Source organism: Rhinopithecus roxellana, chromosome 3, assembly GCF_007565055.1.
Source record: "Rhinopithecus roxellana isolate Shanxi Qingling chromosome 3, ASM756505v1, whole genome shotgun sequence".
NCBI classification, from domain to species: domain Eukaryota; kingdom Metazoa; phylum Chordata; class Mammalia; order Primates; family Cercopithecidae; genus Rhinopithecus; species Rhinopithecus roxellana.
Window position 1 is genome coordinate 41,881,352 of NC_044551.1, and position 144,179 is coordinate 42,025,530.

General features: G+C 43.3%; 1 protein-coding gene and 3 pseudogenes across 11 annotated transcripts; 3 read left to right on the forward strand and 1 right to left on the reverse strand.

Annotated features, from left to right (window-relative positions):
• The first annotated feature begins 25,407 nt into the window (after positions 1–25,407).
• On the forward strand, positions 25,408–25,943 carry LOC104680778 (annotated as a pseudogene).
• A 4,898-nt stretch (positions 25,944–30,841) lies between these two features.
• Positions 30,842–88,981, forward strand: CSNK1A1 (casein kinase 1 alpha 1). 9 transcript variants are annotated; one of them, XM_010386862.2, is made up of 11 exons: positions 30,842–31,569; positions 32,232–32,338; positions 57,490–57,616; positions 62,728–62,826; positions 65,207–65,290; positions 69,892–70,031; positions 71,234–71,312; positions 73,126–73,200; positions 75,901–76,007; positions 77,782–77,930; positions 86,453–88,981. In XM_010386862.2, exons 1-11 carry the CDS (start codon positions 31,447–31,449, stop codon positions 86,458–86,460), a joined length of 1,098 nt encoding a protein of 365 aa, XP_010385164.1. In that variant the 5' UTR covers positions 30,842–31,446; the 3' UTR covers positions 86,461–88,981. The 9 variants fall into 9 exon arrangements, with proteins under 9 accessions (XP_010385164.1, XP_010385166.1, XP_030782833.1 ...); XM_010386864.2 differs by having other exon boundaries at positions 77,782–77,894; positions 86,453–87,329; XM_030926973.1 differs by lacking the exon at positions 86,453–88,981 and adding an exon at positions 84,048–85,876.
• On the forward strand, positions 87,127–89,058 carry LOC104680774 (annotated as a pseudogene). The gene has a single exon (XR_750502.2). The product of XR_750502.2 is annotated as an uncharacterized LOC104680774 (transcript).
• Positions 89,059–106,715: 17,657 nt separating this feature from the next.
• LOC104680770 lies at positions 106,716–108,296 on the reverse strand (annotated as a pseudogene). The gene has a single exon (XR_004056302.1). The product of XR_004056302.1 is annotated as a tubulin beta-4B chain pseudogene (transcript).
• Positions 108,297–144,179: the final 35,883 nt, after the last annotated feature.

Here is a 144,179-nt window from a genome sequence, read left to right on the forward strand (position 1 = left end):
CTCGATTTAATTCTGAGTGTTGGCTGCCGAGGAGCCCTTGGTTCGTGCCCCAGCTCTCCTGGGAGCCCTGCACAACCTTAGCCAAGTCGGCCAGTCTCTTCCATGACATGACGGTGTTGGTCCATTCTTTCACTCTACTGGGAGCAAGACACTGTTCTGGGCACAGAGAACTCAACAGTTAACACGATGGACAAAGTCCTGGCTTTCTTGGGCTTCTGTCCTAGACACTAAACCCACCATTGAAAGTGATAGTTGCTATGAAACGCATGTAAAGTTTCATATCGGGGCAACCAAACCTTGTTTGTAGCGTCAGGAATGGACTAGATTAGCTTTTCTCATTCTGCCAGTTCTTTTATTCTTATTTTCATTTTTAAGGCTTAATTTAGGGCTTATTATTTATTATTACTGCTGGTAGTAGTCGTATTGCTTACTAAGGGCCAGGCACTATACTAAATGTTTTACTTGTACTGTCTCAATTATCTCATTCACAATTTCTCCAAGAGATGGGTATCATTATTATCCTCATTTTCAAGAGAAAGAAACTTGAGCTACAGAGGTGAAAATAACTTGCCTACGACACACAACTACTAAGTGACAGGGCCAGTATTCGAATTCAGACTACCTGAGGGTTCAGGGTGCTTAACCACCACTCTACACCCATAAAAACATGAAAACCAGAATAATGTCTTCTCTTGAATGTGACAGATGAGGGCAACTGAAGGGGAGAGGGGTTGTTTAGCTTGCAGAAGAGAAAAACCAAGGGTGCCGGGCGCGATGACTCACGGCTGTAATCCCAGGACTTTGAGAAGCTGAGGGGGGCAGATCACGAGGTCAAGAGATCGAGACCATCCTGGCCAACATAGTGAAATCACATCTCTACTAAAAATACAAAAATTAGCTGGGCGTGGTGGTGCATACCTGTAATCCCAGCTGCTTGGGAGGCTGAGGCAGGAGACTCGCTTGAACCCTGGAGGCAGAGGTTACAGTGAGCCAAGATCGCGCCACTGGACTCCAGCCTGGCGACAGAGCAAGACTCCGTCAAAAAAAAAAAAAAAAAAAAAAAGAAAAGAAAAGCAAGGGAAGGGGAAGTTGAGGACTTTTCAAAAAAGTAGTCCTATGGATTAGATCTAACCTACATGACCTTAGAAGCCTCCAGGATGCAGAAAACTATAAGGAGATGCATTGCAATTTAATATGTAAGGAAAAACTTTTCTAACAATTAGAGTATTTCAAAAATAACATCAGTTGGCGGGGCAGGGTGGTTCACGCCTGTAATCCCAGCACTTTGGGAGGCCAAAGAAGGTGGATCACTTGAGGTCAGGAGTTTGAGGCCAACCTGGCCAACATGTTGAAACCCCGTCACTACTAAAAATACAAAAATTAGCTGGGCATGGTGGTGGGCACCTGTAATCCCAGCTACTTGGGAGGCTGAGACAGAAGAATCGCTTGAACACTGGAGGCGGAGTGCAAGCTTCACTTGCAGTGAGCCAAGATTGCACCACTGCACTCCAGCCTGGGCGACAGAGCGAGACTCTGTCCCAAAAATCATAATAATAATAACATTAGTTGCCTGCAGAGCATATCCTGTCACTAAAAGTAAACATTCAAGCAGAGGAGCTTGTTAGGGATGCTTCAAAGAAAAGTCAGGTGCAAGTTAAAAACTGATTGAGGTGATCTCTAAAGTTCCCTTCAATGCTGATATTTTGTCTATTCTAACCTACTGATAAAGAAACTAACTGAGTCCTAGAGTGGCTAAGTGGCTTGTCCAAAGTCAGCTGGGAAGTGAAGAGCTAACCCCAAAGCTGAGTCTGATTCCTAGATCAGACTTCCTGATTGTTTCCAGGTGAGGGTCTTGTGAGTGCTCAATGCCTCAGTTCACACTCCTGTAAACTGTGTATGTGCCTGACCAGTTTTTCCTGAATGTATGAAATAATCTGCTTTCCATGTTTTACTTGGCATTTTTTTTTTCAGAAGTATGTGATGGAATACTTTGCACTTCTAATGTGTGCCCATCTTCCTTGCTTGTGTTGAGTATTCTGTGGTTTTAGATGTAAGTGTCAACACTCCCCGGGGCAACTGCTGTATTATAGGATCCCAAGTATTTATTTGGCAATTTAAGGAGACCAAAATAAGCTGGATAATATTTTTCATTTGAAACTGATGTTTATTTGATTCTATTTTAGGACTCAGTTATTTTGAGTGGCATTTCTAATGCACTGCCACTAACTCCACCATCTTTCACCCTAGTGACACGGATCTTGAGCAGCAATCTACTTGTTGACTTTAGAAGGGGCATTATTTTCTCAATCCTCTGGAGAGCTGTTGGTTTGCTTTTGACTGGAAACCTCTAACAAAGGAATCTATGTGATTTCTAGAACATTTACAAAGAAATGAACATCACCTTGCCCTCAGTGACATAAATCAAAGATAAAAGGGTTCCCTTTCACTTCTACTTTCGATAGAGCGATCCATTTTTAAGTTTTATGTATTTTGAAAAGAAAATACATTTGCCAGTTCAAAATTCAAAAGTTTACTGTCAGGGTTAGCTTATTGATCTTTAGATTCCCCTTATTGCCTGGCATAATGCCTTGTGCATAGTAGGTGCTGAATAAGTGTTTGTTGAATGGGTGGATGAGTGAGTGTGAAGACGTTGTAGGAGGCAAAGAAAGAGGTGGATAAGGGTGGGGCAGCAGATATTTGAGAGTCAAGAGACAACAGTCCCTTTCCCTGGTATTTCTTCTTTTGCCTGAGGTGTATGGGCCTTAAAGCGAGCCCTCACAGAACTCCTAGACCAGTTGCAAATTTGACCATGACTTTATTAAGGGATTTTTACTCAAATAAGCAGCATTGGAGTCTTTCGGGTTGCACATTACCTAAAGACTAGCTACTAGCCAGAGTTCATGGTTGCAAGCAACAAAAGCTGATTCTGGTTAACCAAAGCAGAAAAGGAATTTCTTGAAAGAGTATTGAGGAGCTGAAAGAATCAGTAGAAAGGTTAGAGAACTGGGTTAGTAATATAGACAGGCACCATGGGAGGCCAGGTGGCCAGACCCACAGAGGAGACCATGCCAGAGGAAGGATGCTTCTGCTGGACACTGGCAATGCCACTGGCCCTGCCATTCAGGCTCTGGTCCTGGGGACTGGATGCCATAGATGACCTAGCTGCCGTTATTGGTACTGAATATTGAATGTCACCACCACTGAAATTCACTAAAATTTACTGAATGAACTTTACACATTGCCTGCTTCTCTTCACTCTTCTTTCCAGAATCATAATCAGAGAAAACTGATACCAAGTTCTTTTGGCTTCCATGAATGAGATCCAGGGCCCTGCTTTACACAATGTCCTGTTTCCCAAATGCATAATGGTAACATGGAGGCTGGGCAGCCAGGAAAATGACAAATGTCCACATAGCAATCATCTTCTAATAATTTGTAGGCCCCAAACTAAAACGACTGAAGAATATAATCTGTATAATGGGCTTAATACAGCAACTGAGCTGAACTCTCAAAACCTGGAGAAGTGGGTGCTATGTTTGTTTCTCAACCTTTTACAATTTTAGCTAATCAGAGAACTTCTTTATAGCACTAATACTTTCTTCCCATACCATTTTTTTAAATCATTAGAATCACTTGCAGTTCCAGAGGTAAGCAAAGGAAGGTGGAGAAGAAAGAAGTAAGTTGTGCCAAATGTGTACTTAGCACCACAATACGGGCAATGCTATGAGTCAAGTAAATATATTTTTCTGATAAATTTTTTAAAAGCTGTCTACCTCTTTTAGAGTCTCAGTCTTGGGATCATATCTATTTTTTTTATTCTACTTTGTAAAATCTAGCATTCTTTCCATAGTAATAATGAAAATAGGTGCTACTTATTGAGTGCCTAATACATGTCAGTAATGTTTCATAGATTGGTTCTAATCCTGACAATCATCCTATATGACAGATATTATTCACATCTTACAGATGATGAAATTGAGGCCCAGAAAGATTAAGTAACTTGTCCAAGATTACATAGCTCATAGGTGACTGGGATTTGAAGCCAAGTCTACTACTATACCACAGTGTCTCTCATGTGGTTGCTTTCTGCAAAGATCTCTATAACCATGTGAAAAGTGTATTCTACTAAGTCTAGAACATAAGTTTTGAGAATTATTTCTTCTGTCTCCTGAGATACCATTTTTTTTTTTTTTTTTTTTTTTTTTTTTTTTTGGAGACAGAGTCTCTCACTCTATTGCCCAGTCTGGAGTGCAGTGGCACGATCTCGGCTCACTGCAACCTCTGCCTCCCAGGTTCAAGCGATTCTCCTGCCTTGGCCTCCCTAGTAGCTGGGATTATAGGCATGCACTACCACGCCCGGCTAATTTTTGTATTTTAATAGAGATGGGTTTTCACCATGTTGTCCAGGCTGGTCTCAAACTCCTGACCTCAGGTGATCCACCTGCCTCACCTCCCAAAGTGCTGGGATTACAGGTGTGAGCCACCATGCCCAGTTCTGCGATATCAATCTGTAAGAAAGACAAGTCAAGAAATTATTGGTTGGCCAGGCATGATGGCTCACGCCTGTAATCCCAGCACTTTGGAAGGCAAGGTCAAGAGATTGAGACCATCCTGGCCAACATGGTGAAACCCCGTCTCTACTAAAAATACAAAAATTAGCTGGTCATGGTGGTGCACACCTGTAGTCCCAGCTACTCAGGAGGCTGAGGTAGAAGAATTTCTTGAACCCGTGAGGTGGAGGTTGCAGTGAGCCGAGATTGCGCCAGTGCACTCCAGTCTGGTGACAGAGTGAGACTCCGTCTAAAAAAATTAATAATAAAAAGAAAAGAAATTATTGGTTGCCGTGTCTTTAGCAGAATTAAACATTTATCACATAAATTTAGCAGCCTCATTACTAATGTACAATAATTTTTATAACAAGAGTGTCTGCTTTATTGAGCCTATAAGCCAGGCATTGTGCTAGATGATTCTAAAAGGTAAGTATTACCATCTTCTTTTTACAAATGAGAAACCTGAAAATTTGAGAGATTCAGAAGCTCACACAGGCCTCGCTACTAGGAAATGGCAGAACTGGGGCTGAAACCTCAGTAGTATGACTTCAAAGCCTGCATTTCTTCCAGCATCTCCTACCCTCTCTGGCCCTATTTTACAATTTGGTTGTTTGTTTGCTTGCTTTTGAGACAGAGTCTCGCTTTGTCACTCAGGGTGGAGTGCAATGGCATGATGCTAGCTCACTGCAACTTCTGCCTCCTGGGCTCAGGAGATTCTCATGCCTAGGCCTCCAGAGCAGCTGGGATTGCAGGCATGTGCCACCATGCCCAGCTAATTTTGTATTTTCAGTAGAGATGGGATTTCACCATGTTGGCCAGGCTGGTCTCGAACTCCTGACTTCAGGTGATCTGCCCACCTTGGCCTCCCAAAGTGCTGGGATTAAAGGCATGAGCCTCCTCATCTGGCCTGTTTTACATTTTGTATTGAAAACCACCACTTGGCCAGGTGCCAACACGCCCAGCTAATTTTTTGTAATTTTGTTGGGGGAGGGGGAGCAGGAGTTCACCTTGTTGCCCAGGCTAGTCTCGAATTCCCTCAGCTCAAGCAATCTGCCCAGCTACTTAGGATGCTGAGGCAGGAGAATTGCTTGAACCCGAGAGGCAGAGGTTGCAGTGAGCTGAGATTGCATCACTGCACTCCAGCCTGGGCGACAGGGCAAGAGCCTGTCTCAAAAAAAAAAAAAAAAATACTCCTTTGGTTGCAGTGACGGAAATCCAACTTATCCCAAAACTACAATGTCCAATAGAGGAAAGGACCATCTCTACCTTGTGTCTCTTCAAGAGAGGACGCCCCTTGAAGAAGCTCTCCAGCAGACCCTTCCTCATGTCTCATTGCTTAGAATAGTATCCCGTGTGCATACCTAAACCAATCACTGGCCTAGGTGGATGAAGACCCAAGATTGGGTCAGTCCCCTGAGCATGGAGTCATGTAGTCTTAACAAAATTGGGATCTTGTTGGGTAAGAGGAAAGAAAAAGGGGAATGCTCTTAGGTAGGCAGCCAACGGTGTCTGCCACAACAGGGAGTTGGCAATTCTACAGTGAAATTAAGGAGCCAAAGATGAGGTGACCTTGCCTACGGAGTCTGTAAAGAAACATTTCTTACCAGGAAAATGAAAAGTTGTATTGGACAGAAAGTACAGACAAGGCATAACAATATGAAACTAGCTTGTGTTTTCCAGAAACTGCAGGCACTTCATTATAAGTGGATTGAATGATCTGCATGGATTGTTCAGTGACAGACAAGACTGGAGGCATAAGCAGACACCAGATCGTGGAGGGCATGGGTGCCATACTCAAGAATTTAAATGCAATCTGTAGGTAATGGGGGAGCCATTGAAGAATGAGGACAGCATAATATTATTTAATTCTAGAAAGATCGGCCAGGCGCGGTGGCTCAAGCCTGTAATCCCAGCACTTTGGGAGGCCGAGACGGGCGGATCACGAGGTCAGGAGATCGAGACCATCCTAGCTAACACGGTGAAACCCCGTCTCTACTAAAAAATACAAAAAACTAGCCGGGCAAGGTGGCGGGCACCTGTAGTCCCAGCTACTCGGGAGGCTGAGGCAGGAGAATGGCATGAACCCAGGAGGTGGAGCTTGCAGTGAGCTGAGATCCGGCCACTGCACTCCAGCCTGGGCAACAGAGCGAGACTCCGTCTCAAAGAAAAAAAAAAAAAAAAATTCTAGAAAGATCATCTGTCCAGAGAGTGGAAAATGGATCCCAGAAGACATAAGGCTGACATGATAAATCATTTAGGAAGTTGTAGTATTCAGCCAAGGGAGAGACAAAGCCTAGGATTAAGGCTGCAGAGATAGTGAGGTAGAAGGGGAGAAAGTAACAGTAAAACTTTGATGGAGTATCTATAGAATTTGGTGACCTATGGGATGTAAGGGGATGAGTACCTGGGCTGACTCTGGGATTTCTGTCTTGGATAGTCAGATGGATGATGGATGAGATAAATTTTGGGCTAGCTGATGCCTGTGCTATGCAAGTGAAGGTGTCAACGGGAAGATGGACGTAAGGTACTGAGAGAGGGAAGTTTGGATTGGCAATATAGACTAGGAGGTCACTGGCATATCCATTGTACATGAAGCCATAAGATGAATGAGATCACCCTAGGAAAGCAGTAAATGCATGAAAAGAAGAGGGCTAAGGCCAAAGAACTGATGAACACAACCAAGGGGCAGGCAAAGAATGGGGAGCCAGCAAATAATGAGATGGAACAGTCAGATAGACCTGTGAGGAGACCCCGCCTTTTAGTAAACTTCCGGATAGACAATATCCTCCAACTTCCGTGTTTCAGTCTGGTCTCATACCATCAAGATAAAATTATAGTTGAAATTCTGGATCAATACCCTTCCAAGTATTGTCTGAATGATTGTAATATTGAATTTTTATTTATCGGTTTCTAGATGAAAGTCTCCTCTGTTAGTGCACCTCTGCTAGAAACTGCATGAGAAAAAAGTCTAGTGAAAAGGAAACTCCCTCTCTTGAAACATGCATTCAGTTCCTTGGAATAGTCTTAAGGTCTTGTCGCTACAGATTTAATGATCTGCCATTGTGTGGATTGTGTGGGCAAGGATAGAAATAATTTATAAGGATGCAAGTTGATACGACCATTTTCACTCAGATATTTCATTTCTATTAATTTATCCTATCACACAAAGCATGTAAAGATATTTTTATAAGGACGTTTATTATGACTTAAAAAACATCCAAGTGAAAAGTTAAAAATAGTCCATATAACTATCAACAGGATACTGGTTAATAAATCCCTGTGTTCATTCACACAATGGAACACTATGCAGCCAATAAGAACAAGGTTAATCTATGAGTATTGACATGTAACGATATCTATGCTATAGATATGATACACTGTGAACTTTACAAAACAGGTTGTAGGCCATATATTTATATATATGTGTAAATATATATGGTGCATGTATAATCTACTGAATCATTCAACAGATATTATTGAAGCAGGCACTGTTTTGGGGATACATTAGTAAACAGGACAGAAAAACTTCCTGTCTCATTGAGCTAATGTTCTAGTGAAGGAGGTAAAGTCAATAAAAGAGTAAACACACACACACAAACACACACACACACAAAATTTCAGATACTAATACATGCCATGAAGGAAAATAAAGCAAGGTAAGAAATTGAAGGGTAACTGGGTATTGAGTGGGTATGGGTAAGGGGATATTTTAAATAATTTGGTCAAGAAAAGTGCTCCTATGGAGAGAACATTTTAGCAGTGACTGGAATGAAGTAAGGGAATGTATTAGGGTTCTCCAGAGAAAAAGAACAGGGTGTATATACATACACACACAGAGAGGTTTATTTTGGGGAATTGGCCAATGTGATTATGAGACTTGGAATGCTATGGTTTGGATACAGTTTGTTTGTCCCTACCAAAACTCATGTTGAAATGTGTTCCCCATGTGGTGGTGTTGGGAGGTGGGGCCTAATGAGAGGTGTGTGGAATATGGAGGCTTTACCCTCATGGGTGTCTTGGTACCATCCTCAAGGTAGTGAGTAAATTCTTACTCTGGTGGGACTGGATTAGTTCTTGCAGGAATGGATACGTTCCTGTGAGAGTAAGTTGTTATAAAGCCAGGATGCCCTTTGGGTTTTCTCTCTTTGCATGTGTCTACTTCCGCTTTGACCTTTTCTGCCAGATTATGACACAGCACAGAAGTCCTTGCCAGAAGCCAGGGCCATGCCTTTGAACTTCCAAGCCTACAGAATTGTGAGCTAAATAATTTTTTTTTTTTTTAATAAATTACCTAGCCTTAGGTGTTCTTTCATAGCAACACAAAATGGACTAAGATACTTGGTAAGTCCAAAATCTGCAGTGTAGGCCAGCAGGCTGGAGATTCAGAGAAGAGTTGTAGTTTCAGCCCAAACACAGTTTGGCAGAATTCCTTTTTGCTTGGAAGAGGTCAGTCTTTGTTCTCTTAAGGCCTTTAACTGATTAGATAAGGCCTACCCACATTATGGAGGACTTTTTACTCAAAGTCCTTATGTAAAGGTTAATCTCATCCAAAAACACTTTCACAGAAATATCCAGAATAATGTTTGACCAAATATCTGGACACTGAGGCCCAGCCAAGTTGATATGTTAACCCTCATAAGTCCATCACTTGTCAGCTTGGTACCCATATGCATCTTTGTAAACCATACTCCCAAATAAAGACAATAACAAGTTCATACTTCCACCTGATACTACACACTGTTCTGCATACAACTGAAAATGCACCAACCCTTTCCCCAGAAGAGAATGCAAAGTCCTTGGGTAATGTTTACTTGTCTCCTTGATAGCCTGTAACTTAAATACTACCATGTAAAGTTAACAATATTTACATACTATGATATCAAGTCAATACACCCTATGTTACGTAAGAGGATAAAAGAAAGAAGAAACAAACTATATATTCACTCCATATAGATAACCAGTTTTTCCAGCATCACTGGTTGAAAAGACTTTCTTTTCCTCCATTGAATTGCTTTGATACTTTGGTTGCAAATCAATTGGCCATATAAGGGTGGTTCTATTTCTGGACTCTCTATTCAGTTCAATGTATCAATTTATCTATTCCTATTCCAGTATTACACTATCTTGATTACAGTAGCTTTATATAATAGGAAGTCTTGAAGCCAGGTATTGTAAGACCTCCAAGTTTGTTCTTATTTATCAGAGTTGTTTTGGCTATGCTAGGTCTTTTACACTTTCATATAATTTTAAAAATCAGCTTGTCGACATTTTTTAATTTTCACTTTCATATAATTTTAAAAATTAGCTTGTCAACTTTTTTTTATTTTTGAGACAGGGTCTCACTCCGTCACCCAGGCTGAGTGCAGTGGAGAGATTATAGCTCACTGCAGCCTCGACCTTTTGGGCTCAAGCAGTCCTCCCACCTCAGCCTCCTAAGTAGCATGCACCACCATAACCAGCTAACTTTTTATTTTTTATAAAGACAGGGTCTTGCTATGTTGCCCAAGCTGGTTTCAAACTCCTGGGCTCAAGTAGTGCTCCTGATTCGGTCTCCCAAAGTGTTGGGATTACAGGCGTGCACCACCGTGCCTGACCCAGGTTGTCAATTTCTATTTTTAAATAGCCTGCTGTGATTTTGATTAAGATTGAATTTAATCTGTGGATCAATTTGGTGATAAGTGTGACACTTTAACACTTTTTGAGTCTTCCAATCGATAAACATGCACTGTATCCCCATTTATGTAGGTCTTCTTTAATTTCTCTCAGCAAAGTTTTGTAGTTTTCAGTGTAGAGGTCATACTCAACTTTTGTTGATTCCATAAAATTTTATTTTTGTCTGTAATCCAGCTACTCAGGAGGCTGAGGCACAAGAATTGCTTGAACCTAGGAGGCAGAGGTTGCAGTGAGCTGAGGTTGTGCCACTGCATGCCAGCCTGGGTGAGAGAGAGAGACTCTGTCTCAAAACAAAACAAAACAAAACTTGGCCAGTCGTGGTGGCTCATGCCTGTAATCCCAGCACTTTGGGATGCTAAGGTGGGTGGATCACCTGAGATCAGGAGTTCCAGACCAGCCTAAACAACATGGTGAAACCCCATTTCTATTAATTACAAAAAATTAGTTGGGCATGGTGGCGCATGCCTGTAATCCCAGCTACTTGGGAGGCTGAGGCAGGAGAATCACTTGAACCTGAGAGGCAGAGGTTGCAGTGAGCCAAGATTATGCCACTGCACTCCAGCCTAGGCAGCAAGAGTGAAACTCCATCTCAAAAAAAAAAAAAAAAAAATCTAGCCAATTAAACATCTTTATTTTTGTGTACAATGTAAGTTAAACTTTTTTTTTTTTTTTGAGACGGAGTCTCGCTCTGTCGCCCAGACTGGAGTGCACTGGTGTGATCTCGGCTCACTGCAACCTCCGCCTCCTGGTTCAAGCAATTCTTCTGCCTCAGCCTCCTGAGTAGCTGGGACTGAAGGTGTGTACCACTGCGCCTGGCTAAGTTTTGTAATTTTAGTAGAGATGGAGTTTCACCATATTGGCCAGGGTGGTCTTGAACTCCTGACCTCGTGATCCACTCGCCTCTGCCTCCCTTGAACTCTTGACCTCGTGATCTGCCTGCCTCTGCCTCCCAAAGTACTGGGATTAGAGGTGTGAGCCACCATACCTGGCCAAACTGTTTTTTTTTTTTTTTTTTTTTTTTTTTTGAGACGGAGTTTCGCACTTGTTGTCTAGGCTTGAGTGCAATGGCAGGACCTCTGCTCACTGCAACCTCCACCTCCCAGGTTCAAGCGATTCTCCTGCCTCAGCCTCCCAGCAGCCCACCACAATGCCCAGCTAATTTTGTATTTTTTTTTTTAGTAGAGATGAAGTTTCGCCATGTTGGTCAGTCTGGTCTCAAACTCCTGACCTCAGATGATCTACCCGCCTCGGCCTCCCAAAGTGCTGGGATTACAGGTGTGAGCCACTGCGCCCGGTAATATAAGTTAAACTTTAATTTTAATTTTCCAACTGTTTGTTGCTAGCATAGAGACATATAACTAATTTAGATATATTGACCTTGTACCTGGAAACCTTGCTAAATTCATTTATTAGTGTTAGTAGGTGTTTTAAAAATTCATGATTTCCTATGTACAAAATCATATCATCTGTGATTAGAGAAAATTTTATTTCATTCTGTCTAATTTTTATGCTTTGTATATCTTTTCTTGCATTATTGTACTGGCTGGGAATTACTACTGCATACACATTAGAATGAATAAACATTAAAAATACTAAAAGCATCCAATATAATACAGTACTCCTACTTGGGAAAAAAAGTTTGGCAGTTCTAATAAAGTTAAACATATGGTCAGGCACGGTGGCTCATACCTGTAATCCCAGCACTTTGGGAGGTTAAGGTGGGCAGATCATCTGAGGTCAGGAGTTGGAGCCAGCCTAGCAAACATGATGAAACCCCTGCTCCATGAAAAACACAAAAATTAGCTGGGCATGGTGGTGCGCACCTGTAATCCCAGCTACTTGGGCAGGAAGCTGAAGCTGGAGAATCGCTTGAACTTGGGAGGCAGAGGTTGTAGTAAGCTGAGACCGAGCCACTGCACTCCAGCCGGGGTGACAGAGCAAGATTCTGTCTCAAAATAAATAAATAAGGCTGGGCGTGGTGGCTCACGCCTGTAATCCCAGCACTTTGGGAGGCCGAGGGGGGCAGATCACCTGAGGTCAGGAGTTCAAGACCAGTTTGGCCAACATAGTGAAACCCCGTCTCTACTAAAAATACAAAAATTAGCCAGGCATGGTGGCAGGTGCCTGTAGTCCCAGCTACTCCAGAGGCTGAGGCAGGAGAATCGCTTGAACTTGGGAGGCAGAGGTTGCAGTGAGCAGATCGCACTGCTGCATTCCAGCCTGGGGCGACAGAGTAAGACTCCATCTCAAAAATAAATAGATAAAAATAAATAAACAAAAATAAACAGAAGTTTCTCTTATTAGGACCCAGCAATTCAACTAGTAGGTATTTGACCAAAATAAATGAAAACATGTGCCCACAGAAAGTCATGTACAAAAATGTATATACCTTCTTTATTTATAATAGCCAAAATTTTAAAACCTATATATCCACTTATAGTATAAAGGATAAACTGTGTCACATCCAAAAAACAAAGTACTACTTTACAACAAAAAGAAACAAACTACTAATGTATACAACAACATGAATGCATCTCACATATATTAGGCTGAGCAAAAGAAGCTGGACACAAAGAGCACATACTATATGACTTCATATACATAAATATACATAGACAAATTTTTTAGAACAGGGAAAACAAATCTATGATAAAAAAAAAAATCAGAACAGTTGTTATCTCTGAATGGGGAAGTGACTGACTAGGAAAAGACTTACAGGAACTTACTAGAGTGATGGTAATGTATTGTACCTTTTTTTTTTTTTTTTTTTTGAGATGGAGTCTCGCTCGCTCTGTTGCCCAGAGTGGAGTGTAATGGCACAATCTCAGCTCACTGCAACCTCTGCCTCCCGGGTTCCAGCAATTCTCCCTGCCTCAGCCTCCCAAGTAACTGGGATTACAGGTGCACGCCACCATGCCCAGCTAATTTTTGTATTTTTAGTAGAGACGGGGGTTTCACCATGTTGGCCAAGCTGGTCTCAAACTCCTGACCTCAGGCGATCCGCCCACCTTGGCCCACCAAAATGCTAGGATTACAGGCATAAGTCACCGCACCTGGCCAATGTACTATATCTTGATAGGAGTGTGGGATACAAGGTATATGCATTTGTTAAAGCTCAGAGAATTGCACACCTAACATTGTATATTTCTCAGTATGTAAATTTTACCTCAAAACATTGTATAAATAAATACTGAATTTTAATAGGTTTGCTTTCTCAGAGGTACAGGTTAGCAATTCTGAATCTATCTTCTGTACATTTTAGGCTTAAATAAGTGTATTGGCCAGGCTCGGTGGCTCATGCCTATGATCACAGCACTTTGGGAGGCCAAGGCAGGAGTACTCTTTGAGCACAGGAATTCAAGACCAGCCTAGGCGATATGGTGAAACCCTGTCTCTACAAAATAAACAAATAAAAAAATTACCCAAGCGTGGTGGTGCACACCTGTAGTCCCAGCTACTCAGGAGCCTGAGGTGGGAGGATAACTTGAACCAGAGATAGATAGATAGATAGATAGATAGATAGATAGATAGATAGATAGATAGATAGAGAGAGAGAGATAGATAATGAGAATCAGGTTTCTGCCTGTTGAGGGAAAAAAAGTACGTGTGCAAAAGAAGAACACTAGAATGTACCTTGTGAAGTTGGACTGGAATTAGATGCATATAAACTGATGAGAGAGAGAAAGAGAGGAAGAGATATCTGTTTGCTAAGAGGTCCTAGAAGTAATGACAAACCAATAGAGATAAACACATTTGGCACCCAGATCTTAGTTTCTAAAATACTACCATTCTCCACTAAGAGGAACCAGGGATCCTCAAAGAAATGGCTGATTCCATGGCTAAGGGAGAGAAAGTACAAGAAGGGTCTGAAACAATTTATGCCAAAAAGAAAGTGTCAAAGAATCAAGGGGACATGTTAAAATAACATAGGAGTAGGCCGGGCGCGGTGGCTCAAGCCTGTAATCCCAGCACTTTGGGAGGCCGAGTCGGGCGGATCACGAGGTCAGGAGATCGAGACCATCCTGGCTAACACGGTGAAACCCCGTCTCTACTAAAAACTACAAAAAACTAGCCGGGCGACGTGGCGGCGCCTGTAGTCCCAGCTACCCGGGAGGCTGAGACAGGAGAATGGCGTGAACCCGGGAGGCGGAGCTTGCAGTGAGCTGAGATCCGGCCACAGCACTCCAGCCTGGGTGACAGAGCGAGACTCCGTCTCAAAAAAAAAAAAAAAAAAAAAAAAATAACATAGGAGCCCAAAGGATCAGGAGTCAGCTTGAAGGGGCTTTCACTGACCAAATCTGACATAATTTAACCATCAAAATAAACATTAACAGGTTATAATCCATTAATTAAAATAATAATCCATAAGTTCATACTGATATAAATAACTGGATGTATAAAGAAAGAAATGAAGAAGAATATAAAATTCAACTAATAAATATAGAAGGAGTGGTATATTTAGAAAAACCTTAACGGATGCCACAGTGAAAGTTTAGTGTGGAACAGTATATTTATGTAGTCTTAAAATACCTTGCCACACATTACTTATTAACAAACAAAAGGGAAATGGTAGTGGAATAACTTTGTGGACACCACCTTAACCAAAAGATAAAAGCTAATGTTATCAATACTGAGATATGCTGGGCTGGCATAATATAATTTTTGATGTGATCCAAAGGAAAGGACACAATGTTATTTCAGAGGTATTCCTGCCAAAAAGCATAATCTGAATCTCATCATGTACAAACAAACTAAATGCAAATTAAAGGATGTTTTACAGAAAAACTGGTTTGTAGTTTTTAAAAATGTCAAGGTGAAGAAACATAAAAGCTGAAAATTCCAGATTGAAGGAAATTAAGACAATGAGAAATAATACAATGTTTGATCCTGAATTGAATCTTGGACTGGTAAAAAATATAAATCATTATTCAGACAATCAATGAAATCTGAATATGGACTATGGATTAGACAATAGAATTGCATCAATATTAAATTCCTTGAATTTGATAAATTACTACAGTTATAAAGAAAATGTAGTCTTGTTATTAGGAAATATACACTGAAGTATTTAATGAGTAAGTGACATAATTATATATATAATTAGAAGAGAGATATATATACACATATATACACATAAAATTGAAAGTGGGGAGTAGAATGACATGTAGTTCTCAGTGAGATAACGGTTCTACTGGATTGACAGAGAAAGCTATAACCATTAACAAGTGAATAAACTGGTCCTTGTCACACACTGGAAGGACAGTGAACTTGAAATTTCATGTCTTGGCTCCTCCACTTACTATCTTTTGTAACTTTGGGCAAGTTAACTAGCCTGTCTTATACTTAGTTTCCTCATTTGTGTGAGCTAGGTATAAAAATCTGGGGTGATAGTAATACCCACAACATAGGGGTTTTTTTGTTGCTGTTGTTGTTTGGTTGGTTTTTGTCGGCGGGGTGGGTGTTGAGACAGAGTCTTGCTCTGTCACCCAGGCTGGAGTGCAGTGGCACAATCTTAGCTCACTGCAACTTCTGCCTCCCAGGTTCAAGTGAATTCTCCTGCCTCAGCCTCCCGAGTAGCTGGGATTACAGGTGCCTGCCACCATGACCAACTAATTTTTGTATTTTTAGAGACAGGGTTTCACCATGTTGGCCAGGCTGGTCTCGAACACTTGACCTCAGGTGATCCACCCACCTCAGCCTCCCAAAGTGCTGGGATTACAGGTGTGAGCCACTGTGCCTAGCCCACATAGGGTTTTTGAAGCTACAGATAAAATACAGTTTCTGGGTTGGGTGCGGTGGTGCAGGCCCGTAATCCCAGCACTTTGGGAGACCAAGGCGGGTGGATCACCTGAGGTCAGGAGTTCGTGATGAGCCCAACTAACATGATGAAACTCTGTCTCTACTAAATATAAAAAAACTAGCCAGGCATGGTGGCACCATGTAATCCAAGCTACTTGAGAGGCTGAGACAGGTGAATTGCTTGTACCTGGGAGGTGGAGGTTGCAGTGAGCAGAGATCACACCATCGCACTCTAGCCTGGGCAACAAGAGGGAAACTCTGTCTCAAAAAAAAAAAAAAAAAAAAAAAAAAAATTAGAGTTTCTGACGTTACAAAGCTAAGACCAGATCATGGAATCAGATGTCCTCACCAAGTCACGATGACCGTGAAAGGCCCTGTCTGATCAGTAGTATAGTCTAGATCTAGGCTGTAAACCTCATAAGGGCTGGGGCTATCTTTTTTGTTCTTCATTGCAGTCCCAGCACTTAGTACAGTGACTGGTCCAAAGTGGTATTCAATAAATAAGCCCAGTGCTTACAGCCTTAGAGACATGACTAATGGCTATTATTGCTGGTGGCCACCTAAAAGGCTAGGTATATTTCAATGTCTCTTGGTAGCCAGTATGCTTTTGCCATTCATAAATATTTGTTGTATAGTAGATAGTAGCACTGACCTGGGAATCTGGAAAACTTGACTCTGCCATTATTTTGACTTTGTCCCCTGCTGCCTATGCCTGTCACCCATTAAGCCACAAAATATTTACTAAATACTTATTACCCAGTGTGCTAATGCTGGGGACACAGTGCAGATATAACTGTAACAGGACTTATTCTCTGCTGTCATGGCTCATCGGTCCACATAGCAATTATAATACAGTGAGATGGCACACTACTAGAAGGAAGAACAGGGTGCTTTGGGAATAATAAAAGGCCCCGTTCTTCTTATCCTGCATACATGAATTGATGTGCCCTAATTTGGTCCTTTTCATTTACCTTGTTCTGAAAGCACCATAGGTTTGCTCAATCCCCTAATACTTACCTAGTTCCTCCAATGTTATTTTGGCCTCCTTGACTGTAGCTCCTTCCTAGTTATTTAACATCTGACTGTCCAGATTCAGCTTTCTGTCTGTGCGTGGTGCTAGGCCACAGTAGGCTGGCTAGAATAACAACTACTGATCATATCCTCAAGATGGCAGTATTGTATAACCATTAAGATCATGATGTGGCATGGGTTCATTAACATACCTTGCTGTGCCATACCATGGGATCTATTAAGAGGATGTCTGGGGTTTTGTTTTGTTTTGTTTTCTGAGACAGTTTCACCCTTGTTGCCCAGGCTGGAGTGCAATGGTGTGACCTCGGTTCACGGCAACCTCCGCCTCCTGAGTTCAGGCAATTCTCCTGCCTCAGCCTCTTGAGTAGCTGGGATTACAGGCATGCACCACCACGCCTAGCAAACTTTGTATTTTTAGTAGAGACAGGGTTTCTCCATGTTGGTCAGGCTAGTCTCGAACTCCTGGCCTCAGGTGATCCACCTGCCTTGGCCTCCCAAAGTGCTGGGATTATAGGCGGAAGCCACCGCGCCCAGCAGAAGACGTCTGTTTTTATATCTTCCCTTAATCTTGAAAGAGATGAGCAGTTTCCTTCTCAGGTTGAGAAGAAAACTGAAAAAGCAGGTTCTTTGGAGTAAGAAAAATTTTGAGTTCAAGTACAAGATGCATCCTTGACACTTTTTGTGCACCTGGGCAAGTTAAGTAAGATATCTGGGCTTAAGTTGCCCTATCTGAAATTTAAAACAATGAAATTATTTTCCCAGTGAAATTTTTTTTATGACATAAGATAACATAGGTAAGACTAATATTGTATAAAGCACTGTATAAATATTAAAGCACTTTGGGAGGCTGAGCAGATGGATTGCTTGAGGACAGGAGTTCGAGACCAGCCTTGTTAACACAGTGAAACCCTGTCCATCTCTACTAAAAATACAAAAATTAGCCAGGCGTGTTGGTGCATGTTTACAATTTCAGCAACTCAGGAGGCTGAGGCATAAGAATTGTTTGAGGCCGGGCGCGGTGGCTCAAGCCTGTAATCCCAGCACTTTGGGAGGCCGAGACGGGCGGATCACGAGGTCAGGAGATCGAGACCCTCCTGGCTAACAAGGTGAAACCCCGTCTCTACTAAAAAATACAAAAACCTAGCCGGGTGAGGTGGTGGGCGCCTGTAGTCCCAGCTACTCGGGAGGCTGAGGCAGGAGAATGGTGTAAACCCGGGAGGTGGAGCTTGCAGTGAGCGGAGATCCGGCCACTGCACTCCAGCCTGGGCGACAGAGCGAGACTCCGTCTCAAAAAAAAAAAAAAAAAAAAAGAATTGTTTGAATCCAGGAGGTAGAGGCTGCAGTGAGCCGAGATCGTGCCACTGCACTCCAGACTGGCCGACAGAGTGAGACTCTGTTTCAAAAAAAAAAAAAAATTTAATTATTACCTATGCATGGGAAAATCAATCAGGGTAGATGAAAACTCAAACTCAGTATCTTCACATTGATTAGAAGAAAGGTTCTAAAATCTTTAGAATAATCTAGAAATTTTTATCTCTGTTTCCTATGACACATCTGAAAGTCTACAGTGATGACCTTGTCAAAAGGAATCTTCTACATGAAGATATCAGAAGTGGTAATGTCATAGTTGTTACACTTTCTTATTTTTGGCTTTGGACAATAATTGTGAAGTTTCTATTTCAGCTGAAAGCTTGTCTCCCTCCCCCAGGAAGGTTAGAGAAAGTCACCTTTGGCTTGAATTGCCTAATAATAACATCAGCAGGGTTTATTTCTAAGAGGTTTATGGCCTAAACAAAGTGTTCTCACATATCCTATATCAACTAGGGCAGAAGCTATGGCAATCAATGATACAGTGTAGGACAAAAAAAAAACAGGCTAAGAAGAATGACACAACTTGAAATTCTAAGCAACAAATTATCAAAACATGGCTTCCATATAGGTTAGAGGGGGCTAGAAGGTAAGTAGAAAGAGTCTTAAGTCTATCATTTGCCTGGCCTACAGAACACACACAGGGAAGCAAGATTTAGGAGTTCAGATCAGGTTCCGAGTCTGACACGAAGCAAGAAGGGTGTAGAAAGGCTGGTGGGTAGCTAAGGTTTAAATAGGTCAATTGGCTTTAGAATCTGACAGGGAGAGGCAGAAGAAATGAACACTGATGAGGTAGGAATAAGCAGCATTGTCTAGGAAGGATGGCTAGTGGGTACAGGAAGACAGAGGTGAATAACCGGGATCAGATAGCTGGATCAAGGAACCGGAGAGCACACCAGGAACTACTGGGTTTGAGATTCAGACACGATGAAGATGGGTGCTGACTCTCAAAACTGTGGGAGTTCGGGCACAGCTGGAAGTCAGACCCTGACGGAACACCAAGCGGCAGAACTGAGATTCATTGAGTTGCAGATGAATTGTGTAAACGAGCCACAACGGGAGGGGGATGATTTAAGTCAAATGTAGGCCTACTTACGTAGTCTCTGCTACTTTACTCCCCATTCAGATCTAGAACAGGCAGTAAGCTCTGGACAGGACATATTCCCTGTAAAAGTAAACAGACATACATCATAGAAGAGTGGTGTGGAATGTAAGGAATCCTTCTCAACTGGTGTTCTTGAGTAAGCTCCCGCTTCCTCACACATACAATGGATACAATAGCTGCGGTTACCTAGCTCGTATACTGGCCAGGAAAAGCACAAGTTAGTGAATCACAAAATATGAACTATACAGTGCCATATAAATACAAACTGACTTTGTATGCTTTGTAGATTAGGGCCCTAAAACTCAAAGTTCTTTTTTTGCCCAAAGTTCTTTTTTTCCCTACTCAGGGTCCTGGCTCTGTTCACTGCAGAAAGTCTTTTTGCAGTGGTGTTGGGCTTAGCAGGATGAAATGGGAGCAGTTAGTTCATTTTCTGTGATAAGCATCAGTGCTTCCTGGCATTAGCATGCAGAGTTAAGAGTTAACAGGATGTGTTCTTAGGACCAGCTCTCCTCAGGAATGGCAACTCAAGCATCTTCCAAATTTACTCTCACAAAGAAGAGTTAGATTACTATAGTGAGTAATAATGAGTCACGAGGAGCAGTTTCATGCCCTTGCTAATGAACAATGCAGAGGAAGAGAACAGGGGCTGAGAAAAGAAAGGGACATAGAAATTGCAGAAACTCCAAAACACTATAAAATTCTTCCAAATAAAAATAGCTAACACAAATATTCCAAAATGTCACATACGACAGCACATTTCCAGGAATTAATGGTTGTTGTGATTAAAATAGAAAATTTAATACAATTTGATTATCTAAATATTGCCGGGACAGACTGATCAGAATAAGGTAACGGGAGTGGGATAGGAAACGCAGGCGAAATGCAGCATTTAGTCTTTTTTTGTGCTTCTCAAGTCCTGGCCTCATCAGTAACGTTTTCAATGAGTAGATGGAACATTGATGACTTGAATTTCCTCCCTGTCAGGACATATCTCTGGCATTGTATATATTACACTGCAGAGTGTTCATTGCAGATAAACGAGTTAAAGCCTCAGGCATTATTTCACAGTAACTCTTTGCCAAGAATAAGACTATGTTGAAGAGCAAAAGTCATTTTGTGTTTTCCCTTTATGAAAATCTATGGAAGGACTTTTCAGACTAAAAGAGATTTACAGAGGTCACTTAAGTAATGCCTCTCCCCTACCCCCAGGGAAAGCGATATTGAAAACTAAGGTATAATTATTGCGTTTTTTTTTGTTTTTTTTTTTTTTTGATATGGAGTCTTGCTCTGTCACCCAGGCTGGAGCGCAGTGGCGCGATCTCGGCTCACTGCAAGCTCTGCCTCCCGGGTTCACGCCATTCTCCAGCTTCAGTCTCCTGAGGAGCTGGGACTACAGGCGCCTGCCACCACGCCCAGCTAATTTTTTGTATTTTTAGTAGAGACGGGGTTTCACCGTGTTAGCCAGGATGGTCTTGATCTCCTGACCTTGTGATCCGCCTGCCTCGGCCTCCCAAAGTGCTGGGATTAGAGGCATGAGCCACTGCACCAGGCTTTTTTTTTTTTTTTTTTTTTTGATATGGAGTCTTGCCCTGTCGCCCAAGCTGGAGTGTAGTGGTGTGATCTCGGCTCACTGCAACCTCCGCCTCCCGGGTTCAAGTGATTCTCCTGCCTCAGCCTCCCGAGTAGCTGGGACTACAGGTGCTTGCCACCACGCCCAGCTAATTTTTGTATTTTTAGTAGAGAAGGGGTTTCACCATGTTGGCCAGTCTCGTCTCAAACTCCTGACTTTGTGATCCGCCTGCCTCGGCCTCCCAAAGTGCTGGGATTACAGGCGTGAGCCACCATGCCCAGCCAAATTATTGCCTTTTTAAAATACTTTAGAAAGAAAGCTACTTTTGTCTCTTTCTTTTTTTTAAATAGATACAGGGTCTCATGAAGTTTTCCAGGCCCGTCTCGAACTCCTGAGCTCTAGCAATCCTCCTACCTTGATCTCTGAGTGTTAAGGATTACAGGCGTGAGCCACTGCGCCCACCCTCTAATCTCTTCTAATTTGGGAATATCTTCTAATTTCTTTTTCCTTTTTTTTTTTTTTTTTTTTGAGATGGAGTCTCGCTCTGTCACCTAGGCTAGAGTGCAGCGGCAAGATCTTGGCTCACTGCAACCTCCGCCTCCCAGGTCCAAGCAATTCTCCTGTCTCAGGCTCCCAAGTAGCTGGGATTACAGGTGCCTGCCACCACGCCTGGCTATTTTTGTATTTTTAGTAGAGATGGGGTTTCACTTTGTTGGTCAGGCTGGTCTCAAACTCCTGACCTCAGGTGATCCATCTGCCTCGGCCTCCCAAAGTGCTGGGATTACAGGCGTGAGCCACCGCGCCTGGCCAGTATCTTCTAATTTCTAACTACCTATTTATTGCTATGATTCGTGGTTAGAGAATCTGATTTTCCTAACATTTAAGTGTTAAGGAGCACAAGTCAAGATCTGCCTGTCGGAGTTTTACATTTTATCTGAATTTTAAGAAGCTGTAAAAGACAAAGAGTATGTCAGTTTCTTCCTTCTACTTCAAAATATAGGAGTCATCATCAGTAATAGCACAATTTTTTTTTTCTTTGAAAGTACAAACAGGGTTTTACCATATTGCCCAGGCTGGTCTCAAACTCCTGAGCTCAAGTCATCTGCCCCCCTCGCCCTCCCAAAGTGTTGGGATTACAGGCATGAGCCACTGCACCCAGCCAATATCACAATATTTTTAAAGTAATCTTAAAATCTGACTTATCTTTTAAAAGATTACAACACTGAAGCCCAGGAAAATATTTAAGGTAGGATCACAATTAAATTTAGATTTCCTGACCAAGGTCAGGGTAACATTTTCTGACATAATTTAATCTGTCCTTACTCAACTAAAGGGATAATTTGGTTTCTCTTCCCCCACCCCAAAATAATTTTTAAGAATAAAATAGGCCAGGAGTGGTGGCTTACACATATAATCCCAGCACTTTGGGAGGCCAAGGCAGGCGGATCACCTGAGGTCGGGAGTTCAAGACCAGCTTGACCACCATGGAGAACCCCGTCTCTACTGAAAATACAAAATTAGCCTAGCCGGGCATGGTGGCGCATGCCTATAATCCCAACTACTTGGGAGGCTGAGGCAGGAGAATCATGTGAACCTGGGAGGCAGAAGTTGTGGTAAGCCAAGATCATGCCATTGCACTCCAGCCTGGGCAACAAGCATGAAACAAAAGACATGAGATTACTTTTTCTTATACTCGGTTCACTGTAGTTTTGATTTTGAAGACATCTGTTCTCTTTTCCAGGAAACTCATTCTCCTCACCCCTGCCCCCTGCCGCTTGCTTTCCCCGAATCGAAGTATCTGTAGAACTCAATTGCTTCACTAACGGGCAACAAATGTGTCTTGTTAGCTATGTCATGAAACAGACACTTTTAATAGCATCAGCACATCCTTGCAAACAACAGACTTGCAAAATTTTTGAGATTTTGAAATTGGGGGGAGACAGAGAATAGGGGAATTGCACAATTAAATTTATTGAGTTTTAGAGCAATATGCTGGTCAGAAAAGAAAACCTAACAATCTAAGTCTGTAAAGATAAATGAAAAGATTAAATAGTCCATGAATACAGGTTTAATCACCACAAACTATATCAAAACACAATTGGAAATTGTTGTTTATTATACAAGGAACTTTAAGAAGTGTAGCATTTCTAGAAATACACCCTAAGCAATTAATTTTAGATGCCAGCAAAGATTTAGCTACAGGAATATTCATTACAGCATTACTTTGTTTATATTAGCAAAAGTTTGGAAACAACCAGAATACTCAACTAGGATTGGTTAGATGTTGTTCCATCCATATGATTCATATCTAACATACAGACATTAAAAATGATATTTCAGAAAATTAGTTGTATGGAAACAGGTCTCCGACAAATCATTACATGAAAAACACAGATCTCAAAACAAAATGTACACCATCATCAGTTTTTGCAAATTTTTTTTGCCCCTCCACTGGGACGGAGTCTTGTTCTGTTGCCCAGGCTGGAGTGCAGTGGTGCGATCTTGGCTCACTTGCAACCTCTGCCTCCTGGGTTCAAGCTATTCTCTTGCCTCAGCCTCCTGGGTAGCTGGGACTACAGGTATGTGCCACCATGCCTAGCTAATTTTTGTGTTCTTAGTAGAGACAGGGTTTCACCATGTTGGCCAGGTTGGTCTTGAACTCTTGACCTCGTGATCTGTCCACCTCGGCCTCCCAAAGTCCTGTGATTACAGGCGTAAGCCACCGCACCTGGCCAGTTTTTGCAAATTTTAAGAAATGAAAAATAAAATACGTACTTACATTTTTTGGGACAGGGTCTTGCTCTGTTGCCCAGGCTACCAAGTAGTGTGATATGCAGATATAGTGATACACATACACATATATACATATGCATAGAAAAATGCTGGAATTTTATACAGCAAAATGTCAACATTTGGTGATTATCTCTAAGAGATGTTTTTCTCTGATTTATCTAAATTTTCTAGATTTTTCAAATGTCACATTTATAAGAAAAAGAACAGTAAATATTTTATACATATATAAATATATATATACACACATATATACATTTTTTAAAGATCATTAGGTTGTCTGGTTGGGTGCAGTGGCTCACACCTGTAATCCCAGCACTTTAGGAGGCCGAGGCGGGAGGATCACTTGAGCCCAGGTATTCAAGACCAGTCTGAACAATATGGTGAGACCCCCGTCTGTATTTCTTTTTTTTTTTGAGACCAAGTCTTGCTCTGTCACCCAGGCTGGAGTGCAGTGGCGTGATCTCAGCTCACTACAACACCACAACTTTTGCCTCCTGGGTTCAAGCCATTTGCCTGTCTCAGCCTCCTGAGTAGTTGGGATTATAGGTGCAAGCCACCATGCCCAGCTAATTTTTGTATTTTTAGTAGAAACAGGATTTCACCGTGTTGGTCAGGCTGGTCTTGAACTCCTGACCTTGTGATCCGCCCAACTCAGCCTCCCAAGGTGCTGGGATTATAGGCGTGAGCCATGGTGCCTGGCCAGTCCCCGTCTCTATTTCTAAAAAAGTTTAAAAAACAAAAAAAAAAACAAAAAAACGGCCAGGCACAGTGGCTTATGCCTGTAATCCCAGCACCTCGGGAGGCCAAGGTGGGTGGATCATCTGAGGTCAGGAGTTTGAGACCAGCCTGGCTAACGTGGCAAAATCCAATCTCTGCCCATTTCTACTAAAAATACAATAATTAGCCAGGCATGGTGGCAGGCATCTGTAATCCCAGCTACTTGGGAGGCAGAGGCAGGAGAATTGCTTGAACCCAGGAGACGGAGGTTGCAGTAAGCCAAGATCGTGCCATTGCACTCCAGCCTGGGAGACAGAGTGAGACTGTCTCAAAAAAAAAAAAAAAAATCATTGGGTAGTAAACATATGGAACTTACCAATCTTTAGAATCCAGAAGCTATATGAATCAAAAGAATACATAGATTCAAAAAAACATTAATTGAAATACATTTATGGTTAATGAGGCCATAAAAAGTAAGAAATATATGCAGAATGTCTCAAATGTGTTTGAAGTTGCTAACTGTGGAAGCTAAAGCAACTCCTCCTGGATGAGAGGCTAAAGCAACTCCATGTTAGGCCAGGTGCAGTGGCACATGCCTGTGGTCCCATCTACTCGGGAGGTTAAGGCAGAGGCTTGCCTGGGAGATTAAGGCTGCAGTGAGCCATGATTATACCACTGCACTCCAGCAAGGGCAACAGAGCGAGACCCTGTCCCAAATAAATAAATAAATAAATAAATAAATAAATAAATAAATAAATAAAGCAGCTCTTTCCCTAAGTGACCTGAGGTAATCTGTGAAAATGGTTCACTATTCACTTGACCCGGTTTGCACATCAAGAGGTTCCAATCTTCATGTTCACTTTAAGAACACTCGTGAAACTGCCCAGGCCATCAAGGGTATGCATATACGAAAAGCCACGAAGTATCTGAAAGATACCACTTTACAGAAACAGTGCGTACCATTCCGAAGATACAATGGTGGAGCTGGCAGGTGTGCCCAGCTCAAGCAGTGGGGCCGGCCACAAGGTCGGTGGCCGAAAAAGAGTGCTGAATTTTTGTTGCACATGCTTAAAAACACAGAGAGTAATGCTGAACATAAGGGTTTAGATGCAGATTCTCTGGTCATTGAGCATATCCAAGTGAAGAAAGCACCTAAGATGCGCCGCTGGACCTACAGAGCTCATGGTCAGATTAACCCATACATGAGCTCTCCCTGCCACATTGAGATGATCCTTACTGAAAACGAACAGATTGTTCTGAAACCAGAAGAGGAGGTTTTTGTTTCCAGAAGAAAAAGATATCCCAGAAGAAACAAAAACTTATGGCATGGGAGTAAATTCAGCATTAAAATAAATGTAATTAAAAGAATAAACAAACAAACAAAGCAACTCCATCTTGGAAACTAAACTACCATTTTGGTTTAACTGCAGTTCCAGGAAGTCCTTGAAAATTCCCAGTTTATCTGTTGTTCCTTGTGTAACAGCAGATATTTACTGTAAATCCTACTCTTAGGTCAAACAACTTTGATGTTATCCACTTCAATGGTCCTACAGCTCATATCTGAACCACTCCTTTCCCTGTGGTATATAAGCCCCAGGTCTAGTGGGTGATGGCATGGGGATCTACCATCTTGGCGTCTGTTCCTTGAACTCAATTGCTTCTGTTCATAATTTCCTATTAAATGTTTCTTTCTAAAATATTGTATTTGTCAGCTTCTTTCTTCAGCATCCCAACTTCCTCAGACTTTGGGGTACTTTTGCACAGACCTGCCCACCGCAAAACACTGTCATAGATACAGCAATCCACTTTCACAAAACCCCATGGACAATGCAGAGGGGGAGAACAGGAACTGATTAAAGAAAGGGACAGAAATGGCATCACTATCCAAGACTGAAAAACAGGCTGAATGCATTATCGCTCTGACACAACTGCGTATTTCTAATGTCTTCATGTTTTCAATCACTCCGTGAATTCCCTTATGCTGATTATGCACAGGACTATGTAAGACTTAACACGTGACGCTGGTGGCTCACACCTGTAATCCCAGCATTTTGGAAGGCTGAGGCAGGCGGATAATCTGAGGTCAGGAGTTTGAGACTAGCCTGGCCAACATGGAGAAACCCCATCCCTACTAAAAATACAAAATTACGGCCGGGCACAGTGGCTCGTGACTGTAATCCCAGCACTGTGGGAAGCTGAGGCGGGTGGATCACCTGAGGTCAGAGGTTTGAAACCAGCCTGGTCAACATGGTGAAACCCCATCTCTACTAAAAATACAAAATTAGCTGGGTGTGGTGGTGCATGCCTGTAATCCCAGCTACTTGAGAGGCTGAGGCAGGAGAATTGCTTGAACCTGGGAGGCAGAGGTTGCAGTGAGGCAAAATCGCGCCATTGCACTCCAGGCTGGACAATAAGAGCGAGACTCCATCTCAGAAAAAATAAAAAGAAAGAAATACAAAAATTAGCTGGGCATGGTCGCACGTGCCTGTAATCCCAGCTACTCAAGAGGTTGAGGCAGGAGAATCACTTGTACCCAGGAGGCAGAGGTTGCAGTGAGCTGAGATTGTGCCACTGCACTCCAGCCTGGGCGACAGAGTGAGACTCCATCTCAAAAAAATAAATAAATAAATAAAATAAACAACACTTGGGACATGGACATTTCTGAGGCATTCCATTTTTCTGCTTACTTACACTAAACAATTCTAGAGATTGGCAGGCTACCCTTCTGTTTTTAGCATCCATCTAGACTTCTTGTGCTTGTCTCTATCATTTTACTCGAAGCATGTACTGGCTACCAGTGACCGTTCCTTGAGTAAACACTGTGGCTTAAAAAAACCAGTTTTTGTTTTTATTATTTAAAAACACTTTTGTAGAGATGGGGTCTATGTTGCTCAGGCTGGTTTTGAACTCCTGGCCTCACAAGATCCTCCTATCTCAGCCTCCCAAAGTGCAGGGATTACAGGCATGTGTCACCACACCCAGCCAAGAAAAAAAGAAGTTAATAAAATTCATCTCGAATTCCCTACGAACACAGAAGTAATCCCTGGGACAAGATTGTTCAAATTTGTGTTCTACTCTTTCCCTTTCCTCTTTCTTTTGGTAGTAGTTGTGGCTCTAGTCCTGTCATTGCCACTAAGATATCTATGATTTTGGGCAAGTAACTTTGTCTTACTGGGGCACAAATGACACGTGTGAAAGTACTCTAAATTGCAAGCTGGGTACAGTGATTCATGCCTGTAATCCTAGCAGTTTGGGAGGATGAGGCATGAGGATCACTTGAGTCCAGCAGTTCAAGACCAGCCTGGGCAACAAGGCAAGACACTATTTCTACAAAAAGTTAAAAAAAAAAAAAAAAAAAAAAAAAAAGACATTAGCCAGGCATGGTGGTGCCTGCCTATAGTCCTAGCTACTGGGGAAGCTTGAAGCAGGGGGATTGCTTGAGCCCAGGAGGTCCAGACTACAGTGAGCTATGGTAGTGCCATTGTACTCCAGCCTGGGTGACAGAGTGAGACTTTGACACATAAGTAAATTGCAAAGTATTAAAAAAATACAATTATTATTATTGAACTAGGTGATCTCTATATTTCCCTCAAGGTCTACAATTTTTATTCTACACTTTTGATATTTTTAGTGAATGCATCTGATCTAGGAGCCAGAAATTGCTCTTTGGTACATTTAGAAGACTCCTTTCTTTTTTTTTTTTGAGACAGAGTCTCGCTCTGTAGCCCAGGCTCGAGTGCAGTGGCACGATCTCAGTCACTGCAACTTTCACCTCTCGGGTTCAAGCGATTCTCCTGCCTCAGCCTCCCGAGTAGCTGGGACTATAGGCGCCCGCCACCACGCCCGGCTAATTTTTGTATTTTTTAGTAGAGACAGGGTTTCACCATATTGGCCAAGCTGTTCTTGAACTCCTGACCTTGTGATCCACTTGCCTCGGCCTCCCAAAGTGCTAGGATTACAGGCGTGAGCCACCTCACCTGGGCTCAACTTTTAACCAAGCAAGAATATTCAAAAAACCAAAACCACCTACCATCGGCACCATTTCATAAAAGAGCATTTTAATGACACATATGTGAAAAGACTAAATCTCAGAATGAAATATAATGTGAAATCAGATAAATATACGAAAAATGTATTGCTTACTTTTCTCACATCCTCATGGAAAACTTTGTTAGCGACTTGCACCTGTCCATACACAGACCTTTGGGAATCACTAATTTAGATCACTCCATGCCCACCCTCACTCTGCCCCCGGCTTCATTGAGCATTTTTATCACAACACCAAAATATCATTCTAAACGTATACCTCATCCCCTTATGGAGAACTCCTCAAGCTGAGGAATCTATTAAACGTTGGATGTGTGTGAGAAAATTAGCAGAATAGGAGTGATCTCTGGAAAATTCAAGATGCTTAAACTTGGCTTTTTTTTTTTTTTTTTTTAAAGACCAGAATTAATTAATTAATTTTTAGATGGAGTTTCGCTCTGTCTCCAGGCTGGAGTGCAGGGGCACCATCTCAGCTCACTGCAATCTCCGCCTCCCGGGTTCAAGCGATTCTCCTGCCTCAGTCTCCTGAGTAGCTGGGACTACAGGCACATGCCACCACGCGCAGCTAGTTTTTGTATTTTTAGTAGAGATGGGGTTTCACCATGCTGCCCAGAATGGTCTCCAACTCCTGACCTCAGGTGATCCACTCGCCTCTGGCCTCCCAAAGTGCTGGGATTACAGGTGTGAGCCACCGCACCCGGCTGCGTTTTAGACCAAAATTTAACAGCAGATTTTAACTTAGTCAAAACATGCTTTAGAATCACCAAAGGAGAATGATGTCTAATAGTGGTGATTTGGGAGTTGGGCACCCTGGGTGTTGGTTCATGCTAAACTTTATGGGAAGTCTCTTCCCCTCTCTCTTATCTTCCGAGATGAACCCTATTACTAACCTTAATTACTTGATCACCTTTCAAAGCTGCAGTTAAAATTCTTCACATTTTTCTCCCATTTCTATTTAATTAATTATTTTTTTGAGAGAGGGTCTCTCTGTTGCCCAGGCTGGAGTGCAGTAGCGTGATGTAGTCTCACCGCAACCTCCGCTTCCGAGTAGCTGGGGTTACAAGTGTACGTCATCACACCAGGCTAATTTTTGTATGTTTAGTAGATAAGGGTTTCACCATGTTGGCCAGGCTGGTCTCGAACAACTGACCTCAAGTGATCTGCCCGCCCCGGCCTCCCAAAGTGGTGGGATTACAAGCGTGAGCCACTGCGCCCGGCCCTCATTTCTATTTCAATTAAACTTTATTTTGGATAGGCTTTGCTTAAATTTTTATGACTGAGGTCTGACTTAAGATAGCATAAACCATGGAGCTTTCTTTTGTGAACATTGTTATTACTCAACCCAATTTTCCCCCAGGTCAAATTTTGTAATATAAAACGTGGTCAAGATTTGATTCTCTGATCGATTTTTAGTAAAAAAGAAAAAAATTTCCATGTAGTTTTAAATGTTGTCAATCAAATTTTATAATAGTTACCTCTACTCTGTTCAGGTTAATACTGCGGTTTTCAACATGACCAACATACGATTCTTTGTTGTTGTTTTGGTGGGGTTCGGGGGCATAACAGTCTTTTCACTCTTGTTAAATTAAGTTTCTGTTGATTCCATCTATCCCTAATCTTCACTATGAACAAGACACCGGGTTTTCTTCTGAAGATCAAAAGTGGTAGTGAGGCAACAATGCAAAGACGTAGGACGGCAGGGGGATTCCGGCTTCTTTCTTTTTTCCCCTCCTGTGGAAAGAGGGTTTATAACACTCCGTAATAGAGAAGAAAATTCTAATTATGAAGGGTAATTAGCTAGGCTTTGCTACAACCGAGAACCCTGAACGATTCCTCAACGCGGGCTGCTTTTCTCTTCCTCTCCACCAGAGGCGATAGCCTCTTTCCAAACAGAAACTGGGTTGGAATAGGCCGGTCCGGCGGAGCGGCCAGAAGAAAGATCAAAGGTTAAAAACCTCCTCAAACAGTAAAGGTCAATACTCAACTCCTAAGGAGGCCTGAAGCTTTCATCTGACACGAAACATGAAGGTGACTCCTCCCAACATCGAGGCCTGGGGCCACTCAGTCTTCCAGAAACCCGGCGGGTCCGAGGCGAGTAACAGGTAACACCGGCTGAGCCGCCGACGACCGGAAGTGGAAGAAAACCCGGGGCGGGGTGAGGCAGGACGCGGCACGCCTGCGCAGTCAGCAGGAGTTGCAGCGCTCATGCGCTACTGGGCGGTGACAGGGTGACGCTCGGAGCGTGGGCCGCGACTCTCACGGATCCGGTTCCGCCCTCTCGCTGCCCATCCTTCGGAGCGAGCGCCCCAGATCCCTTTCCCAGAGTGCTCTGCGCTGTGAAGAAGCGGCTCCCGGGGACTGGGGGCATTTTGTGTTGGCTGGAGCTGGAGTAACAAGATGGCGGCGTCGGCGGAGTGACAGGGGTCCCTCTGGGCCGGAGCCGGCGGCAGTGGTGGTAGCGGTATCGCCGCCCTAGCTCACCGCGCCCCTTTTCCAGCCCGCGACGTCGCCGCGCAAGCGAGGCAGCGGCGGCCGCCGAGAAACAAGTGGCCCAGGCTGGTAACCGCGAGAAGCCTTTCACAAACTGGGCCTGGCAAAAAGAAACCTGACTGAGCGGCGGTGATCAGGTTCCCCTCGGCTGATTCTGGGCCCCGAACGCCGGTAAAGGCCTCCGTGTTCTGTTTCCTGCCGCCTTCCTCCTTAGCCTTGCCCCGTGTAGGAGCCCCAGAGGCCTCCGTCGTCTTCCCAGAGGTGTCGGGGCTTGGCCCCAGCCTCCATCTTCGTCTCTCAGGATGGCGAGTAGCAGCGGCTCTAAGGCCGAATTCATTGTCGGAGGGAAATATAAACTGGTACGGAAGATCGGGTCTGGCTCCTTTGGGGACATCTATCTGGCGATCAACATCACCAACGGCGAGGTAATCACCTGGGGTGGGGTTCACGATAACGCTGCGCTTTTCCTCATTCCCCCCACCACCACCGCGCACCCCCAAAGTGCTCGGGCCTCTCCTCACCCCACGCACTCGCCAGGGAGTCCAGGGAGCTAGTTTTCCTGGCTTACGATCCTCGCCCGCTCTCTCCCTAGAAGGGTCAAGAACCCGATAGAAAGGTTGGGGGAACTAGTTTCCCAGCTTGTTAAACACATCCCATGAATGTCCCTTCATCGAGCTTTTTTTTTTTTAACCGACTTTTAAGGTGGAAACGGCAAAATCCTCTTTCTGTGATTCCCATGCTTTTCTTTTCTTTTTTTTAATTTTTAATCCTACTGGGCCTCTTGTTCCAATTAGAACAGTTTCCGATCGCCTAGTTCCTTAAAAACCTCTCACTACGTTCAGAGGTTGCCTCTTTTTTCTGGATGAATCATTTTCCTGCACTTTAGAGGACGTACGGATTTCGTCACTACCCCCTGAAGAGGCCTTTGAGGCTAGTTGCCTCGTTTTATAATTACAGAGAGCTTTCTCTTTCCAGCTTTTCACTTCTTCCTTGTAGTCGCGACTTGGAGTTTTGCTAATGTCTCTCTCCTAAGTGACATTGAATCCGTAGGGATGTTGATGCCATCATCCCCTCTTTTCCCCTGCAGGAAGTGGCAGTGAAGCTAGAATCTCAGAAGGCCAGGCATCCCCAGTTGCTGTACGAGAGCAAGCTCTATAAGATTCTTCAAGGTGGGGTTGGCATCCCCCACATACGGTAAGAACCCCGTGCATGTAGGCGATCCGCTGAGGGAAGCACGGAATGAGGAAGTGGGTAGAGGCAGGTAATGAGACCAGCTGAATCCGGGTCTTGTTTTAGTTACCTGGGTTCTCTGTAGCTGGTGGTTTCCTGTAAGTCATCGCAATCACTGAGTAAATTTCAGTTTGCCAACTTATTTCATTGTATTACACTGCTCCATTTCGCTTCCGTCATTCTCTTGCCGAAGCTTTCGTTTGCAGTTATGCGTGCGGGTCATCTTTGATCCCTACGCGGAAGGGTTAGCTGCTGCCTTTTTTACGGCGGCACGTCTGATGTTCTTAGGTTTGTCCAGTGAAGTGGATTTGAAGGTGCTGAAGCGACCCGGCAGTGTCAGTTCGAGTTGCTATTGGAGCTGGCTTGGGAAATGGCTGCTCTTTTGTTGTGTTTTTGTTCCAACATGTCTTCCTCCTCCGCTTAGAAAATGGCGGAACGACGTGACTCAACCCCATATTCCTGCCCTTTTCTCAGCTTGGGTTCACAAATTATGCTTCCTTGATTCCTCCTTTAGCAGCCCCGAGTGAATTAAACCTTTGAAAAGCCAAGAATAAAGCTGCAGGAGGCAGTGTGGGGGTTCGAGGAAGGAGATGGCATAGTGACAATGTTTGTGATCTCTGCAGCAGATGTGACACGAAATTGTTGAATTATACTATGTAAAATCCTTTGTGGTTCTTTTAAAAGTGTTAATTACTCTTTCCTTTCGTGAATGGTCATGTTTGGCACATTTCAGTCGGGACTAAATTTGTATAGGTAGTGGCAAAGGCAGTTTGAGCAGCACCAACTATGTTAAAATTTACTCAAATCAATTGTATTAAAAGAAACCTTAATCACGTAGCCACACTTTGATAAGTAATTTTAACCTGTTGAGTTTGTCAGTAAATCTGAATATCAGAGAAATTGCGGCCTTTGTTGGTGTGGAATATTGGTGAGTGCAAATAGCAGTAACGAGTATAAAAGATGACGAGATAGAAAGACATTGTTCTGTCAAATGGTTAGCTTTACTTTGGAGGGTTTTAGAGTAATGTTTTAACTTTTGGGATTAAAGAGCCTCTTCATGGAATAGAGACTAAAATATAGTTTAAAACCAAGCTGCTTTCCAGCAATAATCTAAAATAACATTTGCAAAAATATTCAGAATAGCTGAGAATGGTATTTACTGTTTACTGGAGACTTTTTTTTTTTTTGAGACTGAGTTTTCGCTCTTGTGGATCAGGCTGGAGTGCAGTGAATGGCATGATCTTGGCTCACTGCAACCTCTGCCTCCTGGGTTCAAGTGATTCTAGTGCCTCAGCCTCCTGAGTAGCTGGGATTACAGGCGCCCGCCACCACACCCAGCTGATTTTTGTATTTTAGTTTCACCATGTTGGCCAGGCTGTACTCGAACCCCTGACCTCAGGTGATCCACCTGCCTCGGCCTCCCAAAGTGCTGGGATTACAGGCATGAGCCACCGTGCCCGGCTTTTTTTTCTTTTGAAACGAAGTCTTACTCTGTTGCCCAGGCTGGAGTGCAGTGGCGCAACCTTGGCTAACTGCAGCCTCTGCCTCCCAGGTTCAAGTGATCCTCCTGCCTCAGCCTCCCAAGTAGCTGGAATTACAGGCTTGCACTACTATGCCAGGCTAATTTTTGATTTTTAGTAGAGACAAGGTTTGCCATGTTGGCCATGCTGGTCTCCAACTCCTGACTTCAGTTCGTCCACCTGCCTCGGCCTCCCAAAGTGCTGGGATTATAGGCATGAGCCACTAGGCCCGGCTTGTAGCCCCTTTTTCTATTCCAGTTTGTATTTTTTGTATCTTGAGTTAAGGACTGGGTTACATAGTCTTTACATGGAACCAACCCAAATAAAACTGTCCTTAAAAATAAAAGTTCCAGCCGGGCATGATGGCTCATGCCTGTAATCCAAGCACTTTAGGAGGCCAAGGCAGGTGGGTCACTTGAAAAGTCAGGAGTTCAACACCAGCGTGGCCAACATGGTGAAACCCCATCTCTACTAAAAATACAAAAATTAGCTGGGCATGGTGGCCTGTGCCTGTAATCCCAGCTACTTGGGAGGCTGAAGCAGGAGAATAGCTTGAACCTGGGAGTTGGAGGTTGCCGTGAGCCGAGATGGCGCCACCGCACTCCAGCCTGGCGACAAAGCGAGACTCCATCAAAAAAAACACACACACACAAAAAAAGAAACAAAGTTCCAATGCTGATTTACAGTTTGAATGGAGAATTGAATGATAAAATGTGCTATTGGTTGTAAATGAGCAAGTCAATCTTTTGGAAGAAAATTCCAAATTTCTTTTATGAGGTGAATATTAATGTGAAATCTGAGATGATATAGATTTGAGGTTTTTAAATCATTCTTGCCTTTAAAAAAAAACCTCCTATGTGGGAAAATAAGGCCCCTCACTCCTGATTTGCTTTCCATCACTATAGTTTTTCCTAGAATTTCATATAAATGGAATCATACAAAAAGAGGTCATTTGTGTCTGGCACTTTTCATTTAACATAATGTTTGTGAGATTCGTCTATGTTGGGAGATTTTATAAATTTCACAAATCAGGTTAAATTTAATGTATTTGAAATCATTTTCAAAAAGCATTAAGCATTGTCATTTTCAGTGCTAAACCCAAGTACAGTACATGTCCTTTTATCTGGTAGCTTTTATTTAAGACCTGATACAGACCCATAAGGGCAATGAGTAATGTACTGAATAAGCACATGAATAAATTAACTTCTGAGCAGAATTATAGTAATAGGTGCCTATTATAAGGTGGTGAGTGCAGAGAGAGTTATGGTAGTTTTAAGCTGCCTGTGGGTGGGGCTAAACAGATTAACCTGGCTTTCAAGTTAAGGCTTCCTGAGAGAGGAGATGGGATTTCAGGATCTGGCTCTAAGGAAGAAAGCTTGGTGAACTGGTTTGGTAAGGCATCCAAGAACAGAGTGTGGCTTCTGGGTGTAGTCTCTAAGGCAGAACACAGTAATTAGATGAGAGTATGGAAAGGGTAAATTTGCTTTAGGAGTGATAGGGTCAGGTATATGGCAACAAAAGTGGTTCATTGGTTTTAAAGTGAAATGTAAAAAAAAACAAAAAAACAAAAAACTGTTTCCATTGAAGCGAAAAGGATAAAGATTAACGTAAACGTTCTTTATTTGGATAGCAACATCTTCCCATCCCCCTCAGTTTGTTCCCCACTATTTCTGTATCACTTATGCATGGTGTGTATTTAATAAATATTTACTTGGTAAGTATTGAATTAAGTTGACTATTTAGTGTTAGCTAGATAAAAGTTATGTGTTATCTATTGTTTTAGAAGTGTTGTCACTAATTTTAAGAAATTACATTTTGCTGCCTTTATCCTTCATATACAAATTTGTTCAATCACTTCCCTATGTTTTCTGTTACAAAACTCCCTGTAGGATTTGCTTTTTTTTGACATGGAGTCTCACTCTGTCACCATGCTGGAGTGCAGTGGTACAGTCTCGGCTCACTGCAACCTCCACCTCCTGGGTTCAAGCGATTCTCCTGCCTCAGCCTCCTGAGTAGCTGGGACTACAGGCACATGCTACCACGCCCAGCTAATTTTTGTATTATTAATAGAGACAGGGCTTTACCATGTTGGCCAGGATGGTCTCTATCTCTTGACCTCATGATCTGCTCGCCTTGGCCTCCCAAAGTGCTGGGATTACCAGCATGAGCCACCGCACCCAGCCAGGATTTGCTTTAAAGATACTTTGGTATATCTTACAACAGAGACTGAAAATTACCTGGCCTGCATAGATGACCTGCTTAATCAGGTCCTTGCTGTGTAATTTGAGAGACCTATTGTTAAGAAGCATAGCATCCAGAGTGAAGAGCAAGGATAAACTGGGCGCTATGGCTCACGCCTGTAATCCTAGCACTTTGGAGGCCGAGGTGGGCAGATTGCCTGAGCTCAGGAGTTCGAGACCAGCCTGGGCAGTAGAGACAGGTGAAACCCTGTCTCTACTAAAATACAAAAAAAAAAAAAAAATTAGCCTGGTGTGGCGGCGTGCGCCATTAGTGCCAGCTACTCAGGAGGCTGAGGCAGGAGAATTGCTTGAACATGGGAGGTGGAGGTTGCAGTGAGCCAGGATCATGCCATTGCACTCCAGCCTGGGCTACAGAATGAGACTCCGTATCCAAAAAAAAAAAAAAAAAGCAAGGGTGAGAGAATGGTATCCATTTTCTTGATATTTTAAGAAAAGAAACTTCCGGTTCTCGGCACTTTGGGAGCCACGGCTTAAGGTACAGACATGGCCAAGTCCAAGAACCACACCACACACAAGCAGTCCCAAAAATGGCGTAGAAATGGTAGACCCCAGGTTCCTGAAGAACATGCAGTTTGTTTGCCAAGAAGCACAAGAAGGGCCTAAAGAAGATAAAGGCCAACAATGCCAAGGCCATAAGTGCATGTGCTGAGGCTAACAAGACCCTCGTAAAGCCCAAGGAGATTAAGCCCAAGATAAAGGGTGTCAGCTGCAAACTCAATTGACTTGCCTACATTGCCCACCCAAGCTTGGGAAGCGTGCTTGTGTCCGCATTGCCAAGGGGCTCAGGCTATGCCAGCCAAGGCCAAGGATCAAATCCAAGGCCCAGTCTGCAGCTCCAGCTTCAGTTCCAGCTCAGGCTCCCAAAGGCTCCCAGGCCCCTTACAAAGGCTTCAGAGTAGATATCTCTGTCTGCCAACGTGAGGACAGAAGGACTGGTGCAAGCCCAGGGCTGCCGTCTTCATGGGACTGGGGTCCTCCTGTGCTATTTGTACAAATAAACCTTTGGCAGGAGAAAAAAAAAAAAGAAAATCCTTGGACTTTGTGAGTTAATATGTGAGAGCTCACTTAAAATTACAGTTGACTCTTGAACAATGCTAGGGTTAGGGGCACTGAACCCCAACCCACTCCCACTATGCCCTGTAGTCAGGAATCCAAGTATAACTTTTTTTTTTTATTTTATTTGAGATGGACTCTTGCTCTGTCCCGAGGCTGGAGTGCAATGGTGTGATCTTGACTCACTGCAACCTCTGCCCCCCAGGTTCATGGGATTACAGGCATGCCGCCACACTCAGCTAAGTTTTGTATTTTTAGTGAAGACAGGGTTTCACTGTGATGGCCAGGCTAGTCTCAAACTTCTGACCTCAGATGATCCACCCACCTTGGCCTGCCAAAGTGCTGGGATTACAGGCATGGACCACTTTTGACTCCCCAAAAACTTAATTACTAGTAGCCTACTGTTCACTGGTAGCTTTACCAATAACATGAATGGTCAATAACTATATATATATATATACACACACACACACACACACACACACACACAAACACACACATATATATATAGCTCTTCACCCTCATCATCCTCACTTTGGGCTGAGGAGGAAGAAGAGGGGTTGATCTTGTTTGGGTAGCAGAGGCAGAAAAAAACCTGTATATAAGTGGACCTGTGCATTTCAAGCCCCTTTTGTTCAAGGGTCAGCTGTATTGAGTTTCTGTTAAAACCTTTTTTTGTGTGTTCCCTTCTCGATTGAATTAATAAGTTCTCCAAATGAACAATTTAAAAAATTTATTATTATTTTTATATAGATGGGCTCTTGCTATATTGCCCAGGCTGGTCTTGTACTCCTGAGCTCAAGTGCTCCTCCTGCCTCGGCCCCCCAAAGCGCTGGGATTATAGGCATCAGCAACTGTGCAGCAACCCAAGAAATAATTATAACATACCGAAAAATTCTTATCTAGATAGGTTTTGGAGGTTTGAGCTGTAGATCTGCCATGTGGTATTGACTGGGTGATCTACAGTCAGTCAGTTCCTTAATCTGTGTGAGCCCATCTGTTTCCTCATTTAGAAAATAAAAAAAGGATTGTTCTAAATGAAAAGGAGGGTGCTGAACAGAAAGATTTAGGGCTTCTTTTGCCAGCTAAATACTCATTTCCATTTGCCTTTGCATACTGAGCTTTTGGGTGGGGTTTTGTTTGAACAAGGGTTCCCTACTTAAAAGTGTCACTGGCCTCATTGATCCTAAGGCCTTTTAGTCCTGGAATTTTAAGACCTATTTTCAAAGGATAGTAGCTAGAAAGAAAGCATTCCAGCAGTTTGATATTGTGTCTACTACTGCCTTCCTTTCTTGTTTTTCCTATTTTTCTTTCATCTTTTATTATTTTTATTTTTAGTGGCAGGTTCTTGCTCTGTCACCCAGGCAGAGGTAGTGGCTATTCAGAAGCATGATAATAGCACACTACAGCCTCAAACTCCTGGACTCAAATGATCCTCCTGCCCCTCAGCCTCCTGAGTAGCTGGGACTGCAGATGAATGCCTCCTCTCCCAGCTGCCTAGTGTTTTTTAATCACTATTTTTGCCCTCTGTGTCTGAAGGTCAAATGTTTTAGAACGTATTTATAAAGCACTAGTTAATCCTTACTCTTCACTTTTAAAAGCAGCTTAATCTTATCTTTGGCACTGAGCATATATCCTGTGAATAACATAATGGCTGCTACCAGAGAACAGATGATGCTGCTTTGAGTATGTCTTCATTAAGATATATTACAGTATCCATGCTTAGCTTGGACTTAAAAAAAAAAAAAAAAAACAGGAAAACATACATCACAGATCACGAGAAATGTGCTTTTTAACTCGAAGGAAAACTGAATTCATGGAGCTGCTTTATACTGGCTTATGAGATAATGTAATAATGCTAGGTAGCATTTTAAGCTGGACAAAATGTTAGAGATGTATATAGCCCTATTCCTACTAATACAAATTAGACTGTTGAATCTCAGGGGAGTTACTAGAGTGTCCTAACTTCCAGTTCTCCTGAGAATCATTATCGCCTTTATGTCAAGCCCAAATCATGCCTGTTCACACCCTCCATATCGTTCCATTTGATGCTGGAGAGCCATCCTGTACTTCACTTGTTGGCATTTTGCCTCATAGAGAAGCCGAAGAGCTCTTATGTAAATAGAAGTAACCTATTTGTATTTAATTAGATGCTTATGATTCAGGGTGTTCTCATTCTCCCTTTTGAATCTGTGGATTGCAGGATAAAATCTTGTTAGAAATTATTAATTTGTGGCAAGACATGGTCGTTCCCACCTGTAATCCCAGCACTTTGGGAGGCTGAGACAGGTGGATCACCTGAGGTCAGGAGTTCGAAACCAGGCTGGTCCACATGGTGAAACCCTAGCTCTACTGAAATATAAAAATTAGCCAAGCATGGTGGTGTGTGCCTGTAGTCCTGGCTACTTGGGAGGCTGAGTCAGGAGAATTGCTTGAGCCTGGGAGGAAGAGGTTGCAGTGAGCTGAGATCACGCCACTGCACTCCAGCCTGGGTGACAGAGCAAGACTCTGTCTCAAAAAAAAAAAAAAAAAAAAAGTGTGTGTGTGTGTATATATATATATATATTTGTATCTCATTTTGGAGTAAATACTGGAACCCATGTAAAGTATGTGGGTTATTCCTTGGCTTTAGTCAGTGGTCCCCAGCCTTTTTGGCACCAGGGACAGGTTTTGTGGAAGACAGTTTTTCCACAGACCAGAACTAGTAGGGCGTGGGGTGGGGGTGGGAATGATTTTGAGATGATTCAAGTGCATTACATTTATTGTGCACTTGATTTCTATTATTATTATATTGTAACATATAATGAAATAATTATACAACTCACCTTAATGTAGAATCAATGGGAGCCCTGGGCTTGCTTTCCTGCAACTAAATGGTTCCATCTGGGAGTCATGGGAGACAGTAACAGATCATCAGGCATTAGATTCTCATAAGGAATGCACAACCTAGATCCCTGCAGTTCACAGCAGGGTTTGCACTCCTATGAGAATCTAATTCTGCTGTTGATCTGACAGGAGGCGGAGCTCAGGCGGTAATGCCAGCATTGGGGAGTGGCTGCAAATACAGATGAAGTTTCACTTTGCTTCTATACTGGATACCGATCAGTGTCCCAGGGATCAAGGACCCTTGGCTTTAGTCATTTCTGGAGCTAGATCTTTTATTTTTTTGAGACCGAGTCTTGCTCCGTTGCCCAGACTGGAGTGCAATGGTGGGATCTTGGCTTACTACAACCTCCACTTCCCAGGTTCAAGTGATTCTTCTGCCTCAGCCTCCTGAGTAGCTAGGACTACAGGCATATACCACCATGCCTGACTAATTTTTTTTGTATTTTTAGTAGAGATGAAGTTGCACCGTATTGGCCAGGCTGGTCTCGAACTCCTGACCTCAAGTGATCCACCTGCCTCGGCCTCCCAAAGTGCAGGGATTACAGGTGTGAGCCACCGCACCGGGCTGGATCATTTTGTTTTAAAGTATATTTAAGTTGTATCTAAAATATCATTAAGTCTTGGTTTTCTCATGATCTGTCACTGTTTACCAGGGATTTTTGCTGTCAAGAATTCTGTAAAGTGAAAAGTTAGAATTTGGAACACATGTTACAAAGTTAGTCCTTGAGTTTAACATAAGTTTTTCTGAGCTTATATGAGTGTCTTCATAACTTTCATCATTTAACTTGGTGTTCAGTGTATGACCACAGGTAAAATGATGCTTTATTTTGTTACTGTTTTTGCTTCTAATTTCAATCTCAGGTGGCCTTAAAATTTTGGTTGACTGGCCAGGTGTGGTAGCTCACGCCACAACTGTAATCCCAGCACTTTGGGAGGCCAAGGCGGGTGGATCACTTTAAGTCAGGAGTTCGACACCAGCCTGGCCAACATGGTGAAATCCCATCTCTACTAAAAATACAAAAATTAGCTGGCCATGGTGGCAGGTGCCTGTAATCCCAGCTACCTGGGAGGCTGAGGCAGGAGAACCACTTGATCCCAGGAGATGGAGGTTTCTGTGAGCCGAGATCACGCCACCGCGCTCTGGCCTGGGTGACAGACGGAGACTCCATCTCAAAAAAAAAAAAAAAAAGAAGAAAGAAAATCGGTTGACCAGTACTAACATAGCATAAACTAATGCATGTTTTAGTGGGATTTTTATTTTTTGAGATGGAGTCTTGCTCTGTTGCCCAGGTTGGAGTGCAGTGGCACAATCTCTGCTCACTGCAAACTCTGCCTCCCGGGTTCAAGTGATTCTCCTGGCTCAGCCTCTGGAGTAGCTGGGACTACAGGTGCCCGCCATACCCGGCTAACTTTTTTCTATTTTTGTAGAAACGGGGTTTCACCATATTGGCCAGGCTGGTCTTGAACTCCTGACTTTGTGATCCGCCCACCTTGACCTATCAAAGTGCTAGGATTGACAGGCGTGAGCCACCATACCCTGCCAGATCAGTTTTGACAAATGCATATGTTGGTGTAACCTACATCCTTATTGAGATAAGGACTATTTGATTTTTTCTTTGTATGCACACACTGCTCGTCCTTGGTAAGTTCTAATCTGTGACAGTGTTAGTTTTATTTACTTATTTTTTAAGTCTGTCTTTTGGATTACAGCTAAGCATTATTTTTCTCCCCAGTCCCCAGTTAAGCATTATTTTGATGTTGGTTTTACTATAGATTAATAGTCTGTTTATCACCGTGAGGTACACTGTAGGATTTATCTGACAAAATTATCAGATGGTGGTTGTGTTGCAGGTGATGGTGGTGAGTATGGTATTCAGTGATCATTGATATCTTTACCTTGCTGTCCTTCGAAGAACTAGAATACTGCCTTTTTCTTGTCAGTGTGAGCAGTGGGGCATGTTACGGCCTTTTAATGGGGATTTTGGAAGTGCTGTACAAAAAGGTTTAGCTGAAGAGAGTACATTTCGATCCTCAACATAAACGGAAATGGAAAGAGCATTGTATTATGAGTCAGGGTTCTGCCTGTGATGCTGTCTAGCTTTGAACCTATTAATAGGATGAATTATATAATTTGTAAAGTCAGGTTTTACTTATAAAAGGGTTTTTGAAAGCCCAACAAGGCCTTAAGAGTTTTTTAATGCATAACATAAATTGATGGAATCAGTAGGACAAAAGATGCCTCTTGTTCTCTGATATAATGATTTGTTCTAACTTTAAGGTATAATTGCCTTTTAGTTATTCGTAATGTTGATAAGTACTTTTGAAATAAGGGAATAATTGGTTGAATTCAGTGTGGCTAAACATTCTTTTTTCCCTCTGCATGCAACAAAAAGAGTCCAATATTATCCAGGCATTGCATATGGTCTCAATTTAATCATTACACCAATCTTGTAAGTTGATGTTTCATATAAAGTATGTGAGTCAAAGTGGTTAATTTGCCTAAAGTCACGCAGCTAATGGTGATTTGTTACAGGTCCTGCTGCATCTTTCAACTCTACCAGTGGTTCTCAAATTTTGCTGCAAATGGAATCAAATGGCAAACTTAAAAAAAAAAGACACCTAATCCCTAACCACAAGTATTTTGATTTAATTAAATTGGGATATGATGTAGGTGTCATGATTTTTTAAAACTCCCCAGGTGATTTTGATATGTAACAATAATTATTAATCCCCCAAATATAATAATTAATAACAATTAATAATTTTTACTTTGCTACTTACGCCCATCAACTCCCATCTTTTCCTAGAACTACAACCTAATAAGGCTGTACTCTTTTCTCTTTTTTTTTTTTTCTCAAAGAGTTGGGTTCTTGCTAGGCCACCTGGGCCTGGAGTACAGTGGCTCAATCATAGTTTACTGCAGCCTTGAACTCCTGGGCTCCAGTGATCGTCCTATCTCAGCCTTCTAAGTAGCTGAGACTACAGGCATACACCGCTACACTTGGCTAATTTTTATTTTTATTTTTTGGAAATAGAGTCTCATTGTGTTGCCCAGGCTGTAAGGCTGTGTTCTTAATTTATATACTTTCTCCTAGAATTAGGAGGTTAATTCAGGAAATCCTGTAATAGGCATCATGATACTGGAAAGTACACTATAATCCCATGTAATCAAATGGTTTGATTTCTGGAAAGTATCTAAAATCGACGTGTGAAACCATTTACCTCTTCACATGTTTCAGATGCATTCCTACAAGAATACATTCTAGAAACTCCTTGAGGGAGAGAACTGTCTTACTCATAGAGGTATCTTGTGTTTCTTATTGTGCTGAGTACAATAATGAAATTCTATTTTTATTATATAACTATATACATTTAATTTTTTTTTTTTTTTTGAGACGGAGTTTTGCTCTTGTTGTCCAGGCTGGAGTGCAATGGCACAGTCTCGGCTCATTGCAACATCTGCCTCCTGGGTTCAAGTGATTCTCCTGCCGCAGCCTCCTGAGTAGCTGGGATTACGGGCATGCGCCACCACACCCGGCTAATTTCGTATTTTTAGTTGAGATGGGGTTTCTCCATGTTGGCCAGGCTGGTCTTGAACTCCTGGTCTCAAGTGATCCAGCTGATTTGGCCTCCCAAAGTGCTAGGATTACAGGTGTGAGCCACTGTGCCCAGCCATTCACTGTTTATTTAGGTTGAGTTTGGTTTTGTGTTTGGCTGTTTGCCCTTGATTGAATTATTACCACCAAGCTCTACTTAACAGAAATCCGAGTGTTCCCATTTTTGAACCTCCATAATATTATTTTTTATTTCTCTTAGAGAAGGGAGTGTTGTTAGCTTCTACTCTTCATATGAGAGCTCTGATAGTTTGAGACTGTCTTGGTGAATTTAACATACAACACCTTGTACAGTACCTTGTAGAGAACAAACATTTCTTTCATTCAGTTGACATTCACATGAGGGTACCTACCCTGTGGCAGACACAGTGTAAGAAACTGGGCAGCCGGGCGCGGTGGCTCATGCCTGTAACCCCAGCACTTTGGGAGGCCAAGGCGGGCGGATCACCTGAGTTGGGGAGTTCAAGACCAGCCTGACCAACATGGAGAAACCCCATCTCTACTAAAAATACAAAATTAGCTGAGCGTGGTGGCACGTGCCTGTAATCCCAGCTACTAGGGAGGCTGAGGCGAGAGAATCGCCGAACCTGGGAGGCAGAGGTTGCGGTGAGCCGGGATTGCGCCATTGCACTCCAGCCTGGGCTATAAGAGTGAAACTCCGTCTCAAAAAAAAAAAAAATAAAAAAAAAAACAACTGAGCACACTTCATTGAACAGACAATGATTTTGTGAGGCTTGCATTCTTTTTGAGCATCTGCTGTGAGCCTGGCATATAATTGTGAATTTGTCTCCTCCTAAAAATTAGGAGGAAAGGTGTCTAAATCTCAAATTATGTGAGGACATGAATGTTTACTTAAAAGGGTAGCATATTGAGATGAGCCTGAAACAGTACTCTGAAACATTTGGAGATTGCCTTGGTTGGTTGCAACAGTAGGACCGTTAAGACTCTGTTCGTGTGAATCCTGATAAGTCAGCATTTTTCAAACCTCAGCTGTGTATAAATAATTACCACCTATAGAGTTTGTAAAAAATGCAGGTTACACTGCACTACCAACAGATTTTTGTTTGACCAATTCTGGAGTGGAGACCAAGAGTTGTTTTTTTTGTTTCTTTGTTTTTTATTTGTTTTTATTTTTGTTTTTATATAATTACCACAAGGAATTTCTACTAAAGACCAGAGAACCATACTGAGAAATTCTGTGCTGAGATTTTTGGCACTTCATTGTATCAAGCTGTTGAGGGTATTTAGTGAATTTTGCTGAGTGCTGTGGCTGTTGTAGGAAATGGTGTTGTCTTGGTTGCTGGCCAACTGTTTTTTGTTTGTTTTTCCATAGAGACGGAGTCTCGCTCTGTTCCTCAGGCTTGGAGTGCAGTGGCGCCATCTCGGCTCACTGCAGCCTCTGCCTCCTGGGTTCAAGCGATTCTCCTGCCTCAACTCCCTGAGTAGCTGGAATTACAGGTGCCCGCCACTGCACCCGGCTAATTTTTGTACTTTGAATAAAGATGGCATTTCACCATGTTGGCCAGGCTGGTCTCAAACTCCCGACCTCAAGTGATCCACCTGCCTCAGCCTTCCAAAGTTCTGAGATTACAGGCGTGAGCCACTGCGCCTGGCCGGGCAACTGCTTTTTGTAGTAAGAATAATAATCCCTTATTCTCCATTTTCATTTTCCCCTTTGCTGTGTGTTATGTTTCCAGCCCAGACCTTGTGTTGTTGCTTTTGTATTTGCTACTTAAAACAAACATTATATCAAACTTTGGAATGTTCATTGTTTTCTTTTTGTATTCATTTTCTCCACTAATGTAGATAATTTAGTTTTGCCTTTTTGTATAGTTTTCATCTACAGTTTCTTATCTAAAATACTTAGCTCTATCCATTTAAAGAGGATTTGCTAAGCAAATTAATTAATGAAAAGTAGGGGGAAGTGTTCCCTTCATCCAGTTATTTGTTCTCTTAGTATCTTCATACAGAAAACACTATCTGTAATACAAGTGCTAACTTACAGTGCAAAAATTACCCTAAAGAAAACCATTTGAGGCTGGGCGTGGTGGCTCACTACTGTAATCCCAGCACTTTGGGAGGCCGAGGCGGGCGGATCACCTGAGGTTGGTTGTTCGAGACCAGTCTGACCAACATGGAGAAGAAACCCCATATCTACTAAAAATACAAAATCAATCGGGTGTGGTGGTGCATGCCTGTAATACCAGCTAGTTGGGAGGCTGAGGCAGGAGAATCACTTGAACCCAGGAGGCAGAGGTTGTGGTGAGCCGAGATCACGCCATTGTATTCCAGTCTGGGCAATGAGAGCAAAACTCCGTCTCAAAAAACAAACAAACAAAAAAAACCATTTGGTGGCTGGGCATGGTGGCTCACCCCTGTAATCTCAGCACTTTGGGAGGCTGAGGCAGGTAGATCACTTGAAGTCAGGAGTTCAAGACCAGCCCGCCCAACATGGCAAAACCCTATCTCTACTCAAAACACACAGAAAAATTAGCTGAGTGTGGCGGCATGTGCCTGTAATCCCAGCTACTCAGGAGGCTGAGGTGGGAGAATCACCTGAACCTCGGAGGCAGAGGTTGCAGTGAGCCGAGATTATGCCAGTGCATTCCAGTCTGGGCAACAGAGTTATACTCCATTTCAAAGCAAAAACAAAGAAACAAAAAGAAAGCCATTTGGTCTCTTAACAGTGTATTAGGGAATATTTTGTAGGAGTATGTTTGATTTCTTTTTTTTTCTGAAACTTTTTAATGTACATGTTACCCCTTTTTGAGGGGTGGAGGTAAGTCACTTGAGCCTTAAGAATTTGAGGTTTGAATTAGGGAGTTAGGAAGGGGTGCCAATTTTAATATTTTACAAGTATGGTGGATGATAATGGCTTTGGACATGTTGAAATTAAGGTGAATGGCATATCCTGTGTTTTACTCTTGTGTAGTTAAGTTAGCAGCAAATACAGAACTGAGCCTAGGCCAGGGAATTGGGACTGGGGTTAGATCTAAGCAAGATCAGCATATAAGTGATAGTGGAGAAAGTAAATTGAGAGGTGAGGACTCAGGAGAAGAAATTTGGAATTAATACAGCAGGAGGAGAGTCAGGATAATGGGCTGTTGAAGTTAAAGAAAGTAAGTTTTTAGATAATTTGTATCCAAGAAGTAGGAAAGAAATGAGACTTAAAGGATTTGGGATTTGGCTGTGTTAGAGCTCTGTACACAACAGGTGCTCAGTAAAGTAACTTGTCTCAATGGTAGGGTCTGAGGATAATCTGAAGAGGGAGTAAGTATATAGAATTGAAAGGATAAGCAGAGGCCATATTTAGGAATTTTTTAATGTATGAAACTCTTGCTTTTTTTGTAGGTAAAGGGCCTTTTTTTTTGGGCGGGGGGAGACATGGTCTCACTGTCACCCAGGATGGAGTGCAGTGGCTAGCCTTAACCTCCTAGGCTCAAGTGATCCTCCTGCCTCAGCCTCCTGCGGACTACAGGCACACGCCACCACCCCTGGCTAATTTTTTGTTTTTTATAGAGAGACCGGGGTCGGGTCTGTCTTTGGCCTAGGCTAATCTCCAGGCTCCTGAGCTCCAGTGATCCTCCCACCTTGACCTCCCAAAGTGTTGGGATTACATATGTGAGCTATCGCATGGCTCCTTTAGTTTTTATAACAGAGCAATGACACAGTAAAACCGTAGAGGGGTAACTGGAACTAGGAGAATATTTAATAAGCTAATACAATAATACAGACATCTTTCAAAATTTAGCCCCGGTGCTAACATTTCTAGGAAGCCACCTTCTTTTTTTTTTTTTTTTGAGTCAGAGTCTCGCTGTCTGGCCAGGCTGGAGTGCAATGGCACCATCTCAGCTCACTGCAACCCCCACCTCCCAGGTTAAAGTAATTCCCCTGCCTCAGCCTCCAGAGAGTAGCTGGGACTACAGGCGCACGCCACCATGCCCAGCTAATTTTTGTATTTTTAGCAGAGACGGGATTTCACCGTGTTGGCCAGGATGGTCTCAATCTCTTGACCTTGTGATCTGCCTGCCTTGGCCTCCCAAAGTGCTGGGATTACAGGCCTGAGCCACCATGCCCGACCAGAAGCCTTCTTTTTTTATCTTGTAAATAAATTGCTTCTTCCTGTATTTTGTATTTATGGTCGCCTTTATATTGCACTTGTCATTTACCAGTTCTTCAACAGCTTTATTGATATAATTTACCCACATAAAGGTTAACCTAGCTGGATGCGGTGGCTCAAGCCTGTAATCCCAGCACTTTGGGAGGCCGAGACAGGCGGATCACGAGGTCAGGAGATCGAGATCTGGCTCGATCCTGGCTAACCCGGTGAAACCCCGTCTCTACTAAAAAAATACAAAAAACTAGCCGGGCGAGGTGGCGGGCACCTATAGTCCCAGCTACTCGGGAGGCTGAGGCAGGAGAATGGCGTGAACCTGAAAGGCGGAGCTTGCAGTGAGCTGAGATCCGGCCACTGCACTCCAGTTTGGGCGACAGAGCGAGCCTCCGTCTCAAAAAAAAAAAAAAAAATTAACCTATTTAGGGTGTACAGTTTGTTTCTTAGTATATGTACAAAGTTGTACAACCACTACTATAATTCAAATTTAGAATATTTTCCTCATCCCAAAAAGAAATCTTGAACCCATTGTCAGTCACTCCATTTCCCGTCAGCCCTAGGCAACTACTAATCTACTTTTATATATTTGCCTATTAGAAAACTTTTGATCAAGCTTTTGTAATTTGTATTATGAAGACTATAAGTACATTTTCCACTTCCCGGTGAAAAAGTGTATTTTAACATTGGTACCTCCCTGGACCTTCCAGTTCTCCACATGCTGGCCCTCAATACCATCACTATCAATGTTGGAGCAGTGATGACAAGAGCTGACAAAAGTTAGGTCATTTGTGAATTTTTTTTTTTTTTTTTTTTGCAACTACATCCTAGCTCAGTTATTTGTGATCTTTGAAATAACACTTTGGGTATTATGGGGAAAATAACTATGTTAATGGGAACCAAGAAAAAATAAGAGTAAGATGCAAATATAAACCAGGTTTTCAAAAAATTACCTGAAGAAGAAAATAAGGTCATCTTACACACTGTACCAACCTAAAATGTCACTTAGTTTTTTGTGAGCACCAGACTTCAGCCTGATGCCAATCCTCCCCTTTACCTGGCTCTCTTCTATCTATCCTTTAAGAATCAACCTTACTTCTTCAGAGAAACTTTCCCTGATGCCTCCCTTAAAAAAATAGATTGGATCCCCATAATTTGTGCCCCCACAATAGCACTCTTCTCTCCTTCATCATGGTATTTATCCCCCTTCCCCACTATAAGCCACAAAAGCAGCAATTATTTAGTTTTGTCTAGTTAGCTACTCTAAATATTGAATGGGTAAGTGAATAGTAGCTTTGATACTGAACAGTGATAAAGTTTTTTGTTTTGTGTTTTTATAATTTTTGGAGTTAAGGAACATCTACATAACTTTGAAGGCAAAGGGCAAGGAACAAAGGTGGAGAATATGAAAATGTACCATAATTCAAGCATCTTAGGGGTAATGTTGTAAGCAAAGGATTAGTAGTAACAAGGCGGCAAGAAGAGAGAAAACAAATCTTCTTAGTTGCCTACGTTATTGCTGAGCAAAACATACATGATTTTCAAATATTAGATCTTATTCTATGGGCTATTTATCTCAAAAGTTGGTTTGGAACAGGGGCTCTTAACCTGGTTCATAACCATATCCACCCCCCATGAGATCTATGTATTTAGACAGGTAAGGAAATTTACATTTTTATTTTCATGAGCCTCTCACTCAAATCTAGTATTTCTTTTTGATTTTAAGTGTAAGTAGGAAACCTCATGAGTTTTAGCAGAACCTTTGACTTTGTCACCAATATAAATCACTGATTTTGGGGTGGGGGTGGACGGAGTTTTGCTCTTATCGCCCAGGCTGGAGTGCAATGGCATGATCTTGGCTCGCTGCAACTCCCCCCTCCCAGGTTCAAGTGATTCTCCTTAGTCTCCCAAGTAGCTGGGATTATAGGTGCCCACCGCCATGCCCGGCTAATATTTACATTTTTAATAGAGATGGGGTTTCACCATGTTGGCCAGACTGGTCTCAAACTCCTGACCTCAGGTGATCCATCTGCCTCAGCCTCCCAAAGTGCTGCAATTACAGGTGTGAGCCACTGCATCCAGCTAGAAATCGCAGATTTTTTTTTTTTTTTGAGACTGTCTCGCTCTGTCGTCCAGGCTGGAGTGCAATGGCATGATCTCAGCGTGAGCCACCGCGCCCGGCTGAAATCACAGATATTGTTATATCACATTATTGTTGCAGGTATCTTAAAATATGGTTTACAATTCATTACTACATCAAAATTAGAGCATTTGTTAGACCTGCTCCTATATTTAATGCATTAATAAGGAGAGTGTGGGGCTGGGCACCGTGGCTAACACCAGTAATTCCAGCATTTTAGAAGGCCAAGGTGGGCAGATCACATGAGACCAGTAGTTCGAGATTAGCCTGGCCAACATGGTGAAACCCTGTCTCTACTAAAAATACAAAAATCAGCCAGGAGTGGTGGCATATGCCTGTAATCCCAGCAGGTGGATGCGGCATGAGAATCTCTTGAACCTGGGAGGCAGAGATCGTAGTGAAGCAAGATCACACCATTGTACTCCAGCCTGGGTGACACAGCGAGATCCTGTCTCAAAAAATAATAATAATGAGAGCGTGTATATTACTATATCCCAAATTGCTTTTTTTTGTTTTTTTGAGATGGGGTCTTGCTATGTTGCCCAAACTGGAGTGCAGTGGTGCAAGTTCGGCTCACTGCAATCTGCAATCTCTGCCTCCTGAGTAGCTGGGATTACAGGCCCCTGCCAGCATGTGTGGCTAATTTTTTTTTTTTTTTTAAAGTAGAGACAGGGTTTTGCCATGTTGGCTAGGCTGGTCTTGAGCTCCTGACCTCAAGTGATCCTCCCACCTTGGCCTCCCAGAGTGCTGGGATTACAGGCTTGAGCCACTGAACCTGGCCCAAAATTGATTTTCTTTTTCTTTTCGGTTTTTTTTTTTTTTTTTTTTTTTTTTTGAGACAGAGTTTTGTTCTTGTTGCCCAGGCTGGAGTGCAATGGTGTGATCTTGGCTCACTGCAGCCTCCGCCTCCCGGGTTCAAGCGATTCTCCTGCCTCAGCCTTCCAAGTTGCTGGATTACAGGAATGCTAATTTTGTATTTTTATTAGAGATAGGATTTCTCCATGTTTGTCAGGCTGGTCTCGAATTCCCGACCTCAGGTGATCCACCCGCCTTGGCCTCCCAAAGTGCTGGGATTACAGGCATGAGCCACCGTGCCTGGCCCCAAAATTGATTTTTTAGAAGTAATTTTATGCTAGTTCAATTTCGATATAATTTATTTTCTTTATAATGCCTTGTATTTTATGCATTTAAAACATTATTCTGAAAAGAGATGTATGGTGAGAAGAAGTATCTGTGGTTTTGAGAATGTATCTGTATATAATGAATGGCAAATAGCTGTTAAGAATGGCATACACAAATATGAGTGTATAGGAAAAATAAAAGGATTTTAGAGAAAAGGGAACAGAGTAGCTGGAACTGTTTTTTTTTTTTTTTTTTTTTGGTTTGTTGGTTTTTTCTTTTTTTAAAACGGAGTCTTGCTTTGTCATTCAGGCTGGAGTGCAATGGTGAGATCTCAGTTCATGGCAACCTCTGCTGCCTGGGTTCAAGCAATTCTCCTGTCTCAGTCTCCTGAGTAGCTGGTACTATAGGTGCCCACCACCATGCCCGGTTAATTTTTGTATTTTTAGTAGAAATCGGGTTTCACCATATTGGTCAGACTGGTCACGAACTCCTGACCTCATGATCTGCCGGCCTCAGCTTCCCAAAGTGCTAGGATTACAGGCGTGAGCCACCGCCCTTGGCCTAAGTAGCTGGAACTGTTAGCAATAGTATCCTAAAGAGACAATTTGAGCTAGTTCTTACAGTTCAGCAAGATCTTGCTAGGCCAAATTCCTTTTCTGCTCCCATAAAAAGGAGCATAAAGGTTGGATGATGATGGGCTGACAAGTGACTAAGTTTGAGAGACAGTATCTTCAGGATATCTTGTAGGTGCTATTAAAATTGGATATATTATAGCTCTGATTCAGTGTTGATACTTTTTAATTGTTCACTGAAGACTCTGACATTAATAACCGAAAGATTGGAAAATGACTTTTTACTTCTATAATTGGCTTATTTGAATTAGGGATAAATAGATGCTTCCTGATGACTTCACTTTAAGTGCAGGGAGTGTTTCTGCATTTCTTGTTTTGTTTTCCTTATCTGCCAAATCAGGCATTCCCTAGACTGTTACAGCTTCTAATGTGAGTTTTCATTATTTTACTCAGCAAATGTTTTGAGCATTTCTTGTGTATGCTGGGAATACAGGATTGTGAACAAGACAGATATAATGACTACCCCTAATTAAGTTGATAGTCTGAAGGGGAAGATTAAATTTTTTTTTTACTGTTATTTTTGTCCTAGTCATGGTGATGGAACTAACATATATTTGGGTACTTTAAAGTGCATATTACAATAATCACACTAATTTATTCTGGAATATTCTAGGTTTCATAGTAATACTTAAATATTTTTATATGAAAAATATGTATTTTTTTTCCTCAAATACTCCCATTTTCATGAAGAGATTTTTCAGAAGAAGTAAACCCCTAGCTTGAAATCTCCGGCTATAGTATAACACTTCCTAACTGGTAACCATGTCATTGTCATTCCTTCCCCTACTCCTCCATTTCCATATTGTATACTGATGCCAAGGCTAATAAATACTGATTTTTAATTACATCTCAGCCACAAACTGTAGTAATAGTTCTCCCAGTTATTTACAGCATGTAAAGCTCATAAGCCTTGCACTGAAGAACCTATACTACAGCTCCTATGTATCTGCCACCTTGACTCTTCCCTTTATGACAGCCCATGCTCCAAAATGATTTGCCCCTGCCTGGTAAGCCCTCTTCTGCCTTGTTTATCAAAACACTGTTAATCCTTCAGGATCTGACTGGTAGCAGACTATTTTCCTAAAACATCTTTAGAAAGATTTAGTTCTCACTGATCTTTTGTGTGAATTGTGTTAGCATTTTTTGTCAGCCTCATTGACTTTTGCATGTATTGTCTTACATTTGTGCTTTTTGTGTATGTCTTAATTTTTAAATTGGATTTAATTTGGATATGCATTTAGAGGAAAGAACATAAGAGCAGAGAGATAGACCTTGTCTTCTCTTGGCATCATCTTCAGACCTTAGATACTTTTATTATGCTGTAAGTAAGTAATGATGGTTGTATAAATTATGAACTCATTCTTCAGCCTACTTTTAGGTAACACTGAAGTCTAAAGGTATAGATTTGAAACAAATGGAAAATGAGATCGCTGAACATTTTGTCTTTTTAAAATTATTATTATTTTTACTTTCACCCATTAAATTACTTGATTTTTTAAAAATGTTTTGTGACTATTAGGAAGAATAAAGTCCAAATCAATTGGAGTACTTTTTTTAGTCTCATAAATACCTGAGTACCTGCAATATGCACATAACTTTACCACTGTACACTTAGTAGCAGCACATCTTGTACTTAAAAATGTCTAAAGGTAAGACCTGTGGTTTCTAGTTTGAAGGCCTAGAAAGTAGAGAATAAGAGTAAGGTTTTTGTGTTGGTGTTTGAGACTATAAACTTAAATGGCCTCAGAGAATCAGGTTAGTGCTTTTTCATTACTCAGGTTCTGTGAAAAGACTATTCAAATAAAAATAAAGCTGTAAGCTCTATCCTACCAGGTATAGAGACAAACACCAAAGTAACAGTAGATGAATATTGTCAAGGGGTTAAGACTGTGGATACAAGCAATAGTTAATGGCTTTGGGGATTCTAGGAAATAGGAGACCAATGTGGGATTGTGACATAAGGAAGGTTTCTTTGGCATCTGGGTTTTAAGGTTGGGATTGAAGGTAGAGAAAAGCTCTCAGAATAGACGTAGGAAGCATGGAGGTGAAGGTAGAAACTAAGAATAAGTAAGATTGGAATACGCAGAACACCACTTCTTATTCTGAATCTGTGTGTGATAATGTCTGAATGAGTTAGTCCAGATGGAAAAGCACAGATGGAGGGTGTGACGTGCTAGCTTTAGAGAATTAAGTTATATATTCCTTGAGACCAAAGGAAGTGTGAAAGATGCAAACACCTGTCTCTTAGCTTTAAGGAGTTATAGTACCAGTCCATAGAAAAGAAAGTCCTAGTTGTTTTAGAACTGCATGGTTGCTCCACAAGGAAAAATGCCTTTGAAATGCTTATTTTTTTTTTTAGCTATTTTCAGTGAAGTATTTAATCCTCCTGACTTTGAGAATAGTGAATATGTCTTGTGTTCATAAATTTAAGCAAGGGTTAAGAGTGCGCAATAATGTGTGTGTGTTTTAAGTGTGCTTCTCAATTCATCTAATTCTTCCCAGTTTCTAATTATTAAGGGAGTCAGAGGCTTACATGCAGGTGATTTTGTTAGAGGCTTACTTTGCAGATGATTTCTTTATGAAATCATGTTAATTGCATGAAAATATAAAGTCTGAATTTGTGCCTTTTACATTACAGGTTTGTGTTTGGGCTTAGATGGATGGTTATAACATTTGCTTATTTTTTGTAGTTTTACATCTGAGCCATCAGTGGAAACCTGTCTAGAGCTGAGACGTGGTCTTATAAATAAGAGTTGATTTATGCCTTCCCTTTTGCCAATTTGACTTTTTGTGCCTTTTTACTTCCTTAGCTCTTTCTGGATTTGGTGTTCTCTTTTTCTTAAAAGCCTAGATAAATTTAGATTTATATTAAACAAGTGTTGAATGTTTATAATGGTAGGTCTGTGACAGCTCTCTAGTCCAGATTTGCCTATCACATAAAAAGGAAGAGGGAAAATAACAGAAGAAAATAAAATGAGGAAAAGAGAAAGGAGAACACAGCTTATTTGCTTTATCACTTACCTTTTAATACTGTTACTTATGTGTTACCCAGAGCATCACTGTGAGCTTCTTTCAAGTAAATGTTTTCAGCGAATGTGAAAGGTGTTGAATTCCCATAGGGAGAATAAAGAGTGGAAGAGGGAAAATAACAGCAGCTTTAGGACACTGTTTTAAGCAATATGGACAAAACTGTCTCTTCTGGCTGGGTGCAGTGGCTCACACCTGTAATCCCAGCACTTTGGGAGGCCGAGAGGTGGATCACCTGGGGTCAGGAATTCAAGACCAGCCTGGCCAACAATGTGAAACCCTATCTCTACTAAAAATACAAAAAATAGCTGGGTGTGGTGGCAGGTGCCTATAATCCCAGCTGCTTGGGAGGCAGAGGTTGCAGTGAGCCAAGATCGCACCACTGCACTCCAGCCTGGGGGACAGAGCGAGAGACTCTCAAAAAAAAAAAAAAAAAAAAAAAAAACTGGCTCTTTTGCTATCACGTTGACACATTTGTTTCCTAGCTAGTGGGCAAGACCTCTAGAATGTTAAGCAGACACTCTTCCCTTACTGGATTATCTTTTTCTGCAAAGAGGATGTGGAAATGGATTTGATTTTTGTGTGCTTGACAGTTATCCACGTGTCAGGTTTGGGAAGTAGTTCTCAAGAACAATTGAAACAAAAGTCGTAGGAAGGAACTGAACTTTTTGGCTTATAATCCTCTTAGGATCTCTTACTCTCAACATAAGATTCCAGGGAGCATATTTATTATACCTGACTATGAGACCTAGCTGAATAGGTCTGAAATTAAAGCTATCTGATTTGAAGCTTCCCCTCTGCCCTTTCTCAGATGCTAAGCCTGAAATTTCTGTAGTTTTGGTAGATGCCATCAAGGGTTAATGGGTGCCCAGGACCACTAGTTAGAATAGACTATTTTCTTAAAGAAGAAACACAAGAGTAGCACATCTGTATAGTTATCATTGCATTTTCTAGAAAAATATTATTAAAAGATTAAATCCTCATACTCTAGTTATAATATTGATTTTCTTGAATCATTGGCATTTATCAGCAAAGCAAGAAATGGCACTAAACAGTTTCCTACTTGACTGATACTTGTTATAATTTTGACACAGATTTTAGTTTATTTAAAAAGCTGGTGAGGTACAGTGGTTCAACCTGTAATATCAGTGCTTTGGGAGGCTGAGGCAGGAGGATCTCTTGAGCCCAGAAGTTAGAGACTAGCCTGGGCAACATAGGGAGACTCTGCCTTTACATGAAATTTAAAAGACCCTGCCTCTACCAAAAACGTTTTAAAAATTTAGCTGGGCATGATGACACGTCTATCGTCCCAGCTACTTGGGAAGCTGAAATAGGAGGATTGCTTGAGATCAGAAGGTCAAAGGCTGCAGTGAGTGATTGCGCCACTGCACCCCAGCCTGGCAACAGAGCGAGACCCTGTCTAAAAATAAATGAATAAATAAATAAATAGATAAATAAGGAGGAAGGAAGGAAAAGAAAGAAAAGCCTGTTCTCCCCTTTTGAATATTTTTAAAACATAAGCTTTCCAGATATGGTAAATTTTGGTGTTGGTTCTTTTCAGAGTTAACAAAAAAATGACTCCAGTTTAAGCTTTAAAATAACTTTTTAAACAAAATTTTAAGTATTACCCAATTTTCCTAGCAGAATTTGATATCTAGAAAAGTTTGAAAGAAAAATGATAGTGCTTCTCTTTTTTTTTCTTTTTCTTTTTTTTTTTTTTGAGACGGAGTCTCACTCTGTCGCCCAGGCTGGAGTGCAGTGGCCGGATCTCAGCTCACGGCAAGCTCCGCCTCCCGGGTTCACGCCATTCTCCTGCCTCAGCCTCCCGAGTAGCTGGGACTACAGGCGCCCGCCACCTCGCCCGGCTAGTTTTTTTTGTATTTTTTAGTAGAGACGGGGTTTCACCGTGTTAGCCAGGATGGTCTCGATCTCCTGACCTCGTGATCCGCCCGTCTCGGCCTCCCAAAGTACTGGGATTACAGGCTTGAGCCACCGCGCCCGGCCGATAGTGCTTCTTTTAAGGAAAGTACTCTTACCAGAATCATGGGTATCAAAATTTGAAATAATTTATTGCAGTGATTTATAATAAAAGGATTGCAGTCCTTGGGATAAATGAAATTGGCAATTGATACTTCTTGAGTTATTAGGGACACATTGTATACAGTAATACAGCCCAGGATAATTAAAACATGATTCCAGTTAAAAGCAAATAAATGTCATTACTTTGTTATACAGGTTATTTTCTGTGATCTGAAACTAAGCAAAAATATGACTCCCTTTTTAATAAGGACAAGTAGTTATTGATTAAATGCAGTTTGGTGGGAACTGGGATTGGAGTTCAGATAAAAGGAATCTTTGCTTTCTGAAACATTTTGGAATGACTGATAGAGTCATCTTCATTTCTTCTGTTACAAAGTAAATTCAGGTGAGATTAAGGAATTTGCTAAAGGCCACAGGAATCAGTGGCCAGTGGGTATAAAATCCAGCTGCCCTGGTAACAGGAGATTTTAAGGCTACTATGCATGTCCTATCTATATAGGAGAAGAGTTGCATGACAGGGAAAAAAAAGTCTCATTACCCTTGTTTTGTCTTGGGCCTTGTAGTTAATTAGTGAGTTCGTCTCCCGAGTAGGGGAACAGTCGCCTTAAATAATACCTAGTCAGAGAAAGGAAACTATCTTATTCTTAGGGTTGATGATATTAAGTGATAACTTTTTGTAATACCCTCTCTTCTCCTTTTGTTTCGTTAGGTGGTATGGTCAGGAAAAAGACTACAATGTACTAGTCATGGATCTTCTGGGACCTAGCCTCGAAGACCTCTTCAATTTCTGTTCAAGAAGGTTCACAATGAAAACTGTACTTATGTTAGCTGACCAGGTATGTGAAATTTTGATTCGAATATAAACTGAGAATAGTACTGTTGACTGGGATTTCATTATATATAAATCAGAGTATTAAAATCTTGTGCGTCACTATTTAACCTTAGCATAGGCAGAAAAAAAAAATAATGTAATTTGTAGATATTTTCCTATGGGAATAAGACAAAAACTGGAATTTTGGTTTCTTACTCATCTATAGTCTAGTAGTTTTCAGTCTGCTCCTTCAGATGACGTTTTAGTGTCAAATATAGCAGGTTATTGTAAGATTTTGTTTGGAGAAAGAGTTTAGAGTGTATGTATGCATGTAATTGTAGATAAATGTATGTTGACATTTTGGTTAAATTAAGCAAAATTGAATATTATGTATTATGTGTGGGACTCTTAGAAGAGCTATATTTTTGAGGATAAAAAGGTCCTGAAGTAATTTAAGGAATAATTTTTTAACCAGGTAGATGCTGCTTGTTGTAATGGATTCTCAACCATTTGTATTACTTAAGACCTAGGAAATTTTGAAGATGTCATGAATTAGATTGATGCATTGGCTGTAGGTTAGATTAAATGGTTTTTACAGGCAAAGTTTGGATATTTCGATCTTAAGAAATGAGAAAGATAGAGTAAGGAACAAACTTTAAGGGAAAAGTTAATACATTAAGATAATAATTGGTAAATATCAAGAAATGTATAATTTTTTATTTTGATCAATATTTGTTGCCTTTAAGGGCAGGAAAATGTTGGAAATGCTTCAAGTTAAATTCGGTGTGCTTATAGAAATACTATGAAGAGAATGACATTTAAAAATATAGATTGGATGTCATAAAGTATAATGAGATAAACAGAATTGGTATTTGAAGTGGAATTTTAGTAAGTTTGTAAATTCAGAAGGATGAAGAGAAGTAGGTTAATGGGCACAAAAATACAGTTAGGAGGAATAAGTTCTAGTATTACATAGTATAGTAGGGAACTGATAGTTAACAATAGCTTATCGTTTATTTCAAAAATAGCTAGAAGAGTAGAATTGTAATGTTCCCAACACAAAATACAAATGTTTGAAGTAATGAATATTCCAACTACCCTGATTGGATCATTACACATTGCATACATGTATCAAAATATCACACACACCCCATAAATGTATACAACTAGTATAGATCAATGACAAATAATTCAAAGGATTAGAAAGTAGTACCCATTTTATGTAATCAGCGCCTGATACTCCCCAAGCTTCTTAACCTTAAAAGTACTGAGTGGCTCAAGCAAATGTGAGCAAATTGTGATATTTGTGGCCCAAAACAAACTCAAGCATTAAAAGGTTAAAAGTGGCCTGGCATACTGGCTCTCGCCTGTAATCTGGCACTTTGGGAGACTGAGACAGGAGGATCTCTTGAGCCCAGGAGTTCCAGGCTACAGTGATCTGTAGTAATGCCACTGCACTCCAGCCTGAGCGATAGAGCCAAGACCCTATCTCTTTTAAGTTAACAGCCTTTAGTATCGGCCGGGCTTGGTGGCTCACGCCTATAGTCCCAGCACATTGAGAGGCCAAGACCAGTAGATCACCTGAGGTCAGGAGTTCGAGACCAGCCTGGTCAACATGGTGAAACCCATCTCTACTAAAAGTACAAAAATTAGCTGAGCATGGTGGCTCATGCCTGTAATCCCAGCTACACGGGAGGCTGAGGCATGAGAATTGCATGAACCCAGGAGGTGGAGATTGCAGTGAGCCAAGATCGTGCCACTACACTCCAGCCTGGAGGATAGAACGAGACTCTTGTCTCCAAAAAAAAAAAAAAAAAAAAGCCTTTAATTTTGTTTTGTTTTGTTTTGTTTTGTTTTTTTTGTTGAGATGGAGTCTCGCTCTGTCATCCAGGCTGGAGTGCAGTGGCGTGATCTCTGCTCACTGCAAGCTCCTCCGCCTCCCGGGTTCACGCCATTCTCCTGCCTCAGCCTCCCTAGAAGCTGGGACTACAGGCGCCCGCCACCACGCCCGGCTAATTTTTTTGTGTTTTTAGTAGAGACGGGGTTTCACCGTGTTCGCCAGGATGGTGTCGATCTCCTGACCTCATGATCCGCCCGCCTCGGCCTCCCAAAGTGCTGGGATTATAGGCATGAGCCACCGCGCCCAGCCTAATATGTTTTAACTAGCATATATGAGTGAATCCTAATAAGAGTTATGGCTTATATTTTGTTTGTTCAGTAACACGTAAGCATCCATACATTGAACATGTATTGAGATCCTACCACTGTACTTAGTGCTGGGGGTTGGGGTGGCAAAAATAAGAATTAGTCTCTTCCCTCTAGAAAGAAACATAGAGTCTAACAAAGAAAGATAGAAAAATAAGATGTTCCATCCTTGTTGTAGATCTACGTTGTAGAAGTCTCTGTTGGGTACACGGGTGACAAATGTGAAAAAATGTAATTCTGAGGAAGGGAGATACAAGAAAGCTTTCATTTGAGGTAGTTAACACCTAAGTCTTGCTCTGTAGGTGATAGGTAACAGGTGTAAGTTGTTTAAGCCAGAGATTAGTGGTTTGGCTTCAGAAGACATTCGTCAAGGTAGAAGAGTACAATTTAGAATCTGTGTATTCATGATAATAAAAGCTCTGGGGAAAATGGGGACAAATAAAAAATAGAATCCTAACACATACTACTGGGAAGAGCAAGAACATATGGACAAAAAGATAATGTTGGCAGTCTTTGGATACAGAATCTATTTAAAAATACAACTTCTAAGTAAGTGTCTTATAGAAAAGATAGAGGTTGGGTGTGGTGGCTCATGCCAGCAATCCCAGCACTTTGGGAGGCTGAAGTGGGAGGATCACTTGAGCTCAGGAGTTCAAGACCAGCCTGGGCAACATAACGATACCCTACTTTCCACAAAAAGTACAAAAAGTAGCTGGGCATGGTAACGTGCACGTTTGTAGTCCCAGCTTCTCAGGGGGCTGAGCTGAAACGATCACTTGAGCCCCGGAGGTTGAGGCTGCTGTGAGCCATGATCTTGCCACTGTACCACAGCTTGGGTGACAAAGTGAGACTCTGTCTCAAAAAAAAAACAAACTTCTATTGTATACAAGAAATGCCATAAACAGTCAAAATAAAAAATACTTAATTTAAATCTGTTTACATAATGACAGATAAAAGATTGTTTGTTGTTTGACGAGAACTCCTAAAAGCTAACAAGAAGACAATAGGCCGAAAGAAAAATAGGCAAAGAGTGGAGCTTGACAGTACATAGAAGAGTAAATCCTTATAGAAGGGCCAGGCGCAGTGGCTCACGCCTGTAATCCCAGCTCTTTGGGAGGCCGAGACAGGTGGATCATTTTAGGCCAGGAGCTCAAAACCAACATGGCAAAACTCCATCTCTACTAAAAATACAAAAAAGTACCCAGGAGTGTGGCTTGTGCCTATAATCCCAACTACTCCGGAGGCTGAGGCGGGAGAATTGCTTGAACCCAGAAGGTGGAGGTTGCAGTGAGCTGAGATTGCACCACTGCACTTCAGCCTGGGCAGCAGAGTGAGTGAGACTCTTGTCTCAAAAAAAAAAAAAAAAAAAAAAAAAAAAAAAAAAAATCCTCATGGAAGGATTTACTCCTAAATCGAGGCCAGGCATGGTAGTTCACGCCTGTAATCCTAACCACATTGGGAGGTTGAGGGAGGAGGATCTCCTGAACCTAGGAGTTCAAGAGCATTTGGGCAGCATAACAATATCCTGTCTCTACCAAAAATTAAAAATTAGCTGGCGCAAAAAAATTAACCAGGTGTGGTGGCATGCACCTTACAGTTTCAGCTACTCCAGAGGGTGAAGTGTGAGGATCACTGGAGCCTGGAAGGTTGAGGCAGCAGTGAGTTATGGTCACTTCACTGCACTTCAGCCTAGGTGACAGAGCGAGACCCTGTCTCAAAAAAAAAACAGAAGAGTAAATCCAAATTGTTACAGCCTGTTGTGAAAGGCAGTGTGATATTATCTATCAAAATGAAAAATACACCCTTCAACCCAGCAACTCCCCATAATTGTATGGGGTTTGAAGCCCATAGAAATAAAAGCACTAGTGGGTAAAGATACATGTCTATTAATGGCATTATTTATAGGAGGAGAAAGTGGAAAACAATCTGAGAATACTGTGAGTTGGGGAAGACATAACATCTCTACCACAGAATATCTGTAGCCATTAAAAAGGATATTTGAGCTATAATGTTTGACTTTGCATAATTTCCAAGAAATTGATTAAGGAAAGCTTTTAAGAATGGCATGTTTGGCCGGGCACGGTGGCTCAAGCCTGTAATCCCAGCACTTCGGGAGGCCGAGATGGGCGGATCACAAGGTCAGGAGATCGAGACCATCCTGGCTAACACGGTGAAACCCCGTCTCTACTAATAATACAAAAAAATCTAGCCGGGCATGGTGGCGGGCGCCTGTAGTCCCAGCTACTCACTCAGGAGGCTGAGGCAGGAGAATGGCGTGAACCCGGGAGGCGGAGCTTGCAGTGAGCTGAGATCCGGCCACTGCACTCCAGCCCGGGCGACAGAGCGAGACTCCGTCTCAAAAAAAAAAAAAAAAAGAATGGCATGTTTAATATTTAACTTTTGAAATGAGATTATATGAGAATTTTAACAACTGCTTATAGCTTTATCTGCCAATCTGTTAACATTCCCCACTCCCAAATATATGTGTGTCTGTGTGCATGTGTATATCTTATAGCATGGAATTAGGTCTGGGTAATACCAGGCCATTTTAACAGGTTACTTTAGAAGGCCTAGGATTGAGTGTGGAAAGTGTTTATTTTATTTCCTTTTATCGTAGCAACTGAAACAATTCTAAAGGTATTCCTTTTATTATTTGAAAATCACAAACACCAAGTCTTGCTATGGGATTAGACCCTGCCATGGTTTTAATCATTAATACTAGAAGGTGAAGCCAAAGGACACAGCAGGTGTATGCTTAGATACCCATTAACTTAGAAATAAATGGAGAACTTAGTTGTCCTTTCCATTTCATTTTTTCTAACACTGTCTTTGTGAACTCTAAATAATTGAGATACTGAAATACTTAAGAAATAATATGTTGTTTTTCATTTACTGCTTAACTCAATTATCTCTCCCTTCCTTTTTTTCCAGATGATCAGTAGAATTGAATATGTGCATACAAAGAATTTTATACACAGAGACATTAAACCAGATAACTTCCTAATGGGTATTGGGCGTCACTGTAATAAGGTTAGTCAAATGCTCTTTGCATGAAAGAACAAAGAGTAAAGTTTCGACAAGAATTGCTTTGGTAAACTTTTCAATCTTTTAAAAAGCCATAGTAAGTTGAATTTGCTGTTGACAGTTGCTTTAAAAGATTGTGCTATAAGGATAATCAGCTAACTCCATTAACTTAGTAACTTGAAATAAATTCTCTTCAACTTACCCAACTGAGGTTAGTTACCTATATGGAAATATAAAATTCTAAGGGCTGTATAATGAACTGTAGTTGTCTAAGTTATTTAACTGTTGCACAGTTGTATCTATTTTTCATTTACAAAAATAGCAAAAACCCCCATATTCTTTTCTTCCTGAATGCTTAAAACCAGATTTTAACCTTTGGCTCTGAAGTGTGGGTTTTAATATATGTGCTTGTGCCAGTGTGGGAACACTGACTTATCTGTCACCATGGTGTTAACATTTGCTGACTGAGCATGGTTGATAATGAGAATTCTTCAGTCCTTGAATTTGTGTATTTAAAAGGATAACTTTTGGGCCTGCTTCAAAAGTAGTTGACAGTTTTTTACTTGGGTGCCAAATTGGGTGAGTTCTCCACCCCTTCCTCTCCCTTTAAAGGAAAATGTAGACAAGTGAAATGAACATTCATACAACAAAACTAGTGTTCATTTGGGGTCTGTGAGAGTGGTTCAATTTATGGGGTGATTGGGTTTTAGCTAGTGGCGCATGATTGCAGTTAGAAACTAATTGTGCTGACATTTTTTTCTGTAATGATTAGTCTTACTGAGTGAATTGCTTTCTTTATCGATACTATGTTGAGCTCGGGCAGACAGGCAGCATTGGCAATGCACTAAGCATGTTGTGATCTGATGATCTATCTGATAGAAATTCTCAACTTCAGGACAACTTGGGGGCTTTTTTGTTTTTTGTGGCTTTTTTGTTTTGTTTTTGGAAGGAAGATGCCCATTTGTTTTGCTAAACTATTAGGAAATGTTTGGTGTTTTTAGGTCTAGCTATAAATGTTTACCTTTGTTTGCCTGTATGAATGCCAACTGGGAGCCATTACCATTAGAATTGGTGTTACTTGTTAATGTGAGATACTGATGTTGGTCTGATCAGGTTTTAGGAAATTAAATATTTTTGTTCAGCTTTAAATAATGAAAGGTGTTTAAATATACACATATCTTGTCATTCCCAAGTTGCATTAGAAAATATTTTGTAACTTTTCTCTGAAGTATCCAGGTTTTTATTACTGTAAAGCCTGGTAATTCAATTGAAAAAAAGAATTACTGTTCTTAAATTTTGGGGCAGTTTTGTCCATTTGACTCCAATCTTCTTGGCCATTTCCCAGCCCTCTCCTTCCCGTTTTCTTACCCCCTAAAAACCCATTATCACCATGTGATTCCTATTCTGCATCGTTGACATTGCAGTACATGGTTTTTGCCTTAAATTTAAATGATGACCTAGATATCACTTTGCCTTCCCCCCACAACCCCCTTAAGAATAGCTTGTTAATAGTGTAAGTTACCTAGTGGTGAAAACCTTTTTAGGAGGTTTAGGTCTCCTTTTCTCCTTGCAGATATTAAAAATAATTTTGTGGAGCTGCTTGCTGTTTAACATTGTTTTAGAGAGGCCCTGGGGTAGAAGCAAAGTGTTTTACTCAACTAAGATTCAAATGCTAAATGTTGCTCTTGAACATTTTAGATTAGTGTTTTGTTTATGTAGTTGATTTTTAGTGTTTTCTGTATTGTAGTTTGAAGAATGCCAGTTGTATGAGACTGGATTCTTTGGTCAGCTTGTTCCAGTAGTTTTCTATTCATGGGGAAAAAAAGGTTTTGGGGGGCTTTTGAGGACAATTTTTAAAGTTAAATTTTCTTATTTGGAAAATTGTTCTGAATTTGATATTTAGGAGTGGCCACTCCAATCTTAGTGAATTTGCTCATCTCTTCCAGTAATCAGCCCTGCATGCTTACGAAAATAAATTTTAAGGTGACTAAATGCCTTCTACCTCTTCCTTACTGAAGATTTTTTTCCCCCGTACAACCTTTTTTTGGGGGGGAAGGGCAGATTGTGGTACCAAAGATTACAGATCTAAATTCCCCATTTTTGATTAAAAAAATTAAAGAGCCAAATGTCACCATTGCTATCCCTGTTTCAGGCAGTGACACAAAATAGTGGCATTAAAAACCTGAGTAATTTCCAGAATTCAAATGTTCTTGAGCATGTGATTCTTATTTGGAAAACTGAGAAGCTACAGTGCTTGGTGGAAGAAGGATGGCATTTGGCTACCCTGTTCTTTCTCTAATGCCTCGGTGTTGCCTGTCTGCGCCGGCCATTGTTGCAATGTAAGCAATACTGTTTGATGCACTGCCACCCTCTATTGTCTGTTTAGTGTTTAGAATCTCCAGTGGGGAAGAGGAAAAGAAGCATGACTGTTAGTACTTCTCAGGACCCATCTTTCTCAGGATTAAACCAGGTCTGAAACTGTCTCCTATTCCAACCTCAATCCCAAATTCATGTGCTTTTCTTTTTTATTGTTTTATTTTGATGATTTTTGTTTTGTTTTAATTCTGGAGAATGTAGATCTTGCTCAAGCACCTCTTACGTTGGCATTATTCAGACATACTTGGCAAACATAACATTACTAAGATATTTCTTTGTGGCTTTTGCTTAAAACTTACAAAGTTTAGAAAAAAGGTAAATGAAAATAGGATATTATGCTTAGATCTGTAACATACATATGAGGAAATGATGTTGGTCTAGTATTGAAATTGTTTACCTAATAGTAAACTTGAGATAGATTGTTAGTTTTTAAAAATCTATTTGGAGTTACACAACTTAATGCACGAAATATATTTAAATTCAGTTCTTCAGTGCTGTATAATGAATATATTCTACCTCACCTCTCTTCCCCTTCCCTAAGGAACTTCAGGTAAGTGTAGATCAGATTTCAGATCTAGTGTTCCTAGAACTTATTTCCTCAGTCTATATTCTCAACTTCTAGCAAATGGATATTTACAGAGCATTATATGCTCTGGAACTAGAAGATACTGCATTCTTAACGATATAACAATAACATAGCTTAAGCACTTATCAAGCTATATGGTAAATTACCATTAGTAATACATCGAAATATATTAAATTTAGTTTTTGACAGGCTGGATAAAACACCCTACTAATTTTCTAAATTTGTAAGTAGAACTCTTCATAGTTTCTTATACTTTTGTTGAAGTTAAATAGCTTTTTTTCTCACAAAATTTAAGTTCATAAATGTTCATGCTTCTGAGCAAATGAATCTTAATCATTCAGTTTAGTATACAGTGAAGAGGAAGTATTGGCATGAGTAATCAAAAAGCAAAAAACATACTTTGTAATACCTTAATTATCCACATGTATCATCTGGATAATCATTTAATCCTTTTCCACACTGCCCAACTTTTTTCCAGGAACCACCTCCAGCTATTAAAAAAGGTTTCAGAAATTCAGTTATTTTTATTCAGGCAAAGAAGTACCAAGTATTGTGACTAGTTAGATAAGGGGTGGGAGGAAGACAGTAGATGGTGGATCATTAGGCATATTATAAGAATAAAACTCTAGTTTTATAGTGCCTCAGTTTTACTTACCCATTCACATATTTTGCTTACATTTCGTAGCATCATTTAATAATTTACATAGAAAGTTGTATTAAATTGTTTAGATTTTGTACATACAGGTTAGCTAGGTTTTTAGTAAAGTGACTTTGTGAATAGTTTAGAAGGGCAGGGGAAATTATGACCCTTGGTTAGGAAAAAAAAATGCTGCAAGTACTAAACACTAAAATTAGCAACAGTGATTTTGAAGAAAATGTGCCTCTAGTGAATGGAATTATGGAATTATCCCTCCGCTTTTTTTGGTTTTTGGTTTTGTTTTGTTTTTTGTTTTTGGTGTTTTGTTTTGTTTTGTTTTGTTTTGTTTTGTTTTGTTTTGAGACAGAGTTTCACTCTGTTGCCCAGGCTAGAGCGTAGAGTGCAATGGCGTGGTCTCGACCCACTGCAACTTCCACCTCCCAGGTTCAAGCAGTTCTGCCACAGCCTCCTGAATAGCTGGGTTTACAGGTGCACACCACCATGCCCAGCTAATTTTTGTATTTTTAGTGGAGACGGGGTTTTACCATGTTGGCCAGGCTCGTCTTGAACTCCTGACCTCAAGTGATCCACCTGCCTTGGTCTCCCAAAGTGCTGGGATTGTAGGCATGAGCCACTGCGCCTGGTCAAATTATCCCCTATTTATCAACTCAGTTCCCTGTGCCTTTAAAGAATAGGCTGCATTGTTTAAAATGGACGCACATTTTACTTATAACATGTAGTCAGTAAAAACCCACAGAAAAGGAGCTTGACCCATTGAAGGAAGTGCCTGTGTCTTTGCACATAAAAGTCTATAATAAAAATGCATTATCTTATGCTTATTTGGTACTGACTTTTCCTCATTTGGTTCTGCCTTTCCATATTTACAGCTTTTTGGTTGTATCTTTGGCATCATGTGGTTTCATGTAAACACTTCCATTATATGTTTATATTTATTAGTTTTAAACAGCAAAGCATACAGAGAGCTACTAAAGAAGCTTGATAGGTACCTGAAGGTAATGAACCACCAAGAGTTTTATTTCCTTTTTTAATTTCAAGTAGTTTTCCTTTCAGTTGTTTACTGAGAATAGGCTATCTTTGTTCAGTAGTAACATCTTTTTCCTGACGTATTTGCAGTTTTTATAAGAGGAGAACATTTAAAATTATTTGCTCTTTAGATTTTTGTTTTTAGATTGAGATGTTTAAGAAGATCGTGTTTACATATTTGTAGTTTTCTTGATAAATAAGCTTTCCTCCTCTAGCGTTGTGGGAGGAAAGAACTCTCCAGTGAACACTGAACTTTTATAAAGCAGTCTTTTGGTTGTGAGAAAGTATCTGGTTATTGAGTCACAAATGGAGCTATTGAATGTAGAGTTAGACAAGAATAAACTGTTAGACATACTCATGTCAGAGCTCTTCCCTTTTGTCCTTCATTTTAAAGTACCAAAGGAAACAATCCTAGAAAATGTGAACTGGAGGAAATTCTGTGTACTAATCACTCTTCATTCAATGTCTACGTATTTCTTAGAGATATTTTTAAATACCATGAAGCTGAATGTCCTTTTGTGTTTATTTTCCCCATGTTTTCTTTTCACTATGAATCTGCAGAACTTAATCATCATTTTTGTTTGCTTAACAAATGTATTTTGCTCATTTTAATATTTGTGTACTGATCTGGTTTTCATATCAAGAGAAACTTAAAGTATGAGCTTTATTTCTTAGTGTTTTACAACACAAATTTTCCTGCAATGACTTGATTGCTTAGGAAGGGAGTTTAATCTTTTTACTTAAGAGAGTCCTCATCCAGTTAACATTTACTAATAATTTAATCTTCATTCTTTTATAGTAGACTAAGTAAAAATCAGTATCTCGTTGTTGACATGGTGACTGAAGCTCAACTGTCAGTGTCTTTACTGTCCAAAGTATAATCGAGAATAGGTTATAATGCTTGGCTGAAATAGATGTTACTCATCTTCCTAAGAGAGGTACTTAGTCAGATCTTTATAACCTAAATCACTACCTTGCTTTATTTATTGACATGAAATCTACAGGTTAGGTGATCGAGTTTGCCAGCACATCACAAATTATAAACTGTCAAAAGGGACCCAATAGCCTAATGGAGAGAAGAACTACAAAATTTAGGACTAACTAGGAGCACAGTAGACTAGGGCTATATAGTGTAAGGGCACATAGACCTGCCTAGCTTAATATCTGTAGATTAACTTTTATTAAAATATAGCAAATAGGTGATTTTATGACAAAAGCCAAAATTTTAAGTAAAGATTATTTCTTTTCATATGGGAGGTAAATATGAATATGTTTTGGGTTTCTTTTTCATAAAAATAGTTATTTGCTTTTAAAAGGCTTAAGTTCTGGAGTGTAAACTTGAATTACGTACAACAATTAGCTACATTATAAATGAATACCTTATTCCCTGAGTACCATATAGACATGATAACACTAAACGTTATTTTGTTCTAAACACTAATTTTGTTTTTAGTTAGCTCACTTAAACTGCTAATTGTAAGCCACCTTGATTTAAATGCTAAGTGCTTTTCGGGGGGATTTTTATATCAACTTGTCAAATTTTCTAGAAGTTTAACCTGACCCATGTGTATGATATCAGTGCCAAGTCGTAGTTTTTATTAATAAAAAGTCTTAGTTTCATTGGCAATGTCAGACTTTTAGGGTAGATAACAAGCATTCTGTTGGCACATTTAAGGATGGCCTTTGTAGGAGGGAAGAGTTCAGACAGCTATCTGGATTTTTTTTTTTTTTTTTCTTTTTTTAGGACAGTTTTGCTCTGTGATCAGGCTGGAGTGCAGTGACGTGGTCTTGGCTCACTGCAGCCTCTGCCTCCCGGGTTCAAGCAATTCTCCTGCCTCAGCGTCTTGCGTAGATGGGACTACAGGCATGTGCCACCATGCCTGGCTATTTTTGTATTTTTTGTAGAGATAGGACTTTGCCATGTTTGGCCAGGCTGGTCTCAAACTCCTGACCTCAAGTTATCCGCCCGCCTCAGCCACCCAATGTGCTAGGATTATAGGCGTGAGCTACTGCACTCGGCCATTATATCTAGATTTTGAAACCTCATGTTTGTTTACCAATAGTAACAGGTATATAGACTATCAGGTGTCATGACAAATAGCACACTTGTTGCTTCTGCTGTCAGGCATGTATATGTTTCTTACTTTATAAAGACAGGCTCCTGAGTATGTAATGAAATGGGCCTGCAAAAATCTGCAGATGACAAGGATAAACTACTAGACTTTTTTTTTTTTAACTTGATTTATTGATGAAGACTAGTAAAAGCTTATGGGGGGGTGTTAAGTCTGTTGATTATCTGTTCTATTAATACTTAGGATACTTTCTTTTGATATATTCGAATGCGTAGAATAGATACTGTTTAATGAATAAGAAGCAGTTTAATTGAACAAGGTTGGAAACCTAATGTTTCTGTATTTCTCTTTTAAAGTTATTCCTTATTGATTTTGGTTTGGCCAAAAAGTACAGAGACAACAGGACAAGGCAACACATACCATACAGAGAAGATAAAAACCTCACTGGCACTGCCCGATATGCTAGCATCAATGCACATCTTGGTATTGAGCAGAGGTAAGTTCAAAAATGGAATGTGCTTATCGTAGCCACAGCAGAAGCCATCAATGGGTTTTTGAAATATTTTAGTTTCTTACAATGTCTGAGGATGTTTCTTGGCTGAGAATTTGAAGGATGCTTATTAATCATTTTACCTGCTGCTTTAGACAGTGTAGAGAAGACTGTTAAATGAGATCTTTTGAATTTTTTGTTGTTATTGAAGGTTGTCTCTTGGGGGGAAAATACTGCGTGATATAAAGTTAGAAGCATAAGTGCAATGTTGACGTTTCTTTTTGCAGCTGAAGATAGTACATATATTTTTGAAGCTATTTGGGGCTTTTTATACTTTAGTAATTCACGTTGAGTTTGGGAAGAATGCATTATTTATTTTTGAAAGGAAAATGTTATCAGTATCCTAATAAACCAAAAGTGGGTTGATGGACCATCTCCTGTTATACTTCACTCAAATATGTAAATTAATAGGATCTAGTTTCAAGTAAAAAAATGTCACAGTCTCTGCTCTCTTCCTGTTTCTTCACGTGAGTTCTAGAGTTTCAAGTTCCTTTCATCTTTTACAGTCACTTTTCGCTCCTTAAAACAAGCATAGAAGTGATAAGTGGGAAAAAACAATGATATGCCTCCAGGTTAAACAACCTCATACCAAGAATTTCAGGCTTAAGAAATATCCATGAATATCTGAATACTCTAGGTTAAACGGTAATGTCACTTTTTCCGTATGCCAAGGCATTACCTACACCTACCCTTAAATATATATATCTCTAAATATATATTTGTATGTATGTATATATAGATACGTATGCATGAATACATTCATATAGATGTTCAATTAGTTTTAAGTTGTAACTCCTTTTCAGTGCTCCTGAAGTTTTTTAAATGAGTTTCTGCAAAACATAGAAATGTCATCCTGCTTGGTTCATTAAGCTCATTTAGAGGGTTGTTTAGCCAAATCCGTTTTCTTCTTTTAAAATTAAATTGTAAGATAGTAGTTTGTCTTATTTTGGATTCTATGGGAAAAGTTTTGTTTAGAGGTAGGTAGCACACGAACTTTTTAAAATCACCTTAAATAAGTAGCTTCTTGTGTAAGACACCAAATAGTGTTCCCTCCTCATTTGGGAACATTTCTCCTGGGTACTTGGCTTTCTTTCATATGTTTTTCATAATAATATTTCCAGTTTATAAAATTACGTTCTCTTTTCTAGTCGCCGAGATGACATGGAATCATTAGGATATGTTTTGATGTATTTTAATAGAACCAGCCTGCCATGGCAAGGGCTAAAGGTAAACCAGACTCACATTATCAGATTTTTCTCTCTCTTTTTTAGAATAAAAATATATATTGGAGAAGATAAGATTTAAGGTCCTTTATAAGTCTGAGATTTTTCTGAGATAATAATTAACCTTAATTTACTTTTTACCTTTTATTTGGGAAAATGAAACCAGATCATTTTAGTAAGAACTTAGTTCAGCTGAAGAACAGTGTCCTCTGAGAGACAGTAAGCTGGTACCCACTGGTAGCCACTAGCTCTATCCAGATGGAAGTGGACATGGACTAAGAAAGGTGGAGACTTTCTCATGTTAATATGTTGCCATTATGTTGAAAATGTATGTTTTTATGTACAGCAAAACCTGTTTATCCAGCAATACATGTCCTAACATTTTGTTTCTATTAGCTAGGCATTTACCATTACTTTTATGAGTGTGTGTTAATGATAAATCACCATGTCCTAATTTTGGGTGGGGGTGGGGGCACGGGGAATGGTCTTGCTCTGTGGCCCAGGCCGGAGTGCAGTGACACAGTGTGGCTCACTGCAGCCTCAACCTCCTGGGCTCAAGCAATCCTCCTACCTGTCAGCCTTCTACCTGTAGCTGGGACTACAGGAATATGCCACCATGCTCAGCTAATTTTTAAATTTTTTTTGTAGAAACAGTGCCTCACTGTGTTGCCCAGACTGGTCTCAAACTCTTGGGCTCAAACAATTCTCCCACTTCAGCATCCTAAAGTACTAGGATTACAGATGTGAGTCACCACTGTTGGTGTGTCCTAAATTTTAATGGCTATTTTTGTACCTTACCTGTTCTTTAAAGAAATACCTGTATTTATTGAGTGACTGTGAGCTAGTGCTCAGTCCTTGGGTAGGTGGCTTTATTCAATATGAGTATTTTCACTTTAGAAAAATATTGTGACTTATACAGTTAACTCCATTTATTAATGTCACTAATTGATGAACAAACTTTTTTTGTATTAATCTGATGCCTTTGCCCTTGTGTTGGAACATGGGTTAAGAAAATGCTTTTCAGGCTAAGCATAGTGGCTCATGCCTGTAATCTTCAACACTTTGGGAGGCCCAGCCGGGTGGATCACTTGAGCCCTGGAGTTCAAGACCAGCCTGGTCAATATGGCAAGACCTCACTTCTACTTTAAAAAAAAAATAGCAGGATGTAGTGTCACATGCCCATAGCCCCAGTTACTCAGGAGGCTGAGCTGGGAGGATTGCTTTGAGCCCAGGAGTTCAAGGCTACAGTAAGCTGCACTCCAGCCTGGGCAACCAAGGGAGACCTTGTCTCAAAAAAAAAGAAAGAAAGAAAAGGAAAAAGGAAAGAAAATGCTTTTCAGCTGGGTATGATGATGCACACCTGTAGTCCCAGCTACTTGAGAGGCTGAGTCAGGAGGATTGCTTGAGGCCAGGAGTTGGAGGCCACAGAGAATTACTGCTGAGCCTGTGAATGGCTACTGCACTCCAGCCTGGGCAACATAGTGAGACCCCATCTTCTTAAAAATATATAGAAAGAAAGAAAATGCTTCTCAATTTTGGCCCCAGCCATTTTTACTTAAATCTAATATCCATATATTCCTATTAGACTCACCCTTTCCCTATAGCTAAAATTATGTTCTTAGAGAAGAAACTTATATCAGAAGTTAACAGTTTGGGAAAAAAATTTTTTAGATGTATTATCCTTCGATTTTTAAAATTCTGGGTTAAAATTTCTCTTGAATCTCACAGGTATATGTTTATATGTCTAGTGCATTAAACTACTAAGATTCTTCTCAGTAGCACTGAGTATATCTTTTTGATTTTATTCTTTTCCACAGGCTGCAACAAAGAAACAAAAATATGAAAAGATTAGTGAAAAGAAGATGTCCACGCCTGTTGAAGTTTTATGTAAGGTAAGTATGCATGATGAATATTTAAAAAACATAAATGAAGCCAGGCATAATGGCTCACGCCTGTAATCCCAGCACTTTGGGAGGCCAAGGCAGTAGGTCACTTGAGCCCAGGAGTTCAAGACCAGCCTGGGCAACATAGGGAAACCCCATTTCTACCTTAATAGATAAATGATCCAGCTGGGCACAGTGGCTCACGCCTGCAATCCCAGCACTTTAGAAGACCAAGGTGGGTGGATCGCTTGAGCCCAGAAGTTCCACAAGACCAACCTGGGCAACATGGTCAAATCCCTTATCTACCAAAAATACAAAAGTTAGCTGGGTGCGGTGATGCATGTCTGTGTTCCCAGCCACTCAGGAGCCTGAGGCAGGAGGATCACTTGAGCCCGGGAGGCACCAATTGCAGTGGTGCAATCTTGGCTCTCTGGCAAGGATCTGAGATTTCACCCCTGCACTCCAGCCTGGGTGACAGAGTAAGACTCTGTCTTGAATGAGTGAATAAATGAATGAATGATCCAAGAAGAAAAATGAACATTTTATTTGCCAGCTCTGTAACTTGTAACATTGAGTTAGGTAGCTATTCACCATTTTAAATGTACATTTTGTTTATTCTAAATATCTTTAACAAGGGCTTTTAACATAGGGGTCCTTTTAAATAAGTGTTTTTGCTAGACACAGTGGCTCACAGCCATAGTCACTTTGGTAGGCCGAGGTGGGTGGATCGCTTGAGCCCAGGAGTTCAAGAGCAGTCTAGGCAACATGGTGAAACCCCATCACTACAAAAATTAACAAAAATTAGCCTGGCATGGTGACACATGCCTGTAATCCCAGCTTCTTGGGGATGCTGGGGCAGGATGCTTGAGTCCAGGAGGTCGAGGCTGCAGTGAGCCAAGATTACACCACTGCAGTCCAATGTGGGTGACAGAGTCTCAACAACAACAAAAATAAGTAAAATAATAAAAAGTAAGTTAAATAAACATTTTAAGTAAGTAAAATAAGTGTTTTATAAGTTTCTGGTTTGTTAGGGCTCTCTGTTGAAAATTGGGGGAAAATAAGCAAGGCAGGTGAACGTTTTCAATAGAACCTCATTAATCTATAAGAAAAAGTAAGAAATATTCTCCTTACCCTAAACTGGTTCTGGAAGAGAAAAGTTATCAACAATTAGTACATTAAGGAACAGGGGAACATGCAGACAGATTGGAGCAATCCAAAATAGCAACTCTCCAACAATACAGGAATACAGAAGACAGTTTGAATCACACTCATTTTTTCTGAAATTTTCAACTTCATAGAAAGGCAATTGAGTTTAGAGTAGAGAGGTATTTGTGTCATGATGAATAACCATGATCTCTTCCATGAAAAGAAGGCCATATGGTCTTTCAGACAAGAAAGAATTATATACCTGAAATTAAGTACAAAGCAGTATACAAATAAATAGTTGAGGGAAGAAATCAATGAGAGTTAAAATAGTAATTATAAAGTGGTGAGATTGTTTTCAGTCTCATTGTCATGCTGTTTCCCATTAACACAGGCCATAAATGTATATAAATGTTGAGTTTTAGAAAGATGTATAATATGTATTATTTTACATCTTTTAACATGTATATGTTTCAAGTGGTCACCCAATTTATATCAGTGCAATCAATAAAAAATGTTGCAAGCATTTCCATTCTATCCGTCCTAACTCCAGGACATGAGAAATTTCTCAAAATCATAACATAGAAAGAGACTGCCTCCTTTAACTTTACCACTCTCCACATTGGCATTTACTCTAGGAGAGGAGATATAGAGGTTTGTGCTCTTTTAATATTTTGTATTTCCACATTGCTGATTGGGGAATCCTTTTGGTGACTAATACCTAGAGCCTTGAAAATGTTTATACATTGTTGAGAATCTTTCCTAAGCAGCTAAGTGGAAAAATTCTATACCCATAGATGTACTTAGCAGTATTATTAATAATAGAGAAAAATTAGAATACATCTAAATGTTCAATTATAAAGAACAAGTTAATGATGTATATACTAGGTAGAATATCATGCAACCATTTCAAAGCTTCTGAAGACTGGGCACGGTGGCTCACACCTGTAATCCCAGCACTGTGGGAGACCGAGGAGGCCAAGAGTAGCATATCTCTTGAGCTTGGGAATTTGAGACCATCCTTGGCAATATGACGAAACCCTGTCTCTACTAAAATATACAAAGAATTAACTGGGCATGGTGACTCGTGCCTGTGGTCATAGCTACTCAAGAAGCTGAGGTTGGAGGATTGCTTGAAGCCTGGGAAGTGGAGGTTGCAGTAAGCTGAGATTACACCACTGCACTCCAGCCTGGGAGACAGATTGAGACCCTGTCTTTTAAAAAAAAAAAAAAAAAGTTTATGAAGAGGTGGAACTTTGATGAAACGACAAATTTTAACAAGTGGGCTATGTAAGTTATTTAAGAACATAGTTCTGTATAGGACAAGCACATATGGGAAAAGCATATGTATTTCTTCTACTAATATTGTACACAATAGGGTAGGTAGAGTCATGAAATGTTATTTAAATTTATGAGGAGACCATGCCATCATTTTAGCTCTCATATCTTCCTGTGAAATGGTAAAATATCCCACCCAAAAATATCTTTTTGCTTGTACTTAAATGCATTTATTTTTCTATCTTTAAATGTTTGTTTTTAACTTTGTTTTAACCCTTGAACTTATAGGGGTTTCCTGCAGAATTTGCCATGTACTTAAACTATTGTCGTGGGCTACGCTTTGAGGAAGCCCCAGATTACATGTATCTGAGGCAGCTATTCCGCATTCTTTTCAGGTCAGTTTTTAAGGTATTTTAAGATTATAAACTCTGAGGGAAATTGGTTAAATTTACCTAACAAATTCATTCTGATAAATACTAAAGTAAAGCAGATCTAACTAACATGAATAAAAGATTTAAGAAACTGATTTATTTGGGACTAATTTGGCATTTTTCTATTTGCAGTGTAAATAAGTGATTTTAGTTTGGAGTGGATAGAGAGTTGAATCATGCTCAAAGTAGAATGTAACTTTTCCAGAATAGTTATAATTCATGTTAGATATAAGTGGCTGTCAGTGCCTTCTGGAACTCTCCAACTTTGTTACAGTGCCAAATAGAAAAGCAGTTAAAATATCACGTAGTCATGGAGTCTGATCAAGTGGTAGCAGTCCTAAACTAGGGTAGGGTTCCTTAGGCACAACCCAGAACTGGTCTTGAAAAAGTGGGAGGAAATAGATTACATGTGGCTCAAACTCTTAGTTGGAAGAGAATAAGAATTGAGGTAATCCAGCCAGGTACGGTGGCTCATGCCTGTAATCCCAACACTTTGGGAAGCCAAGGCGGGCAGATCACTTGAGGTCAGGAGTTTGAGACCAGCCTGCCCAACATGGTGAAGCCCCATCTTTACTAAAAATACAAAAATTAGCCAGGTGAGGTGGTGGTCGCCTTTAATCCCAGCGACTCGAGAGGCTGAGGCAGGAGAATCTCTTGAACCTGGGAAGTGGAGGTTGCATTCAGTCGAGATCCCGCCAATGCACTCCAACCTGGGTGACAGTGAGGCTCTGTCTCAAAAAAAAAAAAAAAAAAGAAAAAGAAAAAGAAAGTAATCTGCCGGACACAATGGCTCACACCTATAATCCCAGCACTTTGGGAGGCTGATGGGGGTGGATCATCTGAGGCCAGGAGCTCGAGATCAGCCTGGCCAACACGGTGAAACCCCGTCTCTGCTACAAATACAAAAATTAGCCAGGTATGGTGGCAGGCACCTGTAATCCCACCTACTCAGGAGGCTGAGGCAGTAGAATTGCTTGAACCTGGGAGACGGAGGTTGCAGTGAGCCGAGATTGCACCACTGCACTCCAGCCTGGGCAATAAGAGCAAAACTTTGTCTCAAAAAAAAAAAAAAAGAAAAAAAGAAAGAAAAAGAGAATTGAGGTAATCCTTTAACCCCAGAAAAGTGTCTTCCCAAAGCACCAGTCAGACATCTTATAACCAAACTTCCAGTTGAATATTTACTCTTACTTGTTTTTAGGAAGTACCTCCTCTTATGAGTATTCCCGTAGATAACTGACAGCTTGACTTGATGTTTCCGTTTTCATGCTGCCTTTTTTATCTATAAGAGAAATATTTTAGAAGCTGCCACACTTGAGGAAATATTCGTTGTGTAAAGAAATGCTCTCACTGTCTTAAAAAGTTAGTAGGTTATAAAGCCGGGCGCAGTGGCTCACGCCTGTAATCCCAACACTTCGGGAGGCCGAGACAGATGGATCATAAGTTAAGGAGATCAATACCATCCTGGCTAACATGGTGAAACCCCGTCTCTACTAAAAATACAAAAAAAAATTAGCCGGGCATGGTGGCGGGGCCCTGTGGTCCCAGCTACTCTGGAGGCTGAGGCAGGAGAATGGCGTGAACCTGGGAGGCGGATCTTGCGGTGAGCCGAGATCGCGCCACTGCACTCCAGCCTGGGGGACAGAGCAAGACTCTGTCTCAAAAAAAAAAAAAAGTTAGTAGGTTATATGACTGGACTCTGTTATTAAAGGATTAACATAAAATATTTTATGTTTTCCAGGACCCTGAACCATCAATATGACTACACATTTGATTGGACAATGTTAAAGCAGAAAGCAGCACAGCAGGCAGCCTCTTCCAGTGGGCAGGGTCAGCAGGCCCAAACCCCCACAGGCAAGCAAACTGACAAAACCAAGAGTAACATGAAAGGTTAGTAGCCAAGAACCAAGTGACGTTACAGGGAAAAAATTGAATACAAAATTGGGTAATTCATTCATTTCTAACAGTGTTAGATCAAGGAGGTGGTTTTAAAATACATAAAATTTGGCTCTGTGTTAAAAAAAAAAAAAAAAAAGACGTCCTTGGAAAATTTGACTACTAACTTTAAACCCAAATGTCCTTGTTCATATATATGTATATGTATTTCTATATACATATATGTGTGTATATTTATATCATTTCTCTTGGGATTTTGGGTCATTTTTTAACAACTGCATCCTTTTTACTCATTCATTAACCCCCTTTCCAAAAATTTGGTGTTGGGAATATAATATCAATCAATCCAAAATCCTAGACCTAACACTTGTTGATTCCTAATAATGAATTTGGTTAGCCATATTTTGACTTTATTTCAGACTAACAATGTTAAGATTTTTTTATTTTGCATGTTAATGCTTTAGCATTTAAAATGGAAAATTGTGAACATGACGTAATTTCAAGAGGTGAGTCTGGCATGACCCCCGAAGTGTCTATCTTCTCAGTTGCAGAGCATCTCATTTTCCAATGCTCAAATAAACGCAAAGCTCAGCACATCTTTTCTAGTCACAAAAATAATTCTTTCATTTGCAGTTTAACTACATATGATCTTAATTTCAAAACGATTCCTTTGTTTTTGGCTTGATTTTTTTACAGTGTTGCAAATATCAGGCTCCCAGGGTTTAATGTGGAATTGAAGTCTGCAGTCAGGCCTTGCAAATTGAAGATAACTGGGGCAAATGCCTTTGAAACCGCTAGTCTATTTCCTTTCTTCCTTTCTCTGGCATTCTTACTGCCTGTAAGGAGTAGAACTGTTAGGGCACACTGTTGCTATACAGTTTGACTCCCATTTTCATGTTTTGTTTTGTTTTTTTCCCATTTCTGGGGCTTACCTCCTGATACCTGCCTACTTTCTGGAAGTAGTGGGCAAGTAAGATTTGGCTCTTGGTTTCTGATTTTTAAATTTCGGAATGACTGCTCTAGTCTGAACTTGGCCTTTATAGATTAATGTTTGCTTCACATTTTTAGTGTTGTATTTAAACCATTTTATAATTTAAAAATAGATTCTAATCTGTAGATACTTTTCAAGAAATATTATTAACTGATGTCATCCTCATCCCAGCAGCTCATCTGTTAGGAATGAAGTTGAGATACTTCTATTCCATGTTTCTGTATTTGAGAAGGATTCAAAGTTGAAGGTTTATTGTCGTTGGATTTTTCAGATGGTGACATTTAAACTCAGGGTAGCAAACACTAATGTTCACACAGTGCTCTGCCTCTGCATCTCAGTTGGGATAATTGCCCCTTTTGAGTGTTTTAATCATTGTGTAACTAATCATAATGCCAAGAAGCTCATAATGTGTTATGTAGCTAGTGTCACTGAAAAGCAGTCCTACCATTTAGGTAAGACCAAGTAGAGTCTCTAACCCAAGGACTTGTTACACCTGACAACCTATAGTGTATTTGCTTTTCCTCAAAAAATGAAACCAATTTTGCCTAAAGCTAGATGGGATAATAGGATCATCACAAGTTGCAGTTTCTATAACTAAAATTAGATTGAGGTCTCATCTGACCTAAAACATTTTACTTCAGGCATTCAGTAGACTTCAGAAAGAATTACCTTATTTTGAATTAGTTTATTTGTTAGTTTACTGTATGTCTCTTATTCAGTAAACAATCAGAATTTTTGTCCTGCCCTATCCAGGTCTTAAAGATGAGAAGTTGGATCCAATGTTTCCTTGCGGGGGGGCAAGGGGGAACTGTAATTAAACTTGTTTAATCCTTATTTTGTATTGTAGCTATTTTTTTTGAAAGCAACTTAAAATCTTATAAAAATTTTATAGCATCATTAGAGACAATGGTCATACAAATTATCACATAAACATTGACTTTAAAAATTAGGCTTTTCATAAAACACATCACATGTCATTGACTGCTTTTCAGAAATACACTTCCAAGGCAGTAAATCTGTATTGCTACTGAAAAGTGCCCCTTCACAGAACACAGACTTCTTTTTGCTCTTTGACATCTTGAAAACATCTTTCTTTTTTAATACAAAATCTTGTCCTCAAGACAAATCTTACATGAAACCCTCATAAACCATGAAAATGTAGCTGGCTTTAGGGCCTTAGGCATGAAATAAGCATGAGGAACATATTCCCCTAACTTCTAACCCCCAGCCCAGCAGGTTATCCTTTAAGAAATCTCCTAGGAATTCTGGAGTTTAAAAACAATTGCTCTATGTTATTCCTGCTTCCAGTCTCTAAAGCATAGGTTCTTAAGGTCCACTATAGTGGTTTTTTTATTTAAGAAATAACTCAGCTGGGCGCAGTGGCTCACGCCTGTTATCCCAGCACTTTGGGAGGCTGAGGCAAGCAGATCGCTTGAGACCAGGAGTTTGAGAGTCTGGCCAACATGGTGAAAACCCATCTCTACAAAAAATACAAAAATTAGCCAGATGTGGTGATATGCACCTGTGGTCCCAGCTACTTGGGAGGCTGAGGCAGGAGAATCACTTGAACCTGGGAGGTGGAGGTTGCAGTGAGCCAAGATTGCACCACTGCACTCCATCCTGGGTGATAGAGTGAGACTGTGTCTCAGAAAAAAAGAAAGGAACTCATACAGCTCAATGATTCATTGATCCCAATAAATCCTTTTAATAATAATGAAAACATCCTACTAGGTTTTTCTAGTTAAAAACTTTAGGACAGGCTCAGTGGCTCATGCCTATAATTCCAACACATTCGGGAGGCTGAGGTGGGAGGATTGCTTGACCCTAGGAGTTCTAGACTTGCCTGGGCCACATAGTAAGACCCTGTCCCAGCTCCCTCCAACATACCACCCACAACCCTCCCCCTACCCCCCCCCCCCCCCCCAAAAAAAAAGCCAGGCACAGTGGTGAGTGCCTGTGATCCCACCTGTGTTGGGAGGCTGACTTGGGAGTATCACCTGAGCCCTGGAGGTTGAGGCTGCAGTGAGCTGTGATCATGCCACTGCACTCCAGCCTGGGCAACAGATGAGACCCTGTGTCACAACAAGGAATTTTTAGAAGGTGCTTTTTAAATACATTTTATTACTCTTAACTTTCAGAGGATTTAGTATTACTGAACTAAGTTTCATAAGTGTATTTTAAGCAAGTAAATCTCTAATATAGGAAAATCCCCAAAATGGTAGCATTTACTAATGTTTTATATGGTTATCTTTGAAAAATATGTCTGATATTTCTTCAGTAAAAGGTGTTGTTTTAATAACTTACTAAGAATGTTTAAAGATTCTTTAAGTCTGGCTTACCTAGCTAATGTGGGCCTATTAAATAATAGACAGACTTCTGTCTTCCTTATATTCTTTAGATCTTTTCAAATACTCCATTCCAATACCCATCCAAAGACTTTTCTCGGCCGGGCGCAGTGGCTCACGCCTGTAATCCCAGCACTTTGGGAGGCCAAGGCGGGCGGATCACAAGGTCAAGAGATCGAGACAATCCTGGCCAACATGGTGAAACCCCGTCTCTACTGAAAATATAAAAATTAAAAATTAGCTGGGCGTGGTGGCGTGTGTCCATAGTCCCAGCTACTCAGGAGGCTGAGGCAAGAGAATCACTTGAACCTGGGAGGCAGAGGTTGCAGTGAGCTGAGATCGTGCCACTGCACTCCAGCCTGGTGACAGAGCAAGACTCGGTCTCAAAAAAAAAAAAAGTTTCTCTTTATGCCAATTATTATCTGTACTAGTTTTTAATGTTCAATTACTACAAGATTATAATTATTGTTTTTATTCATGTTCAGAAGAAAAATACATAAGATTCACACCCAACACACTTCGAAATTTATTTAACTCCCTTTGACTATATGTGATTATCAAAAAAGTATTTTTCAAGATATTAAAAATAAGTAAAGGAAAATGAAATATTTTTAGGACATTCAAAAAAGTTCAGTGTTTCTTTAATTGAGGGCAGAGGTGGGGGATAATTTCAGAAGGTAGTGAACCCAAAGGTGGATTCTTGCATAATTCTACTATTCTGTACTCTCATCATCTTAACCTATTTGTTTACTACCCTAACCATAGTTACTAAGTGGAGTTTTATCATAATAATATAGATAGCTATTAAAGTGTTGACATTCAGAGGAGATTACAAATATTATTTTCTATCACATTGTCCTACCATGTGGACAAGGAAGTCCACAGTCTTCATTGAATTACTTTCCAGTTTTACTGGGCTGCACCTACCATTTATGTCTAGTTTGACTTTTTCTGACTTCACCAATTGCTGCTAGGAATGTGCTGGTCACTCAGCAGCACACCCAAATCACAGGGAAGATCTTGAAATACCTGGACAGTCTGAACACATGGCTCTGAATACACTCAATTCTAAGAAGTACCAGGGAACTGCATCTTCTTGCTGAAATCTTGAATTTTTGTCAGCTTTTTTTTTTACTGTGGACAGTAAAGTTGGAAAGATCTAAATAACCCAACAGGAAATGCTGATGAAAGTGCAAGAGTTAATTTGTGGTCATCTGGAGTCCACGTCTCCAAGACTGCAGGACCTTTAAATTCTGCAACTTGTTAGATCATCTGGATGATAGCACAACTGTTAGAAGACCTAGAAGAATACAGCGTTGCTGTGACTCAGTGGTGTTGAATGCAGACCATCTACCAGCTGGGGAAATAATCAATTACAACAGGTATTTTAAAACTCCAGAACATCAGAAATGTGTAGCAGAATGAATTCTGTTATAAGGAAGACAAAAGAATTCAGTCTGTTTTTTAATGCAGTTTAGGAATAATGTATACCTCCTATACTTAACATTGTCATTTATCTTTCCCAACTTTAAATACTCTTAGTTTCTGTAGGGAAAGAAGAGTTATTAGAGGTTTTTGTTTTTGTTTTTGTTTTTTTAAAATTATTATTCTTTACCTTTAGGTACTGCCAGTCTGATACAAAATTCTCCAAGCTTAATTCTGTGCAACCAACAGAACCACATAAGCAGCCAGGCACTGTGGCTCACTCCTATAATCCCAGCATTTTTGAGGCTAGATGGGAAGATCACTTGAGCTCAGGATTTTGAGAACCATCCGGACAACATAGGGAGAATTCGTCTCTATTTTAAATAATTTTTTTAAAAAGAAAAAGGCCGGCACGGTGGCTCAATCCTGTAATCCCAGCACTTTGGGAGGCTGAGGCGGGTGGATCATGAGGTCAGGAGATGGAGACCATCCTGGCTAACCCTGTGAAACCCCGTCTCTACTGAAAATAAAAAATATTAGCCTGGCATGGTGGTGGGCGCCTGTAGTCCCAGCTGCTTGGGCAGCTGAGGCAGGAGAATGGCGTAAACCCGGGAGGCGGAGCTTGCAGTGAGCTGAGATCCGGCCACTGCACCCCAGCCTGGGTGACAGAGCGAGACTCCGTCTCAAAAAAAAAAAAAAAAGGCAGAAAGAAAAAAAAAACGACAACCATGTTATAGGAAAAGTATATTCAAAATAACTTTTACAAAGTTGTAGTGTGAAGGGATCCTAAAATTCAGAACCCCGTCACAAACTTACAAGCCTTACTACTACGTAAATATCCCTTTGAACTAGTTTCTGGTTCTATTTAAAAAGTCAGAAACATTTGAAATTAATTTACAAATAAGAACAGATACACACTGTGTGGGGAGGCTGAGGTGGTAGTATCTCCTGAGCCCAGGAGTTTAAGTCCAGCCTGGGCAACATAACAGCAAGACCCCATCTCAAAAAAAAAAAAGCATACCTTTTATTTATTTATTTTTTTACAGACAAAGTTTCACTATGTTGCCCAGGTTTATTTGGAACTCCTAGCTTTAAGTGATCTTCCTGCCTCAGCCTCCCAAAGTGTTAGCATTACAGATGTGAGCCGCCTCGTCTGCACTAGAACATGTATTTTAGATTTCAGATTGGGTGGCGGGCAGGGATAGAACCTCCTTGTTAGTTATATAAAAATAAACTTTTTTTTTTTCCTTTTTGCAGATTTGAAATTTAATTAAGCTATTAACTTCTTAATCGTCACATTAATCCTCCAACTCTGTTTTAACTCCCCCCCTCCTTTTTTTTTTTTCCTAGGAATAAAGGGAATCATTCCTCATTTTAACTGATGTTACAGTGAAGATGGGTTCTTGAACTCTTGGAAGCCTGGATAAGCCACCTAATCTGCAAGATAAAAACCAAAGACTAATGCATATTGGGGAAAAAGAATGCTTAGCACTTGAAGACTGAATGTTGAATACCTGTTGAATATTCCTATTGAGGTTTTTCCCTAAACATACTTCAGTAACATCTTAGGACAATTCACTGGAGAAATGTTGATCCCTGGCTGGAATATCATACCATTGACCCATCTGAAGAGTTAAAGCTGGATTTGACTGCTCTATTCTACCAGGAATATTGTTAGGCTGTCCTTTCACCAGTTTCTAACAATTGTAATCGTTTATTGACTCAGCAATTCCTCAGATACCAGGTCAAAAGATGTACAGATATATTCTAAAGTTTTCTTACTATTAAAGGCACAAGAGTTTCCTTGTATTTTGACTGACAGTGTAACATGTTACCATTTCAGTTTGTTAGTGATGGTGGTTTTCCCTTTGAAAGCCGTTTGGTATATTCATAACAGTTAGTTTAATATGATTGCATAAGAAAACTGATAAAACCCAGCAATTTTAGTAGTTGTGAAAATATGTTTTTTAATTCATGTTTAAGAAGAATTGCAGGACTTGAAACCAAGTCCTGATGGGGGAAGGGCCATTTCTGTTTAATCCTTAGTTTCTTAACCTGCATAGTTTATCCTGTATTGTAATTTTTTTCTTTTTTAAACTCCCAAACAAGAAGCTTGAAACTTTTCCTGTATTTTAAAATTGAAATTAGGTCACAGGGTTTAGTCAGATTTTTTTAAATTAAGGTTTGGCTTGACAGTCTTTAAAAGAAAGGTTTACCTCGCTAATACTTCTTAATAACATACATCAAATAATATTCCCTGTGGTGATGTATATTCTCAAAGTTTTGTTATCTTCCATTTTTGGCATTTGCTGCTTATGGACTTAGTACCCAGGCAACAAAGATCTATTATGCACCTACTCTGTTGTATGTTTGCTATTATTTCCCAAAAAAAAACAGGCATATATGCATGAGAAATAAATAGTGGAATTATTTTGTTTCTCCCACAAAAATCATGGGAGATGGCCCAACAAATGTTTAAAAAGTAAAAGAGGCCAGGCAAGGTGGCTCATACCTATAACCCCTGCACTTTAGGAGGCCGTGCTGGGGCGGATCACGAGGTTGGGAGTTTGAGACCAGCCCGACAAACACAGTGAAACCGTGTCTCTACTATAAATACAAAAATTAGCCAGGCATGGTGGCAGGTGCCTGTAGTCCCAACTACTCTGGGGGCTGAGGCAGGAGAATCGCTTGAACCCAGGAGGCAGAGGTTACAGTGAGCCAAGATCTTGCCACTGCCCTCCAGCCTGGGTGACAGAGCAAGACTGTGTCTCCAAAAAAAAGAAAACTAAAAGAAAAGGAGCAGTTTATGACTGAAGAAAATGTGGCCTGGGCTGAAAAAGTGAGGATTGATTGGAGTAGGCTAGAACGAGCTATATGTAGTTTCTAGCTCATTTGTAAGGAGGTAGACAGAGGGGCATTGGTGCCTCAGAGTGGGTGTCTGGTGAGAGGAAAAATGGTGCTTGCGAGATTTTCAGGCTATGTGGGATAGGCATATTTTCTCCCTTTGCCTTTAGCTGTAGATAAAGTGTGGTTATGACCTGAGGCTTCTTGTATTCAAACTTGGCCTGGGGCCTATGTAGAGGCCCTAGGGTCTACTTGTGATGGAGGAGGAAAGTATGTATAAAATGTGTAGGCTTGAGTAGTAAATAAAGCCAAAAAAGCATCACTTGCTTACATTTTTAAATGAGTCACAAAACATCTAATGCGGCTGGTAAAGAAGTTTTAAAGGTCTGTCTACAGAAATTACATGTTTCTCAGATCTTTGTTTAGTAAAATAATACAGATAATTATGCCTTGAATGCATTTATTATTAATGCTAACCGTTTTAATTTGTGTCAGAAATAATGTGCACAAGTTTGTGCTCATGGTAGGATTAAAATTGTATTCTTTACTTAAAGCAAAGCAATCTGTTTTTCATTGATTTGATAAATATTTGAATGCCTAATACGTTCTGGGTGCTAAAAATGCAGAAACATGATCGTTTGAATTACTAATAATTATTTTAGTATGCTGGGAGGCTTTGAATTCACTGCACCGTTCCTTCCTAGAGTCATTCAAAACAGAAAAAATTAGTTTTAAGTATAGCTTCATGTTTTTCTGTTTTAAAAAGTTGAGTTAATACTTTTCACAAGAGATGAAATAACATGAGCCACTATACTTATTGGCTCAGTTCCACCCAATTTCCATATTTTGGGTGTAATTTAAAATTTTTAACTTGGAATTTTAACTTTTTTTTTGTTTTGATTTTTTACCAGGTTTCTAAGCATGAATTGAGGAACAGAAGAAGCAGAGCAGATGATCGGAGCAGCATTTGTTTCTCCCCAAATCTAGAAATTTTAGTTCATATGTACACTAGCCAGTGGTTGTGGACAACCATTTACTTGGTGTAAAGAACTTAATTTCAGTATAAACTGACTCTGGGCAGCATTGGTGATGCTGTATCCTGAGTTGTAGCCGCTGTAATTGTGAATATTAACTGAGATAGTGAAACATGGTGTCCGGTTTTCTATTGCATTTTTTCAAGTGGAAAAGTTAACTAAATGGTTGACACACACAAATTGGTGGAGAAATTGTGCATATGCCAATTTTTTGTTAAAACCTTTTGTTTTGAACTATACTGCTTTGAGATCTCATTTCAGAAGAACGGCATGAACAGTCTTCAGCCACAGTTGTGATGGTTGTAAATGCTCACAATTGTGCATTCTTAGGGTTTCTCCATCCCTGGGGTTTGCAAGTTGTTCACTTAAAACATTCTTAAAATGGTTGGCTTCTTGTCTGCAAGCCAGCTGATATGGTAGCAACCAAAGATTCAGTGTTTGAGCATATGAAAGACTCTGCCTGCTTAATTGTGCTAGAAATAACAGCATCTAAAGTGAAGACTTAAGAAAAACTTAGTGACTACTAGATTATCTTTAGGACTCTGCATTAACTCTATAATGTTCTTGGTATTAAAAAGAAAAAGCATATTTGTCACAGAAATTTAGTTAACATCTTACAACTGAACATGTATGTATGTTGCTTAGATAAATGTAATCACTGTAAACATCTATATGATCTGGGATTTTGTTTTTATTTTGAAATGGGAGCTTTTTTGTTTACAAGTTCATTAAAAACTAAAAACTGTTTCTGTAAGGAAATGAGATTTTTTTTAAACAACAAAAAATGCCTTGCTGACTCACTATTAAATAAAAATCTCCCCAATTTTTTGATAGACTACTTCAAGCCATTTGTTACATGGTATTCCTTTGCAAGTCAATTTAGGTTTCGTGTTATAACTTTTCCTCTTTTTTTAAAAAAATAAAACGAAAAACGTAATTCTTTTGTCTGAAGGGGAAAGGCATTCTTTCATTTTTTCTTTTCTTTTTTTTTTTTATGACTTGCAGGCACAATATCTAGTACTGCAACTGCCAGAACTTGGTATTGTAGCTGCTGCCCGCTGACTAGCAGCTGGACTGATTTTGAATAAAAATGAAAGCATTAAAGGGTTTCCCTACAAAACATTTTTCTTTAAAATACTTGTGAAGTGGCTATAAGCAGTTGACTTTCACCCTTGGAGAGCATCACACTGTGTGAGGTTCAGTGATTGTTGACCCTCCCCAGCCCCTCCTGCTTCTTTAAGTTATCTGTGTGCGTGCGCTTCCTCTCAATCTTCTTTGCACGCTCATTTCTTTTTCTCTGACCCATGAGAAAGGAAAACTTACTGATGATAATTTTTAAGTAATGTAATTTATTCATTTATAGCATGTCAGGATAAATTAAAAGAACATTTGTCTGGAAATGCTGCCGGGAGCCTATTGTGTAAATGTTAGGTATTTTGTAAAATAACCTTGAAATTGTAAATTGACACGTGTTTGGTCAGATTGTGTCAAGTTTAATTTGTTTTGTTTTCTTTTTTCTTTTTTTATTTGAAAACTACTTTAGCAATAATTAATTCCATGATTATCACATTCTGCCATTAAGGGATATTAGTACCGTAATACTGAAGAAATCTTATTAAGTCTGAACTTTTGGGGTAGGCAGCTTCTTTGTTTCTTTTCTATCCACCCTTGTCGGTTGAGGTATTTGTTTCTTGACTAATAAACCCTTTGATACTTTTAGCCAGAAATCGGTCTCATAAAGCTATTTTTGAGTATAGTTTGTGTAAAATAAAAATGTTTAGCTTTGGTAATAACTTTTCCAAGCTGAACTCCCTCTAGCAAGATATTTTTCAGTGCTTTTATTTACTATGCACTTAGACTATGCACTTTTTCTGAAATATTTTTGTAACACTTTTTTGTATTTTTGCCATTTGAAAAGGTTGTGGTGTAGTTGGTCTGTGATTAAGTTGCAGATTTAAAACTGCTGTTAGCTTTGTAAATCAAAACATAGGTGTTTTTTGTCCTGGTATATCGTCATTCCATCTGCAGCTGGAGCTGGAATCCCATTGATCTTCTAGCTACCATTCATTTTCTTCACTGTTCACAAAAGAAGAATGTGAAATTCAGTGAATGCTGTTACTAATCCTGTCGCGAGATGAATCTCATTTCACCAAAATTAAATTATGTTTTTCCGCTAAAATGATGATACAAGTTGAAGACACATCACTCTGAAATGGGAAGACCTCACCACTTAAGGCTCCACAGTGGCTTACTCAGCTGAACTCTAGGCTACTACTCTTTACTTTGTTCACCCATTGGGGGGTGCAGTTTTTTTAAAATGTTGGGAGATGGCCATTCTAACTACTGTTGAATGTCTCTGTTTTGGGAAGGTATAACAAGAAATAAAAAAGAATATATACGAAGGGAGAGACTGGTTATCTCCTCCCATATGGTTGTGCTTATCCTCTTATGGCTTACAAATGGATATTTGGAGGTTTGCTTTCACAGTGATTTCCCATCAACAAATATTTTTATTAAGACTTTTCTTGTTTCTGTTAGTCCTTGCAGTACTCATAAATGTTTTAAGCTGAGCATACTGTACTAGTCATAAGTTTAATTTCATTATAATAAAAATATCAAACAAAAGGACTTTAGAACCCAAGACAATGAGCTAGTTTTCCCTGAAGTTTGCTGAACTACTAAGGAATATGTCTTATAACTCTTGCCTAGAATGAGTCATGGGAATTCTAAGAAGGGATGGCCTAGACATTTTTAGCTCAGTTAAATTCAGCAGCATTTAATGCAGGTGAATTCCTGGGTCGTTTTCCAGCTAGTCTGGAACAGTTTGGTTCTGACTCAAACTGGTATAAAGCATTATTTTAGGTTTTCTCTTTGCCAGTTTTTAAGCAGTTACAACCATTTAATCAAGATGTGAGGACATCTATGAAGTATAGTAAAGAAGTGTTGTCCCAGGTGTGCGCTCTCTTAGTGAGACTTTGTGATACTATACTTTAAATGCATTACCATTGCTTACATTTTGGGGGGAGGGGTTCCTCCTCAAAACTTTCACGTCTATTGTAATATTCTTAATGACAATTTTTTTTTTTAGCAGTGTATGTTTGAAACAGCCAAAGATTGCAATGAACCAAGTGTAAATTGATCTAAGCAGCCCATGCAGTTTGTGTTGAATCATCAAACAGTATATTGTTGAAGTGAAATTATTTGTTTTCTGAAATGACTTGTTAGACCAGTTTTGAGGACATACTCAAAAGTAGAGTAATAATGACTCCTGGGATGGAGAAATGTGAGATGAACCTGGAACATTCTATTAATGGTGCCACAAAGAAAATCTCAAAAAAAAAAAAAAAAAAAAAAGGATGGCCAGGCACAGTGGCTCACATCTGTAATTCTAGCACTTTGGGAGGCCGAAATGGGCAGGAGTTCAAGACCAGCCTGGCCAACATGGTGAAACCCCGTCTCTACTAAAAATACAAAAATTAGCTGGGCATGGTCGCAGGTGCCTGTAATCCCAGCTTATCAGGAGGCTGAGGGAGAAGAATCGCTTGAACCCAGGAGACAAAGCTTGCAGTGAGCTGAGATCGTGCCACTGCACTCCAGCCTGGGTGTCGCAGCGAGACTCCGTCTCAACAACAACAAAAAGGTTGATACATGTCAAAAGGGCACAGGAGCCACTTGAAGGATTTATACTTGCTAAATCTGTGTCAGTTATCAAAAACGTAGCGGCCGGGCGCGGTGGCTCAAGCCTGTAATCCCAGCACTTTGGGAGGCCGAGACGGGCGGATCATGAGGTCAGGAGATCGAGACCATCCTGGCTAATACGGTGAAACCCCGTCTCTACTAAAAAATACAAAAAACTAGCCGGGCGATGAGGCGGGCGCCTGTAGTCCCAGCTACTCGGGAGGCTGAGACAGGAGAATGGCGTGAACCCGGGAGGCGGAGCTTGCAGTGAGCTGAGATCCGGCCACTGCACTCCAGCCTGGGTGGCAGAGCAAGACTCCGTCTCAAAAAAAAAAAAAAAAAAAAAAAAAAAACTGGTAGCAAGATTACAACTCACTGAATAAGATACCATGATTCCATGTTGACATTAAAAAGGAGAGAAGAGAAAACTCAACTTGAAGTAGAATGTCAGCTCATTTAAGGTGAAAGGATTTATGTGTTAGAAAAATCACCATTTTGCAACTATAGTTTTCAGAATCCTTAACATAGGTCATCTGTTTGAATCCTCATGACAGTAATAAGGAACAGTTAAAGAACTGTTTCAGAAAAGAGTGGGGCTGCCCAAGGCAAGGCATCTTGGTAATTGGTAAGCTTTATAGAGCAAGACTTAAACCTGGTTTTCTTTGCTTTCATGCAGTTAAGCCATGGTGCTTCTCTTGTTATATCACCCTTTTAAACCCAAAGATTGATAATATGAGCCATCATTTACTGAGTGTCATGCACTATTCTAAGTGTTCTACATGTATTTGCCTAATCCTTATCGTCCTGTTAAGTACATCTATCTCCATCTGGTATCTGAGGATACCAGAGCACAAAGTTGGAGGGAAGATAGTTATATTCCCTTATTTTGTTGATTTGTTTTTTGACACAGGGTCTCACACTGTCGCCCAGGCTTGAGTGCTACAAGACCTTAGCTTTCCCCTTTCAAAGTAGTTTAATAGTGTCTAAATATCTTACATCAAAGTATACATCAAATAGGATGGCAGCCTGGACAGATTTAAAATCCAGAATGACTGGAAGGTTGGGCAACGAAGATTTTTTAAATTGCAGCTGTTTTCGCCTTAGATGTATAGTCTTTTGGGTTTCAAAATTAAATTGACTATAAATAGAGTGTGCTTAATTCAGATCTAAAAATTTTGGAGTTAGAAAATTGTGTACTTGGCTGAGTGCTGTGGCTCACCACGCCTGTAATTCCAGCACTTTGGTAAGCCGAGGTGGGCGAATCACTTGAGGTCAGGAGTTCGAGACCATCCTGCTCAACATGGTGAAACCCCCATCTCTACTAAAAATGCAAAAATTAGCTGGGCATGGTATTGCACCCCTGTAGTCCCAGCTACTTGGGAGACTGAGGCAGAATTGCTTGAATCCAGGAGGCAGAGGCCACAGTGAGCCGAGACCAAGCCACTGCACTCCAGCCTAGGTGACAGAGTGAGACCCCGTCTCAAAAAAGAAAAAAAAGAACTGTGTGCTTATATTGCCTCCCTTAGCCCCTCAAACTTGGGCAGGGCAGAGCCCATCTGTAATAAGCAAATGGATAGTTTCTGCATCAGTCCTTGACTTTACAAACAGTGAAGTATTTTTATTCTTGGAGCATTTTTGAACTAAGATCCAGGCACTTTAAAAGACAAAGGCAATCAGTAGCTTCCCTGTATCCACACCCAGTAAGTTAAAAAGCAGCCTTAAAGAGCCTTAAGTAAAATGTTTGGAGTAACTTGGTTCTTTCTTTGTAGCATTTTCTGACATACTAGTTGACATATATCTGATTAGAGAATATAGATGTACTTAATTGCTTAGGGTGTTAGAGAAAGTAGAAGTGACAAGATGCGTCCACTGGTATAACAGTGGGATAAGGGTATCTTTGAAGTGCTTAGGCATATGTAAATCTAGTAGATTGCAGAGTTTTTGTTTTTTAGTTTTTTTTTTTTTTTTTTTTTTTAGTATTTTTTAATTTACATGAAAATCTGGGAAATTTTAATGGTAATTTTCCAGTCTAGTCATGAATTTTTCATTACATCCACCAGATGGGAGCTGATTCTGCCATAAGCAAAAGGCTGCTATGTGATAGTGCTGGGGATTGGGGTGGCGGGGGATGTGAACAGGCAGAATGGAGTAAGGATCTTTAGTGGAAGTATGAGGGAATGACTGTAAGAGGCAGGACAGTACTTTGTGTGTGTTTTGAAAGTAATTGTGGGCCTGGCATGGTAGCTCAGGCCTGTAAGTCCCAGCACTTTGGGAGGCCGAGGCAGGTGGATCACGATCACGAGGTCAGGAGCTTGAGACCAGCCTGACCAACATGGTGAAATCCCGTCTCTACTAAAAAATATATACATATATTCAAAAATTAGCTGGGCGTGGTGGTGTGCACCTGTAATCCCAGCTACTCAGGAGGCTGAGGCAGGAGAATCTCGAACCCAGGAGGCAGAGGTTGCAGTGAGCCACTGCACTCCAGCCTGGGCGACAGAGCGAGGCTCCGTCTCAAAAAATAATAATTGTGTGTGTCCTACAAGGCTGCGCTGGTGTCTTGATCCTTTGGGCTTCAAATAGCAAAGGTTTGCCATTCCTTAGGAGTAGTTAAACTCCTTCACCCCTCATCTATCCACTAAAATATAGGAGCACTCCACAAAATATGCAGGTCCAGGAGAGAAAGGGGCAGATCATCAGTCTTTTTACTAATTTATCCACTGACATGTTTGGTCATTTTGTGGCTCATTAGTAGAATCCATATTTAGAGCCAAATGCTAGAGCTCATTTTCTTTTGTCTCTTAGAGACCAATTAACGAATATGAAGCCCCAAAAGATGTGCAGATGTGGTCAAGCTCCCCAAGCAAGACCAGAACCCAGGCCAAATAGTACTACTCACATTTAGAGGTAGTGTATGTTTTCTAGGGGCACATTTAAGCCAGAGCAATTTTTTAATGCATTTATTAGCCAACCCTTACCTAGTTATCATCAATACTTCATCTATGTGTTGATAGCAAAAAAAAAAAAAAAAAAGCCAGTCTTATTGCTTCATAGTCTTACTAAAAATTGATTTTTTTTTTTTTTTTCTAAAAATCACCTTAAAACTTGACTAAAACTGTATCTGGACTTAAGATACATTATATCTACAAGAGTGGAATACATTAATTAGATTTGCTACATATGTCTGCTACATAAAACCAAACTTGACCAAGTTATTTTTGCTTGAAGTTGTGAATACTTTTACACTTTTAGAGCATTTCCATGCACCTAAGTTTATATAGATTGTTCTAATATACCAGTGTATTCACTGGCAGGGTGTTCTTTCTCATAGTTCGTAGTACTTTTATAGCCTGTCATTTATGGAACAGAATGTCTTGGGTAAAAAAATGTAGCCTTTTCTCGTCATTACCATATTAAGTCTTCAATGCTGCTAATTCAGAGAAGCAAAATAGTTTGAATAACTGTTGGAAACAATTCCTGTGGATTTCAGGCAGCCTGCTAGTGGTTCTGTATGCCAATGAACAGCGGCACAAATCTTGGTGAGAAAGTACTGCATTGATATTTAGGATCAGAAGAAAGGGTGGAGGTGGATATTTTTAGAAACTGCTTTTAACAGTTGCTAAGTAAATATTTTTTATTAATTGCAAAACTGGTTTGTACTGTGCTAACGTATGTAATTCCATTAACAGCATAATATTTTAGTCTACATTTAGACAGTAAAACCGATAAAATAGCTTCTAGTGTTTCTTGTGCCACCAAAGAAAGTTAAACTATTTGAGATAGTTTTTAAAATCATTGACCATCCTGTACCCTGCAAAATTATGAAGCATACATTATTGAGTTTTCTATAATGGCATGCATGATTTTTTTTAGCCTATGATAAAGTGCAATTCCTATGCAAACAATAATAGGAATTGAGTTTTTAAATGCCAGGCACTGTGCTAGTCCCTGGGAATTCAGGGGTGACAATTCAAACGGACCTATATGCAATATAGGGTGTTACAGATACAGTACTCATGGGGCAGATGGAGACCAGAGAAAATGCTCTATGAATTGCATCTGAAAGGATGAGTAGGCCGGGTGTGGTGCCTCAGGCCTGTAATCCCAGCACTTTGGGAGGCCGAGGTGGGCGGATCACCTGAGGTCGGGAGTTTGAAACCAGACTGACAAACATGGAGAAACCCCATCTCTACTAAAATTACAAAATTAGCTGGGCATGGTGGCGCATGACTAATTCCAGCTACTCAGAAGGCTGAGGCAGGAGAATCGCTTGAACTCAGGAGGTGGAGGTTGCGGTGAGCCAAGATCGCGCCATTGCACTTCAGCCTGGGCAACAAGAGCGAAACTCCGTCTTAAAAAAAAAAAAAAAAAAAGATGAGTAAGGTTTTGCCAGACGGTGAAGACTCCTCGCCTTGAGGAAATTAATCTTGGAGGAATGGTAGCAAAACATATGTTCAGCCAACAGAGAGTACCCATTCCTTAGCACAGAGCCAAATGAGTGGCTAGAAAGTGTTGAAAGTTCACGTGGGCTTGATAATGAGAGTGCCCTCAGTCACAAACATTTTAACCAAAATTTGAAATAATGAAGTATTTAGAGTAAGAAATGTTCAATCCAGCCGTGACCCTATCCAATGACAATTTTATTGGTCTGCAAATCCTTGCAGTGCCACCAAGGAGGAGATTGAACAAAAGTGAGATCATAAATGATACTAAATGTTAGAGGCAGAAGATGATAAGTAAAAGCATTTAAGCAGCAAGCATAAACCCAGCTTTAGGGAAATAGGATGGTTTTTAGGGCAGGTAGCAGTCCTGAGAGTAGAATTTTTTTTTTTTTTTTTTTTTTTTTGAGACAAAGTCTTTGTCACCCAGGCTGGAGTGTGATGGCATGATCTTGGCTCACTGTAATCTCCACCTCCGGGTTCAAGTGATTCTTGTGCCTCAGCCTCCCAAGTAGCTGGGATTCCAGGCACCCACCACCACAGTCGGCTAATTTTTTGTATTTTTAGTGAAGATAGGATTTTGCCGTGTTGCCCAGGCTGGTCTCAAACTCCTGTGCTCAGGCAGTGTGCCCACCTTGGCCTCCCAAAGTGCTGGGATTACACGTATGAGCCACTGCGCCCGGCCTCAATTTTCTGATCAGTGGTAGGAAGTCAGAAAACAAGTTCTTCATGCTGTCGTCGCACCAAGTCTAACCCTCTAAAAAGTTCCTAATGCTAACAGTTGCTTCAATAACAACCTCATAAATTGGTGGTAAGGACTCACTGGTTTCCATTACATATTGAAAGTTTGGATTTTAAAGCTGATAATCTGCTCCTATGGGATCAATCTATCTTGTCTTTTGTTTTTTTTTTTTTGGAAACGGTCTCACTTTGTTGCCCAGTTTGGAGTGCAGTGGCACGATCATGGCTCATAGCAGCCTCAACCTCCTGGGCTCAAGCATTCCTCTGCCTCAGCCTTCCAAGTAGCTGGGACTAAAAGTGCGCACCACCATACCCAGCTATTTATTTTTTTAGAGACAGGATCTCTCTGTTGCCTGGGCTGATCTCAAACTCCTGGGCTCAAGCCATCCTCCTGCCTCAGCCTCCCACAGTGTTGGGATTACAGATGTGAGCCGCTGCACCCAGTCTTCATGTATTTTTAAATGACCCTATCTGCAATTTCTGTCCTTAGAAGAAAATGTTCTATATTTATAACTGGACATCAGGAAGGAAAACACTGTACATTAATTTTACTCTGAATGATTGCCTGTGCCTTTTAGGTCACATTCAAATGTGCATTGTCACCCAGGAGAATATCAAGCCTAATAGGAGGACTTTGCTGCTTGCAAAATCTGGAGATCCATTACTCTGCTTTTTTGTCTCTGGATACTATGTTTGGAGTGGTGACCAGCTAAGAGAGAGAAATGAGAAGAAAGCAGTGATGCATGGAAAGTAAACAGTGAGAGATGGTCAACTCTCGAAGCTCTGGGCTTCTTTTGGAAAAATACGCCATTCAAGGTCACAGAGCTTTTTAGTGGCAGGGCTAGGAAAGAACCCAACTGATGCCCTTTTGGCCACTGAATTGCTACTCTAGGCATGGGGCAGTGATTTTAAGTATGATCCCAGAACCAGCAGCACCAGCATGGTCTGGGTATTTGTTAGAAATGCACATTCTTATGCCCTGCCACAGACCCACTGAATGGAGCTTGGGATGGAGTCTAGTAATCTGTGTTTTAAGAAGAAACCCTCCATCCCGGCCATCCCCAGGTGATTCTGGTGTACAATAAAGTTTGAAGAGCCACTGGCAAACAAGAATGAGACCGAATGGGTGGCAGAATGAACTGGGAAGGGATCTGGTGCAAGACCTATTATTTGTCTCAGTATCCTCATCTATAAAGGGGGAGTGATCACCAGGCTGTTGCTAGTCATGAGTATGGAATGAAGTCAAATACCGTAGGGCTTGTTCCAGACAGTGGAGAGCTGAAGGCATGTCTTAGCTTATAAAAACTGCTCATTTCTTCCCAATTGTACATTTGGTGACACGGTAGCTTCAAATTAGCTGTGGTGAGAAATTGGAAAACCCTACCATCAGGACCTGCCTCTCAACCCCAGCTGGATTAAGAGAAAATGTAAAATTAGGATAGAAATCTGTTTTATGTATCTTAGTAGGACTTCATTTTCTATCAAAATCACATACCGTGAATCTATGAAGCCACACATTCCCAGGCGTGGGGTCAGAAGAGAAGTACCTAAAGCCAGACATGCAGGTTTGAGAGTTCTTATTCCAGGAGTGATAGGTGAAGTTGCAGAGCTATGTGAATTCTTTCAGCCTGAGGGTATTGATGTGGAAGTGAGGGCTGGACACAGAACTCTGAGGGATATGAAGCTAAAGAATGATTAAATACTGGAGAAGAATGGGAGTAGTCACAAAGGAGGACATCCAGAAAGTTAGTCATGTCTTATGAAGAAGTTGAGGAGAAAGCTGTATTGTTTATTAGTCATGGTACTTAATGACAAACGCTTGAATAATGGCTTTATGCAAAACATCCCTAATGTGAGCCAAGTAACCTGCCTTCGATCTTCTGACAACACCATCTGGAACTTGAGGCCTTCCAGATTGACGCAGCAGAGAGGCACACCAGCAATGAACTGGCTGAGGTGGGAACTGACACACACACATACCACTTTTACATAGTTTATTGGCCAGAACTACTCAGCCCCCATCTATTTGCAAAGGAAGCTTAAAGATGTGGGGAAGAGGAGAGGTGTGTAGTTCCTTCTAATGTTCTTGCTCACAAATTGTATGTACTATTTTAGAGAAAGTTGGGTGTGTCACAGAAGCAGTCTCTGGCTGTTTGTACCCTCAGGTATCCAGGCTAGATCTTCCAGGAAGGCAGAACCTCAGGCTGTAAACTCAGATGACTCTCCATTGGCTCCTTGCCTGGCTTTCAGGGCTTGTCACATCGGAAAACAAGCCATGCAGTCCCCCGTTGCTAGGAAATGCATAAACATAGCAAGAAATAACCTGCCCATCTGCTGAGGGTTTAGCATTGCAACTTTCCCATAAATGACCAACAGCTGTTTGACTTTTAGGGGGCAATATCTCTGTGTCGGTGGCGTAGGAATAAGTAAGAGAAGAGAGGACCAGGTGTGATGACTCACGCCTGTAACCCCAGCCCTTTGGGAGACTGAGGTGGGCAGATTGCTTGAGCTTAGGAGTTCAAAACTAGCCTGGGCAATATGGCAAAACCCCATCTCTACAAAAAATACAGAAATTAGCCTGGCATGGTGGTGTGTGCTTGTAGTCCCAGCTACTCAGGAGGCTGAGATGGTAGGATCACTTGAGCCCGGGAGGTTGAGGCTGCAGTGACCCATGATTGTGCCACTGCACCCCAGCCTGGGCAACAGAGTGAGACCCTGTCTCGAAAAATAAGGAGCAAAGAGTAAGTGTTTTTTTTTTTTTTTTTTTTTTAAGGCAAAGGCCATATCTCCTTTTCCCCTTGTACTCATAGAGTCTAGCATAAAAAAGTGACCAGTAAAGCTGCTGTTGAATATTAATGTACATCAAGATAGTATTCGCTTTCTTTCAGCAGTTTTGACCCAGATTTGTGGTCAGTTAAAACCCTACTATCGGCCAGGCACAGTGGCTCACGCCTGTAATCCCAGCACTTTGGGAGGCCAAGGCAGGTGGATTGCTTGAGGCCAGGAGTTTGAGACCAGCCTGGCCAACATGGTGAAACCCATGTCTACTAAAAATGCAAAAATTAGCCAGGTATGGTGGTGGCCGTCTGTAATCCCAGCTACTCAGAAGGTGGAGGGAGCCAGGAGAATCATTTGAACCCAGGAGGCAGAGGTTGCAGTGAACCAAGATGGTGCCACTGCACTCCAGCCTGGGCAACGAAGCGGCGAGACTCCATTTCAAAAAAAACAAACAAAAAAACCCCTGCTATCTCTTATTCAAAATCTGTTTTCAGGTCACATCTATCTTGAACCTATGCAAAAAAAAAAAAAAAAAAAAAAATTGTTTTGTTTTACCCACATGCCAATTGTAGATTCAGAGCTTTTTATTTTATTTTATTTTTGAAATGGAGTCTTGCTCTGTCGCCCAGGCTGGAGTGCAGTGGCACGATCTCAGTTCACTGCAACCTCCGCCTCCCGGGTTCAAGCGATTCTCCTGCCTCAGCCTCAGTGGCTGTGATTACAGTCGTATGCCACCATACCCGGCTAATTTTTTTTTTTGTATTTTTAGTAGAGACGGAGTTTCACTGTGTTAGCCAGGGTGGTCTCGATCTCCTGACCTCATGATCCACCCGCCTTGGCCTCCCAAAGTGCTGGGATTACAGGCGTGAGCCACCGTGCCCGGCTATAGATTCAGAGCTTTAAAGAGGCCTCACTATTAACCAGTATAATCCCAAAAGGAATCAGCAAAAGACCCCCAGATTCACTTTCTTGAAAACAGAACTGTAATCCTCATCTTGACTGTAAAAGAAATTTTATTAATACTTGGTCCAGGGCTTTTTTATTTTTTTTCTTTTTTTGAGACGGAGTTTCGCTCTTCTTGCCCAGGCTGGAGTGCAATGGCATGATCTCGGCTCACAACCTCCGCCTCCTGGGTTCAAGCGATTCTCCTGCCTCAGCCTCCTGAGTAGCTGGGATTACAGACATGCACCACGACGCTCAGCTAATTTTGTATTTTTAGTAGAGATGGGGTTTCACTGTGTTGGTCAGGCTGGTCTCGAACTCCTGACCTCAGGTGATCCACCTGCCTCAGCCTCCCAGAGTGCTGGGATTACAAGCATGAGCCACCATTCCTGGCCTTTTTTTTTTTTTTTTATTAAGAGATGGGGTCTCACTATATTGCCCAGACTGGAGTGCAGTGGGTGTTCACAGGTGTGATCATAACAATACACTGAAGCCTGCAACTCCTGGCCTCAAGTGATCCTCCTGCCTCAGCATCCCAAGTAGCTGTGACTGCAGGCACACACCACCGAATGCAGTTCTTATTTTGTTTTAGAAGTATGTTTTCAAAAACCCAGTGTTGTAGGCCTAAATCTAACAACTTTAATTCTTTTTGGAGGTGGGGTCTTGCTCTATCACCCATGCTGGAGTGCAGTAACACCATCAGAGCTCCCTGCAGTCTCTAACCCCTGGCCTCAACCAATCCTGCCTCAGGTACGCAACACCATGCCTGGGTGATTTTTTCTTCTTCTTTTTTTTTTTTTAAAAGATGGTCTTGCCATGTTACCCAGGCTGGTCTTGAACTGCTGGCCTCCCAAAGCACTGGGGTTCCAGACTTGAGCCACCACGCCCAGCCCAACTTTCTTTTTTTCTCTAATTCTTGCTGACCTTCATGCAGACTTTATTATTATTATTATTATTATTATTATTATTATTTGAGGCAGAGTTTCACTCTTGTTGCCCAGGCAGGAGTGCAATGGTGCTATCTAGGCTCACTGTAGTCTCTGCCTCCCCGGTTCAAGCGATTCTCCTGCCTCAGCCTCCCAAGTAGCTGGGATTACAGGTGTCTGCCACCACACCCAGCTAATTTTTTTGTGTATTTTTAGTAGAGACGGGGTTTCGCCATGTTGGTGGGGCTGGTCTCAAACTCCTGGCCTCAGGTGATCCGCCTACCTTGGCTTCCCAAAATGCTGGGATTTCAGGCGTGAGCCACTGCGCCCTATTCGTGCAGACTTTAGAACTGAAGTGCTTTCTCAGGCTTGTCTGTTGCTCAAGGACTTGCCATCCCTTCTGCTTCGCAAAAGAACATGGAAGATGACTCAATAACTTATTTGGGTGTGTTTAACAGCTGGCTGTAGAATAAAGCCCACCCTTAAGGTGGCTTATCACTTTGGTTACACTGTGTGCTCTAGTTATTTGTCATATAAACTTTCACCTCAGGCTCTTGTGCAACTTGAATTCCAAATCCATGCTTTGAAAGGGCTAGCTAATTATCCCAGTTGACTCACTATGTCTACAAATGAATCTACTATCTTGCCTCTCTAAACCTGCCCTTCCTTCTATGCATGGACAAGCAGGACACCTGGGAACCACCCTTGACTCTTCTATCAAGTCCATCTCACTGTTTCCTTGAATGTGCCCTTTACTATCGCTTGCCTGAACTCTTTTTTTTGTTTGTTTGAAACAGAGTCTCACTCATCACCCAGGCTGGAATGCAGTGGCATCATGTCGGCTCACTGCAACCTCTGCCTCCCGGATTCAAGCAATTCTCCTGCCTCAGCCTCCCGGGTAGCTGGGATTACAGGTGTCCACCACCATGCCTGGCTAATTTTTACATTTTTAGTAGAGATGGGGTTTTGCCATGTTGCCCAGGCTGGTCTTGAACTCCTGACCTCAGGTGATCTGGTCATCTTGGCCTCCCAAAGTGCTGGGATTACAGGCATGAGCCACTGTGCCCGGCTGCCTGAACACTGGAAGTAGCTCTTATCTAAGCTTCATTCTCCATATGATTCTTCTTGAATGTGCCCCTTCCCACCCCCACTGCTTTCAGGATAATGACCAAATTCCGTGATCTGTTCCCTGCTTACCAAGCTATCCAAATTTATCTCTTGGCTTCTATTCCCAGCCCCAATTTCCATCCCACACTGTACACTCCAGATACACTCGCAATTCCCAGGATTCATTGTGCCATCTTGCCTTCATATGTTTCTCTGTGCTAGAAATGTCTTCCACTTTCTCCAATCTGCCTCTTTGTTCAAAAGCCAATTCAAATGTCTCTGGGAAGTTTCCCACACCACGAGAAAAGCTGGCCCGTGCCTCCTCTCTGCCTTCACTGCCGTGCTTTCCTCGCCAGATTCTGCAATTGTGTTTCTGCAATTACTCAAACATGCATTTCCTTCTGACCAGACGAAGTTCCCCAAGGCCGGACTTCATTCATCTTTACTCCTAATGCTTGAGGAAGGACACATGAGTTGCAGAGGCTTAGTGACTATTTTTTTAGTGATAGACTCATGGGGGAAGGCAGCTCAGCTATAGCTAAGACAGCCTTGGGGTGTGGAGGTGGGGCCGGTGAGGTGACTTCCAACCAGAAAAGAACTTGTAAGTTTATAGACATGGGTCATAAACTGAGCATGTGTTTCACCCAAAGATGTGTTCATTTCTCTCCGGGGGACATAGCTGGGGGTGAGAGAAGCATGGAGAACACAAGATTCTGGTATTGAAAAATAGCAAAGAGTCTAAAAATGTTATTGCTGGAAGGGACATTCAAGATCATGAACCTTTAGGACAAGACTGCACCTTTTAAATACACATTTTAAAATATGCTTCAACACTCTGCAGTTGAGGAAACTGGCCCAGAAAGGCAGAACTGACTGCATTAAGGCCATAAAACGATTGAGCGGTTTCTTCACCCTAAGAGACAGGGTCTCACTTTGTTGCCCAGGCTGGAGTGCAGTAGCACAATCACAGCTCACTGCAGCCTTGACGTCCTAGGCTCAAGTTAATCTTCCCACCTCAGCCTCCCAAGTAGCTGGGACTACAGGCGTGCACCCCCATGCCTGGCTGGTTTTTTAAATTATTATTATTATTTTTTTAATGTAGAGATGGAGGTCTCCCTATATTGCCCCGGCTGATCTCAAACACCTGGGCTCAGCCATACTCCCCTGCCTCGGCCTCCCAATATGCTGGGATTTCAGGTGTCAGCTGCTGTACCCTCTGGATTTCTTCACTCTTAACCCTATTGTCTTCATATTTCTCATGTTAATTGGGATTTAGATCAGAAAGCAGAGAGAAAATGGTTTTCAGTTCTCCCAAGACAAAGGGTTGGAAATTAAGAGTCTTTTGAGAAAAATGAAATGTGAATGGTCATCTTGTTGGCTGTCACTGCTGGTTTAGACTTTTCAAACACTTTTGTTCACATGTCCCTAAAGGAAATCTGAAAATAGTGTATCTCTTTGCACACTTTTAAGTTGACATCTAGTTTTTTATTATTCATTTTAATTATTTTTAGTTTTTGAGATGGAGTCTCACTCTGTCAGACAGGCCAGAGTGCAGTGGCATGATCTTGGCTCACTACAACCTCTGCCTCCCAGGTTCAAGCAATTCTCCTGCCTCAGCCTCACTAGTAGCTGGGATTACAGGCATGTGCCACCATGCCTGGCTAATTTTTGACATCTAGTGATTTTTTTTTTTTTTTTTGAGATGGAGTCTCACTGTCACCCAGGCTGGAGTGTAGTGGCACGATCTCGGCTCACTGCAAGCTTCACCTCCCAGGTTCATGCCATTCTCCCGCCTCAGCCTCCCAAGTAGTTGGGACTACAGGTGCCTGCCACCATGCCCGACTAATTTTGTTTTTGTATTTTTTAGTAGAGACGGGATTTTACCGTGTTAGCCAGGATGGTCTTGATCTCCTGACCTCATGATCTGCCTGCCTCAGCCTCCCAAAGTGCTGGAATTACAGGCATGAGCCACTGAGCCCGACATCTAGTTTTTTAAATTGTAACTTTAAGTAGTTGCAAAACTTGTGGTTGGAGGGTTTCTATAGGGGGTTGTACTTTTTTGAGCACCATTAGAACTCAGATTTGAAATTTCTGTTTTTAATTCTATCCCAAGACAGGTCAGTGAAAGATATCCATAGTGTTAACTCCTTCCTTCCTTCCTTCCTTCCTTCCTTCCTTCCTTCCTTCCTTCCTTCCTTCCTTCCTTCTTTCCCTTTCTCTTCCTTCCTTCCTTCCTTCCTTCCTTCCTTCCTTCCTTCCTTCCTTCCTTCCTTCCTTCCTTCCTTCCTTCCTTCCTTCCTTTCTTTCTTTCTTTCTATTTATTAGAGACAGAATCTCACTCTGTTGCCTAGGCTGGCGTGCAGTGGTGCAGTCACAGCTCACTGCCGTCTTAACCTCCCAGGCTCAAACAATCCTCCTGCCTCAGTCTCCCGAGTAGCTGGGACCACAGGCACATGCCACCACGCCTGGCTAATTTTTTTTTTTTTTTTTTTTAAGAGATAGGGTTTCACCATATTGCCCAGGCTAGCCTTGAACCCCTGGGCTCAGGCAATCTCCCTATCTCAGGCTCCCAAAGTGCTGAGATTACAGGCATGAGCCACTGCGCACAGCCATGGCCTCCTTTCTTTTTTTCCTTTTGTCTTTTATGTTTTTCCTTTTTTCTTTTCTTTTTTTGATACAGAGTCTCGCTCTGTCGCCCAGGCTGGAGTGCAGTGATGGGATCTCAGGTCACTGCAACCTTCACTTCCTGGGTTCAAGTGATTGTCCTGCCTCAGCCTCTTGAGTAGCAGAGACTACAGGTGCCTGTCACCATACCCAGCTAAATTTTTGTATTTTTAGTACAGACAGGGTTTTACCACGTTGGCCAGGCTGTTTTCGAACTCCTGACTTCAAGTGATCCTCCTGCCTGAGCCTCTCAAAGTGCTGGGATTACAGGTGTGAGCCACCACGTGCGGCCCATGGCCTCCTTTCAAGTGTGATTATCTTGGGCTGGTGACACTTATTGAGGAACTGGAGTTACACCCTTCTGGGGCAGCTCTACTTACTATCATCCTTGGAAAACACATGGACAAATTTCAGTCAGAAACTTCACATTGCTCTTTTTTCTTCTTGAACTCCTATTTCCATTTCACTTTTCCCACAGTATTAAGTCATACATGCCATTCATTTCCATGCTATCCTCTCTTTTAATGATTGCCATATAGCATTTCTTTGTAACAGACGTAGGCACTTGAATTCCAATTTTAATTTTTAATTTCTTGTGACCATAAACCTTGAAGTGTTACTTCTTCTGGCTAGAATTGCCATTAGAGTTATTAGACCTAACTGATTGAAACCACATAAGTACAATACAAATTTGATAACAGTTTGCATATGGAGAGTTACATTTTATTTATTGAGATGGATTTTTAAAAGGTATGTTCATGTATACATTGATAAATATTATTGATTCCTAGATTGGAACAGGAGTCACTATCAACACTATCCTTATTGTTTTATTTTAATCCATATGAGTTTAGAAGCCCTTTTCACAAAATTATGTGGAACTGGAAAGAGTTTTGTTATTACAGTGTCACTCAATTCTTTGGATTCTTTCCAAGATACTTGGCAAAAATCACTTGGAGCTGTTTTATTGAAAATCAGCGAACGACTCCATCAGTTCCTCCTTCAGCATTGTATCATGGCAACGCCTTTTCTCTAAGGCTGTTCCCCTGAAGGAGCTTTGCTGTGATTTGAATGTGTGCCCCAAAGCTCATATGTTGGAAACTTAATATCCAATGCAACTGTTTTTGAGAGATGGGACCTAGGCAGGCATGGTGGCTCACATCTGTAATCCCAGAACTTTGGGAAGTTGAGTTGGGAGGGTCACTTGAGCCCAGGAGTTCAAGACCAGACTGGGTAACAACATAGTGAGACCCTGTCTCTACAAACAAAAACAAAAAACTAAATTAACTGAGCATGGTAGCATGTGCCTGTAGTCCCAGCTTTTCTTTAGGCTGACGTGGGAGGGTTGCTTCAGCCGGTGTGGGTGAGGCCATAGTGAGCTGTGATTGTCCCATTACACACCAACCTGGGTGACAGAGTGAGACCCTGTCTTAAAAAAATAAAAGAGAGAGTTAGAACCTTTAAGGGGTAGTTAAGACATGAGGACTCTTCCCTCACAAATGAATGGATTCCCTTATCATGGAAGTGGGTTTGTTATAAAAGTGAATTTGGAGGCAGGAGAATTGCTTGAACCTGGGAGGTCAAGGCTGCAGTGAGCTGTAATCCTATCACTCCACACCAGCCTGGGCTGGGTGACAGAGCTAGAGCTTGTCTGGTTTTTTTTTCTGAGACAGAGTCTTGCTGTGTCGCCCAGGCTGGAGTGCAGTGACTCGATCTCGGCTTACTGCAACCTCCGCCTCCCGGGTTCAAGCAATTCTCTGCCTCAGTTTCTCAAGTAGCTGGGACTACAGGTGCCCACCACCACGCCCGGCTAATTTTTGTATTTTTAGTAGTAATGGGGTTTCATTATCTTGCTGGTCTTGAACTGACCTCGTGATCCACTTGCCTCGGCCTCCCAAAGTGCTGGGATTACAGGCAAGAGCCACTGTACCCAGCCTAGACCTTGTCTCTTAAAAAAAAAAAAAAAAAAAAGTGAGTTTGGCTCCCTCTTGCTCTCCTGTGCACAGCCCCTTGCCATGTGATGCCTTCTACCATGTTATGATGCAACAGGAAGGCTCTTACCCAATGTAGTCCCTTGATCTTGGACTTGCCAGTCACCAGAACCATGAGCTAATAAATTTCTGTTCTTTATAAATTACCCATTGTGTCAGGTATTGTGTTTTAGCAGCACTAAAATGGAAATGGATCAAGACAAGGTTCTTCTTCTTCTTTCTTTTTTTTTTTTTTTTTTGAGACAGAGCTTCACTCTGTCACTCAGTCTGGAGTGCAGTGGCATGATCATGGCTCACTGTAATGTCTGCCTCCTGGGCTCAAATGATCCTCCTACCTCAGCCCTGCAAGTAGCTGGGATTACAGGTATGAGCCACCACACCTGGCTAATTTTGAGATGGAATCTCACTCTGTCACTCAGGCTGGAATGCAGTGGTGCAATCTCAGCTCATTGCAACCTCTGCCTCCCAAGTTCAAGCAATTCCCCTGCCTCAGCCTCCAGAGTAGCTGGGATTACAGGCACCCATCACCAAGCCCAGCTAATTTTGTTTGTGTTTCTAGTAGAGATGGGATTTCACCATGTTGGCCAGGCTGGTCTCAAACTCCTGACCTCAGGCAATCTGCCTGCCTTGGCCTCCCAAAGTGGTGGGATTACAGGCATGAGCCACTGTGCCCGGCCTTATTTTATTTTATTTTTTATATTTTATTTTATTTTATTGAGATGGAGTCTTGCTGTGTCGCCAGGCTGGAGTGCAGTGGCACAATCTCAGCTCACTGCAACCTCCACCTCCTGGGTTCAAGCAATTATCCTGCCTCAGCCTCCCTAGTAGCTGGGATTTGACAGGTGCGTGCCACTACACCCAGCTAATTTGGGTATTTTTTTTTTTCACTATGAAAATGCTTTAATGGTGGTGTCTGTACAGCATGGGATGAGGACAGGGAAAACAGCAAGTGCACACATAGCGGGACAGGCCACAGGACAGGCTGGGAGTGAATAAAGAGTTCGCACTGCTTCCCTGCTTTCCCCGGTGACTGAGGGCTCTAGGCCACCTCCTCCTCAGCCTCCTCCTCGAACTCGCCCTCCTCCTCGGCCGTGGCGTCCTGGTACTGCTGGTACTCGGACACCAGGTCGTTCATGTTGCTCTCGGCCTTGGTGAACTCCATCTCGTCCATGCCCTCGCCCGTGTACCAGTGCAGGAAGGCCTTGCGCTGGAACATGGCCGTGAACTGCTCGGAGATGCGCTTGAACAGCTCCTGGATGGCCGTGCTGTTGCCAATGAAGGTGGCGGACATTTTTAGCCCCCGGGGCGGGATGTCACAGACAGCTGTTTTCACATTGTTGGGGATCCACTCAACAAAATAGCTGCTGTTTTTGTTTTGGACATTAAGCATTTGCTCGTCCACCTCCTTCATGGACATGCGGCCCCTAAACACGGCAACAACCGTCAGGTAGCGGCCATGGCGGGGGTCACAAGCAGCCATCATGTTCTTAGCATCAAACATCTGCTGGGTGAGCTCAGGCACGGTCAGGGCCCGGTACTGCTGGCTGCCCCGGCTGGTCAGCGGGGCAAAGCCGGGCATGAAGAAGTGCAGGCGGGGGAATGGGACCATGTTCACAGCCAGCTTCCGCAGGTCAGCATTGAGCTGGCCCGGGAAGCGCAGGCAGGTGGTGACCCCACTCATGGTAGCAGACACCAGGTGGTTCAGGTCACCATAGGTGGGCGTGGTCAGCTTTAGGGTTCTGAAGCAAATGTCGTAGAGAGCTTCATTATCAATGCAGTAGGTCTCGTCTGTGTTTTCTACGAGCTGGTGGACTGAGAGGGTGGCGTTGTAGGGCTCCACCACTGTGTCTGACACCTTGGGCGAAGGCACCACACTGAACGTGTTCATTATCCTGTCTGGGTACTCCTCCCGGATCTTGCTGATGAGGAGGGTACCCATCCCAGACCCCGACCCCCCACCCAGGGAGTGGGTCAGCTGGAAACCCTGCAGGCAGTCACAGCTCTCAGCCTCCTTCCTCACAACATCCAGCACCGAGTCCACCAGCTCCGCGCCTTCTGTGTAGTGCCCCTTGGCCCAGTTGTTCCCAGCACCACTCTGACCGAAGACGAAGTTGTCCGGCCGGAAGATCTGCCCGAAAGGCCCCGAGCGCACGGAGTCCATGGTGCCGGGCTCCAGATCCACGAGCACGGCGCGGGGCACGTACTTGCCGCCGGTGGCCTCGTTGTAGTACACGTTGATGCGCTCCAGCTGCAGGTCGCTGTCCCAGTGGTAGGTGCCCGTGGGCTCGATGCCGTGCTCATCGCTGATCACCTCCCAGAACTTGGCGCCGATTTGGTTGCTGCACTGCCCGGCCTGCAGGTGCACGATTTCCCTCATGATGGCGGCGGCGGCTGGGATGCGAGCGGAAGTAGAGAAACAGAAGCTAAGGAGCGGGCGCGCAAAGTGCTCAATTTGGGTATTTTTAATAGAGATGAGGTTTCACCATGTCGGCCAGGATCTTTTTTTTTTTTTTTTTTTTTTTTTTTTTTTTTTTTTTTTTTTTTGAGACGGAGTCTCGCTCTGTCGCCCAGCCTGGAGTGCAGTGGCACGATCTCGGCTCACTGCAACCTCTGCCTCCCAGGTTCACGCCATTCTCCTGCCTCAGCCTCCCGAGTAGCTGGGACTACAGGCGCCCGCCACCATGCCCGGCTAATTTTTTAAAATATGTTTAGTAGAGATGGGGTTTCACCGTGTTAGCCAGGATGGTCTCGATCTCCTGACCTCGTGATCCACCCGCCTCCGCCTCCCAAAGCGCTGGGATTAGAGGCTTGAGCCACCGTGCCAGGCCAAGTTTTTATTTTTAAATGTCGTGGAGGTGGGGTCCTCACTATGTTGCCCAGGCTGGTTTAGAATTCCTGCACTCAAGCTATCCTCTCACCTTAGCCTCTCAAAGTGCTGGGGTTATAGGCATGAGCCATTGTGCCCAGCCAGGACAAGCTTCTAGAATAAGGTAGATCGGTTTTACAATATGCCCACTGGTTGAGGGACCATGAGAGCAGGACCTTTTTTTTTAGACAGGATCTCACTTTGTCACCCAAGGTGGAGTGCAATGGCACAATCACAGCTCACTACAGCCTTGACCTCCCAGGCTCAAGTGATGCTCCCACCTCAGCCTCTGGAGAAGCTGGAACTACAGGCGCATGCCACCATGCCCTAATAACTTTTGTATTTTTTGTAGAGATGAAGTTTTGCCATGTTTCCCAGGCTGGTCTGAAGCTCGTGGGCTCAAGCGATCCACCCATCTTGGCCTCCCAAAGTGTTGGGGTTACAAGTATGAACCACTGCGTCCGGCCCACGAGTAGGAGCTTCTCGAACCAGGCTGCCCACAGGCCCAGGACCCTAAGCAAGGCATCTCAATAGTTTTCTTGCAGCTCTCATTCTTATTCCTTTTCTTCTCTAGGTTTGAATCTCTGAATCTGACTCCTGAAACTCCTTTGAGCTGAAAGTTAGCTCCCACTGTTATAATCCCTCCCCGTGAGTTGAGTATCTCTTTCAAAGACTTACCCTGTATAATTAGCAAATCAATCCATGATCTAAAATGCTGCTTTAAAAAACAACGTAATAAAGAAAAAAACAAACAAAAACAATGTAATCAACAGAGGTGGCCTGGGAAAGCTGGCCTACCACATTTACCTCCAGCTTCAAAAAGACAAGTTTGCTGAAAGCTTTCAGTGTCAGCTGTTTGAGCCATTTACAGTCAGGTCTTACACAATACAGAGAACTAGCAGCCTCTACTCAATTCGCTAAAGCACTCTGGAAAATTGTGTGGGAGTGCTGGCCCCTAACTCGCCTCTGTTAGCATTTTAGTTCAGGCCATTAACTTTGCTTTTGGAACTAATGGATTCTTGCCTCTTTCTGACCACATTAATTATCTCAGGTTTCACTGGGACCTTTTCCTTGGCTTGTTCCCATTTCTATTAAAGGTGAAGTCACAACATAAAAGCTGCATACATTGCTAACTTTCTTTTCCATTAACTCTTGCTCTAAAACAGAAGCGGCATCCTCCTTCCTCCTGGAAGGCAACTTGATGCCTTGGAAATAACACTGAAGCTAGGGGAGGTAGAAGACCAAGTTACTAGATTTCACTCTGACACTGACAATGACCCAAGTTAACTTTCTTCTCTACCCTGAGATTCACATCTTGATCTAGACAATTGGATAAAAATTTTCCTCCTGTCTTATCCTCCCACCATCAGGTATCAAGGCTAAAGCTCTGTTGAGTGTAACACTTTTTTGAGACAGAGTCTCACTCTGTTTCCCAGGCTGGAGGGCAGTGGCCTGATCTAGGCTCACTGCAATCTCCACCTCCTGGATTCAAGGGATTCTCCTACCTCAGCCTCCTTAGTAGCTGAGATTACAGGCGTCCGTCACCACACCCAGCTAATGTTTGCATTTTTAGTAGAGATGGGGTTTCACCATGTTGCCCAAGCTGGTCTCGAACTCCTGACCTCAGGTGATCCACCTGCCTTGGCCTCCCAAAGTGTTGGGATTACAGGTGTGAGCCACCGCGCCTGGCCTCTTGAGTTTAGAATAGTGCCAAGCACGGCCAGGTACAGTGGCTCTTGCCTGTAATTCCAGCACTTTGGGACACTTGAGGCCAGGAGTATGAGACTAGCCTGGCCAACATGATGAAACCCTGTCTCTACTAAAAGCACACAAAAAATTAGCTGAGTGTGCTGACACGCTCCTGTAATCCCAGGTACTTGGGAGGCTAAGGCAGGAGAACCTCTTGAACCCAGGAGGCGGAGGTTGCAGTGAGTGATCACACCACTGCACTCCAGCCCAGGTGACAGAGTGAGATTCTGTCTAAAAAAAAAAAAAAAAAAAAAAAAAAAAAAAGAATAGGGCCAAGCACATAGCTGTTGATGAATGTGAACAGCCAGTATTCATATCCAAGTGGAAGTTATTCCCAGAATTTGAGGCCGAGTTCACAAAGAACTCTTTCTCACGATCTCAGGGAACATGGTTGGATTAGGTGGGTTTTGGTGTAGGAAGACACACCTCTGACTGGTGGGCAGACCTAGAGGGTTAAAGCATTATCTCCTTGAGTTCATTGTCCAAGTGGAAAAAGCAAGGGCCACATTGCTGGGGCCTGGGCTCCTAGAAAAAGTGGGTGGATGGGCTGATTTGTCTGTTTGGACCCACCTAGCTGGTTTCTACAGCTCTGCTCAGGGGACAGGCGGGCCATGCCCAGGCTGTGGATGAGTCATAGTAGCTGCATATCTGCACAGCAGCTCGCCCTACCTGCCTCATGGAGGGAATGCTGGAGCCACCTGGGAAAGCCAGACCTGTCCCAGGGTGGCTGCCAGAAGAGCCTGTTCTCCCCAAGCCTGAGAGGGATGATGGCCAAAGTCCAGGGGAGCAGGAGAAACAGCATGTGCTGGACATCAGTGGCCCACACTGAGGAGGCCGGGGAGGCTCAGGTCCTACCTTCAGACAATTGTGGTCCATCCAGAGAAGAGGCCCCACATCTACTCAGGAGCTGGGAGAGGAACTGTGAGGGGTGGAGAGCTCAGCACTGAAGCCTAAGGAGTGAATTCTGGCCCCTCTGTTCACCAGCTGTGTGACCTTAGACAAATCTCTCAACTTAGCTCTAAAGGAGGACATCTGTCCCACAAGGTTTTTATGAGAATTCAGCAATATTTTATAAAATACGGGTAAATATAAAGGACTACGTAAACATCTAGCTGGTGGAGTTGTAGGAAGAGGGCTTTGTAGGCAAAGCACGTCAAAGGCCTGAGGCTGAGAAGTGATGTCCTTATGAGGACTGAGGAGGTTACAGAGTCCAAAGGGCTGGAGCGTGGGGTGTGAAAAGGGAGCAGAAGGGAAGTAGAATTCCTAGACTGTGGACATCATGAATGCCAGGCACAGAGGCAGGCTTCGATTCTGTAGGCCATTGGGAGCCTATGAATGTGCCTGTGAGGGGGTAGGAGATGACTTCAGGGCTCTGTATTTTCAGACGAGATCGGGCGCGTTCAGGGTGGTATGGCCATAGAATGTATTTTCTTTTCTTTCTTTTTTATGTTTTTTTGAGACAGTACTTGCTCTGTTGCCCAGGCTGGAGTGCGGTGGCACGATCTCGGCTCACTGCGACCTCTGCCTCCTGGGTTCAAGCGATTCTCCTGCCTCAGCCTCCTGAGTAGTTGGGACTACAGGTGCCCACCACCACGCCCGGCTAATTTTTGTATTTTTAGTAGAGATGGGGTTTCACCATGTTGGCCAAGCTGGTCTTGAACTCTTGACCTCGTGATCCACCTGCCTCTGCCTCCCAAAGTGCTGGGATTACAGGCATGAGCCACAGCACCCGGCCTGTAGGCTGTATTTTCTTTTTCTTTTTTTTTTTTTTTTTTGAGATGGAGTTTAGCTCTTGTTGCCCAGGCTGGAGTACAATGGCGTGATCTCAGCTCACTGCAATCTCCGCCTCCTGGGTTCAAGCAATTCTCCTGCCTCAGCCTCCCTAGTAGCTGGGATTACAGATGCCCACCACCACACCCAGCTAATTGTTTTGTATTTTTAGTAGAGACGGGGTTTCACCATGTTAGACAGGCTGGCCTCGAACTCCTGACCTCAGGCGATCCACCCGCCTCAGCCTCCCAAAGTGTTGGGATTACAGATATGAGCCACCATGCCCAGCTTGACTGTATTTTCAAATGTAAGGCCTGGCATGTTTCCATGGGGAGGTGACATCGACAATGAGGACAAGGGAGGAAACATGAGCTCACTTGGGATGCGCCCATAAGCGGGTAACAGACTTGCGCTTCACTCCTTTTAGAGATAAGAAGCCAGTAGAGTACCCATAGGCTTGGCCCTAGGAGCCCCCTGGACTGAGCTCCTTGAGGCCAAGGCCCCCAGTGTGGAGACCAGGCACACAGTGGGCTCTCTGGATACAGTTATAGAATGAAAGAAAAGGCAAGGACCTGGCGTGGGTGGCTCATGCCTGTCTGTAATTCAGCACTTTGGGAGGCTGAGGTGGGTGGATCACTTGAGGTCAGGAATTTGAGACCAGCCTGGCCAACATAGCGAAAACCCATCTCTACTAAATATATAAAACATTAGCCAGGCGGCGTGGTGGGGCACACCTATAACCCCAGCTACTTGGGAGGCTGAGGCAGGAGAATTGCTTGAACCTGGGAGGCAGAGGTTGCAGTGAGCCAAGATTGCGCCAATGCACACTCCAGCCTGGGTGACAAAGTGAGTGAGACTCTGTCTCAAAAATAACTGAATAAATAAAAATAAAAAAGAAGCCTCTAGCTCAGCTCCCTGCTTTACAGGAGGGAGAACAGCCCTGAGCAGGATTTTGATGTGCAGGAGCCACACAGCAGGTGCTGAGAGAGCGAGGCCACAGACACAGGGACTCCCTCCCCTCCAGCCTTCCCCCTGTGAATGGACATGACCCAGGCCAGCACCCCCGAGAAAGTGCCATGCTGCAGGTAAAGACTGCTTTGTCCTGCCAGAGCATGGTTCCGGGAACTTGCCGCAGTCCCAGTAACCCTTCCCCCACAGTGATCCGGCTCCCTCCTGGATTCCTGGGTGCGGGAAGGAGGTGAGGTCAGCAGTTCCAGCAGCCAGGAGAGGAGGGTGCCGCCCTGCCTGAGATGACTTCACTGTCTCCACCTCATCTTTCCCACTCTGCCTGCAGTCAGGAGCTTCTTGTGAACCTTTCTGGGCAACTTTTGCTTCCTTGGAAAACCTCCAGAAGAAATACAGGGACACAGGGTCCATTCCACATGCTGCTCTCAGCAAAGATTTCTTACTCTGTGTAAGAGAGGCTTGGGCTGCTGTTTGTTTCCAGCCTCTGCCAGTGCCTCCACAGTGCAGGACATAGGCCCTCCCTCCTTTTCTCTCCAGTGCCCTGGCGGGTCGAGGTTCATGCTACTCACTGGATGGGAAAAGCAAAGGTGGAGAGCCAGCCACAGTAGAGCCAGTGAGCCTGGAAACTCTCCTCTCCCTTCCATCATAGCCCTCTTGTGGTCTCTGCCTAGCACGCAGCGGTGGCAGGTGATCGTTTGCAATATTTCCCAGATCATGGTAGCTGACTGTGAAAACCCCATCTCAGTTGAGTAAGGCCCCGATTGGAACAAGGCCTTGTACCCTCTAGTCCTCCGTCACTCCCCACACCCCATTCCTTTGGCTCTCCCTCCACCACCCTCTCCAGTCACCCTGACCTTCTGCCTGCCTCCCTCACAGAGACTGAGGCTGGCCCCAGAGCAATTGCACTTGCAGTCAGCCTAGACTCTCCTTTCCAGCTTTTCTGAAATGCCACCTTCTCCGTGAGCCCTTCCTAGGCCACCTCAAATGTAAAGATGCAACCTATCCTTCACGCCTCATTCCTTTCCGTGTTTTATTTTTCTCCAACTCACATATTGTATACTTTACTGCTTATTTTAGAGTAGCAATAATCTCAGCCCCCACTAGGATGACAGCAACACGAGAACAGATGTTTTTTTGGTCTGTTTGCTCTACACAATGCCTGGCACACAGCAGGCTCTCTACAAACGTCTTTGAATATTGAAAGAATAGATGAGTGAACGCATAAATAAGAGAGTGATGAAAGCTATTTTGCCCTCCCGAGCAAGGGAAGTTCCCTCCCAGCTATGGAAATCCTGAAAAGTGCAACAGATGGACTCTTGTGGGAGAGAATGGGCCAAACCACGGGTCAGGATCTTGGATGTTAAAACTACCAAGGATGGCCGGGCACAGTGGCTCATGCCTGTAATCCCAGCACTTTGGGAGGCCAAAGTGGGTAGATTGTTTGAGGCCAGGAGTTCAAGACCAGCCTGACCAACATGGTGAAACCCTGTCTCTACTAAAAACACAAAATTAGCCGGGTGTGGTGGCGCATGCATGTAATCCCAGGTACTCGGAAGGCTGAGGCAGGAGAATCACTTGAACCCAGGAGGCAGAAGTTGCAATGAGCCGAGATCATGCCACTGCACTCCAGCCTGTGTGACAGAGCAAAAGACTCTGTATCAAAAAAAAAAAACAAAAACAAAATAAAACAAACAAAACTACCCGGGATGAGCACCACCTCCACTCCTTTCCCCAAACATACTTTAATTTTTAATATTTATTATTATTATTTTTGAGACAAAGTCTTGCTCTTTTCCCCCAGGCTGGAGTACAATGGTGCGATCTCAGCTCACTGCAACCTCCACCTCCCAGGTTCAAGCGATTCTCCTGCCTCAGCCTCCTGAGTAGCTGGGATTACAGGCACCTGCCACCACGCCTGGCTAATTTTCTTGTTTTTAGTAGAGATGGGATTTCACCATATTGGCCAGGGTGGTCTCGAACTCGTGACCTTAGGTGATCCGCCCGCCTCAATCTCCCAAAGTGCTAGGATTACAGGCGTGAGCCACCGCGCTTGGCCTTATTATTATTATTTTGAGGCAGGTTCTCATCCTGTCACCTGTCATCCTGCTGGAGTGCAATGGTGCCATCGTGGCTCACTGAAGCCTCAACCTCTTGGGCTCACTTGATCCTCCCACCCCAGCCTCTCAAGTAGCTAGGACTATGTGCCACCACACCCAGCTAAATTTTTATTTTTTAAACAGACCTCAGCCTAATTCTTTCTTTTTGTGTGTGTGTTGTTTTTGAGATATAGTCCTGCTCTGTTGCCCAGGCTGGAGTGCAGTGGTGAGATCTTGGCTCACTGCAATCTCCCCCTCCCGGGTTCAAGCAATTCTCCTGCCTCAGCCTCCTGAGTAGCTGGGATTACAGGCGTGCACCACCACACCCGGCTAATTTTTGTATTTTTAGTAGAGATGGGGTTTCACCATGTTAGTCAGGCTGATCTCGAACTCCTGACCTTAGGTGATCCATCCACCTTGGCCTCCCAAAGTGCTGGGATTACAGTTGGGAGCCACCACGCCAGGCCATTTTTTTGTATTTTCAGTAGAGACAGGGTTTCACCATACTGGTCAGGCTGGTCTCAAACTCCTGACCTCAAGTGATCCACCCGCCTTGGCCTCCCAACATGCTGGGATTATAGGCATGAGCCACTGTACCTGGCCCTCTCTTCACACCTTTTTAATGTAAGGTATAAGTTATATATGATAAAGGGCACACATCTGAAGTAAACACCTTGATGAATTCTTACATGTTTGTCCACTTGGCTACCCACCACCCAGTTCAAGATGTGAGCCATTTCTATCACCCAAGGAGGCTCCCCAGAAGGCAACTGTCATCTTGGCTTTATCATGGTAGGATTGGCTTTGCCTGTTTTAGAACTTCACCTGAACAGACCCAAACAGCGTGTGCTCTTTTGTGTCCAGCTTTTTTTTTTTTTTTTGAGGCCAGTTTCCACTTTGTCATCTAGCCTGGAGTGCAGTAGCACAAACATGGCTCACCGTAGCCTAAAACTCCTGGCCTCAAGCAATTCTCCTGCCTCAGCCCCCCAAGTAGTTGGGACTACAGACACACACCACCACACCTGGCTAAGTTTTTTTTTTTGTTTGTTTGTTTGTTTTTTTGAGACAGAGTCTCACTCTGTTGCTTAGACTGGAGTGCAATGGCCCGATCTTGGCTCACTGCAACATCCGCCTCCCGGTTCAAGCAATTCTCCTGCCTCAGACTTCTGAGTGGCTGGGATTACAGGCGCCTGCTACCACGTTTGGCTAATTTTTGTATTTTTAGTAGAGGGTTTAATTGAGGGTTTAGTTTAGGGTTTCGCCACGTTGGCCAGGCTGGTCTCGAACTCCTGACCTCAGGTGATCTGCGCCCCTCGGCCTCCCAAAGTGCTGGGAGAGGCGTGAGCTACCGCTCTCGGCCATGCCACAACCCAGCCCACACCTGGCTAATTTTTTATACTTTTTGTAGAGACGGGGTTTTACCATCTTGCCCAGTCTGGTCTCAAACTTCTCAGCCCAAGCCATTCTCCTGCCTTGGCCTCCCAAAGTGCTGGGATTACAGGTGTGAGCCACTTCGCCTGGCCATACCACCACACCTGGCCCACACCTGGCTAATATTTTTTACTTTTTGTAGAGACGGGGTTTTACCCTCTTGCCCAGTCTGGTCTCAAACTCCTCAGCTCAAGCCGTTCTCCTGCCTTAGCATCCCAAAGTGCTGGGATTACGGGCATGTAAACCTCCTAGTGTCGAGTCTGGTTTTCTTTTGCCTAACATTGTGTCTGTGAGGTTTACCCACATTGTTGTGTATCGCAATAGTTTGCTCTTTTTTATTGCTGTGTAGTATTCCTCTTTGCTTTTTTTTTTTTTGAGACAGAGTCTCGCTCTGTCCCCCAGGCGAGAGTGCAGTGGCGCGATCTCAGCTCTCTGCAACCTCCGCCTACTGGGTTCAAGCGATTCTCCTGCCTCAGTCTCCTGAGTAGCTGGAATTACAGGCGTGCACCACCACACCCAGCTAATTTTTTTGTATTTTTGTTAGAGATAGGGTTTCACCATGTTGGCTAGGCTGGTCTCGAACTCCTGAGCTCAAATGACCTACCTGCCTCGGCCTCCTCTTCACATCTTGAGTGTACAGTTGTATGATCTGGACCAGTTCTTTCATCCGGCCTAACAGAGGACATGGTGAACTCTGCCTCTCTACTTGCTCTTAAGTCTCTTGCTTTATTTACATAGACACACAAGCTAGAGAGACACTTGGTTGCTCTGCTTCAGCCTTAGGCTCCTCATAACAGCCCACAGCAGACTGGCATCAGGGACAAGTGCTTTGGCTCTAGAATCAGGCCTGTGTTCAAATTGTTCACCTGCCACTTCTTTGCTTGGTGACCTTCAGCAAGTCACTAAGCCTTCATTTCTTTTCTTCATCTATAAAATGCAGATGTAATTATACTACTGACCACATGGCATTGATGCAAAGATTTAATAAAAGGAGCCATGTCCAGCCTGGGCAACATAGTGAGATCCTGTGTCTAAAAATACAAAAATTAGCAAGACGGGTTAGTACACACCTGTAGTCCCAGCTGCTCAGGAGGCTGAAGTGAGGATAGCTTGAGCCCAGGAATAATTTGACACTGTAGTGAGCTATGATCACACCACTGCCTTCCAGCCTGGGTGACAGAGCAAGACCCTGTCTTAAAAAAAAAAAAAAGAGCCATATGTCTGGTACTCAGGCACAGACGATGCTTTGAGAAGTTAATTATTATTATGGCTTAGACCACCAGACACTCCTCCAAAACTGAAGTTCCAGGATCTTTGCCCAACAGGCTGATCCACAGCTATTTCTGGGCCACCTCCCCCCATGCCTCTACCAGGCTCCCTGCTCAAGCCTTCATTTTTGCAACTTTCAAAACTCATTTATTTTTAATTTTTATTTATTTATTTTTTGGAGACAGAATTTCACTCTTGTTGCCCAGGCTGGAGTGCAATGGCACAATCTCTGCTCACAGCAACCTCCTGCCTCCCGGGTTCAAGCAATTCTCCTGTCTCAGCCCCCCGAGTAGCTGGGATTACAGTCATGCATCACCACACCTGGCTAATTTTGCATTTTTAGTACACACGGGGTTTCTCCATGTTGGTCAGGCTGGTCTCGAACCCCCGACCTCAGGTGATCTGCCCATCTCAGCCTCCCAAAGTGTTGGGATTACAGGCGTGAGCCACCGCGCCCGGCCTCAAAACACTTTTATAAAAGGGCACAGGGAACAACTGAAACCCAGAAGAAATGCAAGGAAGCACACATACATCAGGATTGTTTTACAAGCTCCATAATTGAAGCTTTGTATCATCGTCAGGTCAGATTCATGATCAAGGCTTTCATTCAGGACTTTGAACTTCAGCTGCACAAAGTGCTGAGTGAGGAAGCAGTTGAAGTGCGGAAGGCAGGCAGTACTTTGAGATTCAATCTGGTCTCCCAGAGGAGAAGCCTGCGCCACCTCACGCTCAGGCATGGAGGTCTGTTGCCTCCCAGCTAGAGAGCTGCCGCCCCCACCCACGCGACCACTCACAAGACACAGCCCCGCCGAGGGGAGCATCCCAACATCACCCCGTGACTCAGGCTCCTGGGACTACCAGCCTAGCATGGTGACGTGGTGCATGAAGTGCCTGGATCAAGGAGAGCCTTAGGAGCACATCAGTCACCTGACTCACCAGCAGCAATGACTGTCACTTCCCCTACAAGCTTCACTAAGGATTTACAACAGCAGCGATAGGATCTGACACAGGTGGACAGCTGCGCAGTTTCGCAGTCACGCATCGAGTGGGACTCAGAGCATCTCCAGGAAGCACTGCTGTCTTTGTCATGTGACATGAGAGCTTAGATCCATCAGTGAGCGTGCTGAGCCCCTTCCAATCTGATCTCCCTCCCACGCCCCCAAGTTCCTCCTTACTGTGAAATTCTGGAGCCACTGCTGGTCACATTTCAGGGATTTGTGGGACTCTTGCACTACCCTGGGATGACCACCCCTTAGGACCCAGTGCAGCACACTGGCAGCCACTGTGCAGAGAAATAATAACAAAATGATAATAAAGAACATTCACTGAGTGATGAATCTGTGTCTGGCACAGCATGCATTAACTCATTTCATCCATTTGACAATTCTGTGAGGCAGTGTTATGGCTTGAACATCTCCCTGCCTAAAAGATGTAGAAGTTGGCTGGGGGTGATGGCTCACGTCTGTAACCCCAGCACTTTGGGAGGCCGAGGCAGGTGGATCACGAGGTCAGGAGTTTAAGACCAGCCTGGCCAAGATGGTGAAACCCTGACTCTACTAAAAATACAAAAAATTAGCGGGCGTGGTGGTGGGCACCTCTAATCCCAGCTACTCAGGGGGCTGAGTCAGAGAATTGCTTGAACCTGGGAGCGGAGGTTGCAGTGAGCCGAGATTGTGCCACTGCACTCCAGCCTGGGCGACAGAGCGAGACTCTGTCTCAAAAAAAAAAAAAAAAAAAAAAAAAAGAAGAGATGCAGAGGTCCTAACCCCCAGTACTTGTGATTGTAACCTTATTTTGGAAATAGGGTCTTTGCAGGTAATCAAATTAAATTGAGGTCATTAGGGCCCTGATCCAGTATGACTGTTGTCCTTGCAAAAAGAGAAATTTGGACACAGAGGCACACAGACAGGTGAGAACCATGTGAACATGAAAGCAGAGGTCTGGGTAATACACGTATAAGTCAATGAATGTCAAAGACTGCGAGAAAAGCACCAGAAGCTAGGAGAGGTCTCGAACAGAGACTTCCCTCACAGCCTTAGAAAGACTCAGCCCTACTAATACCTTGATCTGGGCCTGCCAGCCTCCAGAAATGAGAGGCAATATGTTTCTGTAGTTTAAGTCACCCAATTTGTGTTACTTTGCTATCTATGATAGCCCTAGAGAGCTACTACAGGCGGGTGTTATTATTACCCACAGTTTATAGGCAGGGAAGCTGAAGCTTGACTCTGTCCTGGCTGTAGAGAGAATCCGATGATGGAGATACTGAAGGGGACAGGAAGTTCAGGAGGGGCTGTTTGTTCCACCAGCTCCTGCTTGGCTGTGGACATTTATTTTTCATTTTATACAGACAGGGTCTCGCCGTGTTGCCCAGGCTGCTCCTAAACTCCTGGGCTCAAGTGATCCTCCTGGGTTGGCCTGGCTGTGGGCTTTTACTCCTACTGCAGCAATAGGGAGTTTTGCAGTCTGAAGCTCAGGCTGGTGGCTTCTCCCTACCCCCCTCCAGTCCTTGAAGGCCCAAAAAAGGACGGGCTGAGTCAGTGGTTGGGGAAAGCAGCCATAAACAGACACAGGCCAAAGGCTGCCGAGCAGGCTGCTGGGATGAAGGACAGGGGCTGACTCCCAGGGGTGAGGGTCTGGCTGGAAGATGGTGGCAGCACCAGATCGGCCTGTGCTGGAAGGGCCTGCAAGTGGTGCCTTTCTTCCCTCTTGGGCTCTCTCAACCTCAGAGTCCTGAATGGGCCTTGGATGGAGGTGGGGACCCTGCCAGGGGTACAGAGAACGGCATGGGCACAGCCAGGGCAGGAAAGCATAGCCATCGGTGGAGGGTGCGAAGATGGATGGACAGAGAGCAAGGGCTCTGGACTTGGGTACACCTGGGTTCAAACTCTGTTTTCTTTACTCACCAGCTTGCTGAATTTGGTTTGACCTCCCTTGGCCTCAGTCTTCCCGTATGTGCAATGTGTGGTACTGACATAAAAACAGACATGCAGCCTGGCACCATGGCTCACACCTATAATCCCAGCACTTTGGGAGGTTGAAGTGGGAGGATCTCTTGAGCCCAGAAGTTTGAGATCAGCCTAGGCAACATAGTGACAACTTGTCTGTACAAAAAATAATTAGCCAGGTATGCTGGTGTACACCAATGGTCCCAGCTACTTGGGAGGTTGAGGAGGGTAGATCACTTGAACTCAGGAGTTCAAGACCAGGCTGGGCAACATGGCAAAACCCAGTCTCTACCAAAAAAATAAAAAATAAAAAGTAAAAAATTAGCCAGGTGTGGTGGCCTGCACCTGTGACCCCAGCTACCCGGGAGGCTGAGGTGGGAGGATCACTTGACCCCAGGAGGTGGAGGTTGCAGTGAGCTGAGATCACACCACAGCATTTCAGCCTGGGTGACGAGTTGAGACCCCATCTCAAAAACAAAAGGCCAGGCATGGGGGCTCACTCCTGTAATCCCCGCACTTTGGGAGGCCGAGACGGGCAGATCATGAGGTCAGGAGATCGAGACCATCCTGGCTAACATGGTGAAACCCTGTCTCTACTAAAAATACAAAAAATTAGCCGAGTGTGGTGGCGGGCGCCTATAGTCCCAGCTACTTGGGAGGCTGAGGCGGGAGAATGGCGTGAACCCGGAAGGCAGGGCTTGCAGTGAGCTGAGATCGTGCCACTGCACTCCAGCCTGGGCAACAGAGCAAGACTCTCTGTCTCAAAAAAAAAAAAAAAAAAAAAAAAAAAAAAAAAAAAAAAAGAGACGTGTAAGGCGGGACACAGTGGCTCACTCTTGTAATCCCAGCACTATGGGAGGCCAAGGTAGGTGGATCACTTGAGCCCGAGTTCGAGACCAGGCTGAGCAACATGGCCCTGTCACTACTGAAAATACAAAAAATTAGACAGGTGTGGGGGTATATGCCTGTGGTCCCAGCTACTTGGGAAGCTGAGGAGGGAGGACTGCTTGAGCCCAGGAGGTAAAGGTTGCAGTGAGCAGAGATCATACCACTGTGCTCCAGGCTGGGTGACAGAGTGAGGCCCTGTTTCAAAAACGGAAAGAAGGCCGGGCGCGGTGGTCCACGCCTGTAATCCCAGCACTTTGGGAGGCCGAGGTGGGCGGATCGTGAGGTCAGGAGATCAAGACCATCCTGGCTAACACGGTAAAACCCCGTCTCTACTAAAAATACAAAAAATTAGCTGGGCGTGGTGGCGGGTGCCTGTAGTCCCAGCTACTCGGGAGGCTGAGGCAGGAGAATGGCGTGAACCTGGGAGGCGGAGCTTGCAGTGAGCCGAGATTGCGCCACTGCACTCCAGCTTGGGTGACAGAGTGACACTCCCGACTCCAAAAAAAAAAAAAGAAAAAAAGGGAAAGAAAAAAACCCCAAAACAACAACAAAAAACCAGACACATAGAGCAGTGGAATAGAATCCAGAAATAAATTCTCACATTTACAGCCAATTCATTTTCCACAAACGTGCCAAGAACGTACACTGGGGAAGGGGCAGCCTATTCAACAAATGATGCTGGGAAAACTAGATATCCACACGCAGAAGACTGAAACTAGACCCCTCTCACTCACCATACACAAAAAATCACATCGAAATGGTTTAAAGACTTAAATGTAAGATCTGAAACTATGAAGCTACTAGAAGAAAGCATTAGGGAAATGCTTCAGGAGATTGATCTGAGCAAAGATGTTTTGAGTAAGACCTCAAATGCATGGATAACAAAAGTAAAAATAGACACATGGGATCATATCAAGCTAAACATTTTCTCACAGCAAAGGAAACAATCAGCAAAGGGAAGTGACACCTGTGGAATAGGAGAAACTACTTGCAAACTGTGCATCCAACAAGGGGTTGATAAGCAGAACATATAAGGAGCTCAAACAACTTAATAGCATGAAAACATATAATCTGATGAAAAAATGGGCAAAACATCTGAAGGGACATTTCTCAAAAGAAGACATACAAATGACAAGCAGGTATATGAGAAAATGCTCAATAACACTAGGGAAATGCAAATCAAAACCACAATGAAATATTATCTCGCCACAGCTCAAATGGCTTTTATTAAAAAGAAAATAGCAGGCCGGGCGCAGAGGCTAACGCCTGTAATCCCAACACTTTGGGAGGCCGAGGCAGGTGGTTCACTTGAGCTCAGGAGTTTGAGACCAGCCTGGGCAACATGGTGAAACCTCGTCTCTATCAAAAATACAAAAAATTAGCTCATGCTTGTAATCCCAGCTACTCAGGAGGCTGAGGCAAGATAATTGCTTAGACCCAGGAGGCAGAGGTTGCAGTGAGCCAAGATTGCGCCATTGCACTCTAGCCTGGGCAGCAAGAGCGAAACTCTGTCTCAAAGAAAGAAAGAAAGAAAGAAAATAACAGATCACGCCTGTAATCCCAGCATTTTGGGAGGCTAAGGTGGGTGGATCGCTTGAGCTCAAGAGTTTGAGACCAGCCTGGCCAACATGGTGAAACTCTGTCTCTACTAAGATACAAAAATTAGCCAGGTGTGGTGGTGGGTGCCTGTAATCCCAGCGACTCAGGAGTCTGAGGCAGAAGAATCGCTTGAACCTGGGAGTTGGATGTTGCAGTGAGCCAAGACTGTGCCACTGCACTCTAGCCTGGGTGACAGAGCGAGACTCTGTCTAAAAAAAAAAAAAAAAAGAAAAAAAAAAAAAAAAAGAAAAGAAAATAACAGAAGCTAACGAGGATGTGGAGAAAGGGGAAGTGCTTTTACACTGTTGGTGGTCAATTGTTATTATTTTGAGACAGAATCTCCCTCTGTTGCTCAGGCTGGAGTACAGTGGTACGATCTTGGCTCACTGCAACCTCCACCTCCTGGGTTCCAGAGATTCTCCTGCCTCAGCCTTCCAAGTAGCTGGGATTATAGGTGTGCACCACAACACCTGGCTAATTTTTGTATTTTTAGTAGAGGGGGTTTCGCCATATTGGCCAGGCTGGTCTCGAACTCCTGACTTCAGGTGATCCGCCTACCTCGACCTCCCAAAGTGCTGGAATTGCAGGCGTGAGCCACCGCACCTGGCCAGGAATGTAAATTAATACAGAGACTATGGAAAACAATATGGACAGTCCTCGAAAAACTAAAAATAGAACTATCACATGATCCAGCAGTTCCACTACTGGGTATACAACCAAAAGAAAAGAAATCAGTATATTGAAGAGATTCCTGCACTCTGGCATTTATTCTGTACTATTCACAATAGCCAAAATGTGGAATCAACTTTAGTGCCAATCAATGGATGAACAGAAAAAGAAAATACGGTATATACCTATGATGGAATATTATTCAGCCATAAAAAATAAGAAAATCCTGCCATTTGCAGCAAAATGGATGGCACTGGAGGACATTATGTTAAGGGAACATAATGTCAGTCATAGAAAGACAAACATTGCCTGTTCTCACCCATAAGTGGGAGCTAAAAAAATTGATCTCATGAAGGTAGAGAGTGGAATGGTGATTACTAGAGACACGGGGAAGGAAGAGTTGGAGGAAGAGGGAGATAAATAGAGGTTAGTTAATGGGTACGAAAATACAATTAGATAGAAGGAGTAAGCTCTAGTGTTCGACAGCACAGTAGAGCCACTATAGTTAACAAGAGTTTGGCCAGGTGCGGTGGTTTACGCCTGCAATTCCAGCACTTTGGGAGGCCGAGGTGAGCAGATCACCTGAGGTCAGGAGTTTGAGACCAGACTGGCCAACATGGTGAAACCCTCTGTCTACTAAAAATACAAAAAATTAGACGGGTGTGGTGACAGGCACCTGTAATGCCAGCTACTTGGGAGGCTGAGGCAGGAGAATCGCTTGAACCTGGGAGGCAGAGGTTGCAGTGAGTCAAGATTGTGCCACTGCACTCCAGCCTGGGCAACAAGAATGAAACTCCGCCTCAAAAAAAAAATATATATATATATATATATGATTATAGGAAATTTTTTTTTTTTTTGAGACGGAGTCTCATTCTGTCCCCCAGGCTGGAGTGCAATGGTGCAATCTTGACTCACTGCCACCTCCACCTCCCGGGTTCAAGCAATTCTCCTGCCTTAGCCTCCCGAGTAGCTGGGACTACAAGCGTGCCAGCTACTGGCCTGGCTAATTTTTGTATTTTTAGTAGAGATGGGGTTTCATTGTGTTGGCCAGGCTGGTCTCGAACTCCTGACCTCAGGTGATCCACCCCACTCGGCCACTCAAAGCGCTGGAATAATAGGCGTGAGCCACCGCGCCCGGCCCAGTGGCTGTCTTTCTTCATTTGGTCTTTTCTTTTCCTTTTCGTGTTAACAGCAGCAGCACACTTCGTATGAGAGGACTCTTGGGCAGTGGCTTCTATTCTGAGGCCCACTGGAAACCAGGACTGTCAGGCTTGCCTCATCTCTGTGGCAAGGTTGTGCTTTGATTTTTTTTTTTTTTTTTTTTTTTTTTTTTTTTTTTTTTCCTCTCGCAATCTCATAGGAATTGCAGGACACCAAGAGAAAGTGACCCTTCAAAGAGTTTTACTTTTCCTTTATTCCTGTGATTCCTCCCTGTCCTGGGCACCTTGCTGGAAGCAACCTCAGGGAGCAATAAGGCAGCTAACATCCATCAACTCTCAGAAGGCAACCAGAAAAGGGTGGTCCAGTTGATGGTCTATCTTGAGTTGTTTAAGGAGTTATTTTCTGCCCCAGAGTCACAAAGATAATCTCCATTTTACTCTTCTAGTTTTGCAACTTTGCCTTCCCACTCAGATCTTTTTTTTTTTTTTTTTTCTGAGATGGAGTCTTGCTCTGTCGCCCAGGCTGGAGTACAATGGCGCTATCTTGGGTCACTACAACTTCCACCTCTTGGGTTCAAGTGATTCTCCTGCCTCACCCTCCTGAGTAGCTGGGATTATAGGCGCATGCCACCATGCCTGGCTAATCTTTGTATTTTTAGTAGAGACAGGGTTTCACCATGTCGGCCAGTCTGGTATTGATCTCCTGACCTCAGGTGATCCACCTGCCTCGGCCTCCCAAACTGCTGGGGTTTTAGGCGTCCCACCGTCCCCGGCCAACAGTCACATTTCTAACAGGCAGAGTGTCTTCCTTTGGCCTGGTGGCTTTGGGCTTGTGTCTGGAATCTGCCCAGCAGCTCTCTAAGTCCCAGCCTCAATTTGTAGCTCTGAGAAACAGCCACATGGAGCAGAGAGATCATGGATGTGAATGAAACTGCTCTGTAAATCAGAAGAGGTGCGAGGAGGCTGTGGGCAGACACTGATGAGGCCAAGCAGGCTCCTGGGAAACAGAGGCAGCACGCAGAGGGCAGAGGCAGCCTGGGAGCCCTGCCCTCCTCTCAGCTCCGTCCCTGCCCCCAGTGACCACCTTGGGAGGTGATACCTTATGTGTGGGAGGGCAGGGCCTCTGTCTCTTCTCAAAGGTGTAACCCAGTACCAGGGCTATGAGAATGCCCAGGGCTCTGAAGATCTCCTAAGCTGCCCACTGGATGTGGGGCAAAGCCCTTCTGGGTACCAGAAAGATGGGGGTTTCCAGGAGTCATTGTTCCTGTGTTTTGGCTTGTTCCTTAGATGGGGTGTGGTGGGAGAGGCTGGACTTGATAGAAGACCTGGGCCCTGCTCCTTGCTCATCCAGTACTCAAACCGGGACCTTTTGCCTCTCTAGGCCTCAGTCCCCGACGTATAAACTAAGATATTATTTCTGTCCTGTGGTAAAATTCTGAATTCTCTTTCCCACCTCAAATTACAAGAGGTATTTATTGAATGATTTCTGGGTTTGGTGGGGGGAAGCCTCCATATACTTTGTTTGTTTTCTGAGATGAGGGTCTGGTTATGTTGCTCAAGCTGGATTTGAACTCCCAGGCTCAAGTGATCCTTTTGCCTCCACCTCCTAAATAGCTGGGACTACAGGTGCCTGCCACCACGCCAAACAACCACTATACACTTTTATCAATTTAATCCTTACACCTCTAAGAGGTAGCTACTGTTGGCAAGTGACAAAGATGGAATTTATGCTTTTGTAGTTTTAAGAATGCATTAGCTGGGTGCAGTGGCTCACATTTGTAATCCCAGCACTTTGGGAGGCCGAGGCGGGTGGATCACAAGGTAAGGAGTTCGAGACCAGCCTGGTCAACATGGTGAAACCCCGTCTCTACTACAAATACAAAAATTAGCCAGGCGTGGTGGCACATGCCTGTAATCCTAGCTACTTAGCAGGCTGAGGCAGGAGAATTGCTTGAATCTGGGAGGCGGAGCTTGCAGTGAGCTGAGATCACACCACTGCACTCCAGCCTGGGCGACAGAGTGAGACTTCGTCTCAGAAAAAAAAAAAAAAACAAAAAAACAGAATACATTGCCCCAGCCCTGTGAGGTCATGGGTCCCTGGCAGTTGGCACCTCTTCCACTCCACTGCCTGATGCCGTGTGCTTATCCGGCCAGTGTCTTCCACCTGCCACCAGGCCCTCCTGAGACCCTCTGATGTGCTCAGCTGTGGGCTTTACTGAAGGCCTGCCCAGCCAAGCCCTGCACTGGTCAGTCTCTAACGCAGGTTTCCCAGTCCACAGACATGCTTGTCAGCCTCTCGTGGCTACTTGGCTTACATTCTGATTTATTGAAAATGCTAGGCTGGGTGTGGAGGCTCACCCCTGTAATCCCAGCACTTGGGGAGGCTGAGGCAGGTTGATTGCTTGAACCCAGAAGTCCCAGACCAGCCTGGACAGCATAGCAAGAGCCCATTTCTGCTAAAAATACACAAAAATTAGCCAGACGTGATGGCATGTGCCTGTGGTCACAGCTACCCAGGAGGCTGAAGTGGGAGGATCACTTGAGCCCTGGGAAGTTGAGGCCGCAGCCAGCTGTGATCACACCACTGCACTCCAGCCTGGGTGACAGGGTGACAGAGCAAGATTCTGTCTCGAAACAAAAAAAAAAAAGAAGAAGAAGAAAAAGAAAAATAGAAAAATCTGGCAGTACCAGGCCTGTGTTTGCTCATGGAAAAATTCAGTGGGAACTGCAGGCCCTTGGCCTGACTTAGCCCTGTGCTCCTTCTCAGAGTGCCTCTTACCCTAGTCCGCTTCCTTCATCTCTGTCCTCATTTCTGTTATGTGCCCCCTTCCAGAGGTGGGTGAATTTTTTTACTCCTATGTAGTCTGTATGTCAAAATAAGTCAAACAATTGAAGGGAAGCTCTGCTCGCTATGTCCTGCTCTTGTTGATTGACAGACCACTTGAACACATCGAGGCTCCTTCCTCCCTCCCTCTGTCCCTTCTTTCTTTTCTTTCTCTCTCTCTCTTTCTTTCTTTTCTTTTCTTTCTTTCTTTCTTTTTCTTTCTTTCTTTCTTTCTTTCTTTCTTTCTTTCTTTCTTTCTTTCTTTCTTTCTTTCTTTCTTTCTTTCTTTCTTTTCTTTCTTTTTTCTTTCTTCCTTTCTTTCTCCTTCCTTTCTCTCTCTTTTTCTTTCTTTCTCTCTTTCTTTCCTTCTTTTCTTTCTCTCTTTCTTTCTTCCTTCATTCTTTTTCTCTCTTTCTTTCTCCTTCCTTCCTTTCACCTCTCACCCCCCAACTCTCTCTTTCTTTCTTAGATGGAGTCTTACTCTGTCACCCAGGCTGGAGTACAGTGGTGTGATCACAGCTTACTGGAGCCTTGAACTCCTGGGTGATCCTCCTGAGTTGGCCTCTTACCTCCTTCTCCTGAATAGCTGGGACTACTGGCACATGCCACCATGCCCAGCTCCCTGCTGTTTCTTAAAGCATGGTGGTCCCCATTCGATATAGTGGGTGCCTCCCCAGGGCTGATGCTTTGGTCCCCTCTCAAAGCACTGATCAGGTCTCAGTTAGGTGAGTGCGGAGTCCCTCTGTGATGTGGGGGAAGCTGCCTGTTTGACTCACAGAAGAGACAGAGATAAAAGGAGATCAAGTGACCAACTTCAAACCCTAAGCCAATGAGTCAGCGTTTAACCCCAAGACTTGCCCTTGGCTCAGGCGTCCCCTCACCATATCCTGAGGGTTATAGGTAATTAGAACCTCTCCCTGAGGACACTGAACACTGGTTACAGGTCCTCCCTGGCTGCGTGTTCTGCTCAGGTAGGGAAGGTTGACTCACACCCAGGCCATGCCAGTGGCCAAAACAACCTAGAGATCATTCCCTCCGCCTAGGTCTTTCATGTCAGCTGGAGTAGCTTGGCAGCAGCTTCTGGAGTTCACTGTTGAGGGCAATTCTGCATCTGTGCTCAGCGAAGGGGATGGAGTACTACTGTTGACTGGTGATACTTGCTGTGGGCTGGGAAATAAGCAGTGGGGGCTTGTGTCTCGAACTGACATCCTGGATCTAGCCTATGGGTCAGAGGCCCCTCATGGGGTTGAGGGGAGCTCATGAGAGAGAACTGGGCTCTACAGTTTTTATAGAGGGAGCTGCAGCACAAAGGAGACAGTTGAAGGCATGACCCTCAGGCTACACACAGGCCAAGCCATCCTCAGTGTGCCTGCCACTCCCACAGCCCCCTTCTCAGAGGCTGCCAGGCTGGTGCCACAGAGCCCACACCCCCCACCTCCAGCTACAGCTGATTGGACGTGGGTGGGAACCCCATCTATAGGCTGATTCACCAGGCTTTGAGGCAGCCAGGTGGGAAATTAACTGGACAAGTAGATCCTCTTTGGGGGAATGTGAATTCAAGGCAAAGAGTGGAAGAGTTGGCAGCAAGAACTGAAGCTGTAAGATGAAAATGGGGAGAGTGAGGAGAGAGGCTGAGTGGGGGTAATGATACACCCTAGAGTGATGAGGCTCCCGCCCCAGTTCCTGAAGCTGACATGACCAGCTCCCTGGAGTCACCTTGGGTGAGGGTGTGGGAGGCAAGAAATATAGGCTTGTTTACCAATAATTGGGTCCCAATTACCCATTGAATCGATCTCTTTTTGTAAAAAAAAATTCTCATTTATTTATTTATTTACTTTTTAATGTTTATTATTATATTTTTTGAGACAGAGTTTCACTCTGTCGTCCAGGCTGGAGTGCAATGGCATGATCTCTCACTGCCACCTCCACCTCCCGGGTTCAAGCAATTCTCTTGCCTCAGCCTTCCAAGTAGCTGGGATTACAGGTGCCCAACACCATGCCTGGCTAATTTTTGCATTTTTAGTAGAGATGGGCTTTCACCATGTTGGCCAGGCTGGTCTTGAGCCCCTGGCCTCAAGTGATCCACCCGCCTCGGCCTCCCAAAATGCTGGGATTACAGGCATGAACCACCGTGCCCAGCCTTATTTATTTATTTATTTATTTATTTATTTATTTATTTATTTATTTTTGAGACAGAGTCTTGCTCTGTCGCTGAGGCTGGAGTGCAATGGCGCCATCTCGGCTCACTGCAACCTCTGCCTCCTGGGTTCAAGTGATTCTCCTGCCTCAGCCTCCCAAGTAGCTGGGACTACAGGCTCGTGCCACCACGCCTGACTAATTTTTTGTATTTTTAGTAGAGACAGGGTTTCACCATATTAGCCAGGAGGGTCTCGATCTTTGGACCTCACAATCTGCCCACCTCAGTCTGTCAAAGAGCTGGGATTATAGGTGTGAACCACTGCACCCGGCCTTATTTACTTTTTTAAAGACGGTCTCACTATGTCGCCCAGGCTGGAGTACGGTGGTGAAATCACAGCTGATTACAGCCTTGAACTCCTGGGCTTAAGTGATCCTCCTGCCTCAGCCTCCTAAGTAGCCAGGACTACGGTCTTGTGCCACACCCAGCTAAATTCACTTATTGTAGAGACAGGGGTTTTGCTATTTTGCCTAGGCTGGTCTCAAACTCCTGGGCTCAAGGGATCCTCCTGACTCAGCCTCCCAAATAGCTGGGAATACAGGTTTGAGTCACAGCACCCAGACACTTGAATCTATTTCTGACCAAAGGGGTTTTTCCTGTGCTGAGGGCTGGGGCCTGCTGTCTAGACCAACTGGGCCTCAGCTTCCAGGTGCGGACGGCAAGTCCACACGGGCTCCCTGTGAGATCATGGAGTGGGGTTCCTCCTGTGACAACTGACTTCAGTTAGAACTCATGGCCGGGAGCAGTGACTCAAGCCTGTAATCCCAGCACTCTGGGAGGCCGAGACGGGTGGATCACGAGGTCAGGAGATCGAGACCATCCTGGCTAACACGGTGAAACCTCGTCTCTACTAAAAAAATACAAAAAAACTAGCCGGGTGATGTGGCGGGCGCCTGTAGTCCCAGTTACTCGGGAGGCTGAGGCAGGAGAATGGCGTAAACCCGGGAGGTGGAGCTTGCAGTGAGCTGAGATCTGGCCACTGCACTCCAGCCTGGGCGACAGAGCGAGACTCTGTCTCAAAAATATATATATATAAATAAAAGAACTCATGCTGGGAGCATTTCCTGAGCCATGGAGGGCCGGGGACCAGCCACTGTGGGTAGAGCCTGGCATCTTCCCCATGACACCTGTCTTCAGGTGCCAGGTCTAGGAACAGGTCTTAGTCTTGGGGTAGTAATTTGACCTTAAGAAAACACGTACATTCCTCACAGCTGCAGTCTGGTTTGCCTTTTCATTACTTCAATAAATATTGACAGTGGATAGATAAAAGCCTGGGCTTGGGAGCCAGGCAACCTGGATTTGAATCCTAGCGGTGGTGTGGCCTTGGACAAGTTATATGAGCTCTCTGTGCCCCAGTTTCCTCAGACGTAAAATGGGGGTAGTAATGGCCCCTCAGGGGGTCACTGGGAGGGATAAATGTGAACACTTACAACAGTTTGAGGCACTTAGTTTGTTCTGCTAAGTGTGAAGCCTTGTGCCCTGTGCCAGCTGTTGAGGGTGCAAAGTGGATCCGGCCCCTGCCCTCACAGAGCTTACAGTCTAGCATTCAGCAGTGGCTATGGGTCCTGCCACACCTTGTCTTTCACACTGTGGGGAAACTGCTTTTTTCTGGGCTTGGTCTCAGCCAGCCTTTGTGAGACTGCCATCTGCCCCACATGTCTAATCCTGCTGTCTGATTCCACAGCTGGCGTGTGCTGGCCAGTGACTGAGAGGAGGGAGGCGTTAGGACTGTGAGTCAGGAAGACCAGTATGTCCCGGGGGAGGCAGGGATGGAGGACGGAGGGAAACAATAGCAACCCCAGGGGCAGCAGCAGCAGCTCCCTCTGTTGAGGTCCCACTGTGCCTGGCGCCAAGTCCTGTGCTTTATGGACACCCCTGTTTGTGTGTGTCGGCATTGCTGTAGCAATTCACCTCCTACTAGGTGGCTCAAGACAGAAACTTGTATCTTTCACAATTCCAGAGGCCAGAAGTCCCAAATCAAGGTGTCAGCTGGGACATGCTCCCCCGAGACGCTCTGGGGAGAATCCTTCCTGGCCTCTTCCAACTGCTGGTGGCTTCTGGCATTCCTTGGTTTGTGGCAGCAAGCTCCAGTCTCTGCCTATCTCAATCTCAGTCTATCTTTACATGGAATTCTCTTTGTGTGTATTTGTGTTTTGTGTCTGTGTCCAAATTTCCCTCTGCTTTTATGTTTTTACTTTATATAATTATTTTTTATTAAGATTAAATCTCTCTATGTTGCTCAGGCTAGTCTTGAACTCCTGGGCTCAAGCCATCTCCTGGCCTTGGCTTCCGAAAGTGTTGGGATTACAGGCATGAGCCACCACATCTGACCAAATTTCCCTCTTTTTGTAAGGACACCAGTCACATTGGATTTAGGGCCCACCCTAATCCAGTATGAACTAATCTTAATTGGATTACATCTGCAAAACTCCATTTCCAAATGAGGTCACATTCACAGGTTCTGATGGACGTGGAGTTTTTAGGCGACACTATTCCCTGCAAATCCCTTAGTCATCACTTGATCAGAATGAATTCAGTGCTGTTAATTTACCCCGCTTTACAGATGAGAAAACTGAGGCACAGGCCAGCCCAACGTCACACAGCAAGCTGACGTAAACCCAGCTCTCTGACCTACAAAGGGCTGCCTTGTCCCTAACCAGACATTGTGGCGCTGGAGGAGTACATAAGCCTCACTCAGGAGGAAGAAGGAGGCAGCAACAGGAAATTCCTTCACGGGGCAGCGTCCAAGGCTGCTTATCAGTGCAGGGACTGACCTTCAGCCTCTCGTCCTTTTTACCCTCTTTCTCTACAGACCCCAGTGCTTCCCTGAGGCAGGCAGGAAGTGGCTCAGCCTAGTGCTCTGCTGAGGCCTGTTTTCTGCTGACCTGGCCCATATTAGCCCGCAGAGGCAGCAGCAACTCAGGAGGAAAAGAACTGGCTGGAACAAGCTGGAAAGAATGTGTATCTGGGGTCAAGCAGAGGGGAGAGGGTGACAGCCTGCAGCCAGAGGCCCATTGCCAGGGAAGGGCCTTTATCTCCTCTCCGAGGCTGGGCTCTTTCACGTATCAGGGACACTGAAGCTCAGAGTGGTGAGGCCTAGCCCTGTGGCCTGGCCAGAGGCCCTGCCTTAGCTCGGAGCTGCTGATTGGAATCGGAGGGGTATATTCGTCAGGGCAGGGAGGGCCCTTAGAGACATTGTACAAATAATTGAACATCAGACTCCCTACCTCAGAATCCTCAGGACCAGGTGCAGGGATGCATGCCTGTCATCCCAGCACTTTAGGAGGTCAAGGCGGGAGGATCACTTGAGGCCCCGAGTTCAAGGTTACAGTGAGCTATGATTGCACCATTGCACTCCAGCCCAGAGACGACAGAGTGAGACCCTGTCTCCAAAGCAATCAATCAATGAATAAGAGAATCCTCCTCAACACAGCTCTCCAGACAGCTACTATCAGTCAGTTGGAGCTGGCATAAGAGTTAAAAATGACCCTGTGGTTCTAATTCCAATTCCAGACCCAGAAGTCTGAGCCTTGGTGGCATCTCGCAGTATACCGAAGCCTGGAGAGGTTCCGCGGCCAGACGAGAGGCAGGTTGGGACCAGGTCTCCCCATCCAGAGTCCAGGCACCATTTCATGACACTGGGACTTCTTTTTTTTTTTTTTTTTGAGACAGAGTCTCTCTCTGTTACCCAGGCTAGAGTGCAGTGACACGACCTCGGCTCACTGCAACCTCTGCCTCCCGGGTTAGCAATTCTCCTGCCTCAGCCTCCCGGGTAGCGGGGATTACAGGTGCCTGCCACCACGCCTGGCTAATTTTTGTATTTGTAATAGAGATGGGGTTTTACCATCTTGGCCAGGCTGGTCTTGAACTCCTGACCTCGTGATCCACCTGCCTCGGCCTCCTAAAGTGCTCGGATTACAGGCGTGAGCCACTGCACCCAGCAACACTGGGACTTTTTACACAGGGGTGACACCCAAACCTTCCTGCCTTCCACCTCACTGTGAATCACTCCTGGCTGCTACCAACAGCGAGGTTTCGCAGCTGCTGCAATTGCAGCCTGGCACTGGGGTTTGAGGACAGCTGCTCATGCTGCAGGACCCGCCCCGTCCCCAGGCAGTGTGGCTTCTTTAGTCGGGAAGCTCAAAATTGTTTTGAAGTACAAGTAGGAGTTTGCCTGGGTGAAAAAGTTCAAGGAGGGAATTCTGGTCAGAAGAATCAGCATCAGTGAGGACCAGACCAAGCAGAAGGAAGAGGGGTGGGAGAGGCCTGAAGGGGCTGGGAGCAGCAGAGACACATGAAGCCATTGCTCACAAGACCTGGCTCTAGTCTTGGTTTAGCTACGAGCTTGCTGGGATGCTCGGAACAAGTCCCTGCTTTTCTGGGCCTCAGTTTCCCCATTGGTACAGTAGGGAGGCAGGGCTGGATGCTTTGTCAGGGTTCCCTAGTACCCTTCTCATCTCTTTCCTGGCCAGTGCAGGGGACCCAGATAGTGATCTTTGGAGAGGCCCAGCCTGGCCTGGAACTCCACATTTCCTGGGCCTCTGCCTGGCCCATTCCAGGGTTGCAGGGAAGAGAGACACTGGTGTCCTTCTCTCCTCTCTGTGCCCTGGCAAAGGGTACGAGACACACAGTGCTCTGTGACCCTGGGAGAATCACATACACTCTCTCTGGGTCCTTTCCTCCATGGTACAGCTAGCCACTGGCTGGGACCCAAGGTTCTGACAGCTGGGAGGGTGGCTGGAGGCAGGGATGCCTGCATAGCCAAGGAATGTGTTTACTTCCCCCATGTGCTGGAAGGAAACTGAGCAAGGCCCCTGCTGAATTCCTTCCCAGTCAGGCCTGCAGGCCTCTGCACCTCCTCCCCACGCTGGCCCCATTGTTCTAGGCAACCCCTCTTACAAGCTACATTTCTGGGACCCTCTTGCCTCATTTTATATCCCTCCATGGATATAAACCCTGACACAGTTGGGGTAACCCATTGGCGTCAGGCTCTTGGCCTGGACCCGGGACCTGGGGCCCTCCCAGCCAACTCTGTATCTACCCACTGTGAGGCCCTGACAAGTCGCTTGCCTGCTCCAGCCTCAGTTTCCCCTTTCTATTATGAGGCAATAGGAAGAAGTGGGCTCTGAGGGCTCCTTCAGTCCCAGGAGTCAGCACCTCAGCGACGCCTCCTGGGAAGGCGGGGTCATCCGACAGTTGTGAGCACGGGCTGCCATTTGCCAGGAGGCTCCAGCACTTGGAGGTGCCAGGCTCCATTCCAGGTGCTGCTGACACAGCAGCAAATGAGATAGGTGCAGTCCCGTCCTCAGCGAGAGGGGCCATGTTGAACAAATACTTCATTGTAAACTGGGTGCATGTTCCAGAGAAGACTCGTGATGAACCAGTTATGAGAGAGGGAAGAGCCTGCTCTAGATGGGGGTCAGGGAAGGGCTGACCGGGGAAGTGACATTTAGGTGAGATGTGGAGGAGAGATGATACCAGTGTCAAGAAATGGGTGGGGGAGAGTGCTTCCGGCTGAAGGCCAGTTTGTCCAGTGGAATGAGGAGCAAAGACTGAGTGCAGACCGTGGGGGTCAAGGAAATGGTCCCAACATTTACAGCCTGGGGGACCTGAGAAAGGGCCCTGAACCTCCCCAGTGTCATTTTCACCATCTGTAAATCAGTGATAGTATCCTAAGGATTTAATCATGTAGCGCCCCCTGCTTGCTTCAGGGCCTTAGGAAGAAGAAGCACTCAAATGGCAGCGAAGTATCTGGTTATGTTCTGTGCAGGTGTGATTTCTATTAGTCTGCTTATATTTTATAACCCACTTCCCTTTGCTTGCTCACTGTTTCTGGTCTCTGGAACTTGATTTAAGATCTCTGTTTTTTTATTCTTTTGCTCCTATTTTTTAATTTGTACTTTCATGTTACTTTTTATGCCTTCCTTTACACTTCTGTTAAGGTGACATTATTAATATTATGATTACTGCTATTATTATTATTTTCCATGAGTCTGTCTTACAAGCGGAAAACAGAATTGTGGGAGAATGCTTCCGAGTGTGTAAGCTGCTGTGCAAATATGAGGAATTCTTAGCACATACCCAAATTGTCTTGGAGCTGCATTGATATATAACATATTATATCACAGAATCAAAAACTCCATGTAAACCTGCAGCCTCATCCCTGTGCCAGGGAGAGGCAAACATGAGGCATTTTTCCCCATGTGGCTTTAGGGACTTGAGTGAAGAATGTCCCAAAAGGAGACAGGTCCTGTGGGAAAGGCTGAGGAAACTGAGAAGAGAAGCTCTGGGAGCCCAGAGCACTGTCTGCAAGACTGGGTGGCCCTCCTGAGGGAGAGAACTGGGTTCGTATGCAGAGTGAATGAATGAATATGAGGCAGACTTTTCTAACACTTTTCTAGCAAATCTATTCCAAAGACAAAGTGACCTGAGAGGTAGTAAGCACCCTGTCACTCTACCTGTGTGAACTGTACAGTTACTCTTTCTATTAATACAGTGGTTTGGAGAGGATTCAAGCTTTGGGTGGAAGATGTGTGTATTGGGGGAGATGGGAGGGTAAAGACTATGGGAAAATAAGAGATAATGTGTCATCAATTAGGATTAGATTTGACTGCAGGAAACAGAAGCCCAAAACAGTAACTGTCTTATACCACACGGATACTTTTCTTTCTTACTTACTTCTTTCTCCCATGAAAGTCTGAGGATGGGTAATCCGGGCTGGTGTGGTAGCTCTTCTCTGCCTAATTGCAGGGATAAGGGGGTGAGAGGGGGGTCATGCCTCCTCTCTTTCAAATCACATTCCCTATCATGTGGCCTTCATCCTCATGGTCCAAAATGGTGGCCAGCATATCCACATTCCCCGGAGCAAGAGGAAAGAAGGGACAGTGTCAGAAGGATGAAGGGGCAAAGGTGGAAAGGGCAAAGGAAGATTCTCAGAAGCTGCCAGGGGTGTTGATGCTCTCACCTCATTGGCTAGACTTAGTCACATGGCCATGGCCAGTGGCAAAGGAGGATGGGAAAAGTTGTCTTCATTCTGGGTGGCCATGGCTGCAGCTACCAAGTCCATCTTTGTGGAAGAGGAGAAAGGATGTTGAGGGACAATCAGCAGTCTCTTCCCTAGATAATATTCCTGATCTCTTTCCATTCTAAAAGTCGAGTCCATGTGTTTGTTGTTCTCAATTCTCTATCACTATAACCAAGGTCTGAATACTTGCCATTGGCCCAAAGCAGGGATCTGAGTGACATGGAACGGTGAGACAGGTGAGGGAAGGCAGGAGAGCTCAGAGAGATGCCAGATATTGGAGAAGGGCAGCCTCTCCATTCTTCTTGCTGACTAAGCACCTTCCCAATGTTTGGAAGTCTGTTCCTGGGAACATGTGAACTGAGCAACCTGAAAAATTGCCTTCCCTTGGGGCAATCAAGTGTTCTGTCTTTGGCTTTCAAAGCTGGGCAAGTTGTGAAATGGGTACTTGAAGGATGTTTCCATATTTGTACAAAAATGGAGGTGAAGCTATTGTTCACTGTGTCAGGAAGTGCCCTGGATTTAACTGCTTGTGTGAAGGGATTCATTCTGGAATTCAGAATCAGGAAAATGCTTATCTCCAGCTGAGCTCATATGACTTTCTTAGTCTGCCAACACATCAGATAATGCAGTGGCCCTCTGTTGTGTTTGTTTCTCAGCATTATGCTTTTCTCCTCCTTTTGGTAACGTCAGCTGCTTTTCTTCTGTGCAACCCACCGCCTCCCCACCCCAGCTTTCAGTCCATGTGCTTCTTCTGATGAGGCTGAGTCCATCCTTTCTTCTCCTCCAGGGGGTTAGCACAATACTCAGGCCTGTCTAATTGGAGTCATGGTGATGAACTTGGATTTGTTCATGGTCCAGTTTGGGCCATTAAGAGACAGCCCTGGGACTTCTGCTAACATAATTAGTGGAGTGGTGGGGAGGGGTGAGGGGAAACACATCTTTTCCAGTGTGGGTGCTAAGCTGAGAAGATGTAAATCTGGAGGTGCTGGTGGCTATCTTTGCACCTTATAGAAAGAATTTTCTTGGGAATGAGGGAATAGAATCAATACAGAGGACAGCAGAGCAGAGAAAGGAGAGTGTGACACATTGCCAATGACATTACCGGGCCCCTGGAACCAGCCATGCCTGAAGCTGTTATACCGCTGAATTTCTTTCTTTCTTTCTTTCTTTCTTTCTTTCTTTCTTTCTTTCTTTCTTTCTTTCTTTCTTTCTTTCTTTCTTTCTTTCTTTCTTTCTTTCTTTCTTTCTTTTTCTTTCTTTCTTTCTTTCTTTCTTTCTTTCTTTCTTTCTTTCTCTTTCTTTCTTTCTTTCTCTTTCTTTCTTTCTTTCTTTTTCTTTCTTTCTTTTTCTTTCTTTCTCTCTCTCTCTCTCTCTCTCTCTTTCTTTCTTTCTTTTTTTTTGAGATGGAGTTTCGCTGTTGTTGCCCAGGCTGGAGTGCAATGGCATCATCTCGGCTCACCGCAACATCCGCCTCCCGGGTTCAAGTGATTCTCCTGCCTCAGCCTCCAGAGTAGCTGGGATTACAGGTGCACGCCACTATGCCCGGCTAATTTTGCATTTTTAATAGAGACAGGGTTTCTCCATGTTGGTCAGGCTGGTCTCTAACTCCCGACCTCAGGTGATCCACCCACCTCAGCCTCCCAAAGTGCTGGGATTACAGGCATGAGCCACCGTGCCCAGCCTACCTCTAAATTTCATAGTATATGAGTCAATGTTCTTTTTTGCGTAAGCCGGTTTGAACTGAGTTTCCATTACATGCAAATGAAATTATCCCCAATAATATATTAACTAAAACATAATTCTGCCAGGAAATGGAGATAAGAATTTTGTGATTAAGAATGCAAAGTCTGGCCGGGCACAGTGGCTCACGCCTGTAATGCTAGCACTTTTGGAGGCCAAGGCCAGTAGATTGTTTGAGGCCGGGAGTTCAAGACCAGTCTGGCCAACATGGTGAAACCCCTTCTCTAGCTAACAATATAAAAATTAGCTGGGCATGGTGTTGCTTGCCTTTAATCCCAGCTACTCAGGAGGCTGAGGCATGAGAATTGTTTGAACCTGTGAGGCAGAGGCTGCAATGAGCCGAGATCCCACCACTGCACTCCAGCCTGGGCAACACAGCAAGACTCTGTCTCCAAAAAAAAAAAAAAAAGGGCTGAGTCATCTCAGTCTGATGATGTATCTGCTGTTCTGCTTCTTCTATAGACAACATGTTGGAGCCTAACGAGCTTGGACACTGTGGCAGAGTGTCTGTGAAATGGTTGCCGCTGATTCAACCCTGTGCGTATGTGCTGCCTCCCAGTGGGAGGTGAAATCCATTCTCCCTCCCCTTAAATCATGACTCATAGCTTGTTCTGTGACTTGCTTTGACTAATAGAGTGTGGCTTATGTGATGGTGTGCTAGTTCCAGGCTGAGGCCTTACGAGACCTGGAGGCTTCTGCTTTGACTCCCTTAGAGTTCTGAGCTGCCATGTAAAGAAGTCTAGTTACCTTGTGGGAAAGATTATGAGGCCATGGGAGAGATGAGGCGTGGGCAGGCACCCGATGTTTCAACCCCCACAGTGGAGGCATAAGACATGTGAGGGAAGTTATCTCGAACACTGTAGCCCCAGCCAACACCATGCATAGCAGAAGAACCATCCAGGTGAGCTCAGCCAACCCATGTGTGGGATATGATGAGGTTTCTCTTCAAATAATCTGATCAATCTTTTATTCTTTAATTCATAGTACCCGCCCCCCCTTTTCTCCTTTTTCTCCTTTTTCCTTTTTGCCTTTGTTAGATGCCCAGGCACACCTCAGTACCAGGTGTTATCAGTACCAGCTCACATTCGTTTCCTTATTTGGAAAGAGGACTAACTTTCTAGCTCATTACAGACACCCCTTCCCCTTCCTCTTTACTTTCTTTTACGTGCCCACCCTGTCTAAAAAAAAATCAACGTTTAGTCAACCAGGATTAGTTTAGATTGTACGACCTGATCCCGGCCAATGGGGAAAGGGTACAAAGGCAGGACTTGCGCTAAGAATAAAAGCTCTCGTGCCCTTTGTTCAAGTGTGGTCTCATGGCAACTAGCCAAGAAGGCACCCCTCTGCGCAGAAGTAAAATTGCTTTGCTAAGAATCCTTTGTTTGAGTGTTCAATTTCCTTAGGATTTTGAGCATTATTTGTAACACTTGGAAATCATGAGAAAGAATAAATTGATATTTTAAGCCAAGTCATTCCAGCCCTTAGGGAGGCCAAGGTGGGAGGATCGCTTAAGCCCAGGAGTTTGAAGCCAGACTAGGCAACATAGTGAGACCTTGTCTCTACAAAATATAAATTAGCCAGGTATGGTGGTGCATGCCTGTGATTACAGCTACTTGGGAGGCTGAGGTGGGAGGATTGCTTGAGCCCAGGAGGTTGAGGCTGTAGTGAACTGTGACTATGCCACTGCACTCCAGCGTGGGTGACAGAGCAAGACCCTGTCTCAAAAAAAAAAAAAAAAAAGACTATTTTAAGCCATGAGTTTTTGGGTTGGTTTGTGTTGCAGCAAACCAAATGTTACTGTTTAAGCTGACTGAAACACCCACTTGAGCAATTTTGGAATATCAGGATGTGTCACTGTATTAGTCGTTTCTTGCATAGCTGTAAAGAAAATACCTGAGACTGGGTAATTTATAAAGAAAAGAGGTTTAATTGGCTCACAGTTCTGCAAGCTGTACAGGAAGCATGGTGCTGGCATCTGTTCAGCTTCTGGGGAGGCCTCAGGAAACTTACAATCATGGCAGAAGGGGAAGGGGAAGCCAGCACATCTTACATGGTAGGAACAGGAGCAAGAGAGAGAGGGCAGGTGCTGCACACTCTTAAACCAACCAGATCTCATGAGAACTCACTTACTATCATGAGAACAGCACCAAGGGGGATGGTGCTAAACCATGCATGAGAAATCTCCTTGCCCCCTCCTTCGCCCCCACATGATCCAGTCACCTCCCACCAGGTCCCACCTCTGACACTGGGGGGTTAGATTTGGGTGAGGACACAGACCCTAACCATATCATCACTCACTGGGTGTCTTATCTGAATGAGGCCCTCACTGAGAAACCGTGGTGGGCTGTGTTGGGACTGAGGGTCAGATTGGTAGAGCATCAAGACTAGGATTCTGGAACAATGAGAGAAGGAACTCTGCTTCGGCACTGGAGGGTCCTGGGTTGCTGGGAGTTCACCGCGAAGAAAGAGAGAGGGTAGAGCCAAGATATTTGCTTGGCAGCCTGACCGATGTCAGGGAACACCATTTGTGAGGCAGTCATTTGAACTGCCTTCAGCCCAGCCTCCTTTTGGGGAGCTGAAGGGAGGGAGAGCAGAGACAGGCTGCCCTAATCCCCCAGGCAGTGGTGGGCACGGCGGCAGGGGAGAAGCCCTCTCACAGCGCGCCTTGGGACAAATAGGCCCACGAGAGCTGAAGTGTGGTGGACAGAAGGCCAGGAAAAGGTGGCCTGGGACAGGGACTCTGGAATCACAGACCACCGAGTCCTTATGGGCTTAGAAGACCCTGGGCCTGGAGAAACCAGAGTTAAGATTTAAACGTCTCTACCCTCCTCTGTTTTTCTTTTTATCATCCTGCTTCATTTGGGATTTGCCTTTCTAAACCGTCTGAAATCCTTTTCAGAAGCAGGTGGGAGGCACATCAAATGCCTGAGAGCTGGGATTATCCCCAGAACCCCAGCAGGAGGGAGTGGAGCCTGCAGTGCCCCCTCGGGCTGCACCTGACCCACCCTAGGAGGGCCTCGAGTGTGAGCGCATGAGTGTGTGTGTGAGTATATGGAGGGGTGTGTGTGTGACTGTGTGAACATATGTAAGCGTGTGTACGCGAGCACTTGTAAGAGCTGTGTGAAAAATGAATGTGTGTTAGTGTATGAGAGTATGAGTGTGTGAGTGTTGTGTATACGTAAGTGTGCATGAGAGTGTTTGCGAGTGTGCAAGCTGTGTGGAAATGGGTGAGCTCTGGTTTATATGAGTGTGTTGGTGTGAAAGGGTATGACTATGAGCCTGAATGTGTATATGTCTGTGTTAGCATGTGAGTTAGTGAGTGTATCTGAGTGTGTGAGTTTGGGGTGATTTGTGTGAAACGTGTTAGCGTGAGTGTGCGTGAGAGTGTGCATGTGTGAGAATGAGAACATGAACGTGTGTCTGAGTGTGAGTGCTAGTCTGTCCTCCCCATAGCACCACGGTGATCTTTAGAAAACATACTGGTATCGTTCACTACCTAGTGGAAGGCGCTGCAGGGTGCCCACTGCTCCTAGGACCAGCACATGTCCCTGGTGGCGGGAACTTGCCCTGGCTAATAGGGCTTCTCCTCCCCAGCCTCAGTCCCCTCCTTCCATTCCCCAGGCCGGCCACAGCTGGTTGAAGGTAGTCCCAGGACAGGTCTTCCTGGGGGGCAGTGCACAGGCCAGGGCGTCAGAGACGGATGCTCTGGGACGGGAGAGTGTGGGGATGTCGGCCGCCCAGGGGCCCAGGACAAAGAGAATGCTAATGTGCCAGAGGTACTCCTGAAACTTTGTCCTGACAACAGTGACGCTGAAAAATCCCCAGGCCTTGGCTTTCCGGGACTGCCAAGGTCACAGGCTACCTTTCACTGGGATTCAGCCTGGGAGGCTGGAGATGCGCTCTCTGCTGCCCTCTTCTGGGCACCTGCCGCCTTGCGGATGCAGAGGGAAGCCAAGCCCACTGGCCCTGCCCAGCAGCTTCTAGTTTTGTGCGTGGGCACAGGGCTGCCGACGAGCCAGTCTGGGTGCTTACCAAGGCTCAGGATAGGGGTTCACTGATGCTTGACGCTCATTGCAGGTCTGACACTTGGTAGATGCCCCCACAAAGGGAAAATGAACGCATGGATTGGTGAGGTCGTAATCAGAGGGGAAACTGAGCCCCAGAGAAGGGAACCTTGAGTTTGTTCCACAGGCAGGACTGGAACTGGGCCTACTGGGTCCCCAGGGCTTGCTTTGCTGTGGCGTCACTGGGGCGTGAGTCCTGGCCTTTTCCTGCTTGCTATGAGCAGACTTTCCCAGGTGACTGGGCTGCCCCAGGAGAAATAGGAGGCCCTCCTGCTGGGGCAACTGGGTCAGGCTGGGCAGCGAGGGGCTGGAACCCAGCCTCCCTCGGCCGGTGCCCAGGCTCGCCCTGCCAGATTGTGCTGAGTTGGCCCACGCCTGGGCGGAAGATGACACGGACGCAGACACGCCCAGGAGCCGGAGGGTGTGGGGGTGCCCCACATCCTCCTCTGGGTCTACCCCCTCTGCCACGGCATCATTACCCCCAACAGAGGAGGATGCCAAGGTTCAGAGAGGCTGGCGTTGCCTAAAGCCGCAGCCCCGGCATGTCCAAGCCTCTCTCTTTGGATCCCGGAACTGGCCAGTGAGTCCTGCTTCTTTCCTCCAGCTGCACTGGAGCTCTTCCGTGCCCTGAGCTGAGATGGGACCCCTTGAGTCTCATCCCGGGGCTCCCAAACAATAGCTGGTCTCATCTATTCTGGTCACTCCATGAAGAAAAACAGAAGAAATAGACACGCAGAAAGAAAACAAAATCATCTGAGACGCCCGCACAGTCATCAGCCACACCCCCAGATAAGCTCCTTAGCCCTGCCCTTGGTTGAGTTTAAATGGATTCTTCCCCTCCTACTGCCTCCAGGACCGAATCCCCTCCCTAACCTCTCTGTGTGGCCTCACCGAGTCCATCTTCAACCCTGTCTGAGTCAAGACACCCCCACCCCGGCCTCACAGGCCCAGTGCCTGACCCTCTTAAGCTTCCCCTTCTCCCACCACACCGTCCTCAATGATGGCTCAGGAAGCCAGTGGGCCGCAGGGACTGATATCCCACTTCTGCGTGAGATGACTTGGTCAGCGACCCCTGCTCTAA

What these genes read in the sequence shown, in the direction of transcription:
- CSNK1A1 (XM_010386860.2), top strand. Translation starts at nt 31,447, where the DNA reads ATGGCGAGTAGCAGCGGCTCTAAGGCCGAATTCATTGTCGGAGGGAAA. An exon ending in GTTGGCATCCCCCACATACG is followed by an intron (nt 32,339 to 57,489) that starts GTAAGAACCCCG and finishes TTGTTTCGTTAG; the next exon opens with GTGGTATGGTCAGGAAAAAG. An exon ending in TTGGGCGTCACTGTAATAAG is followed by an intron (nt 62,827 to 65,206) that starts GTTAGTCAAATG and finishes TTGTCTGTTTAG; the next exon opens with TGTTTAGAATCTCCAGTGGG.